Consider the following 144,179-nt stretch of genomic DNA (forward strand, 5'->3'; position numbering starts at 1 on the left):
CCTTCGATCCCAGTGACTGCCATCACATTGAGTACTTATTCTTTTAGTTAAAGATTAGCAAAGCTTTTTCTGGCTCCTGATGGAATAGGGAGAGTTTTTTGCCTACATATTTCAACTTCCTGAACAGAGAGCATTCTCTCATCTCCTTCAGGGAGTGTTCAAAGTCTGAGGCCAGTATAACTATAAATGGTAGTGTTTTTGTCCAAACCCTTCCAAGTCAGTGGAAGCCTCCCGGGTTGTTGCTCTTGCTTTGGTCCCTCCACTCCCTTCTGCTAGCACCAAGCCATGAGTCCCTTTATAGAACCGATTAAAAAAACGGATGGTCCAGTATAACTTGAAGGGCAATAGGAGGAGTGTACCAGGCTTTTCAATAGTGATCACCTGATCACAGATAACCACACCTTTTTATTTTATTGATAATGGTGAGCCTAAAGCCCTGCTGTTCCACAGAAATATAACACAAGCCACATATATAACTTTAAATTTTCTAGTGGCCACATTAAAAAAGCAAAAAGAAACAGACGACAATTTTAATATTTATTTAACTGAATTTACTCAGAATATTATCATTTCAACATGCAACCAATATAAAAAATGATTAATGAGACATTTTGCTTTCTTTTTTTTTTTTTTTTTTGTCATACTAAATCTTCAAGACCCAGTACATTTCAACTCGGGCTAGCAGCAGTCCAAGTAGTCAACAGCCACAGCAGCTAGTGGCTTCTGTACCAGACGGCATGGGCCTAGGGAACGATCCTTGGCCTTCAGGTACTGGAAAGGATCCAAAGTGAGTGAAATGCACATGGAGATTTTGTTTATCTATTTTCCTGCTCTTAGGAATTCATCATTAATTACCACATTCCATGATGTCATTTAGTAGAAATAATAACATAATAATAGGAAGAGATATGGGAACATATGTATATTCATAACTGATTCACTTTGTTATGAAGCAGAAACTAACACACCATTGTAAAGCAATTATACCCCAATAAAGATGTTAAAAAAAACATAATAATGGCAAATACTGTATAGTACTTGCTATGTGTTCTCGGCAAGCTCCCATGTTACCTTAATGAACCCTCACAATAACTTCACGAGGTACGTATATTATCATTCCCATTTTGTAATGAGGAAACTGAGGCACAGAGAGGTTAAGTAATTACTCAGTTATAAGATACTGACAGAGCTGGGATTCTAATCTACGTAGCTGGTCTCCAGAGCCCATGCCCTTAGCCACTATACTCTCAATTAAATTTGAACGGGTCAAAATAAGATAATTACTTTCAGTTTTAATTATAACTGTCAAGTGATCCAAGGTTGCTCCCATCATACATGGTCAGATAATAGCACTGATGGCAGATGGAGAATTGATGGGATGTACTAGCAAATTAAATTTAAAATAATTTGGGGTGGGAACACAAAATCCACAGGCAAGCCTGGGGTCAAAAAGACTGTACTGCGTCTAGGGGGCCTTTCTGGATGACCAAGATGGGGGTGCAGGGAGAGGTTAAGGTGGGGTCTTTGGAAAATCGTGTCTTTGTGATTTTTCTGAGGGAAGAGTCTATCACTTTCATCTGATTCTCAAATGAGTCTGTAAGCTAGACATCTCTGTATCTGTCTTAGCAGGGGTAGGGAGTAGAAAGGAATTACATAAACATATCCTTTCACTTTATTAATCTGTGCCCCCCTCCAAAGAAATCATACCCAATGAGCAAAATCAAATCCACACACATGAATTTCCTGCCCAAATGATAGGGAAGGAGGCTGGTGAGGGACATCATTTAGAATCAACAGGCTGTGGGCTGAGGCCACTGGGGGTGCTGCCTCCCAGTCTCCCAAGGCGACCCCCGAACCTGCTGAAAATCCTTCAGTGGCTTCCTCTAGGTGGTAGGATTAAGTCCAAGCTCCTTAGCCCAGTCTCCAAAGCTCCAGTGACCTCATGCCTGCCCCTCAGGCACTCTCCTGTGGGCACTTGCCCTTTACCCACACAAACCTATTTACAGGTCCCTAAATGCTCCCCTCCCCCCCCCCCACCCCCGCCACTCTCACTTCTCTGTACCTTTGCAGATTGTGTTTTGTCAAGCACGTCTTTTCCCTACAGTATCTGCCTGCCTTCAAGTCTCAGTTAAAAAATCAACACTTCTGGGGAGCCTGTGTGAACTCCTTCAGCTGGCTTAGGGGCAACTTCTCTGCAGTAACAGTAGTAAAGTAGTATTCACTCAACTCAACTGATAATTATGTACCACTACTACTGATAATAATAAAAGCTGGTTTTTATGGAGCATTTCAAGCGCTTTACGTGCTCCTTTAATCATCCCAGTAACCTTATGAAATGGGTTATTACCACATATAGCAGGTGAGCAAACTGAGGCATAGAGGTCAAGTCAGTAGCCTAGGGTCACACAGCTTATAAATGGCAGAGCCAGACTGTAAACCCAGACAGCCTGGTTCCAGAGCCTGCACTCTTTTTTTTTTTTTAAGTTGACGTAATTTGATTTACAGTGTTGTGTTAGTTGCAGGTGTATAGCAAAGTGATTCAGTTTTCTATACTGTATATATAAAGAATATGCATATATTCTTCTCAGATTCTTTTCCATTATAGGTTATTACAAGATATTGAATATAGTTCTCTATGCTATATAGTACGTCCTTGTTGTTTATTTTATATATAGTGGTATGTATCTGTTAATCTCAAACTCCAAATTTATACCTGCCCTCACTTTCTCTTTGGCAACCATAAATTCATTTTCTGTGCCAGAGCCTGGACTCTTTAACGCTATACCGGGCCTGACTCCCTCTGTGTCCCACTGCCTTCTACTCTCATTGCCCCTGTACTTCCCTCTGTTAATCCAAGTGGCTCCTGTGTTTCAGTTTTTCATTTACTGGTCTCTCTGTCCACTTGTTTGCAGAATCTCTGGAGGTTGAGAATGAGTCTAACTCATCTTTGTCTTTCCAGGACCTTGCAATGTGTTTGGTATACAGCAGATGCTCCATAAAGGCACACACATGAAAACACTGGCACAGCACTGGAAGGAAAGGGGTCAGGGGCACAAACTTGGGCCTAATAAAAACACACCAGGAGAAAGAGTCTCCAGATATGCACTTGAACAAAGCAAGCTTTTTGTTTTTTAATTTTTTTAAATGTTTTTTTAAGAACTTATTTTATTTATTTATTTTTGTCTGTGTTGGGTCTTCGTTGCTGCACGCGGGCTTTCTCTAGTTGCGGCAAGCAGGGGCTACTCTTTGTTGCGGTGCGTGGGCCTCTCATTGCAGTGGCTTCTCTCATTGTGGAGCACGGGCTCTAGGCGCGTGGGCTTCAGTAGTTGTGGCTCACGGGCTCTAGAGCACAGGCTCAGTAGTTGTGGCACACGAGCTTAGTCGCTCCGCGGCATGTGGGATCTTCCCGGACCAGGGATCGAACCCATATCCCCTGCATTGGCAGGCAGATTCTCAACCACTTGCACCACCGGGGAAGCCCAACAAAGCAAGCTTTAACTTCGTCTTTTAAATTCAGCCTGTGCTGAGGGAATGGTCATTTCCTAGGTCTGTTTAATACCAGAGGAAACAGAAGCAATGCAGGCCAGGGCATGGCTAACTTGATCATACCCCCAACAAGTTCATCAGTTTCATTTTACACTGCACATGGATTTACGTAATAACATGCCTTGGCTGGCCACTATAAAGAAATGCCAGAAAAGACACTTTCCTTTAAAAAATGCAATATTCAAGGAAAAAAGGACAGAAATTGCTATTTCCTAAAGTTTTCTTGGTTTCCAATAACTGGCTATGAGTATGTTCCAAACATCTTTTTTTTTTTTTTTTTTTTTTTAAAACAACAGCCTCATGTTGAAAATCTCCTTTTGCTGTTCAGATGTGGTTGTGCCACTTTCTACCCCAGAGTTCCATAAGATGCTTCCTTCCGTCACTACCTACACTTCCCTTGGATGGATATAAAAGTCCTTGTAGGAGGACACTCTACTCTTTCTCTAACAGTAGGAAAGAAAAAAGCTTCACGATCTAGGACATACATAGACTTCTAGAGAAAAAGAGACCTCCTTCTGGCTCATGTCAGAGATTGCATCAGGACTGCGCCCAGCCCACCTACTCAGACATAAATACAATTAGCCATAATACCCACCCTTCCTACTTGCATCCAGAATATAAAAGAGACCACCAGCTTCCCATGGATATGGATGTCAGCATCCTCTCAGATATTAACAGCCACATTATAAATCTGCATTTTTGATCTTGCTATCTCATCTCCTTCCACAATGAACAGTAATTTAATTATTCTCGAGAGGTTTACTGAGTGCAAATTAAGGGACAGGCACAGTTGTAGGTGCTGGAGATACAGCAGTGAATGAGGTAAATAAGGTTGCTGACATAGGGGCCCTTACCTTTAATAGGAAACAGAAAATAAACAAGTATACAAAGAAGAAAAATAAGAGAACTTCTAGATTAAGTTCTACAAATTCTTTCATACAAGCAGCGAGTGATGCAACCCACTGGAGAGCCTAACAATGTCTCTTTGGCAGCTGAATGGAGGAGTTTCAAAAAGGCAACAGTGAGTGAACGGATCAATGGTGGCCAATTCTGAGGCTACTCAATTGTGCAGGTGGGATATGATGGTACCTTTGCCTAGGATGGTAGCAGTAGAGATGGAGAGAAACAGATGCATTCAGGACAGGTTCTGGAGGTAAAACAACTAGGACCTGCTGATGAAGTGGATGTGGCCAATGAGGAAAAGGAAGGGGCTGAGATGACACATAGGTTTTGGTTCAAGCAACTGGGTCAATGATGGCTTCCTTGAGGGAGAAACGGGTTGAGAGAGGAAAGAAAATCAAGAACTCTGATTTGACCCTGTTAACTTGGAGACATCCAAGTGGAGATGGCAAAAAAATACTGAGAAGTCTAGAACTGTGTTGTCCAATACTATAGCCGTTAGCACATGTAGGGATTTAAATGTAAATATATACAGTTACAAACTCATTCCCCCAGTGCATGAGCCTCATCCAAGTGGTCAGGTGGACACAGAAGCAGCTACTGTCCTGAAGAGCACAGGTGTAGAATGTTTCAATCACCATAAAAAGCTCTATTGGGCAGGACTTGTCTAGAATGAACATGATAACCTGCTAGATTCCTTTCATTATTATAAAGCTTATTGCAATTATAAAATACAAAATGATAGTCCTCGGAGACCTAATTTAGCTTTGAATGGCAAGTGGATTATGATCTGTCTGAACATATTTGTTCCTAGTCTCATTTTAATTCTCTAGAAAATAACATAATACAGGCACTGGAGGAGAGTGAACACTAGATTTATAAGCCTGGCTTCCAGCTGTCTTCACTGTCAGTGATTTCCTGCAAAATCACTAAACTTCTATGTGCCTCAATTTCCCCACCTACAAAATTGGGAGTGATCTGGAATGGATTATATTGAGAAGTATGTTGGAGAATGTTTCCAGCTCTCCAGATGGCTCCACTGTTCTCTCTGGTCAGGTCTATTATGTTTTCACTTGCAAATACTGACATGATGTTATCTCAAATGGCAAAACAGATATAAAAGGGCCTTTGAAACATATAAAGGACCCTACAGTAGGCATAAAAGGCACATGTTCCATAAAGGCAAGACAAAGCAAAAGAAATATGCCCTGTGCCTTGATCCACCACAGAAAGTCGTGTGTTTTGACACGTTGGCAGGGCTACTGACTTGATAAAGTAATGCCATATGGGTTAAAGCATCAAGAATCAAGTGTTGATCCCCAAAGGTAAAAGACAGTAAACAGTCACCAAAATGGTGACATTTTCCTTTATTGTGCAAGGTTTCTGTCCCTGGGAAGGGCACGCCTGGAGCTGGTGAACTGGCCTATTTTAGCCAAATGGTGCCACACCATTTTCCCCACCTTAAGACTATGTCCTGGTCAAAAGAGCTGGTCTGGGCTGTTCACTGGGAGAAACTCTTCTACCTGGTCACTGTTCTTAATCTTCAGAGAGCTTCTAGTGACTTAAAATTTGTTTTTAATTGAGGAGCTTCGTGGTATATGTCCTCAACTAATTTGTGGATAAGATGGAGAGAAAGTATCCTCATAATGTCAATGCCAGTGAGAAATCTTTAAAAATACACATATATTCCTAGTTTGCCAAACTTTAAGAGAATATAAAGAAGTCAGATTGAACAATTGTGAAATATTACACTCCACATATTTTGTTTCTCCTTTTCTATTGAAAGGGCAATGGCAGTTTTTTGTTGGTTTGTTTCCCCCAATGGCAGTTTTAAAAGGATAGCATTCTTTGGAATGACCCATATTCCCACCATACTAGTGCTACTATTTATTTTTTTCTGTTACCCTCGATAGACATGTGTTATATGACTATGGCCATAGTTTATATGCTATTGGTAGCAAAGGCTTTGGAGTTGGACAGATCTAGGTTTGATGCTGGCTCCTCAGCTAGTGACCTGCAAGTCCTGGGACAATCTACCCCTAAGCCTCAATTTTCTGACATGTAAGGCAGGACTAATATGACTTTTGCACATTGTTGCTCTAAGGATTAAAAAAAGGGAGGACACTAGGATAGAGCCATCAGGAAAAAACCCTATATATGACGCTGTTATTTTCTTTTTCCATTTTACTTCCAATTTCAAATATTTTTTGTGTTTCTACACACATTCATAATGACTGTTTAAGGGACCTAAATCTCTCCCCTAATGCTGGATATTTAAATTACTGCCAGTTTTTATTACTATAAATAAGATTACATTGGAAACCTTCATGCTTCAGCGTTTTTCATCCCTTTAACTTATTTCCCTAAATTCCTAACAGTAGAATTAGTAGCTTTTGCTTTTAAAGGGGCTTTTTAATTAATGTATGATAATACCACCAACAAAATAATTGAGAATTTCTGAGACCTTGACATTTTATACATAACATGGTATTCCTAATACTGCTTTAATGTGTATTTCTAAGATTATTAGTGAGGATGGACATTTTTTTCTGTTTATTAATGGTTTATTACTTTGAGAAACAATAAGTCTATATTCTTTGCTTATTCGCGTAGCAGGGTCTTGATATTTTTCTTTTGAATTTGCATGAGTTCTTTATAGTGCATGATAATCAAGAGTTAGTATATGTATTTGCTACAAATATATTACTGATATTTGGCAATTTTAAGATAACCATCTTTTCATTTATACAGTGTTTTAATAATAAGCAACAGCCGTATTTTGTATAAACCTCATGAGCTATGACATGGCTTCATGGCAAAATGTTTGGCTTTTGACTGCTTTTCACCCTCCATTTACACCCACTTTGATTTTCCCAGCTACCCTGTGAGTGAGCTGGGGAGAATGACAATCCCCACCTTACAGAGGAGAAAAGTGAGACCCAGACAGGCCAGGTGACTTGCAGAGGGTCCCCGAATCCTGGAGTTGGCCAAGACTGGCCTCAGTCCTTTGCTCTCTGAACCCAAGGCCTCCTCGTGAAAGGAAGGTCACAAGGTAAAATGAAGAGATGCATTTTGTGCAAAATAGATTATTATACAAAGCACCAATTCCACATTGTTTCTGATTAAAAATCCTTTATATGGAGCATCAGGGCCCTGTGCCTGCTGACTGGAAGCACTCAAGAAATGTTAGTATGATTTTAGCAAATCCACCAAAACCATGGCTTACGTAACGGACCACCCTTACGCAGTTCTTATGTAGTTACAATAACTTAAATAATTTAGACCTAAAGCAAGTGTTGTTTTATTACTATTTTTTTTAACCTAGCTCAAGTACCACTTCTTCCCCCAAATATTCCCTTCCTCTTTGGCTCCATGAAACCACTCCTCTCCTTGAACTGCTACGACCTTTACCACCTTCTGCCTGTCATTACAGATGCTTCAGAATGCGTTTCAGCTCTTCTACTGGATGATAAGGTCCCAAGGGTCCATATATTATTTGTGTTTGTATCTCCCAGAGAGCCTAGCACCCTGCTCAGCACACAGGTGGCACTCAGTCAGTGTTTTATGGGGAGATGGGGGAAGAATTTTATATAGCTAAGAGACAATGGTAAAAGCAATTCCAGTTCGGTTAAAATATCATAGGTCGCATGAACTGTGTGCTTTTTGCTACACCACTCCTTATCTTGGCAAGCACACTATCATGGGACAGCTCCAATGCAGTCTTAAGCCAGCAGTCTGCATTAGCTAAACAATACTACACTACATTAACCAGAATGTCCAAAAGCATTTCCAGCCTTGGACACATCTGTACAATTCTGTAGATATATCTGTTATGGTTTTACTTGCAAATTCTGATATAACTCATTCCTCAAAACTTCACTGTGTACATGTACACACACTCATACACACACCACACACACACATCCTGGTTCAGCATCTGGAAAAAACTCAGATAAAAATATGGAACATCTGTTTCCTAATACCAGGAAAACTCACAGGAAACGATTAATGTCCACTAGGGAGAAAGAAAAATAATCTGGATCACATTATGAAACGAAACATCCAAAATTCACAATTTAATACAGTATAGCCTGCAAATCATCACATCTTCAGAACTGAGGGGAAGATTTCACATTTTATTAAAACTTGAGAGAATAGAGATATCTTTATGTCATGTATATACAAATAAACATGAAATTGAAGGCTCTCACCCTACATATATTCTTGGGTCCTATGTCTCCCCACTGATATTTATGCAGTGCTTGGTAGGTGGATGGCTTACTGCATGTGTGTTTTCATAATGTGCTCAGTGTCTTACAGGGCAAACGAAGACCTAACTAAATTAGATGGTGGTCCCTGGATGAAGAGGCTAGAGATCTTCTGAGAAAGATCTAGAGTGGCTTATGTCTCCCAAGCAGGACTGCAAGGATAGTCAGGGCCACTGCAAAGCCAAAGCCAATTGTACATAAAGATGGTCTGCTCCTTGGCGGCTCTTCCACTATCCTGATCCTTATAAGCCTCTCTATACCTTTTACGTTCCTGGCAATATGGAAGGTTCTGGGGGTATAAAAGAGAACAAAACACAGTCCTTCTCTGCAAGGAGCCTACAGTGAGTCATACGGACAACTGATCAGGCAATTACAGCTCCAGAGGCACGTAATCTATCGTGTTAAGTACAAGGAGCTCTGAGAGCACAGAGGAGTGGCACCAATACCAGTCTGGGATGATCATGGAAGGCTTCCAGGGGCAAGTGGCATCAAAGCTAAAGTGTGAAGAGTGACCAGGGTTAGCCAGAAGATGAAAGGAGGGAGGCATGAGCGAAGCAGATGGAACAGCTTGTACAAAACGCTGGAGAGGAAGAGAACCTGTGTGTGCTCGGCGCTGCAATTTTAAAAGTAAAGAGTTTCAGTGAACATTGGGGTGCATGTATCTTTTCGAATTGGATTAAAATATACACATTAGTATATATAAAATAGATAACCAACAAGGACCTACTGTATAGCACAGAGAACTATACTCAATGTCACGTAAAAACCTATAATGAAAGAGAATGTAAGAAAAGAATATATATACTTATATATATGTATAACTGAATCACTTTGCTGTATACCTGAAACACTGTAAATCAACTATATTTCAATAATTTTTTTTAAAAAATGAGAAAAAAACCTGAAAAATCTTTGAGCATTTCTCAACCCAACTATACATGCCAAGTGATGTGGTAAACTGAAATACTTAAGGACTTCATATGTTAAAAAAAAAAAATGAGTAAAGAGTTTCAAATCAGCGAGAAGCCTTATTACCTAAGAGGCAGTAGCAGGTAAAACCCAAAGGGGGTAACCACAGTGAGAAACATAAAGACAACAGAAAGAACCCTGGATCTCTAGCATCCTCATGTCAGAAACAGCTGGCAGTGACTCACCCCGAGGGAACAGCCAATGCCTTCTTAGGCAACAAGCCTCTGGAGGAGGGCAAGGAGAGAGACTGCCCGTCAGAGATGATGCTGGTCCCCAATTCCAAGGAAAAATACATAGCCAGCTACCCAACCCCTACTCCTACCCCAGAGAGGAGTAGTGAGTAGGCCTTATCACAACCCCATGCGGAAGAGAGAATCATCCCCATTCTACAGATAAGTTGCTGGTTTTAGAAGACAGTATTTATTGATATTCCTTTCTGTTAACTGACTCTTCTTCTGACTAGAGAAACCAACTCATCTTGGTATGGCTAGGACATTGCAGTTTTAACACTGAAAGTCTCATGTCCCAGGAATCCCCTCAGTGCCGTACAAACCAAGATGGATGGTCACCTACTCAGAGTTTGTATGCCCTAGGTTTTTATACTAGAACCAGTGCAAAGTTAAGTGTGATCTAACTCCCTGGAAGCTAACCTAGACCTTTTGAGCTTCAGGACCCTCCTGGATATCTTGGGGGCTTGTCTGGGGGTCCTATATCATTTGCAATAATTCGTGCTGAATTATATTTGCAAAGCACAAAGACTAGCTTAGGGCCTAGTGATCACTAGCTGTCATGCTGAAGGGAATCACGCACCGAACGCTTACTGAAAACAGTAATCAGCCAAAAGAGGGTCTGAATTTAATTTTTGTGCTTCTTGCTGTTAACTGAGAATTAACCAAATACCTTTCAAATTTAACACTGAAAAATCATCCTTAAATAAGTGAATCTACTTACCTATCCAGAGTAGTAAACATATTTTCATATATCTTTGTTAACTAGGGACCATATCCATTGCAATGGCTTACATTCCTACTGGTCAAGAGAGAGTTAAAGTTGAGAAGACAAAAATAGTAACACAGTTTCCAATAACTACAGGCCCAATAGGATATTACTTTATGGCAATATTTGACAGGCAGAGGGTAGCTGATAAATCTTTATAGAATGACCGACGGTAAAAAAAAATTGGGCCATGGAGAACCACAGAAGAGAAAATTACCAGGGCTTGTGGATGAGATGATGGCAGTCCTTGAGCTTTTGCTACAGTGCTGTTGACTCAGGCAGCTGTGGCACACGGTTCTTGTCTGATAAAAGGGAATGTAAGCTCTTCAAGGGCACTCTTCTCCTTGCAACAGGGTAATAAGTAAAACAGCCCCTGTGGCCTGCAGTCAGCAGAAGACGCAGAAGGACTTCAAACTGGTAAAAGCCAAGGGCCCACCGTTAAATCCTGATTCAAAGGCACCTCTGCTCCCACCTCCCACCCCTCAAAGCTCACTGCTCTTTGTGAGAACTCCTGAAGCAGGAATGGATGAAGATATGACCTTAGACTCTTTTTCTGGCAACAGACAATGATCTCCAACACATTTCTGATTAGTTTTCAAGGAAAAAAGTATTTTTAAGATCCCATCATGTTTGGAAAACAACTATTCAATAGGGTTGAATTTTATTAGCCTCAGAAAACTTAAAAAAAAAGAGTAAAATTTAGTAGCATTTATCACCAGGAATATATATTAGAACTATATTTTCCTCTAAAAAGTCCAGTTTTATGGGAGCATTCTGGGTAACTGAGATTCTGCTTTTATGTTGAAAATAATCATTTTGTCCACGAGGCTTAGCTCTCTAATCGTATCACTCCTTTCCATGACACACTTTCCGTCAGACACTGAGACAGAGAGATTCATCACAGAAATATTCAGTTATGTCCGCTGCCCAGAGTCAGGCAGCATAATGAGGGCAGGATGCAGCAAAGGGCACTGCCCTGAGCCTGAGTCAGAAAAACGAGAGAGAGGTTTTATTTTCACTCTACCAGACTGCTGCTGTGATGAACATACTTCTGCAGGCCTTGGACTCAGAGGCAGAAGGCAATGAATAGTAGTCCTCAAGTGGCTCCCTCCAAGTCCCACATGTTTACAGGCACTTAGAGCACATGCTATGAAATATATCACCCTGGTTTCAGGACTTGGACTCTACTGGATGGTTCAGTAGAGTCTTTCATTGCAGCTACCCAAACAAGGCTGGGCATGCAGAATCTTCTAAGGATTGTCCATCTTTTTCCTGTATCGTCAAGAAAGAGATGAACAGCTTATACAGACAAACAAACACACAAACAAATCCAACTATGTTCAATATAATCCACTTAATGCCACAATTCAACAAGAAGATAGCGGTACAACCTTCCTGTACTTAAACCTACCACTTGCACTTGCTTCCTGGGTAAAGCCACCTTCGCTGCCTCTATTCTAACATTAGTTTGCACCTCCTCCAGATATTCTCAGGGAGCTTCCCGTTTTACATACATTCTGAATGACACAACCTGCTGACCCTTCCTTAGGGAAATATACAAATATATATCCACTGCACCACGAAAAAACAAACAGAACAAACAAACAAAAAACCAACAACCACCACCCAGAGCCAAGAAAAAAAAAAAAAAATGTGTCGTTCCCCATACCACTGGGAGGATTTTAAAGGCAGCCCAGGGCATTCAGCAATGTTCTAACTGTGAAGCTAGTCATTTCCACGCCCAGCCTTCTCCTTGGACCCTCATGGGCCCGTCTGCATGGACAACTTGACTATAAGGTCTTCTGACAGCACAGGCTGTACTTTAAACTTCCATGTATTTGTTTTCCTTCCCACAAGAATGAGTTCTTAACATACCCCAGGCTTCCAATAAATTAAAAAAAACAATCTGTACATGTTTTTAGACAGATGTACATGTTTCTATCTAATTATCTATACCTAAGATGTTCACAGTGGCCTAGCAAAAGAGTAACAGAACAGCTAATTCAGAAATTCAGTTCCTATTTATCTTCTATTGGCAAAGCTGGCTTTTGTTCCTATGAATATGTCTCCCTTAATTCTAGGAACAGCTGTGGATACTGATGATGTAAGACAGTCTTTCTTAACCTTTTAAAACTCACACTCATTTCTGATAACCATAAAGCCTTCCCCTTCCCTTCCCCAACTAGATTTTGATGTGCCCTTCCTCGGCTGTTTTGGGAAACTATGACATGCATTCTCACCCCCTTTCCTCTTCCCTAAATCTACATCTCCATTCCCAGTTTTTATCTGACTTAACATCTCCCCAGTGATGCCTTATTAGGCATCTGAAACTTGTAACAATGGCCACAGCCAAATTAATAATCTCCTCACACGGCTCCTCCCCTGGGGTTCCTGGTGCTAAAAGTGGGACACCACCATTCATGCCCCTTGTTCAAGGCAAAATCCTCAGTCATCTTTGGCTCCATTTCTACCTACTCTACATCCAGTCAATGTGTCAGCACACTCTGTCAGCCCCACCTCCAAAACATCTCCCCAATTCTATCACATCTCCGCACTCCTCCCCTCCCCGCTTCCTTGTCCAAACTGGCAGCATCTGTCACCTGGAGGACATCAACAGCCTCCACGCTTATCTCTGGGCTTCCCTCTTGCTCCCCGTCAGCAGGGGGCACTCGTGCTCTCAGATGACCTCATTCTTCGCTCAAAACCCTCCAATGGCTTCCCAGCAGGCTTAGCGCACCCACCCTTTGCCTACCTGGCTCTACAGGAACCAGCCCGGGTCACTCTATCTGGCCACACCGACCTCCCCGTCTCCTCAGATACGCCATGACACTGATCCTTCCCGCTGCCGGGCTTCTTCTCACAGACACCGCAGGCCTGCACACTCTACGACCTCACTTCCTCTGGGTCTCTGACAAGTGTAATCTCCTCAGAGAGGCCCTGCTCTCTCTTCCCTTACGCCGCTTTGCTTTTCTTCATAGTACTTAACACTCTCTTTTCTATTCTACTGAATTATTAGCCCTGTCCTCCACTGGAATGTAAACCCCGCGAGAAAAGGACGTTGTTTGTTCTCTGCTGTACCCCCAGTGCCCGAGGCAACGCCTGACACCGACGAGGCATTCAATAAAATAATCTTTTTTTGTTACTGAATAAATGCATATTGTCAACTAACCAGAAGTATTTTGTTGAACTTGATTTTCGGATGTGTTATGAAAATAAATATTTCCCCTTTTCCCAAATGAATCATAAGACACCATTTTTCAACGACCCCCCTGCACACACACGCACTTTTGATTCTGATATGTCTGCCCTCTCAAACACCACATCAGGGGGTGGGCTAGGGCGTCCCATCCCCTTGAGGGTCAATGGTGTGGTCCCCCAGTTCAATGTACACAAACTCGTGGCTGCACCCTGAGTTTTTACTAAGCATCTGACATGTTTTACAGTCTCTTGCCTCTTACTAAAGCCTTAATGCTTTATTGCCTTCAAAAAATGCTCAGAGAATTCAACTCATAAAGCAACTGTCTGCCTTATTTATGGCAGTGGCAGTGTCTCTTTCAGTTAATTCTGAATATGGCTGGCTCAGATTTTAGTGCCAAGTGGTTGGCTAAACTACTTTTGTTGTATGCTTCCAGTCAGCTTGGGCCCAGTGGCCACAGGAAATACTGTGGAATATTAAGAAAACTCTTTGGAAGAGACAGAGGGAAGGAGGAGGCACAGAGCCTTCTTGCCAGGCATCTCCTATACATCTGGGTTTTCCGGTTGCTTCTTCAATATGGGTGCTTTTCAGAAGAACAGTGTTTCCTTCAGGAATGAGCCCCATTTATGATGAGGCACCAAGTGCTCACTGTTAGCTCTGAGGGGACGGCCATTCTCCCAGCCCTCTGGCACTTTCCCAGCGTGGCCTTGAATGCAACCTCACAGAGACCAGTATCTCTCTCTGAATTCCACCTTTCTCTCCTTTCCTTGGCCTCTTAGCAAACCTCAGCTTCAGAGTCTAGTCAACTGGCATTTATCTACTGTGTCTTTTCTCCTTTTCTTAAAGCATCATCTGTCTGGAGCTTTTGTATGTAAGACTTTGAAATTCTTGTATAAAAACAGGATATTATTAATCTCCAGTCATTTGAGAAATAGCACAGTTCAAGGATATGGTCAAATTCTAAGAGTAGAGATAAGATAAATAGAAAGCATTGATCAGTATCAGTTCTGCCCCTTTACCTCCTCAATAAATGAAATGCAATAAATCAAATGCAAGTCTTGGTGAACTTTTATTGACATGTGTGAGTACTTCTTTAAATCTTAAAAGTTTTGATGTCTGCGACATGAAATCCTATTTATTTAGGAATATTTGTTTAGGAATGTAAGTGGTTGGGTGGCTTCTCCAAAAGAGGAAAATGGCAGATATTATTAAGCATTTTGTCATCCGAGTCAAAAGCTCCCACAAAAACACTTTGATATATATATTTTTTAAACCACAAATCTGGATTCCTAGAATGTGTGTGTGTGTTCAGTTTAACTCTGCACTTAATCCCACTGTAGTCTTTACATCCTTCTCAGGCTAGGCAAGTGGTTTCCTTTCTTCCTCTGCTCTCTGAGCACTGAACCTGGTCAGAGCCAATGTAAACCACACACTAGAGTACAACCCTCAAATTCCTACACTCTCCTGCAAAGCTTCACTTGTACAACCCTCCTTTCAGAATATCTGCCCCCCTCCCCGCCCCAATACTGTTTTATATTTTCTTCTCTTCACTTAGCTTGGTTGGGAAGTATTTTGTTAACAGTCTTTTTGGCCAGTTTCAGCACAGGGCTTCTGGCAAAAGTCAGGGTTGCAGCATTTCAGAGGCCTAGCACTAACTCCAGAAAATATTTTCCTAGTTTAACTCTTTTACCCCTCTTTGTGTCTGCCACTCAGAAAGGAAGAAGAGAACAAAACAAAACAAAACAAAAACCCTGACACACACAACCAAGAGACAAAAACATTTCTACCCAGTTTAAAACCAGCAGAATCATCACACCCCAGTTGGCGGCTTGCAAATCCTGAATCTCCTGGCGCAGATAACACAGTTTTACAAGCAAATCATCTCCATTAAACTTGAACTTTTGCTTTTTTTTTAACCAGTTCACTTATGTGAAAATGAACGTAGCCCTCAACATTTCCCTGCTAAGAGAACCCCAGTTGTTTGGGTGGAGATGCTGTGAGCTCAGGAAAAGTGGGAGCCTCGGCCTAAGGGAGGCTGTGTGCTCTGTCCACGCAGTAAGGCCCGAGGGGACATGTTGTGAGTCTGCTGGGAAAGGATTTTGCCTCCTCACGAAAGACATGAGACACGTGCCAGGTGCCTCCTTGGTTCTCAACTTGGAAACTGGTAGTAAAGCACAGAACTGTGATCACCATCCGTGACCATGAGAAAGCAAGTCTGAATTTCAAAAAAAACACAGCAAAGAAGGCAGATCCAATGAATGAAAAGAGCACAGCTCTTTAGTGGCAAATGGCAGAAGTAACTACCTCGTCTACACTTTCTGAATATGTGGAAAATAAACCCCTACTTGTTAGGGCCACAATTAGTCATGTTTTCTTTTCTGTTGCTTATAGCCTTGATGTACATACAAAAGAGAGGTTTATGGCTTCTAAATTTGGTCCCCACTAACTTAGAAGTGAGAAAATTTGCTTGGCAAACCTCAAGCCAATAGGGCAAATGTGACTTGTTATGAATGTACCTATATTATTTAGCACAGAGGCTCTCAGTTTTTATCAATCCAGAGTAATGGCTCCATCCATCCATCCATCCATCCATCCATCCAACCATCCATCCATCCATCCTTTCTTTTTTTCTGCCAACAACCAACTGCTGAGCCTCTATCCAGTGCTGGGCGCTGCACTAGGCACTGGAAATATAAACAATGCCAAAAGACAGAAAATACTATACCCATTTTAGAGATAAGGACATTTGAGTTTCAGCAGCTTTAAATGTTTTCCCCAAAACCACAAGTCTACAAGTGGCAGAGTTCAGAGTCAAATCCGAGACTGTCTGAATTCACAGGCCTTGTGCTTTTCACTCTACCGTGCAGCTTCGAACCTAGCCATCACTTTGCTAGCCCAATTTAGAAATAAAACATTGTGTTGCTTTTTAATATTCTACAATCTTGATTGTCTCTCACCCCACCATCTGCAGTTAATCTCACATAGTTACACTGTATACTGTATCTAGACCCACCCAGACCAAATATCCACTTTTCGCCTTGAAGTCTGACACTGTGCTTACAGGATGGCAATGTCGCCATAATGACGCCTGCTTCCACAGCACTCATCTTGCATCTGTTGGCCACTGTATGCACCATCGGTTGGAGACCTTTCCTACCTTGCTCACCAGTGCCTGCTACTGCATTGCACATGACAGGTCCTCCCTACACATCTCCTAATTATAAGAAGAAAAATAAGCCATGCTGTCTCAGGAACTCCTGAGTGCCAGTTCTTAGGACTCTTAGTTTAATGAGCTGATATCACTTCCAAGACCTTGCCAGAGACTGCCATTCCAGAAGGTACATAATAAGTCGTTGAGTAAGCAATCTGCACGCTGTTTATAGCAAGTATGTTCCTCACTGTGGAATGCTGGCAACAACCCAAATGTCTAGTATCTGGATACAAAGGTAGACCCACGGCTACTTATCAGTAGAGGAGACCATTTTACTGCCATCCCAAGGAGAAAGAGGTGGAGCGTAAGGACACAAGAAAAGGGCGACATCAACCAAGGTTAGATGCGAAAGTAGACCAACAAAGAAGTCCATACTGACCCAACTATGCAAAAATACGCACGTTGGGAAAACTGGCACTAGGATGTGAGGACTTAAGCGTCCAAGGAAGATTCAGAATTTAATAAAACCACTCACGATTGGCTCTGCTATTTTATCTCCACAGCCCTTCTTAAGATCCATATTACAGAATTCTTACAAAATGCATGTTCACAATTTAACACGTGACCAATTTTGAAAAACATGCCTTCTGGGTTCCTATCATGAAAATGAATGCCCTAGTGATAAAAGACACCCATTTATTTGCCAGTTTAAACATATTCATTGTTCTCGGTGCCTGAAGGCCACATGATAATGTTCTGTGTGTATGTGTGCGAAAAGCATAATACATGACTCTTTCCAAACTGTACATTCAGATAACCCGGCCTTTGCTTTGCAGGGACAGCCCTTCTTTGCTGAGACTGGCACACTCAGGATGCTTTCTGCTTGAGGCCTGGATTGCTATACCTTTCCTCTGGCTAACTCTGTCTTGTTCAAGAATTTCTGAACTTGGGTACACTTCCCTCAATAACAGTAATAACAATGGGTACCATTTACTGAACATTTTAGTATGTACCAGGCACACTTGTAAGCACTTTCCTGTGAGCCCCATTTGAATTCAATCTTGGTTTCTACTATAACCCCAAGCACAGAGTATATGACATATAGCAGATACTCAATAAATACCTGTTTACCAGTTGAGTTACACTTTAGTTCATTTAACTCTTATGTCCACACTAAGAAGGAGGTATTATAATTATCAACTTTTTATAGATGGGATGCAGAGAAGTCAATTGCTTAGTAGCTAACATTTTGCTAAGGTTAATAAAATGAAATAGTTAGCTTCCTGCCTCAGCTCACCCCAACTCAAAAGCCAGCTCATTCTAACTTGGAATAGCACACTTTTTTTTTTTTTTTTTTGAGATATGCGGGCCTCTCACTGCTGTGGCCTCTCCCGTTGCAGAGCACAGGCTCCGGACGCGCAGGCTCAGCGGCCATGGCTCACGGGCTCAGCCGCTCCGCGGCATGTGGGATCTTCCCGGACCGGGGCACGAACCCGTGTGCCCTGCATCGGCAGGCGGACTCTCAACCACTGCGCCACCAGGGAAGCCTGGAATATCACACTTTTGTGAGTTAAAAACTAACTGGCAAGACACAAAAAGTCATGCTCACCAGAATCATCTCTAAGATTCTTTTTCTACTCATCTCCAGCTTGTCCTTCCATTAAAATACAGGCCCTTGAAAGGCCGGGACCCCCTACCCTTTCAACCTCACTAGAAGGATGAAATGCTCTCCTAACATGTCACCGCATGCAAGAGGAGCACGTAGATAGAGGAAGGTGGTCCTGCCGCTTGCTGAGCGCTTAAATTCATAAGCACAGTTGAGTCAGGCAGCGCAAAACCATTAATTAAATTGACTGTGAAAAACAACAACTCAAGTATGCATAACACAAAAATAAAACGTTAACATTTCACGCCTGAAATCTCAAGGAGCCCAACCGGGAGGAGGCGGCTTCGGGCGAAGGACCCCTTGCTGTCATCGTTCTGCCTTTTGGAAAATCCCCAATTGATTGTATTCAAATGATTCCCCATTAAACTTTTCATACTTTTCCTGAAGAAGTTCTTACCTAGAAAATGGGGTGGGAGGTGGAAAAGAGAAGGATCAGCCCCGTTCCAGTCAACTTGGGTGCTGTCTCTGGGATGTTCCTCACGTGGCCACAAGGCTTTTGAACAAGAAAACCAGTCCCTCAGAACCAAGACCTTTCCCGGGTGACTGGACAGGCCAGGCTCTTCAAGTTCTATTGAAAGCAGGGCTGAGGCGACCAGCACGTCCACGGACACTATAGGGTTACCGCAATGGCACCGAAACCAGGGTTCCCTGACTCAAATGCTCTCTCCTCAGACCCTTCCCCAGTCACCAGGCCAGTCTAATCTTCCCCCACTTCCATTTTTAGTCCTCTGTTCAAGAACCTACAGGAGGTCCCTCTCACCTTCTGCCTCAGTCTGTCCTCCTCTGGTGCTTTCCAGTGCTGTCTGCATGAGGCCACTTGAGCTAACCAGCTTGAACTAACCAACCAATCTCTTCCTTACTCTACTTTGGGGACCTCCCCTGCCATCTTCTTCCTCTCTTCACACATGCCTCTCGGTCATGCTGGTGCCCCAGCCCGGAATGCCCTCTGTCCACTAAAGTCCCGTCAGGCCCTGCTGACGCCATTTCCTCTAAGGCGTCTCCCCTACCCCACCACTCCGACTGACTTCCAATCACCTGCGTATACGTTAAGCTCTGCTGCGGAAAGGAACAGACTCCCTCCGGTGACCTCACATATTAGAGGTTTACTGTAAAGATATACAAAACAATAAGGACCATGGTGACAGGCCTCCCTGAGACCAAAAAAAAAAAAAAGCAGTTCAAGAATTGAGAGGACCCAGGGCAGCTTTGGGGACTGAATTCCCTGGTCTCCCATTGACGGCAGCAATTTTGGGATCCCCCAGACTGATGACTCAGCCTTTTTTTCCTCTGCTTGGATTGATCCTGCCATGCCCCTTAGGTCTCCCCTCTGCTTCTGCTTCCTCATAGTTTCTGCTGACTCAGAGCTTGTGATGTGGCTTCTGTAACTATCTTCCCAGCCACAGGTTAGAGCACCAACTGCCAACTCTCCCAGTCCTATGTGTCTTTCATTCACAAATTCTTATAAAGAACCCAATTGGGCACATGGTGCCTTTAAACTGGGCTGAGATTTTCACAGCAGACCAGAATGCTTGTTAGACGGGCTGCCGTACAATCAGGGCCTCTTCCTGACCCAATCATCTGAGGCTAATAAGGAAGAAGGGCTGGGGGAGAAGAAGTCATACTAGTTAGAAACATGGCCACCCATCTTTAACTAATAGTCTGGGCTGCTTCCCTCAGCCAAAACTGGAATTTTTAGAAGGAGCTGTAGGCATGGCAGACACATTTATTAGTCTCTTGGGTGAACTGCTTTTCTTCACATCTCTAATGTACTTATATTAACATGCATTCCAGGCATGGTATGGATGACAGAGCACCGTATACTAGTCTTTAATCATTTCATGCCTATGTGAAGTGATTTTGTACCTAGTTAGATCATGCCAGAAAACCCAGAACCACAGTGATATTCGTGGATAAATTTCATTGTAGGAGGGATTTAAGTTTTCACTGATGTATGCCAGCGACTAGAACTGTTCTAATTCAGCAGCTCTCGAAACTGTTTGGTTTCAGGATCCCTTTACAGTCTTCAAAACTGAGGATCACAAAGGGCTTTTGAGTGAGCCGCAACTACTAAGCCTGTGTGCCACAACTACTGAGCCTGTGCACCACAACTACTGAAGCCCGCGTGCCTAGAGCCTGTGCTCTGCAACAATAGAAGCCACCGCAATGAGAAGCCCGCGCACCGCAATGAAGAGTAGCCCCTGCTCACTACAACTAGAGAAATGCCGCACCCAGCAACGAAGACCCAAACCCAACGCAGCCAAAAATAAAAATAAAAAACCAAAGGGCTTTTGTTTATTTGTCTTACTCTATCGATACACACACACACACACACACACACACACACTACTGGAAATTAAAACGGAAATTTTGAAAATATTTATTAATGGACTAAAAATATAACAATGATAAATCCATTAGATCCTAACAAAAACAGTACTTTATGAAAAACAACTATGTTTTCCAAAATAAAAGAAGATATAGTGAGAAGTGTAGAGCTGTTTTACCTTTTTGTAAACGTCTTTAATGTCATGTCTGTGCAAATCTAATAGAAGACAGCTGGATTCTCATTTCTGCCTTTAAGCCCAATCTGTTGTGATATGTTGTATTGGTTGTAGTATATGAAGAAAGTCTGGCCTCACATGGATATAGATGGAGAGCCTTTTCAGGTAATGGTGGATGTTTTTGACTACACCAAGACTTACACAAGTGATGATTTCTTAAAGGTTAGCCGAAACCCTTTCAATGAACTTTTCATGTTCTGCTGTATTAAAATTGCTTAGTCCATCTTGCATTTGAATAGACCTTTATACAGGGCTTGTAACATCACACACTGGACTTTGAAAAACATCAGTTTACTGAGTTATGCAGGTTTTCCATATCTTGACACATTTCATCACACAATACCAAGAAAAAATACTCGTTAACATTACCACAGATCTCATTCGGGAAGTCGTTAAGTATACTTTCTTAAAAGTATGTTTGAGAAGTTGTCGAGCTCATGGGGGCAGACACAAGTTTTCCAAAAATCCTAAATTTTTCTTGAAAGCTAGAATTTTATCACTGGCAACAAACACTGCCAGTCATTTTTCTTGAAGTGACAAGCTGACTTTGTTCTTTTTTTGAGAAAACATCTGCCAAATATTCAAGTCTAGATAGCCATAGTTTGTCAGACATTCCTTCAAACAGGCAGCTAGTTCAGCTTGTAACTCAAATAATTGCACAAGTGTTTCTTCTTGAGACAATCATCACACTTTAGTTTTAGCAGAAGAGCTTTATTTTCCCTTCTGTGTCACACAGAATCTTAAAAAGATATGCATTCAAGTGTTGAGACTTAATAAACATAATAATTTGTATTGCTTCGAGGACATTCTTCAGTGAAAATGGCATTTTGTTTTGTTTCTTTATTGTGGGTGTGTAGTGGTGAGGAATATGGGTTCTAATACAGTTTGGTGCCACTGTCTTGATTAATAATTAGGCACAAGGAGTCTTAGCCTCCACTGCTTTTGCAGCATTATTTCAAAAGTCAATATAATTAAAAAAGTCAAATATCATCTTAATACTATAAAAAGAAATCTGACCTTGTGGACTCCCTGAAAGATTCTTGAGCCCCTCAGGGTCTATGGACCACCTTGGAAAACACCATTCTAAAAAGTGTTTGATAAATATTCTTGAATCCATCAATGAATCAATAAAACTTCATATTAAGCAGGGAGGTTCTAGAAAGGTTTACTGGATAAGATAGCTTTTCAGTTGGGCAATCAAGACCACATAGGAGGTTTAAAGGTTGGGAGGAGTACAAGCAAAGATTCAGAGCTAGAAATGTGCAGGGAACCTTCCTGGAACAGAAGCAGAAGAAAATACAACTTCAGATGACCAGCACCTCCCATGTAGCAAAGCATGTTCACGCCCGTCATGTCTGTCAACTCCCACAACAGCCCAGTGAGATTAAGTGTCATCATCGTCCTTGTTCAGATGAGGAAACTGAGGTCAGTCTGGAAGCTCTCTGAAGGCAGAAACCATGTATGTTTTCTTCACTAATAATATTCAAAACCCACACAGTGACCAGCACATCAAAGGCACACAATACATATTCACTGAATAAACAAACAAATGAGGCTCAGGGAAATGAGCTGTCTGCTGTGATCCTGTCTGCTCAGGATCACACATGTGGAAAGTGGTGGCTCCAGGACTGAACCCAGGTCTTCCGGCACCAAACTCCACGTTGTTCTCGCCATACCCTGATGCCTTTAAAGTGATAAAAACCAGGGCCATGCCGCTGTGGGGAGCTTGGATGTCAGCACTAGTGGTTTATGAACTGAGGGATTTTTAGTAAAGGATTTACATGATCACATTTGTGCTGTAGAGGATCAAACCCAGCGGGATCTGGGAAGGCTTGGAGTGGAGAGGGACAGGAGAGACACATTCGGATTCTTTCAGTGGTCTATGTGAAAAGCATGACCTAATTCTGACACTTAACTGTGTGAATTTGGAAAGTTACTCTTCCTGTTTGATCCTTACCTTCCTTATCTGCAGAATGGAATAATATTGGGTTGGCCAAAAAGTTCGTTCGGTTTTTTCCATGACATGTTCCAAATGAACTTTTTGGCCAACCCAATAATAATATATAACTTCATAGAGTGATCTTGAGTGTTAAATGAAAAAGAAGCACACAAAGCAACACCACAGTTCTTGGCTCCATATTAGCTACAAAAAAAAAAAAAAAAAGAAGGAAGGGTGAGAGGGAGGGAGGGTGGGTGCAGGAAAAGAAGGAAGAAGGGGAAAAAGGCGGGGGGGGGGGGGAGGAAAGGAAGGGGAAGAAAAAACAGGGAGGAGAAGGAAATATCTGTTGAATGCCCAAGTGAACGTGGGCAGTGCCAGAGGGAGAGAGAATCTATTAAGCCCTGCTTGTGGTTTCTTAAGACAATAATAAGAGAGAATAAGAAAGAAGATCATTCTAGGGTTTCAAGCCTGGGGGACCATAAGAATGAGCTGACAGGCACGTACCACAGGGCATCCAAGTGGAGGTGCCAAGGAGGCTGGCTCTGTGGACGCCGAAGGGTCAGACTTCCAACAAAGATGCAGACAGTCAGGGAAGGGCAGAGTAAAGGATCGATTAATGTCTATGGGACATGCGGCTCGGTAAATCAGGGCAAACGGGAAAAAAGGAGAAAACCAGATCAGAGACACAAAAAGGAAGCACCTGCTTTAAACCACACATCAGCTCCCAACCCTTGTCTGCAAGGCACATTTAGGCTCTCCCGTCTCCAGCCCGCCACTCCCGCTCCGTCAAACCTGACTTTTGACGCGTTCACAACACCAGACTTCTCATACACTGTCCTCACTGTCTGAAAGGCATTCACTGCTCTTCCCCAGAAGCATAGTTTCTCGAAGAGCGGTACTTGTGATTTTTAAGGTCATATGTTAATGTTACGGCAAAACAAAACAATTATGGAGAGCAGGGTTCACAGTGGTACCTTTGAAGCTCTGGTTCCCTCATCACCCTCTGGGTTAGTCCTGCCTCTTTCCGCCCTGCTGCTGTGTCCTCTGAGCCCCACCACACACTTGCCTCTCCTGGCTCGTTTCCTAGGTTTGCTGGACTTTGTTCCTTCTGCCTACCACTCTTTTGCTGTAGTAGAAAAAGGTGTGTCTCTTCCCCAAGATGTGACCCTGTCCTGGAAGTCTCAGATGCTCAGTCCCACTCAGTTGGCTGAGTGGGCCAGGAAAACAGAGAAGGTCCCATTAGAGGAGGCGCAGGCAGAGGACGGGATACCACAGGCCAGAGGTGTGGGGAGAGACCAAGGATGGCAGGTCCAGAGGAAGCTAGTGGGTTTCACAAGTAGAAGACTATCAGGGATCTAAAGCACGCACTCTCATCGGAAGGGGTAGTGCTCACTCCCCCTCCCCAATGTGGGTGCAAACTGGCTCCTGGGGGGGAGTAAAAAATTCTTAATATGACGATGGTTTGTGGCCCTCTAAAGCTCAACCCTACATAATAAAATGTGTGTTCCTTAATATTTAATTTAATTAAACCAATGAACTTAAACTTATTTTACTCTTTCTCCTATGGGGTGATAATGAAAAAAGGTTGGGAAGCACTGATCTAGAAGGTGATTCAGTGAAAGGGGTGAGAGGAGAGCACCCTGTAAGGGCTGAAGGCAGAAGGGAACGGTGGAGGAAACTGCAGTGATAATGCCCTTTTGCTCCTTCCCTTCGTGGGTAAGCCTCTTGATCTATAACCACAGAGTACTTAAACACGTCAGGCCCTGCAGGAAGTACTGTTCCTGTAGTGTTTCACTTTTATCTTCACAACAGCCTTCTGAAGTTATGTTCCTTTTTTAAAGATGCTTAGAGAATGCAGGTAGCTTATTCAAGGACCCATGAGTGGTCAGTGGTAAACGATGCAAGTTTAGTCCTTAGCCCAGGTTGGACACATCGTAACTATGAGCAGAGCTGGCAGGACTGGACACATCTGTGCGGAGAGGGGAAGAAGTGTCTGCTACATGGTGAGTGTACCAAAAAAAATGTTATTTGAATTAGACAGTGAAGAAGCGAAAACGCAATTGGGAGAGGAGACAACCGATGGGGAAGGAATCCAGGCGACTGGACGTGACAGCCTCCAGCAGCAGAGCGGGGCGGGAGGAAGGAAGCGCAGAAAGCGGGTTCAGGGCTGGGGGAGGTGATGGGGCAGGGCCTGGGGGACAGAAGGAGTGGACAAATCCTGTCCTCACTGGGGCCGGCAGCTGAGGGCAGACTGCACAAGTCCCTGGCGGAATCAATTCACGCCACTGCATTACTCTGCAGCAATCTTCTCGAATGAGAATCTGTTCATATTATGTCTCCCTCCTCTTTCCCCAAGGCCCAGATTTAGAAAAGGTAACCAGACACCTTGCTTTGGTGAAATAATTCCCAGTCTTTTCTAGATGACTTCTTGCCATCAGAAACAAGAAACAAAACAACTTCCCAGGCCCTTAGTAATAGTAGCTGTCATTCCAGGGTCCATTGTGTGAGAAAATGCTCGCTCCACGTTAACTGCGTCCAGCTGAGACACTTAATATGACTTCACGGTGCCTTTATCACAAAAATGCATGTGTACAACAGACATCCAATATGTGAGACATTCAGTCTGCAGGCCATGCAGACTGGATCTGCAAACCCCATCCCCATCTTGGACCACAGGTTGGGAACAAGTGGTCTACAAGAAAGGCACGTGACATCCTAGATGGGGAAGGGGTCTGGCATTACCCAGACCTCCGTTCAAATTCCAGCTCTCTGATGCCCAGCAATTTGATGATGGGTAAGTTACTGAAACTTCAGTTTGCAATGCCTTGGTTTTCACCTTTGTAAAATGGAGATAGTCATATAAGGTTCTTAGCTTCACATGGGACTGAATTTATCACATGTACCACAGTACCTGACACAGAAAAGTAGTTATTATGATTACGTCAGTTCTCTACAATCAATCAGTGGTTCAGTTTTCAAAGTGTGGTCCCTGGACCAGCAGCATCAGCATCGACTGGCAACTGGTTAGAAACGCAATTTTCAATGCAGACGCACTGACTCACAGTACTACGTGTTTTAACAAGTCCTCCAGGTGACTCTGGTGCTAAAATTTGAGAAACACTGCTCTACAGTACTGGTTTTCAACTTAAAAAAAAATAAGCCGAGGAATCCCTTCTACAAAAGGTTCTTCAGCAGGTTGATTTGTGAAATATGAATATTTTTTAAAATTTATTTTTATGTATTAATTTTGTATTAATTTTTGACTACATTGGGTCTTCGTTGCTGCGTGTGGGTTTTCTCTAGTTGTGGCGAGCGGGGGCTACTCTTCATTGCGGTGTGTGGGCTTCTCATTGTGGTGGCTTCTGTGGTGGCTCACTGTGGTGTTGTGAAGCACGGGCTCTAGGCATGCGGGCTTCAGTAGCTGTGGCACACGGGCCCCGTAGTTGTGGCTCACGGGCTCTAGAGCACAGGCTCAGTAGTTGTGGCACACGGGCTTAGCTGCTCCGTGGCATGTGGGATCTTCCCAGACCAGGGCTCAAACCCGTGTCCCCTGCATTGGCAGGTGGATTCTTAATCACTGTGCCACCAGGGAAACCCCAAATATGAATATTTGAGACAGCTCTGAAGGTTCTGGGTAGGGAGAGCTCCGACAAGTACCCTCAGATCCTGCCTCATTCCCCGCAGCCATCCCAAGGGACCTCAGGGGCAGGAAACAGGGGTCTCTGGCTTAGTTACAGACGCTACAATTTTGGGTGGCACCACTGAAAGAATTAAAAGACTCAACACGACACTAAACCATTCAACCATAATCACAAGGCGCACCCAGCTGCAGTAAAATAATGCTTCCTGGGGTTTCCACGGCATCTGCAGCTAAGCCACTTCGCCCTGGGTCACCCTCCCAGAGTCACCCTCCAACACCGACTGCATTGCTGGCCCTACCCGGCTGTCTCACGTGCTTGGGGGCAAACTTCCCACGATTGCCAACCTAGCCGTCTTTCTTTGGCCCCAGCTTCATGTTTCACTGCCTGCTACTCAGAGCAAGTTTTACTCTACTCACAGCAGGCTAGAAGACCTACTTATTCTGTGGTAGCAAAAGTGCATTTTATGCCTTGCTCAAAATTTGGTGGCACACTTCTGAAGAGACTCGAGGCCCACCAGTGAGCTGTGGGCGTGCCAGTGGCGAATCACCACCTGGGAACAAGGTTTGAGAACCACTGATGGAGAGGCTATCACTAAGGAGCCCTGAGAGGGTTTTATCTGTTTACTGACGATTATATTCCACACGGGGCTTACGTAGACTGCCGTGAGAAAAGGAGCACAAGGAAGAGAAGCCGAGAGGGGAGCCACAGTTCCCAAGAGAGGGGATCCACTTTGTTTTCTCAGATGAAACAGCTGACTATGCAGAGATAGATGAGGGAATGCCACGTTAAGCAAGATTATTAGGAAAAACTAGCACCCACTGATCAAATCAGTCATCTGTCATCAGGACAATGTCTCCCAGCTTGTATTTCATAGGGGTTGCGTGGTATTTGTCTCCACTCTGGCCATGAGGATCACCTCGACACAGTAAGTTCATCACCTGCGGCACCTTAGAGAAAAGAAAACCCACCCACGACTTGTGTCAAAGCCAAAAATATTTCCAGACACCAAAGACCATTTTTAAAAGAAAGCTTTCAAAGGGATTTCTTCTCACTGATTTCCTACTCTAAGACTCTCCCGATATTACTGAGATGAGGGAGCAGCTAACTTCAGGTGACAGATGAGGAAACTGAGGCAGAGGTAGGCTAAGCACCCTTCCAAAGGTCACACTGCTGATCAGTGGAGAGCCATGTCTGCACACAATGAGACTTTGGAGGGAGATACAATCCAACCCACTACTTCATAGAGGGGGTGGCTGGCGAAGGCTGACTCTCCGGGGTTGGCACAAGACCAAGTGTACCTGAGCCACCGGAAAGGTGAGCCTCTCGCCCTGTGAGAATAAGGTAGGAGGTGAGGACAGGCCTTTTTCTCCTTCTCAATGTCTCCAAAGCTGGACTGTCCGAAATGGTTGTCACTAGCCATATGCAGCTATAAACATTTGAATTTTAATTAATTAAAATTAAATAAAGCAAAAAAAAAATACAACTCGGTTTCACTAGTTACATTTCAAGTGCTCAGGGGCCACTTGCGGCCAGTGGTTACCATCCTGGACAGACTGAACATTTCCATCCTGCAGAAAGTCCTACTGCACAGAGCTGCTCTAAAGACACACTTATGACAGGTGTGTAGTTGGGTAGACCAGGCAGCTGGACCTGGAGCCAAGAGTCCCGGGGGGTGCCACCAATTAGTTCTACAAACTCAGGCCAATCTCTGGCCCTCAATTTCCTCATTTGTAAAAAGCAGGAGTTGGGCTCCACGATCACCATGGCCCATTTCCACTGTAACCTTCCTTAATTCTGTACCGAAAACTCCCGATGGTAGGCTCCTAACTCTCCCCACTCTTCTTTCCTAGGACCTCCTGGCTGACCCTTTATCAAATTAGAGCAAGAGAACAATGGACCTGGACTTAATTGTGTCTTGTAGAAGCACAGTCACTGAATGAGAATTAAATAACATCCTTCTAATTACTTCAAGGGTTAACAGGAGAAATGGCCACAAGAACAGTCTCTCCAAATGTTCCCCAGGAATAACTGCTGAAGATACTCAGGAATCTATCTCCAGTGTTCCTCACGTGAGGACCTACATGACAAATCTGTTGGCGTTTAGGGCCAGAAAAAAGCGTATTTCTCCAGAAAACATTTCATTTCACCACAGAATGAAAACTGCATTGTTCACTCTGACTTGGGGGGAGCTGGTGGCGAGGTACTGGTTTCTCAGAGGAACAGATGACTGGGGCCCTTCCGCCCAGCACCTGCATCAATGACGTCTCTTGCACAGAGGTCCTGACAGCTTCCGGCTGTCGCTCTGCCCCACTGACTGTACAGTTTCAACAGAGATCGCATCTAACACTTTTTGAAAGTACAGCTGGAATTACAACACGTTTAAAAAATAAATAGCTTTATGATCTTCCCACTATACTATATTGTAGAAATACAAATTTGGAGTACTGTGAGAATTAAAAACATGGACTTCAAATCATCGGGCGGAACAGAATTACCTATTCTGGCAGGATTCTCAAAAGGCTGGCCGGGAAGAACTTTAACATCCCCCTCCCTACCACTGTCTCCATCAGACCTTCCAATTAGATTAAACTCCAATTAATTAAAAGAACAATGGCAAACACTTATTGGGCGTCTAGTTTACTCAGTGTCAGGCACAGTTCTATGCACTTTATATATTATTCACTTACTTACGCCTCACAATAACCCCAAGAAGAAGGTGCAATAACCTCTCCACCTTCCAGGAGAGGAAACTGAGGCACTGAAAGGTGAAGTTAACTTGTTTAAGGTCACACAGTAGCAAGTGGCAGAACTGGGATTAGTCTCTGCCAGCCAGGCTCCCCCTCTCTGCCACTGCAGGAACCCTTTTTTCAATATGGACAGAAAACACTGTCTCACTTTATAAAGTATAAATTTTAAAATATCTTTAGAAAACATTAGAAAAACATGCAAAGTAAAAAAAAAAAAAAATCGTTCTTGTTTAGCAAACACAACTTCCAGATTTGTCCCCTCATACCCCTTGTAGCCTGCCAGCCCTGAGCCTTTCCTGTTTAGAAATTCTGGAGAACGCCAACACTTTAATTCTGTCAATTTTCCAACATTTACTCTAAACTTCCTCAACATTGTTTTCTGGTGAAATAACCAAAACGCACGCATTCAATGCAACCGTCAACCAAAACCCTATTAACAATCAGCAAAGCTGTTCCTACCTATTACAGCGCCATATTTAACAAGGGCAAGTCACAGATAATAAGAAGACAATTGAGCTGAGAACTGATAATTCCAGTCTTTGCAGCTGTCATGAGTCAGTTTAAAAACAAATTCACATGAGTGATTGCTGGGCTCTTTATAAACATGGTACCTGCCAGGAAGCAGTTCCACTTTCTCTTCTCTGGACTTTCTGTCCTCCCATAGATGCTGACTCTGTTAAGCCTCAGGTTTTACAATGCTTTTATGCACTTCTACGTTTTATATGCTTCTCAGGACAATCTTCTGTGGACGATAAAAGAAAAGTCTCTGAAAGATACTAGAAAATTAACACTTAAGGAGTTAAGTGCGTTTTTTGTTGTTGTTGCTTTTTTTTTTTTTTTTTAGTACCAGAGATCAGCATGGTATAGTCTAACACAAACAGGCTTGAATTTTGGCTTTGTTCCTCATGAGCTGTGCAGCCTTGGACAAATTACTGAACCTCTCTGAGTTGTAGTTTCCTCTTCCGTAAAGTGAACTAATTATACTTCCTTTATAAGGTTGTAACACTTGGTCAAAAGCAGGCACACAAGAACGTTACTTCCCTCTCCTTCTCATCGTCAAAGCTGTAAAAAGTGAAGTTAGTTTCAAAACCAAGTAGCACTCCTGAGATTCCATTTTTCATTTTAATTTGGCACGTGACCATAAAAGTTCCCGAGGGACTCTCACTTTCAGATGCTTCTGGAAAGCATTACCATACGGAAGGCTTCTAGCTCTCAAGGGGGAATGGGGAAATCTATGGGGAATGGACATTGAATCCAAAAAAACCTCTCTCTCAAAATGAAATTGTATTTGTATCCAGCAAAACAAACCCACAAATCATTTCTGTGAATGTGAATTTTACAGGTCACCTTCCCTCACAATTTTTCCTTTACTCAATCCCTGATAAAAAATAAAATATGCTACTGGACATAAAACAGAATGAACATTGATCATTAAAGCCATTTCTAGTCAAAAGTCAAGAGCCTGCAATATGCTCCTCAAAAACACTAAACTGTTCCTAGGCTCCACGTGACGAACCTGGCCATGAGTAACACATGTTGAACATGACTCGTGAGTAACATGAGTTGAACGGATTCCCTTTCTCCAGAAAACCATCCACAGGGTGGTGTGATTTGCCAGAGAGAGAGGCCTGGACCGAGAGCCCTCTCGCACCCAGAGTTGCCGTGCTCTTCCACTGTGGGTGACTGTGTCCAAATGGGAATGGTGACACTGTCCCTTCAAAGATGCTCCTTTTTGTTTTCACCTAACAGGACACACCGAAAATTTGTTCATAAGTGGGAAGAGCTGGATTAGACAGCTCAAGGGTACAGCTCAGCGTGTTTCAAGGAAGGGGCTCTGCGAGCTGATGCGGAGAGAGGATTTAACGCCAAGGCTGCTCCCAGATCCCATAATTAGATGAGGAAATGAGCCAGAGGCCGTAAGACTCACTGACGGCCAAGTCACGGCTTCTCCTCACGTCAATCATCCGCACTGCAGAGGACCAGCCTTACCTTGGGCATCAAGAAGGCCACCCTCGGGGCACCCCTCCCAACCCTTCACTGTGCACTTGGGGCCACCTGGGAGCTTTACAGGAATGGTCACCCTTGGGTCCCACGCCCGCGGGGCTGACTTCACAGGTCTGGGTGCAGCCAGGGCTCTCTGATTGTTAAAAATCACTCTCCAGCTGATCCCAATATGCACACAAGTCTGCAAACCATGACCCTGGGCTCTTCTGCTTTCCAGGCTACCTGAGCCACTAGATCCTATTCCCTTTGCGAATTCTTTTCTTTTTTTCCTAATGAAAGAATTAAAAAAAAAATGCACGAAGTCATAAATTTTAAACTTTTCTCAAGAAAGTTTGAGGTCAGAGTCCTCGTTGTGAATTCACCACCCTGCCCTGCCTCCATTAATAAAGACTACAACCCAATCGAAGTGATTAGAGCACAGAAGATATTCCTCAGCAGAGTGTAAAGGGTGACCCTTTCATAGAGGGTGTGAAGGGAGATGCGTCAAGATGTTTCTGGAGGGAAAAAGAAGTCTAAGAAAGCTTCACTGCCTTTGGATATCCTTCCAAGAGTTTTCCCAACTCTCCAACCTCTTGACTTCACTGGGCTCCTCCTCCTTGACTCATCCCTGTAGCCTTGTTACAAATCACTCACTCTTAGACAAGGCCCTCCCTCTCTCCTCCATTCTCCAGCAGCCTCCTGCCTGCCACAGGCTGCCTCTGTCCCCCACCTCCACCCCAGGTTTCCAGGTGGACGCTCACTGCCAACGCTGTGACCCATAAATACCATTGGGGCAGCAGTGAGTGAGATGGGTGGGGAGAGAGGGTGTGTCTAGAGGTCTCTCCAGGCCTGGTTCCTGCCTACTCAGCCATCCTGATACAGGTGGGACCAGGTGATAGGAGCTTCTGAGTCTGGCCAGCAGCCAGACATACCCCCAGCTCACAGGGTGGACTTGACAAGGCAGCACAAAACAGGAAAACAAGAGACGTAAGGTTCTAATCTCACCTCTGCCCTTCACTAGCTCCCTGACCTTAGGCAAGTAACAGAAACTTTAGAAAGAGTCTCAGTTTCCCCATCTGCAAAGTAGAAACTAATGTTTGCCCAGTGTTTTAGTCCATTCAGGCTGCTATAACAAAAATGCCATACGCTGGGTGTCTTAAACAACAAACGCTTATTTCTTACAGTTCTGGAGGCTGAAAGTCCAAGATCAAGTTTCCAGTAGATTCAGTGTCTGGTGAGAGCCCACTTCCAGGTTCACAGATGGCCATCCTCTCACTGTGTCCCCGTATGGCGGAAGGGGCAAGGCAGCTCCCTGGGGCTTCTTCTGTAAGTGCAGTAACCCTATTCATGAAAGCTCCACACTCATGACCTAATTACCACCCAAAGGCCCGTCCTCCTAATATCCTCATACTGTGGGGATTAGGATTTCAACCTACGAATTTTGGGAGGACATAAACATTCAGTCCATAACAACCAGACTCTTCACAAAGCTTTTTGACAAGAAGTGCTCAAATTTAAATACAATATAAATTCTCTAAATATTCATTGAGTCTTCTATGAGTTGAACGTTGTCTGCCACTGGCAATAGACAGAGGAAAAAACGTCACTGGCTTCAAGAGGTACAGTACATTCTGGAGGGGAGGCAGAGACATGCAGGTAAAACTACACAATTCAATGTAATAATCAGTGTGCTGGTTGAAAAGCCTGCCACGGGAAACCCAGACAAGGGAAAATTTAAATATGTCCCCGAGACAGGGGTAGGAAGGGTAGGGGAATAAAGGTAACTGCAAGAGTGATAACATCTAACATTTATGGAGCTGTATATGTCAGGCTCGGTTCTAAACACATTATGTACATAATAATTTCAGGCGAGCCTCAAAACAGTCTTGTGAGGTAGACTGGTATTGCTATCCCCATTTTACAGATGAGGAATCTGAAGTTCAGAGAGTGCTATGGTTTGAATGTGTCTCCTCAAAATTCAAGTTGAAATCCTAAACCCAATGTAATAGTATTTGGGGGTGGGGCCTTCGAAGGTGATTAGGTCATGAGGGTGAAGTCTTCATAAATGGGATTGGTGCCCTTATAAGAGAGACCCCATACAAGTGATATAATATTCTCTAGTTCCATCCATTTTGCTGCAAATGGCAATATTTTATTCTTTTTTATGGCTGAGTAATACTCCCGTGTGTGTACATTACACCTTCTTAAGCCAATCATCACAATACTGTAAATCTATACTTCAGTAAAAATTAAATAGACCCCACACAGTGAGAATACTGCTGTCTATGAACCCAGAAGTAGGCTCTCATCAGACACTGAACTTGCAGGTGTCTTGATCTTGGACTTTCCAGCCTCCAGAACTCTGAGAAATAAATTTCCATCATTTATAAGCCACTCAGTCTATGGTATTTTGTTATAGCAGCCTGACAGACGGAGAGTCAGTCATTCAAAGTCACATGGCTAGTGAGCGGTAGATCTGGGCTTTGGGCCTGGGCTTGACCTCAGGACCTGGATCTTCAGTTTTTGATGACACTTCCTCCATTGTACCTGTGAAACCATATCCCAGCTCCCAAGTCATTGCCCAGCCAAGGGAAAGTCAGACACACCTTCCTCTGTACTTCACACGTCTTTATTCACACAGCTCTCTAACCCTCCCATCCTATTATCATTGTTTTTGTGTCTGTTCACACGTGTCCCGCACCCCCATTAGTTTGGTGGTCCTTAAGGGCAAGAGCAGAATGCATCAAGTGCCTCGTAAACAGTTGGTATTTAATAAATGTTTTCTTAATGGGTGAAAGAAAGAACAAAAGTATTCTAGGTTTCAAAACACAGGCAAAAACTCACTGGGTAGCTGGAGGGAAACGTCCTCAAAGTAGAGGCAGTATCTTACTCACTCTTATATCCGCAGAACCTAGCACTTATAGGTGCTGCATAAATGTGTAATAAACTCTGGGCAGAGGAAACAGCATGAAGAAATCCAGAGAGATTTAAGGCTACACAGTGAATATGGGTAACCTGGCCAGGATGAATCAACGAGCTGGGATGTGTGGGAACAGGGAAGTGCTTTTCAAACTATCCTTGGTGAAAGATCAGCTTTTCGGTTTTATTTCTAATTCACCATGGACCAATACTTTTATAAGATGCAATAAAAAGAACTGATAGAAAAATGAAATATAAAATGCAAGCCAAATTTTTCATTAGATTCAAGAGATGTAAAACTTGCTATGAAAATGTCTAAATGTGTTCTCTCCATGTGGGTACTTACCTAGCATCTGACCATTAGCGAAGAGTCTGTCCGCACAGCAAGCTTTGTGCGGCACTGAGAGCGTGGGAGGATGAGGTGCAGGGCAGTAGGGAAGGTGAGCTACAGTCGTGGTCTCAAGGACTGTGGGGGTTAATAATGTTCATGGAGGGCTTTGTGTGTGCCAGGCACTGTCCTAAGTGCTCCATGCATATAACTCATTTAAATTCCACAACCTATCTGTGAGGTTGGTGCTATTATTACACCCATTTTATTAGAGATGGGGACACTGAGGCACAAGGCAACTAAATAACTCTTCCAAGATTCCAGAGCACATAAGAAGCACAGGCAGCCTTGAACCTGTACAGTGTGAACCCTTAACCACTAGCCTGTGATGCCTTTGGGGAGCTGCCAGACAGGAAGTGACATATTCAAACCCATGTTTTAGAAAAATCACCCTGGTGGCAGTGTGCAGGGGAAAGGTCAGTTAAGAAGCCACGGCGACAATCTGGTTGAGAGGCAGTGGGGGTAGAGGAGAGCAGACCAGGCACGCGGACTATTTTGGAAGTGGATGTGGCAGGCTATGGTGGAGGCCAGGGGTATCTGAGCTGTAGGGAGGGGAAGAGGAGGGAGGGGTTTCGGAGGACTCAGGGGTCCAGAGCTTGGCATCCTGGGTGGATGGAGATATCTGCAGACTTAAAGAAGGCAGGAAGAAAAGCAGGCTTTGTGGGCAAGATGATGAGGTCGGTTTTCAAGAATGTCTACCTGAATTTGAAGAGCCTAAGATAATCTGCAGTTGTGTCTTGGGAAAATTCTGCATACTGAAATCTTAGAGTAGTTTACTGCATTCAGGTAGCTACTATTTTTACTCCAGTTCTGCTAAACCACTCTCCTCCTCTTCTCCCTTCCCCTTTGCCCCAGTTACACTTAAAATAGTTTAAAAAGCAGAAATTCCCCAATGCTAACTCTCCTCCCTTTGAAAGCCACACACAGTACATAGAAGTGTTCTGGTCACCAATTCCAATTTGTGGCGGAGGCTTCCACACTACCAAGCAATTCTTGACACCAGCTGAGTGTCCTACAGTTCAACTCAATTCTGACATATCTACCTGGAGATAGCATCGGATTCCACAGGTTAAGGGCTCAGGGCGGCTCACAGAACTTAGAGAAACATTATACTTACTAGATCACTAGGTTTATTATAAAAGGATATGACTCAGGAAGAGGCAGATGGAAGAGATGCAGAGGGCAAGGTGCAGGGAAAGGGCATGGAGCTTCCATGCCCTCTTGGAGGGGACCACTTTTCCCATAGCTCCACTTGTGCATTAACCGGAAGCTTTCCTAACCCTGTCCTTTTGAGTTTTTATGGAGGCCTCATTACATAGCTACGACTGATTACATCACTGGCCATGGGTGACTGATTCAACCTTCAGCCCCTCTCCCTGCCCTGGAGGTCTGAGGGATGGGACCAAAAGTTCCACCCTTCTAATCACATGGTTGAGTCTCAGGAAAACAGCCCCCATCCTTAGGTGTGGTCCCAAAGTCACCTCAATAACAGATCAAAAGACACCTTTATCGCTCTCACCACTTGGGAAATTCCAAAGGTTTCAGGAGTTTTGTGACAGGAACTGTATACAAAGATCGTATATATATTTCTCATTGTAAACCACAATATTGTTCACAGCTGTATCCTCACAGAGTAGGTAACTGATAAATACCTGTTGCATGGAAAAAGATCATTTTTGTGTTTATTGAAAACTGAAAAAAAGGATGAAGAGAGAGGACCTTACTCCTTGATAAGCTAAACAGTTAATAGCAAAGAAACAACTGAGTACAAGAGAGACACATCTCAGGGCAATGCCTCTTCCCCTGTGTTCCTTTCCCTTCCAGGAGGCCACCGCCTCCAGCCCACACACCTGGTGGACACCAGGACAGGTAATATGGTGCCACAAAGAGCACTGACTGCAGAGCCAGAGCCAGCAGACCTGGATTCAAAGCAAGATGCCACCACCACTTACTACTGCTGAGCTCCTAAGCAGTATTCAACCTCCCTGAACCTGCTTCCCCACCTGTAAGTGGAGCCAGTACTGCCTACTTCAGAGGGCTACTGCAAGGCCTGAGAAGTGTGTAAAGGTCCTAGCACATGTCGGCACACAGATGTCACTCAAGGAGTAACTATCACCATCACTGTCATCAAATGAGCTGCCCACACACTACACTCTCTCAATTAGTGTTTGTCAAGTGCATCTAACTGGGAGAGTAACTTCAACTGAAGTTAAAGGTGATGGGCATTATATGAGCACTGTGTTAATGCCTGAGCACTTACTATTGACACCCTGAATGCTTTACATACATTAGTAGCTCTTTAATCTTTAAACCAAAGATAGTATTTAATCAATTCTAAGGAACATATTCTGTTCACATTTTAACATCCCTGATACTAGGATGACTGCAGTAGTCAGAATGGCACCCCAAAGATGTCCCTACCCTAATCCCTGAAACCTATGAATATGTTATGTTACACAGCAAAAAGGACTTTGCAGATGTAGTTAAGGGAGAGTAGGCTGGAATATCCAGGTGGGCCCAAGCGAAGCAAATGAGCCCTAAAAGCAGAGAACTCTCTCTGGCTGGAAGCAGAAGGATGGAGGAGAGGGGGCGTCAAAGAGATTCCAGGCATGAGAAGGACTCATCATCTGAGATGTAGGGTCCAAGTGCAAGGACCCAGGAGAGGTCTCTAAGAGCTGAGGGTGGCCTACCGCTGACAGCCATCAACGAGGCAAGAACCTCAATCCTACAACTGCAAGGAACTGGATTCTACCAACAACCTGAACGACCCTGCAAATGGATTCTTCCCAGAACCTCCCAATAAGATTTCGGACTTGTAAAACCCAGAGCAGAGAAACCAGCTAAAACCGTGATGACTTTTGATGTCAGAACTGTGAGATAATACATGTGTGTTGCTTTAAGTGGTAAATTTGTGGTAATCTGTTATGGCAGCCACAGAAAATGAATACATTCTTAGGATTAATGGGAGCTACAGTTGGATTGGTAGCAATTTCTTTTTTCTTTCTTAGTGGCTCATAGAATAACGGCACATCTCCTAACTGATGGCACCTTAGATTTGTTGAAATATCGTGTCATTACCTTTATTCTGCAAATGGGAAAGCAGAGGCTCTTCGAGGTCAGGTGACTTGCCCAGGTGAATCAGGCTGCAAGCCTGAGCTCTTAAGCCATCATGCACACCGTCAGAGGGTGCACAAGGGCTGGTGCATCCTGCCCAAAGGCCAAGGAATGGCTAACGTGACCCCCAGCCCGGGCCCCTGGCTAACATGGGATCTCTAACATGATTGACCACAAAGACCCAGCCAGGTTGAGAAGGCGGCTACCCTCAGCAGCATTCATTTATCCACTGATGCAGCGCTCCAAGGTGCTAGATACCCTTCTAGGTCCTGGGCTAGAACAACAGACCAAGAGCCTGTTCTTACAGAGCTGAGACTATAGTGCAGGAGCTCAACACTACAGCGACAGGAGCACTGGAAGGAAAACAAAGAATCCAGAGAGCTGAAAACCCAACTTCACAAGGTAATAATCCATACATTTTGGAGCTCAAAAGAGAGCACTGGGGGTGGAAGATCATAGCGTCCTTTCTAGAGATTTCATGGGCCTCTGCTAAATGTGGGAAATCTGAGAAGGAGAATTTGTTGTGGTGCTGGGATTTTCTTGGTTTTGCCTGTTTTGTTTTGGTTTTTTTCTCTTTTTTTTGATGGAGATGGAGGCTAACTTTATACAGGACTGCCTCATTTGAATTTCTAAAAGCAAAAAATAAAAAAATAAGCCACACACAGTCATCTTTTCCCTCAACCAAAATTTCTCTTTCAGTGGATTTCAGTTTTAAAAAGATGAAAATTAATTTTATATTAAAAAAGCATCCCAAGAGCTGACTGAGAGAGCACCTCAAAAAGAAGGGGGTGGGCTTCCCTGGTGGCACAGTGGTTGAGAGTCTGCCTGCCAATGCAGGGGACACGGGTTCGTGCCCCGGTCTGGGAAGATCCCACATGCCGCGGAGCAGCTGGGCCCGTGAGCCATGGCCACTGGGCCTGTGCGTCCGGAGCCTATGCTCCGCAACGGGAGAGGCCACGACAGTGAGAGGCCCGTGTACCGCAAAAAAAAAAAAAAAAAAAGAAAAAAAAGAAAGATGACTCTGTGGAACTCCAATCCTGCACCCTTCGTTGAACCCTGAACTCTGGTCAGTCTCTTTACCTTGTACTTTTACTTCCCTCTTTTCTTTCACCCTGGAAATAAGAGTAGACAGCTCTCTGATGGTTAAATCAAAGGGCGAACAGGAGCCCTATTCAGCAGGTCAGCAGGTACGCACACAAAAAAATGTGGCATGTATGACCTTTCAGGAGATGCATATGAAAGGAAAAATATAGATTTCTTAGAAGATTTTGCAGGAAATGCCATTGGAATTTATATATTCTCAATCTCTCTTGTTTTTGTTTGAGAGGGAGAAATTCTAGACTAGAAGGTCATCTTCATAATGGTTTTGGAGAAGCCGCAGTTTAATGATACCATTAGCCGAAAACTATTTATAAATCAGACATTAGCAACTGGCATAAAACCCTACTTTCCACTTCTCTCGAATTTGCACTGACAATTTGGCAGCCCACTCTACCCTTGGGCCCGAAAGAGCTATCACATTCTTAAGTCTGTATTTTAGAGATTCTGACAGTGGTGTAGGCAAGAGGCTTAGCTTCAGGAGGAAAGGTCAATAAACGCCCACGGGGGGATCGGCAGGCCTGGACTGCCCACAGGAGAAGATGTACAAATAGCCCCAATCCTCTCACTCACTCACAGTTCGAAAAATTTAACCAACCCTCATTACCATTTCTCATCAATGAGATTAGCAAAAATAAAAAGAGCTGACACCCTCCATGCGTTGGGGCTATGGGGAGACAGGCCACCTGATACGCTGCTGAGTAGAGGGCAAAACGAGCCAACCCTTCCCAAGGGGCTGACAGGGCCCTGCGAGTCAGCAGTCGCGCTCCTGGGAATCAATCCTCTAGGTCCACCCGCACAAAAGCAAGATGAAACCTTTATCTGTTGCAGTGCGGTGGGTAATAGCGAAAGACTGGGAACAATTCAAAGGTCCAGGCTTAGGGGACTGGTCGAATAAACCATGCTACATCTACACAATGGAAAACGAGCGTGCTGATAGAGATCTCCAGGACAGACTGCTAATTTTAAAAAGCAAGACACAGAACAGTATATATACCACTTTTTGTGAAAGGGGAAGCATTAAATACACACACACATACACACACACACGCACACACACACACGCACACCCTCATTTGCTTGTATTTACAAGTTGCAACCTGTAGAGAATGTGGAAAAGGCTTGGATGGGAGCAAGATTTCTCAGTGTTTACCTTTTTATATGGGGGTAAACCATATAAATACTTTACCAATTTTTTAAAAAAGGAGAGGTTGTATAAACCATTTTTCACAGGAGTGTGAAGAATAGGACAATCCCAGCTTGGAAGAAACAAAGCTGAGGAGGCTTCTGGGAAACCTGGGTTGAGGCAGGTGAATTCTCACGTTGGCATCAGTAAATCAGAGGAACCTGGATCCAGAGCTCAGGAGGCGCGCATGGAGAGGTGGTCTCTGCCCTGTGTGATAACACCTGCTGGGTGTGGGTGTCCCTGAGCCCCTTGACATTTATTACAGCAGAAGTCAGAGAACTGGAGGTGAATGGGAGGCAAAGGCAGAAACATGAGGATTCCCTCCCAGGCAGCATGCCAGGTGCATTTATTTGCTTTCTGGATTTGGACAGTAATGGCTGAAGCGTGCTGCTCATCAAATATTTATGTCAAAAAAGAGGGCAAAGCATGTGCTGGAATATTCTGCTTAATTCAACAGATATTCCTGAAAAGTTGAGAATCCTGGAATTTTGTAAAATCAAATCATACCATAAATGCAACAGGTAAGTTTGCTCTCTCAAGAAATTCTGTGAGGGACTTCCCTGGTGGCGCAGTGGTTAAGAATCTGCCTGCCAAGGCAGGGGACGTGGGCTCGATCCCAGGTCCAGGAAGATCCCACATGCCATGGAGCAACTAAGCCCATGTGCCACAACTACTGAGCCTGTGCTCTAGAGCCCGCGAGCCGCAACTACTGAGCCCACGTGCTGCGACTACTGAAGCCCATGTGCCTAGAGCCCGTGCTCCACAACGAGAAGCCCGTGCACCGCAATGAAGAGTAGTCCCTGCTCGCCACAACTAGAGAAAGCCCGCACGCAGCAGCGAAAACCCAACGCAGCCAAAATAAAGATTGAAAGAAGTTCTGTGGGAAATCCTTATTAGGAATTGTTATCTCCTGCTAGTCCTGTTTTGGGAATCTGAGTTTGCCTGAAGAAAGCTGCATTTAACCAGCCTAAATGGGAAAGGCGTTCACGTTTCTGCACCTTTGGGCATTTTTCACAAGGTGTGGCCTCTACATAAAACAGCAGAAGGCCAAGGTCCTAAGTGCAAGCCCAAGGTCCTAAGTGCAAGCCAGCACCTCTATGCACAGAACCACTGTCTTAGCAGTTTGACCCACTAAACATGGCTGATCCTACCTGCTGTGCGGATTGCCCCTCAGGAGGGGAGCCAAGAGGAGGTTAATTCTGAGAGTCTGCTTTCTAAAGGATCAACTTGAAACAGGCATGCAAGCAGCAGCTGGCACTGCAAGGGACACAGACAAACCCCCTTCCTCAGTTGTCAGTGGCTTTAGCAACAAGGCTCCCCACTTCTTACCCTGAACTAGAAAAGTCTTTCTACACAAGAAGCAGCCACTCATAGGTAAATTCCAAAGGCTCCTGCAGCCAGTGTCCTTTGCATCCTGTCCCCAAGAGGAGGGCCCACAGCTGGTCAATAAACACCATGGATCCCTTTGTCCATTCCCAGGAGGCACCACTGCAGGAGCCCCGCAGGTACCAGGCAATGCTGAGCACGTTTGTTGGTGCTGGACTCAGAGTAAACAACGCCAACGACCCCTCAAGTGCTGGGCTTTACCTGCCCCTTAGGAAATGATGAACTAAAGAGGAAGAAGCCTGTCACAGGGAACACGCACCACTGAATGTGCCTTTCCTAGTAGATACCATCAATTTTACTTTTGATTAAAAAGAACACTGGCTTGTCCACTTCACTGGCACACACTACAGAGAATGTGGTTTTATTCCTTCATTCCACTGGCGTTTATTAAGTACCTACTACGTGCCAGACTCAGCCAGCTCATGTCATTTTGAGGGTTACTGGGGCTGAAGGTGCTGGCAGAGGCAGGGCTGCTGCTGCCAGATTGTGCCTTTGTGTGACTTAGGAAAAGGCCACCCCTCCAAGTGCACCCAGCCTTGCCGGCTTGACGGAGTCAGAATGAAGTGCCCCCTCCTCCTGGCAGAGGCAGTTCTAGCCCAGGACACATAGTTTTTGGAGAGATCTGAGCCCCACTTAACTTCCTTGGCCAGCTAGTCTTGTGCAGTGAACGATCTGTACAAGAGTTCAAAGCAGCCCTGTCAAGAAGTCACAATCCAACTCTTCTGCTTCTTGGCCAGACATTCAACCTTCCCCTGGCAACTTGTCTGAGCAGCCAATCATGACCTTACACACCCATATGAAGCTTCACGGTCTAATGTGCAGGTCACGGTCTAACATTGCAAAAGGTTTGGGTAGTTCAGGTACAGGACAGGCACCAAGTCTGCTGGCTTCAACACTTTTCCAATTTGCCTGAGGTTCTGGTTGAATAAACCTGGTGTGATGGTTTCATATCAATAAAGTCCTCACTACACCTCGATAAAGTCCAAGCAGCTTTTGGATCCTGATTCCTCTTTCCGTCCTTAGATTTGTTTAGCTCACACCGAGAGCTAAACTGCCATCACTCGTCTCTGAAAAGCAGGCAAATTTTGAGGTCACTGCAAGCTTGGGAATCTTAGTCAAAGGGCTCCAGTGCAGGGGGGCTAAAGGTTTCATGTCCAGTGCTCAGGGACATCTTGGCTGGTAGCATCTGTAGCTAAGTAAAAGCCTGATTATTCTACATGGGTGAAGTTAAGATTCCACCCCCACGGGCTCATGTGGGTTTGCACACGGCCACTGGGGATGAAGGCAATGCTCTCTACGTGGCACGCAAGCGCGGCGATGACCACTGATTCAGAGCCCACCCAGGGAGCATTTGTGATGACAGCAACCCAAGTTAAATGAGAACTTATGCTCCTCTTCTCAGTCAACCAAGGGGATCCTATGTCAGTTACGTGACACTGACTGCAAGAGGAATGGTAGTCTATTCTGTAAGAAAGCAAATGGAATATAAGGCCTCCCAACCCTCTGGCCCCAAAGTCACGTGCTTACAATCAAGGAATGTGAAAAATTACAAAAGACTCTTAGCAACTGATTCACTAAAGCAGACCTAAAAGAAAATCTTCTTTGAGCTACTAATTCTCCAGCAGAGGTGAAAATATCAGAAGTCTTTTAGCAGTCTACAACACTCTGGTTTTTATTATACAGGAGATGATACAGTAATCCTCCAAAATACAGAGCCATTAAGAGAAGACAAAAACGCCCCTTGTCAGGGGATGGCAACCAGACACTCCCACCTAAGCACTTTTACGACACCCAATAAAGCCTGACACAATAAACCAGACATTTAAGTGACTCTAGAAATGATTTTCAAGAGACTGGGCACTAAATGGAATAATCCACCTAGAAGTAACCTTCAGTCAAATCACCTCCCCCCTCTGCCCTGGGTCCAAAGCACTGGGCTAACCGCTCTTCCCTTTCTTCCTGAGAGAGAAGTGGGGAGACAGGACCTGTCAGTGGGAGCTGGCTCTAGAGCAGGACTCAGCTGGTGCCCCCATCTCCGCTCAAGGCCCTCTTGGGGAATCCAGGCATGGGAGAGACTGACTCTACAGATCCCTTCAGGCCTGCTGGGTCTCTGAGGCAATTCTGGAAGCTTCGATTCGACTTCTATGGCTGCAGAGGGCAAGGAGCCCAATGAGCCCAATGGCAAGGCACTGGTAATACTCCTCAGGCCGGTCATCTCACCCCCAAAAGGAGCCCTCTCCTCCTGTTTCTCTTGGTTTGAGTTACAGCCTCTAAACGAAACTTCCTCCATAAGGAAGCACTTTTAGCTGGAAGCACCTCCACTGCAGCTCCCTGGCAGAGCTCTTAGTGCACAGTATATGGAGTCAGAACAACTCTGGGTCACATCCTCGTCTTGCCGCTTAGGGAGCCTCAGCTTTCTCACCTGGGCTGCTGTGAGGACTGGTCAAGATCATAAATGTAAAGGGGTTAGACTGGGGCCTAGGATGTAGAACAGCTCCATAAATGGAGTCGCACGATTGTGCTGAAGGTATATTTTTTTACCTATTGAACTCTCCCATTAAACTAATGGCAGATATGTCTTCTTTGTGACTGTCTTAGAGGCCTCTGACACGCGGCAGGTGCTGTATACACACAGCTCCTCGATGCAGGGCTGGGACATGAGGGATCTGGGAAGTGACAGTTTCCATAAAGTCAAGGTTGGTGAACTGCGTCTGCAGGCAAACCCAAATTTCAAACATCTCTTAATTAGATGAACCTGCAAACTTCCAAAAGGGCCTCTCTTTTACTGCTAAATAGTTCTCACATGTAACTCAAAGACTTTCGATTGCTATGCAAGCTGGTGTTTTTTCTAAAACAAAACTAAAATCCTGCTATTTGTAGCTAATAAACCAGGTTTTACTGAGTAATTGTTACACCAATGGATTATCTTTTATTTTCTATACATGCTCATTGGCAAAAATATGGGGAGAAGCGCCACAATCCCACGATCCATTTGTCTGTACTTTCTTTTCTATGCGTAATTTTTTTTTTTGCGGTACGCAGGCCTCTCACTGTTGTGGCCTCTCCCGTTGCAGAGCACAGGCTCCGGACGCACAGGTTCAGCGGCCATGGCTCACGGGCCCAGCCGCTCCGCGGTATGTGGGATCTTCCTGGACAGGGGCACGAACCCGTGTCCCCTGCATTGGCAGGCGGACTCTCAACCACTGCGCCACCAGGGAAGCCCATAAATTTCTTTTTTTATTAGTTGTAAGTGTAATAAGGCACTGTAACTGGGCACACCACCCTTCCCCTACTTAACCTATCCTAGGGTGGACTTCATGGATTATCGATTTTTTTTTTCAAGTTTCTAATAAGAAAGGAAAATGGGACTGAAATCTAGGAGAATTAATTTGTTGAACAAATGAACACTGCACTCCATTTCATGTTTAAAAGACACAATGAGAATTGCCTGATTGTATTCTCTTACTTCTTAAGCACTGCTTGACAAGACTATATAAATTACTGAGCCTTTTTAGATTTGGGGGAAACATTAAAATTTCATATAGTTGTTTTCCTGTTACAAAAATAATGTATGCTCATAACATTTAGAAAATTTCAGTAAGTAATAATTTAATGTTAATATTTGTTGAGCATAGACTATGTGTCAGGCACTGTTCTAAATGCTTTAGAGAGATTAACTCGTTTATCCCTCCCAACACCTCACTGAAGCACCGAGGTATTAAGTAACTTGCCCACACGCTACACACCTAGAAGCACGAGCCTGGAAGCCATCACTATGCTATGATGTTCTAAGAGAGAAAAGAATCAATAATTTATTCAATCGAGTCCTCCGCTGCTTCAGAGTATAATGTCATAGGCAAGAAATGATTCATAATAATACTGTACCCTTTACAGTTATTTAAAAATATTATAAGCATGATCTGAGTCCCTGTGGAACAATTAGTAAACGAGAAGTCATCTGTGGCACAAGCCAGGATTCCAATTGCCCCAATCCTATGCACCTGACATGCATTAAGAACACAACAGACACTTGAAAGGGTTTGTTTTCAAGATGGAAGCATTTTTTAAATTTTGCAAATGAGTCAATGACATGATGAGTAGATTCCCTGAATTAATGGAACACCCAGTCTCACAAAAGTTTACCATCAGTCACAACGCTTTTACAAAACGTTTATGAAATGCCGCTAGTCCTTTCCTAAACACTTTTTTAAAAAATATTTATTTATTTATTTTTGGGTCTCCGTTGCTGCACGCGGGCTTTCTCTAGTTGCGGCGAGCGGGGGCTACTCTTCGTTGCCGTGCACAGGCTTCTCATTGAGGTGGCTTCCCTTGTTGAGGAGCACGGGCTCCAGGCAGCGGGCTTCAGTAGTTGTGGCGTGGGCTCTAGAGCGCAGGCTCAGTAGTTGTGGCACACGGACTTAGTTGCTCCACGGCATGTGGGATCTTTCTGGACCAGGGCTCGAACCCGTGTCTCCTGCATTGGCAGGCGGATTCTTAACCACTGCACCACTAGGTAAGTCCCCCTAAACACTTCTTGAGGCTTATCTGTTAGCACTGGACATCAGTACGTGAAAAATAACTGTATACTCCAGGTCACATTTTTTTCATACTTTAATTAAAAATCATACTAGGTAAAAGACAAATATTTCTGTTTCTGTTTAATGTCCTACCCAGGGCTAATAAGCATGACTATTTTAAATATAAATTCTCTTCAAAGTTAAAATATGAGTAATGAAATGATTGTCTGGCTCTAAAAATACGATGTAACTTCACACTAAAAACACATTAAAACTGTTACTCCAGTAATCATAATTATTCATACCACTGTGGTAGAAACATGACACACATATGTAAACAACTATTTTAGATACTTTAGACAGATAGATGGATAGACATCTTGCTCTATATATCTATAAAACCAGGTAACTTCTTTGGAATTTAATTGCTCTAGCATTCCAGAAGCTTTATCTATCTACCTACCTATCTACCTACCTACCAATCTATGTACCTACCTATCTATCCATCTATCTATAAAATCAGGTACCTTCTTTACCTGATTTATTTGCTCTATCTAGTGTTTCCAGAAGGTTCAAACTGCCATCTTTTAATGTATCCAGTAGCTGGCTGCTGGTCAGTAGATAAAATATCTAATAATTCTGAACATTATCTGTGTATTAGGTGCAAAATGTTTTCCAAAGACTGTTTCATATACTTTCATAAAAACCCTCAAGACGGAGACCACTATCATCCTCATTTTACAAATCAGACTGAAAACGGTTAAATAACTAATATTCCCATCCACATCTGTCACACCAAAACCATACATCAAACCACTGTTAGGCTGCTTCTCTTCCAAATCAGACTCCAGAAAAATTTGACTTCCATAACTTGCCTCCCTAAATTAAGCTTAAGCTGACATATAAAACTTAAAAAAAAACACCCAATAAAAATCCAACATAATAAATGACATAATTCCAAATCTGAAATTTTCTTCTCTCAGAAAGAGGTAAACAAAACTAATCTGATATTAGCTAGCCATTTCTTCAAGTGTTTGGACTACGCAGCTTTTTGCTATCACATGACGACCACCCACGTCCTTCAACAAGTGACAACGTAAGCCCAACACCACAAATCTCATTGTTAGAGAGCGAGGCTTTCAAATGAGACTGGAGCTTGTGACATTGAAAATTTTTATAGTATTAATCTTTCCGGTTTCTTGTGAAACACAGATCCACATTTTTATGTATTTCTACACAAATCTAAATGCTGTCCAGATTCAACACCTTCCTGAATTACCTGGGTTAAAAACAGTAAAAATACAACTGCATTTTTTTTTTATAAGGCCTAAAGACGCAGCCCTTAGATTCTTCAGCATATTTTGGACTTAAACCAGGGTTTTATGGTGTTAGTTTACCGTTAGAGAAGGCAAGGAAACTGAACGGTTGATCCCAAGGTCCTTTTATCACTGAAGTCTCTGTAAAACGTTTGATTACTTTAAAAAATTATGTGTGAATCATATGTTTGTTTATTGAAAACAGGTCTTGCTGACACATATACTTTTTTTTTTTTAAAGAATCAAAACAGCTCCTTACTTGAATGTGACTGTTTTGGCAACAGTTAAACGCAACCCCGTCATTCTAGCGCTGCTGGCCTTCCTGGTTCTCCTAGGTGAGGGCCGCCATCCTGCGATAATTTACACGCAGGGCTGCGAAGCACCAGCAATGGTGCAGTGTGGTGACTAGCACTTTCAAAACAAAGCCAAACTCGGCTTTTAAAGTAGAGAACACACAGACACAGTCCCTACCTCTGACAAGGTCCAAAAGATTCCTTATAGACAGTCTATTCAGACGAAGCTACAACAGCCTCAGGAAATATAAAGTGTCCACAAAGACAGTAGGGGGGCGGGGGAGGAAACAACTGATGGGAAGGAAGCTAATCATGTGAAGTTTGCCCAACTCCACAAGGTCTAATACATTCCGGTTTGTTTCCACTCAAAGCAGCCATTAAACGTGCCCTGACACGTGGGCGCGGGGGACCTCCCTTCTCGCCGGTTTTTGGCCATTTCTTTCTCTGTGCACTTGTTTGTATACAACCTCGCCCGGACAGGGGTGACCACAAGATGACAGGCCTCGGCAGTTCCTTCACTCAGATTTCTAGTTGCCCAAAGTTTCACTCCACGGCGGGGTTTTAACGAGAATCACGGGGTCCTTTTCGAAAGTTATGAATGGTTTAAGTCAAGTTTACAAGGCACAAACGGAAGGCGAGAGACAAGTGAGTGTCGGACGACTTCAGTGACAGCGTTTTAAAATTAGCTTTAATTGATATGCCCTAGTTAAAATTTTTTTTAAAAGTCACTCTGATCCACGCAGTAAGTGTCGGGGCAGTACTTTTTAAAAAATCACACAAGACTCACGTCTGAGTCTTGACCTCCTCAAACCATCCGCAAATACAGTCTCCGGGCCACTCACTGCTTGGGGGTCCCTCGCGGGATGTGTGATCTGAGTCCTCGCTGTGACCCGCTATTTCCCCGCCAGACCCCCAGCGCCGAGCGGGTTCCAGGTCTGCGCACACGCCGCCTAGTCCCCAGAAAGAACGGAAGAAAGTAGGGAAGAGGGGCGTGGCGCCCCGGTCTCCCCCAGTTGTCCGCCCTCCTCCCGAACCTGGCCCGAACCAGGCAAGCACGAGCGGGGAACGCCGGAGCCTCCCAGCCCCAACCCGGTGCGGGGCGCACTGCCGCGGGCAGACCAGGAAGCAAGCGAGCGAGCTGGGAGACCTCTCCTCCCACTCCCGCCCTCGTCCCGGGGGCCGCGCCCCCAGCCCTGGCCCCGCAGGGCCCCTGGCTTCCTGCGCCCTCCGACCGCCGCCCGTCGAGGGCGAGAGCGCCGTCTGACTCCGGGTCTCGGCGTCCCTTGCCCTCCCTCCCCCATCCCGGTCTCCGGCGCCCAGTGCCCCGACCAGTCCCCGCCCTCCGGGACACTCTTTCCTCCTTCCTTCCTTCCTCCGTTCCCTCCCTCCATCTCGCTTCCCAGCACCGGGAACTCGGAGGCGGCTCCTGAACTGGCCAGCCGACGCCCCGCGCTGCGCCCCTGTCCCCTCGGGGACCGGACCCGCCACCTGCGCCCGCCGCTCGGTGCTCACTCGCCTGCCGGTGCGCTGCCCCTGCCGTCACCGCCGCTGCCAGGGACTCTGTCTCTAAGGGCTCCTGGAGACGACTCCGACCTCTTCTCCTGCTGCTCCTCCCGGCGGGCGCCGGCTCCGCCTCGCTCGGGTAGGCGGGGCGGACAGCCCGACGGGCGGGGCGGCGGCCGCCTCGGACTCCTTCCTCCAGGCCCGGCCCTCCTCCCTCCTGCCAAGACGCCCTGGCTGTTCCCTGGTTCGGCCGCCGAACCCGTGTCAGGTCTGGGCCGGCAGAGGGGAAGAGTTGGGAGCGTTGAAGTCCTGCAAACGGCTGGCTGCCTTGGCCACCCCCAGTTTCCCTTCCCCGACTTCCCCGTAGCCTTGGAAGTTCAAGGATTCTCGGGCCGCCCCACTTCACAGCCCTCCACCGGGTCGCTCTGATTCCTGAGAAGTTTCCTTCGCGTGCGAACGCTCGAACGCTCGGCAACTCTTAAGCCAGCCGTCCCTTAGGCCGCCAATACGCACGCCGCCAACCCCCTACACAAAAGTTAGGCTCTGCTCCAGGAATTTCTTAAGAAAACAGTCACAGTAAAATTTAAAGGGCCCTGGGGCCACAGAGAGATTTTGCTTTCCAGAAAATGGAGCTATAACTGCGGATTGTTGAATTTTTAGTACATCCACTCATCACGTGCATCCCCTCCATCTCTCGCCGTGAGATTTGTGTTTCCGAACGCCCAGTACCTGGTAGAGTTCTGCTTAATGAATGGATTCAGGGTGGGGTAGTTTGAAAAGCCACTTGTTTCCACAGACTTCTGACTATTCGTATATAGAGCCATTCAATGAACACTCATTGAGCACCTGCTGTGTGCCAAGCATTGCAATAATGGTGATTGGAGAGACACAAAGATGAATCAGACGGGGGACTCACCCTCAAAAAGTCCAGAAAGAGTCCAGAAAGAGTAAAAAAGTTGAATGTGCAGAAATCTTACCATTCAGTGGACTTCTTGCAGGTTCCTAGGTATCTGCTTTCTTGTTTGACAGGGTGGAGCTAAAAGAGTAGAGAAGGCCAAAGCAGCTCACTTAAAACCAGTGTGGGCAGAGTCCAGACTTGAAATGGAGTCTTAAAGCGTTGGTGAAGGATGTCTGTGAGTTGACTTTCACCAACTGAGGAGAAGTGAGGCCTAGGGAAGCCAGGAGCCAAGGACTGCAGTGAGGACATTATCTTCTCTCTTTCTTCCCTCCTGACCCCTGCTCAAGTATCATTCTCGGTGAAATCTTTTGACCAGGCTGTAGAAGGGGTACTGCGGGTATAAGAAGTCTGTGGTTGGATGCTTTGCCCCAGGACTGTGATTCTTGCAACCTGTGGATGGCGGTAGCTGTTGGTGTGCAATCCACAGGCTGCCAGGGGAGCTTTTTATTCCCCACTTGGTACAGTGGCAGGAAATGCTTGACTGATTCACAGACACTGACGGTTCCAGGAATACACTCTAAACAGAGCAGCCTGATGCCAGCTGGGACTGAGACCATCACACACTGGAGTTTGTATCTTTTGGCCACAGACTACAGAATCGACTCCTAAAGCCCTACCACTGATTTGCACTTCTGGAGCCCTTTATCGTCTAGTAAATGCTTTCATGTATGTAATTCTCATCTGGAAACTGAGGCACCAAGAATTGAAGGGGTTTATTGAAGCTTTTCTAATTCAGTGCTATTCAAAGTGTGGTCCACGGAACAATGACCATCTGGGAACTGTTACCCATCTGTAATGGGATAAGCACAGAAATTGAAGGTGAGCATGTAAAAACTTTTATAGCCATTTGAGTCATTTTCTGCCTGTTGAACTTCATAACGAAAGATGGCCTTGTATTCTGTATGTTTCTTTCATTTTTCTCGTTATCCATTTTGTATTTATCATGTTGGATAAAAGCATCAGCCTGCAACAGATTGAAAAGAAAATCCCACAGATAGTTTGAGATGCACTGATCTAGTCAGGAGCAAGGCAAGAATAAGAGCTAACACTTCCATGGCAGACGTGGCTTTAAGTGCTTAACGTATATTAACTCTATTAATCCAACCCTAGCAGGTAGGCTCAGAGAGGTTAAGCCGTGCAATCCAAAAGTGGCAAAGCCAGAATTCAACCCAAGGGGTCTGACTCCAGACTGTGTGCTTTTACCCACGACCCTGCATCCAGTCGTTCTTTCTGCTCTGCTGTGTCCAAACTTCAGTCATTCACATTTCATCTACATATCACTGGGCCTCCTATATGATTTTTTTAATTTATATTTTTGATTGACTTACTTTTGTTATTTCTTACACATAGGATGCTTGCTGTTAGTAATCTCACCTGTGAAATCATGACTTTGATGAGCTAGCATCAGTCTCTTACTCTAGATCACATCAAAGTAGATGCTTAACACCAGCAGTTGCTGTCAGTGTTCTGCCACATCCCCTCTGATCCTTCTCCAGTTTCGTGCACACTGGCTCCAGGTGTGCATTCATTCCCATCACCTGATCCTGGCACCTGGGACTGAGACCACCATACACTGGAGTTTGTATCTTTTGGCCACAGAATCAACTGGCACCTGCATCTCATTGTCAGAACACCACCCTCAGCTGCAGGATTTACTTTGCTGGCTCACAGGGCAGCTGGAAGTACCTGGGAATTGATGTTCCCCCATCCCCGCCTCAACCTTTAACCAGTGACTATGGCCATATAAATATGCCAGTTCCTTTGCTCTCAGTTGGAACAACTTCAGGGTGAATTTCCACTGTCTACAGGGCTCCCTAGGAGATTGAGCTAAATTCTCTCCCCACTTCTGTGGGAACTGATGCCACATTCTTGCTTGTCCTTCTTACCCTTCCGGGACCTACTTCCCACTCCCCCACCTAGGAACACATCCTAATCAGGACCAACTATATAATTTGCAGAGCCTGATACAAGATTTTAAAATGCTCACAAATCATTAAGAATTTCAAGATGGCAACAACTATTAAACCAAGTATGGGGGACATGTGTGACTATACAGGTGTGTGACTTTACAGGCTGCACAACAACGATGTAGGCCTGGATGCTAGTAAGTCATTTTCACTTTTCTTTTTTTAAAAAAATAAATTTGTTTGTTTATTTTGGGCTGCGTTGGGTCTTCATTGCTGCACGCGGGCTTTCTCTAGTTGAGATGGACGAGCGGGGGCTGCTCTTTGTTGCAGTGCATGGGCTTCTCACTGCAGTGGCTTCTCCTGTTTCAGGGCACGGGCTCTAGGCGCACAGGCCTCAGTAGTTGTGGCTCGCGGGCTCTAGAGTGCAGGCCCAGTAGCTGCGGTGCACGGGCTTAGTTGCTCCGCGGTATGTGGGATATTCCCAGACCAGGGCTCGAACCTGTGTCTCCTAGCATTGGCAGGCAGATTCTTAACCACTGTGCCACCAGGGAAGCCCTCACTTAAGTTCGTATCTCAGGGTCTGCTTCTGGAGAATCCCAAGCTAAGATAACAACTATTAAAGTAAAAGCCAGCGCATTCAAGTACTACCAAAATTATCTTGTATAATACACTGGTGGTCAGCATCCCACACCTTGGGAGCCCACCTTGTAGAAGGATGGGTCATGTCAAGTTGTACATAAAAAGCTTGAGCCACAGGAAGAGGTATAGCGGTTGAGAATGCTTTAGGTTAACAAATGATGGGGCAGAAAACCTGGGTTTTCTTCTCAATTCTGACACGGAATGATACGCACAAAGTGTGAATTTGGGTGGTATCTTAGATTGAGTTACCTGGAAACATACCTTGCATGAAGAAGACTTATGGGCGAGTGGTTAAAAAGATACACCTGTAAGGAAGCAAGGCCGGCAGGATAGGGCAGAGGACAAGGATGCCTCTCAACATGGTTACAGCTGGACCTGCAGTCCAGGGGGGACTGGAGGTAGGTGGCTCTTCAGAAATGGACCATATTGAGTCCAGGGTATTGGACCTTTGTATCTCCATATCCTGTATTCCTGGGAAGAGGTGTTGCATTAGGCAAAGCAGTTCATTAAGGGTAATGCCCACTGATGGACACAGCTGTGAGTGGTCAGGAACCAATATTCCCAGCAACTCGGGAACAGGTGTGTCACCCCTGAACAGGGGGTCTGGGAGAAGCTCCAGAGTATACACTATAGGCGGGTTATCTCCAAGGTCTCACTTGGGCTTATAGTCAGTCATAACTGGCATTCTCAGCCCAGCCCAGGAGGACCTGACCCCTTGGTCTTCCATTAGCACCTGGGCAATGCTTGGTTGCATTTTGCCTTCTTTATACTATGAACCTATTTAATTTCCAATTTTTTCTTTCTCCAGACTTCTTCAAAACTCTTTTTTCTTTCCCTTTCTGTTTTCTGCTCCAACTATCTTCCACCCTCCCGTGGCACTCGAGATCAATCAATCAATCAATCAGTTGCTTATGAAAGAGTGACGGTGTAGTGCAGTAAAAATTTTTGCATGAGGCAAGGCCTTTGAGATTAAGTCCTGGCTTTGCCACTAACAATCTGTGTGAATTTGGTGCAATCATTTCACCTTACTGGGCTGTGGCTTGTCCTTTAAATAAAGAGATTTACAATGGTCTCTAAAGTCCCAATTCTATGAAATTTAAACATTTTTTAAAAGATGGCTTTCTCTGCTATATAGTCCCTTATAAAGCAAGCAAGAGAAATGGTTTTAGAACTCAGGACAGCTGACTGTTTTTAAATTAATTACAATTCGTTGGTGAAGCTCTTCTTCTATGAACTTCTACTCAATAGTCAATAACAACACCCTAACTAAAGGCTCAGTCAGAAGGAGATGGGGAAAGAGGAATGAAAGAAATGAGGCAAATCAATCAGTCTGTGGGCGATCAGGTCTCCACGGACTTCACAACAATTTTCTGGGATATCAGCGTTGCTTCCTAAGGATTTTATTTCTTCTAATGCTCATGGCCACACTCTTTGCCTGAACCTGCCCTAAAAGTTATGAAGAGAGCTTCTTCTTTTTGAATAGGTTACCTGGGTAAGTTTTTCACAAACTGGTTTTTCTGCTCAGTCAGAGGCTGTCATCTTCTCATGTAGAAGTTAGGTCAGGGAAAAGCACCCACAGTCTTGGAAACCCCCAAGTAACTTGTTGAAACACGTATCAGCAGAGGCAGGAGCTATGACCCAAACTGTGACTACAAATCAGTAGTCAGTTCAATGCAGTTCCATCCTCAAATGGATGGAAGCCTCCAGAGGCCTGGGTGGGAGTGGCCCAAAATTGAGTCACTAACTCAAGTTAGTTGATTACTAACTCAAAATTAGCTTTCTGGCTTATTACGGAGCTAGGCTCTCTAGCTCTGGAGAATGGAAGTCCCCAGACACTGTTGTATAGAAGTCAAATGTGTGGGCTCAAGAATGAACAAATTTCCCATCATTGAAGGGGTTCAACCAGTGGTCAACTAGGAAGTAGAGATGTAGATGTTATCAAGGGAAGCAACCCAAATGTTCACCAGGGGAGATATATTACCTCCATCTAAAGCACTCTGTGAAAAGAGGTAGATCTAAATATATTCACATGAAAAGATGCCCCAAATATATTTTTGAGCATAGAAAGCAAGTTACAGAAGACCATGAATAGAATTTCCCACTCATGTATAAAAAAAGCATACACACACAAGCACAAATGTCTGTATGAGTATATCTGCAGTGATGTTTGGCAAAATGTTAAAAGTGATTTTATCAAGGTGGTAGGGTTTTGGGTAACCTACACTTTTTTTATATTGCATGAATTTTTTTTTTTTTACAACGAAAGTATAGCCTTTCTTTGAATAATGTGGGGTTTTTCCCCATGCTAGAAATATATCTCTTTTCATATTATAAAAAGAAGAAAAAAGGCACTGTGTTGACCAGCAGTTGGCAAACTATGGCCAAGGGGGGCAGACCATCGGCCATCTGTTTTTGTGAATAAAGTTTCATTGGAACACCACCACACCCATTCATTTATCTATTGTCTTTGGCTGTTTCTACTTACAGAGCTGAATGGTTATGACAGAAACCTTATGGGTCACAAGGCCTAAAATATGTATCTGCCTCTTTAGAGTTGTGGTAACCCCTGGTGCAGACAATTCGACTAGAAAACTTTTTCAGTATGGCAAATTGCAGCCTAGATCTTACTAGTTCTTCAGATTTTAACATATCTGACAAAACCCAAACATGGTCTGTATATTTTAAAGTACCTCCCAGTTCTGAGTAGTGATTAGGATAACGCAGCAAAGAGACGACACATACTTTCCTTCTTCCTCCCCCTCCTTCCTTTCCTTCTGCTCCCCTTTTTCTCTGTCTGTTCCTCTTGCTGTTCCTTCCCATTCTTCCAATGAGATAGGGTAAGCAACGTGTTCTCCATTTTGCCCTCAGACACTGTCCCGCCTGAGCGAGGACTAGGTAGAGGACTGAGGTTCCTCTCTCCTTCTGGCTGGGTCTCTCCAAGATAAAATGATTGAGGAAGTTCTGGACAGAATAAACTATCCTGGGAGAGGAGGGTAAGCTCCCAAAGAATCAACCCAGACTTGGAGGAAAAAAAGCCAGGGGAGTTGTGGAGGATAGGAGACTACCAGGCTCCAAGGGGAAAGGCTGGGAACTGGATGGAGCAGAACCCCTCTCTCTTTCCCCGCATTCCTCCGTCACACTCTGCTCCAGTTTTCCTTCCTGCGTAATACAACTGGTCTCCAGGTACACAGAGGAGGTTTGGGATGTTTCTCCTTCACCATCAGTGGTACCCAGCATCAATACTCTCACTTACTGAAATCACACAAGCAAGGGTAGCTAGTGCCAGTCTGGCCGTGCCAGGCCCTTGCTCATTGCCAGAATTTGGCCAGAAGAGCTGGATGGTGGCCCTGATGTGGGATGTACTCAGATGCTAAGTAATTAAATGGTTCAACAGAAACATTCTCTTTGTCAACCACTCGCCCCAGACCTTCCCTGAAGAAAATATAAGGCCCCTGCAGTGTCAGAAAGAGAAGCAGCCTGGTAGATGATTAGATTATTGGTCCATCTATAGCCTATGCTACAGGGCTTTGATTCAGACAGAGTCTAATAGCTGTGGACCTGTGAGCTAAGTTGTGATGGGAATGGAAAGTATTTTCTCTGGCACTCTGATAACAGACCTGTTAATTTCATTTAGCTTTATATTCTGGTGAGAATGGAAAAAACCAAGCCTGCAACCTCTGTGACTCCAATTTACACTGCATGGTTGTCAAAATATCTAAAATGTTCTTTTCAGAGTGTGGGGGAATCTCAGAAAAATGTGATAAAAATGCTGTTTTTTTCTAGTATTTCAGTATTACTCTAGAAATACTGAGATAATGGAATAATACCAACAATAATGCCAGGGTTTAAATACAAAACCTGGCATCGTTGTTGGTATTATTCCATTATCTCAGTATTTCTAAAAATAAATATATGGACTGTTTCTATCCTGAGACTACCCTGCGAATTACATACACTTTCAAATTTTGAATGTAATAAAGGTGCACTCATTTAAAGAGTGTTCTGACCACATTCTTCTCCTGTTTAAACACTCCCCAGGTGTCTTATTGTTATTTTCTTTCCTATTTCCTGGGTTACTAGGAAGGCTGAGCATCTTTTCTTGTATTTATTAGTCATGTATGGTCCTAGTACCAATTTGGGCATGGATCTACTTCCAGAGGTCTCTGATGAATTGTGCTCGATATTTTTGTATTGCTATAAATAGCCTTGATCTTTGTTCTGGAATATAGTTAAGTTACTGGAACCAAATTTATCCTTTTAGGTCTTGCTTTTAAGATAATTCGGCAGGATTAGGGCAGTTATCACTCTAGGGCTAATTTTTCCCCCTACTGAAGGCAAATTGTTTGTCTACCCAATGATCCATAAATCTTGAGGTTTTCCAGTCTGGCTGGTGGGAAGTGGCAGCATTTCTGGTCCTGGTCCTGTGTCAGCATCAGGCACCGTTACGTCTAACCCTTACAGCTGGTTCTTCCCTGGCCTTGAGTAGTTGCTTTACCTGCACAAGTTCATCCTTACTCATCATACACATCATCGTACTCAGGGGGGACACTCAGCTAGTCTCTGGGTTCTCTTTCTGTTCAGCTCTCTTCTGTCTGGTGCTCTTTCCAGTGAATCCTAGTTGCCTTGATCTCCCTGAGCTTGCATCCCCATCTCCTTGACCCAAGGAGCCCACCAGCTCTTCCGGAATTCCCCCATCTCTGCTTTGCCTGGAAACTCCTTCAAAGCAGTCAGTTAGGGGACTTGTAAGACTCCATTTGTTTTCCAGCTCTCAGGGATCACTGTCCTTTTGTCACCTGATGTACAGTGTTTTGCAAACTGTTGTTTCATATATTTTGTCTGTTTTTAGGTTACTTCAGGTAGGAGGATAAAACCAGTTTTTTTTACTCCATCTAGACTATAAGCAGCAGTCTCCCCTATCACTCGAAACCATGCCTTATTCTTCTTTTCCACTTATCATTATATAACATTATTTTGCACATTTATTTGTTTAGTGTCTGTCTCCCTCATCAGACCATAAGCTATATGAGGGAACTTACTATGTCTGTTTGGTTTACTGTTGTGTCCTCAGCTATAATAACTTCGCCTGATGTATTCTAATGCTCATTAAATACTGAATGAATGAATGAATGAAAGCTAGACCAGAGCCAGATCATGGGAGGCTTTGAATGCCCATCAAGGAAACTGAACAAGTTTTGCTGAGAGCAGAGGCTCTTATTCCAAGATTAGAATGACATAAGTAAAATTCTATTCATTTGCAATTTGAGGACATTGTGGGGTGCAATGCTGGTGACTTCACTCAAGCTCCTCTCTGTGTAAATCTGCCCAAGCTCTTGCTAGATTAGGTCACATTTTTTGGAATCTGCTTGGAACTTAGGAACCTGGCAGTCATAATGAATCTTGCCTTTGACCCTGCCTCTTAATCTGATTGGCTCTAAGCCCTTTACAAATATTAATTATGTCTCACAATGGAGTTGCCACCCTGACCTTTTTTCTTAGGCTGCTATCACTGAGACCAGTGTTCAGCCCTTCTGTCCCATAATAGCATGCTTATTCCTCCTTCCTAAAAGAGAATGGTTAGGGTACTATCTTTACCAACATCCTTAAATTAATTAGTGTCCTAACAATAAGCTTGACAAGCAACTTCCTTAAATTTCACATGATAATTGTAAAAGCCTCTCCACTGGTCTTTCTGACTTGTCTTTAAGACAGTCTGCTGGAGGCAGGATAAAAATATTAGAAATTAGGGCTTCCCTGGTGGCGCAGTTGCTGGGAGTCCGCCTGCTTATGCGGGGGACATGGGTTCGTGCCCCGGTCCGGGGTATCCCACATGCTGCGGAGCGGCTGGGCCCGTGGGCCATGGCCGCTGGGCCTGCGCATCCGGAGCCTGTGCTCCACAACGGGAGAGGCCACAACGGTGAGAGGCCCGTGTACCACAAAAATAAATAAATAAATAAGTAATGAGAAATTATAGCTACACTTATTTTGTGTTTTTTCCTTTTGTTAGTACAATAGTTCAGGGATAAATATATAAGTAACGCATATATTGGGCTGCATACTCAAAATATTTACTGAAGTACACAATAAAAATGTTTAGAGATCACAGATCTAGTCTCTCTCCCAATCCACCCTAAGTGAGGCCAGATTACTCTTCCTAGAAGGCACCTCTAATTGTGCTCCTTTCCTCTGCCAATACAAACAAATAAAAACAACAAACCCCAAAACCCCCAAACGTTCTATGGCTTCAATATAAGAAAATTTTTATAGTAAGTGACAGTTGAAAGGAAGGGAGCTTTTCTATGCAGAGACGCATTCAGTCCACAACTGTTAATAAGCCCTCACATCTGTACAACACGTAATTTTAAATGCACTGAACTTTGCCTACAGGCCTTCTGATTTCAGCAGAACATGGGTCTGCTCTCAGCCAAGATTTGTGTATATTTAGTTCTACTCTATGAAGCCTGTTAGGCCCAGTTAGAGACTGGACCCAGAACAATAACTGCAAGGCCATGAATATTTCCCGAGACCCCATCAGTGAGTGTTAACAGACTGAATTACTGAAGAGATGATGGAAATAATGAACTTTAGACATGCTAAGTATACAGAAATAGCAACTGAGTAGACACCAAGCCCAGCACACTGTGTGTGTGTGTGTGTGTGTGTGCACGCGTGTGCAAGTGCATAGGAGGGGGACAAGGATTACCAACACACCAGACATGTGAATGAAGAAGGCTATTGTAGAAGAGGAACTTCTGGCCCTGGCTAGATACCACCTGACACCAAGTGGATTAGAAATGAACTGTCCAGTTGAGCTTTCCTGAATTCCTAACGTACAAGCTCATGAACGAGTAGAATGGTTCAGTTGTTAAGTTTTGGCACAGGAGAGCTGAGAGTTGTAGACATCATTTGAGTACCTGGATCCAACCCTGCCTGAAGCAGAACTACCCCTGAATTTTGCAGTGAGCCAGTACATTCCTTTTAGTTTGTTTATGCTAGTACATGTTGAGTTTCTGTCATTTCCAGTCAGGAGAATTGTGAATGATACAGCGACACTCTGTCTTTTCACTCAGGTGCAGAAGCTTCAGCTAATCATAATTCTCAGTTCTTGACTTACTCTCATCATTAATCGTTCAAGGGCCTTCTCTTACTTGACTGATTGACTGAATTTTCATTCATACCCTTTTTACCCTACTCCTACTCCCATTCCCTTCCTATTCACAGGCAAACATTCTAATTCTGTTGTGTATCTTTTTATTTGTCCTTATAAAATATATATTGTTATTTTTTGTACATGTATTTTACTGTGGTATATTAATGGTATTGTATACTCTTTTATATATGAATAATACTTACAAGTTTTTCCAATTAGATGTTATGATGGGCCATAGTTTTCTCCAAAAATACATCTCCTTTTATAAATTTCCCCTCTAAGGATTATACAGTCTAATTATGTCCATTGTTACTGACAGTTATTTTTGTCTTCTTGGAATTAAAAAAAAAAACTGTTTTATTCTCTGTCTTCTTTCCCAACCCTGTCCCCTTCCATGCACACTTATTTTTTAATAATAAATGTTTTGGTTATAAGGATGCAATATCTGGTCATCTCTTTGAGAGTATTAATGATTTTTTTGAGTTTTTTCTATTATTTTCATTGTCTCTGTTCTCTTTAAAAAAATTTCTATTTCCTTTTTAAAATCTGTGCCTTTTGTGTTGGCAGCCTTCCTCAAATGTCTACTGATCCTTAGCTGATTCTGATTGGAACGTCTGTGTGTGTGTGTGTGTGTGTGTGTGTGTGTGTGTGTGTGTGTGCAGGGCTTGTTGCATAGGGGGAGTAGGTAATGTAGTGTAGATTTGGCTCTTTTGTCTGCTTACAGACCTCTATTGGTTTCTGTAGGCCCCTTTTCATGGGCTAGTCGGATACACCAGAAAGGATCAGACACTGCACTTGTGGGTGGGGAAGGTTTAAGCCTGGCTGCCATCATTCTAGGAGCCTGGAAGTTTCATCATGTTTTTTTCTTGTTTTGTTTTATTTTTTAAATCTAGATTTTCAGTTGACCTTGTTTTTTGAGTACCCAGTCCTCAACTGTGACTCATGTCATACTTTCTGGATGCCTGATCGTTTATTCATTCAACAAATATTTATCCAGTACCCCCTTAGCACTTTGTGCCAGGCATAATCCTAGGTGTTTGGGATCTACCAGTAATCAAATCAGATGAAAGTCCTGCCCTCATGGAGCTTACATTCTAATAGAAACAACATCTCCAGTCTTCTGTCAGAGTGGGGGTAGGGAAAGGGTGGCTGCAAAAGGAAGTGGGGGGATTTGGAGGTCTAAGTGCTCCTTATAAAGACTTTCAACCAGTCCTCCTATTTTCAGTCCCATTTTCACATCCCTATCTTCGAAAGTGCTCAGTGGCTCCAATTCTGAGCTTTTCTAGGTTTTGGTGGAATGGACCAGCTTTATGTTCACATCCTCCACCCTTCACAGACATTCATTCAGATTTCCACTCTCTTGGTTCTGCTAAGCCGGTTGCCTTGTCACTTGTTCATCTACTTTCTATTTCTTGTCTGCTTTAGTCTTCTCTCCCGTTTTCCTTTTTCTTGTGACTTATACCTTCTTGTTTTTCATTAAATATTATTTTAGTGGGGCTTTTGGGAAGGAATAGAGATAATTCTGTGTTTGACTATAACTTTGTTTAGTCACATACCAGCAACTCTTCTCAGCTCTTCTCTACAGGCATAAAATTGCTTGCTTGACAGGTAAAAACGGTGCTACCCTGGACGGTGGCAGTATCACGTTTAGATTTTCTGATAGTCACATCTCTGTGAAGCTGTATGGCTTGAATTTAGAATGAGATCACACACTGTTTCTAGGCCTCTATTATCGTGGCTCATTTTCTTTCTCTTTTTCTCTTGGCCCTTAGAACATGTCTCATTTAACTTCCTTATTCCTCGAATCATATTTTTCTTTTCTTTTATTTCTATCTTTTTTTTTAAGATTTTTTTTGATGCAGACCATTTTTTTTTAAAGTCTTTATTGAATTTGTTACACTATTCCTTCTGTTTTATGTCTTGTTTTTTTGTTTTGTTTTGGCTGCGAGGCATGTGGGATCTTAGCTCCCGGATCAGGGATCAAACCTGCATTCCCTGCATTGGAAGGCGAAGTCTTAACCACTGGACCACCAGGGAAGTCCCTTATCTTTGACTATCACCTTTTCCTTGCTTTGATACCCATGGTGAGAAAGTACTTCAGGCTACATTCCTAGTTATCCCATATATGTATTGTTATACAGTAAAATAGTATTTTTTTTAAAGTTGGAAGGAAGTAATAGGAAGACTAGTAGCTAACATTTATGAAGTTCTTCCTGTGTGCAAGACACTGTCCTAAGAGTTTTACATGCATTATCTTATGAAATTCTACTATTCTCCTATGAGATAGATATTATTATCATCTCCACTTTATGGATGAGATATTGGATTCTATCACCTTATTTTATAAATGCAAGACTAAGAGATTCTGCAACATCGTAAATCAACAATACTCCAATAAAAATTAATTAAAAAGAAAACTAAGAGAGATTAAAAACTTGCCTAAAGTCTTAACAGCAAATGAGTGAAGTTTTTAAATATTCATGAAATGAATCTGGTTTCTTTATTATCAAAGTCACAGGTACTCCTTGTTAGGAATATTTAAAAATTAATTAATTAATTAACTTTTGGCTGTGTTGGGTCTTGGTTGCTGCACGTGGGCTTTCTCTAGTTGTGGTGAGCAGGGGGGCTGCTCTTCATTGTGGTGCGTGGGCTTCTCATTGTGGTGGCTTCTCTTGTTGCGGAGCACGGGCTCTAGGTGAGCAGGCTCAGTAGTTGTGGCTTGCGGGCTCTAGAGCACAGGCTCAGTAGTTGTGGCGCACGGGCTTAGTTGCTCCGTGGCATGTGGGATCTTCCTGGACCAGGGCTTGAACCCGTGTCCCCTGCATTGGCAGGCAGATTCTTAACCACTGCGCCACCAGGGAAGTCCTTTATTAGGAATCTGAAGTGGGGTTTTGGTGCCCCAAACCTCTAAGGCTCCCTGCTGAGGGAACTACATATCAATAGCCAATTAGAAAACAAAGTACCAGATTTATCTAAGAAAAGAGCAGGGATGTCTGGTTAGCTGTGATGGAGGGTTGGGCCTAGAAACCAACAAGGGGTTTCCTGGTCCCGCAAGTGGAGACTGGCTGAGTCTAGAAGGGCGAGGCCAGTGCAGCAGGTTCTAATTCACTCACCTAACCTGCTGTGCAGGAGAGAAAGGCTGGCTGCCTCACCCTCACATTGCAGACCAAAAACCTGGGCAGAAAGCACAAGTATTGCTCGGCCTACCTCCAATGGGGACAGCTGTGTCCAGGGTGTGACTGCCACCGTGCAAGGGCACACAACGTAGATGAGAATGCTGGTAACAGGTCAGGCAGCCATGAAGAAGTGGCCCAATGTGAATTAGGCTCCAACCTTTTGCATTAGCACCTGCTGGTTTCCTCCTTTGGGACAACTGTGAAATGGCCTGGAAGTGTGGGTGGAGATGTTCTTTCTTCTGGAAGCCAGGAAAAAACATTCTCTTTGCTGTGGGTTGAGGTGGAAATGTGGGGAGAAGAAAAAAATAGTTTCTCTTCTCAATGTTTCTGTTTAGTGGAGATAAAAATGCCGCTATTTTAAACATCACTTGTAGCTAGGTTTTCTATTTTATTCTTATATCAGTGCTAGCTGCAACCCAATGGGTGTCTTGACCCACAAGTGGGTTGGGACCCTCAACTTGAAAACCTTGTTTTGGGAGGTTTGTTGACACAATTTTGGAAGAAAGAACGACTTTTATTTGTAGAACGCTTCAGTGAGCCCTTTGGTTACACGTAAAACAGGAATTAGAGACTAGAATGGACATGAGTGGCTGACAAAGATGTAGTTTGGTACAACTGTGAAAGATAATTCAATTAAGATATGAGACGATATGGTTAGAGAGATTATTAACACATAATGTCAAATGTCTTTTCATGTGCTGATTTGCCATTTGTCTTAGTCCAGGCTGCTATACTAGAATAACATGGACTGGGTGGCATAAACAACAAACATTTATTTCTCACAGTTCTAGGGGCTGAAAGTCTGAGATTAGGGTGCCAGCATGGTTGGGTTCTTGGTAAAGTCCCTCTTCCTGGTTTACAGAGGGCCATCTTCTCTTTGTATCCTCACATGACAGAGAGAAAAGGGACTATCTTCCTCTTCCTATAAGGGCACTAATCCTATCATGGGGGCTCCATCCTATGACCTAATTATCTTCTAAAGGCCCACCTCCTAATACCATCACATTGGGTGTTAGAATGTAACATATAAATTTTGGAAGGACGAAAATATTCAGTCCATAGCACTATCTGTATATCCTCTTCAGTGAAGTGGCAACAGCATTTTAAATAAACCATGTGCTAAAGGAAAGTGGGATATTTTTATTAACAACGGTAGTAATATTGGTCACAATAAGTTTCAATCTTTCTTTTTTTTTAAAAAAAAACTCCTGTGCATAAAACTCTATGCTAGGCACCAGAGATACAAAGGGTAACCAAACAGATCTGGCTCTTTCCTTCATGGAACTTATACTCATGAGGTGGTTGAGGAATTGGAAAAGTTTTTTTAAAAAACAAATACACAAATGTGTGATTACACAAATGATGTGCCCTAAAAGAAAAAAAAAAGATGTCATAAAAAAGAATACTGGAGACTTAATTTACATTGAGAGTCAAGTATTTCCAATTTGTAGTTGAAAAATGAATGGGTGATATTCAAGTACTTTGGGGCCAAGAGCAACTAAGCCCATGAGAACAGCATGTGGGAAAGTTCTGAGGCAAGGAAAGAGCTGAGGATGTTGTATAACTCCAAAAGCAGGCAAGTGCAGCAGGGATACAGAGCAACAGCAGAAGAGTAATGTGAGATGAGTTTAGCTACGTAGGCAGGACCCAGATAAGAAGCACGAAAGTCAGTTAGGAGACTACTATATAGTTCAAGCAAGAGATGGTGGTTTGAATCAGCATTGTAACCAAGGGAATGGAGAGAGAAGTAGATAGTTTGAAGTATATTTTGGAGATAGGATTGATGAGACATGGTGAGGGACTGTATGTTGGGGGGCAGAGAGAACAGGTGAGGAGGAAGGAGGTATCAAAAATAACTTCCAGGTTGATGGAGGTGACTTTACCAAGATGGTGAAAACAAGAGGAGGACTTGATTTGCATGGGGGTGGTAGGCAGTGGATGGTGGTCATCTTCCTTTTAGATGCATGTGAATTCTGAAGACTGGTGTGTGTCTACAAAAAGAATAAGCCTATTTAATAGCATAGCACATACAAGAAACCTACAACTGAGTCTGAAAGAGTTGAGGCTAAAAGAGAACAACTCAAGTTCAAAATACATCCTCACCCTTCCCCTTGCTTTTGACTTTTTTTTCATGGAGATTTTTAAAAAGTGTGGGCAGGTGTCCACCAGATGGCAATATTTCTTTATAAAAGCCCAGATTTAGAAACCATACCTTCGCCACCACTACATCAAGGTAGATTCTTGGCGGGGCACAGAGCCAGAGTCTAGTCCAAATCATTGAAAGTGAAGCCCTGCCTGCTGACTTCTAGTAATGTACACAGACAGTGGCAGATCCTTCTGAGGCCTCTTAAAAGGAGACAAAGACATGTGGGGTGTGTGTGTGTGTGTGTGTGTGTGTGTGTGTGTGTGTATGTGTGTGTGTGAGCAGGCCGGCGCCTGGGCTAACTGGGACCAGTGGCTTCGTATTATAAACAGCCCCTTAATCCTAAGTGCTAGCACATGAGTAACATTGGAAGCCTCACATCACCTCTCCCAGCCTCTTTCTTCATCTGTAGAATGATGAACATATTAGTACCAACCTCACTAGGTTAGGGCGAGTATGAGATTAGATAATGCATGCCTACAAGGTGCCTAGCACAGTCCTGGTACAAATCATTATCATATTATCCCCACAGTGACCCTTACCCCCTCTCCCCCTCCCTCAAGGCTCTACCCTTTGCCAGCCTCGGTCATGGGCAGGCTTCCAGGCATGAACTCACAAGGGAAGCACGTGAGTCCCAGCAAGATGGTAGACTCCCTTCCAGGTCCTCTTAAGCTTTGCCTCATGGCAGGTGCTCCTCTTTGATAATCCTTCCTCCCCACTGCATTTACAGGAAGATAGAGTCCTTCTGTAATTGACTTGTCTGATTGGACAGGCAAGCCACGAAGATGGAGAGGGAGGAAGCGCCTGAATGGAACACAAATGCCAGAAAATCAGCCCCTTCCTAACACGCTGCATTGAATTCAATTACTCTCTGTTTAGTTGCTTTTCCTAATCTACTGAAACATGTACAATTGCTATCAGAGGACTTATAATTATATATTCCCAGCCTGCCAGGTGGGATAGGTCCAAGCACTCGGCTGACACAATATGAATGCAGTTCCGATTTGTCTTGGGAGGAAGCCAGCACGATGCTAGTGCCTGTGGTTCAGCTACAGGGAATATTACTTTGGCAGGGGTCAGCCAGCCACCCCCCCCCCGCCACTGTATTTATCTTCCTCCTTCTCTTCTAGCTCAGCCTGCCAGATGCTTCACTTTCCCTTATAAAAGCCTAAAATATTTGTGTGCTTTAAAAACACGTTTTCAGAAATGCTACCAATTATTATTATTATTATCCAGTAACATTGCTTTATAGGTGTTTGTCAGCTTCTTTTGATTTCATATGGGGTTTTGGGGGGGACAGGTAATGAGGGTGTAGTGAGAAGAGGATAGGAAATATACCTTTATGGAGGGAAGGAAAAGATTTTTTTGGTCTCTAACTTGTATTGTAGGTAGCAAAACCAATTTTTATGTTTTCAGTCCATGTAAAAGGCTGCTAAATGAGCAGAGTGTCAAAGCGTGGCCACGTGGAACTCAGGTTCTCATACTTCCTTATATTTATACAGCATAGCTCAGTTTACAAGGCACAGTATTTCACTGGCCTCTTAGGTTAATCTTATATTGTAGGCATGGGTTATTTCTAACATGTATTCAACTGATATTCAGATAGATTAGGCAACTTGATTCATTAAATGAATATTTACTGAGAGCGTACTATATGCCAGGCGATGTTGTAATCAGTGAGCAAAAGGCCCCACCCTCACACAGTTTACATTCTAATGGGGAACATACATGTAGATAAAATATATAATATGCCAGATAGTGATGAGAGGCATGGAGGAAATCCAGTGGGGAATCAGGCAGGGGGTTGTGTGTGGGTGTGTGTTTGGGGGTGGTGGTGTTGCAATTTTAAATTTGGTGGTGAGATGGTGTTTTGTTAAATACCTGAAATGGTGAGGGAGGAAGCCATGTGAAAACCTAGAGGAAAGAACATTCTGGAAGTAGACAAGCAATTGCAAAACTTGGAGGAAGAAATCCTGCTAGAGCAGAGTGTATAAATGAGACAGAGCCAGGGGATAAGGTTTGGAGAGGTTAGAAGGAACATTGTGTGAGGACTTACGGACCGTCACAAGATTTTGAGGAGGGGTACATGATCTGATCTAGATTTTTAAAGGATTACTCAACACATCGTGCTGAAATTAGAATGTAGGGGGGCAAGAGCAGAAATGAGCCAGCCAATTAGGGGACTATTACAATAGTTCAGAGACGAGGTTGGCTCGGACCAGGGTGGTGGTGGAGGTATCAGAAGTGGTCGGATCTGGAGCCAGTAGGGTTTGCCAATGGCTTAGCTGTGGGGTATAAGAGAAAGACAGGAGTCCAAGGTGACACCACGGTTTGTGGGAGGATGGAGTTTCCACTGCCTGAAGTGGAGAAGACTATGGGCAGGCTTGGCAGAGGGAAGATGAGGAATTAGATTTAGACCCGATAGGTTTGAACCTGTGATTAGACATCTCAATGGAGATATTGAGACATCAGTTAGATATATAAGTCTGGGGTCCAATGTAGAGGTTCTGGCTGGAGAAATAAATATATCAGTCTTCAGTGTACAGATATTATTTAAAATCTTGAAATTAGATGGACTCACCAAGGGAGTGTAGACAGAGTAGGGGTCTGAGGACTGAGGGCTTGCCAGCATTTGAGGGCTGGGGTGATGAAAGATCTAGCAAAGGAGAAGGAACAGCTAGTGAGGAAGCAGGAAAACCACAAGGACATGATCTTCTCGAAGCCAAGTGAAGAAAATGCTTCACAGAGAGGGAGTCATCAATTGTGTCAAAAGCTGTTGACAGGGCTTCCCTGGTGGTGCAGTGGTTGACAGTCCGCCTGCCGATGCAGGGGACACGGGTTCCTGCCCCGGTCCGGGAAGATCCCACATGCCGCGGAGCGGCTGGGCCCGTGAGCCATGGCCGCTGAGCCTGCGCATCCGGAGCCTACGCTCCGCAACGGGAGAGGCCACAACAGTGAGAGGCCCACGTACCAAAAAAAAAAAAAAAAAAAAGCTGTTGACAGTTCATGTGAAATGAGGCAGTAGGTCTCCCGAGTTATCCTCTCTCATAGCAGTCTCTTTTCTCCATTGGGAAAAAAAAATGGTAATGCCTGCCTGTTTCACTGGATAGTAACTCCTGTGAAAGCTGGCACATATTAAGAACTCATTGTGAAATGTATCTTTCTTTGGGTTTTTGTTTTGCCACAAAGCATCCATTCCTCCTTTCTTGCCTTCCTAATAGCGTCCCATATCTCTCTGGGTAATTCTCTCTGTCCTGTTGTGTGTAGCCTTGATAGGATGGCAAATTCAGGCGCTTTGGAGGTCAAATGGGCAGAAGCTGGCCAGGACCCCTACTTTGGAGGTGAAAATGGGCAGAAGCTGGCCAGGACCCCTACACCAGGGGGCAGGCTCCATCCATCAGAGGCTCCTAAGTTTACCCAATGCAAGAGCAAGTGTTAAGTACCAGTATCTCTGTCCTAACCAGGCCCCTCCTGGTGGGAGACTGTTGCCATGGTTCCTGTTTCGTGGGCCTCGTGCTCCTCTGGGTCCTGCTTCTCCAGCCTCTCTTTAGTGCCCTGAGCTCCCAGTACCCTACCTTAAGTAAATCTCCAATTGTTTATGTTAACCAGAGCCAGTTCCTGTTCCTTTTAATAAAAAGTTGTAAGCACAAATAAATATTTGTTGAATAAATGAAAAAGCCTGGTTTTCATTTCACAAATGGAAAGTGTGAAGTTCAAAGAAGTTTAGCCTCTTGTTTAAGACCTCACAGCTTCCATCTGTCACTGATTCTTTGATGCACCCTTTTCACATTCTCAGATCTCTGCAATCGGGATGCATTTTACAGTTGATGGTGTCTTGTAGTTAATGGGCAGTATTTTTGTTTCTATTGGTATATAAAATAATGCTGTGTCTTACATCAGTTTTGAGTCAATGAAATACAGTACTAAGTTCTGGAGTTAGGATTCAAACATATCTCAAAAGTCTATACACCTTTGCTTCCTGAGAAGTTTACTATCTAGTTGGAAAAAAAAAAAGTGGAAAAAGAAAAATCTCCCTAAAGCTGGAGAGAGGATCTAACCAAGATTTCCGGGCTATATGAACTCTGAGGGGTTGGGCAGGGGAGCCTCTGGGTGGGCATCTAAATTGATCCTGAAAGGATAAGGAAGATCTTGGGAGTTTGGGATTAGCAGATGCAAATTATTATATATAGCATGGCTAAACAACAAGGTCCTACTGAATAGCACAGGGAACTATATTCAATATCCTGTAATAAACTATAATGGAAAAGAATATGAAAAAGCATATATATATGTATATATACATATATATATGAATCACTATATATATTCATATATATATATATACGAATCACTTTGCTGTACACCAGAAACTAACACAACATTGTAAATCAGCTATACTTCAATAAAAAATAAATTTAAAAAAAAGAAAGATCTTGGTCGATGGAAAGGTGGGAAGAGAGGAGAGATGAGAGTCTATATTCTAGATGCTGGCAACAAAGCAGACGTTTAAACGCATGTCTGAGGCGCGAGGCTGATGTTAGTGAGGATGCTTGCTCAGTGTCTCCTCCTCACTGCCTTCTCTTTCTCTAGAGTAAATGATTCTTCCAATTCTCCCTGCATTTCCTATCACAATTCTTTTCTGCTGCAACCTTTTTCTGGCAGGCTCCTCCTTCCCACCTTCTGTCCTTTCCTCCCAGTCAGTTCCACTTGTATCTGGTAGACAGAATCCCCCTGGGAACCATGAACAGGGGAGAAGGTATCCTATGTGGAGGGGCAACAGTGCATGAGGGTATATAGATAGATAGATAGATAGATAGATAGATAGATATACACACACATACATATGTAGGTATGCACATATGACAAAATGTCAGGTGGTATACAGCAATGAAGAAAAAACATTAGAAGGGTTAGAGAACCAAGGATGTTGGGGTGGGGATTGCTAATTCAAATAGAATGGCTAGGGAGTCCTCTTTGATAAGGTGACACATCAACAGGGACCTGAAAGGAGGAAGGTGGAAAGTGTACCAGGGTGAGGGCACAGCACATGCAAACATGTGGAGGGGGGATCACTGTTTACAGAATAGCACGTCTACAGCAGAGTAGGTATGGGGCAATGCAGCAGCCGATGCATGTAGGGAGGTGATGCCTGGCCAGATTCTGCAGGCTTTATCAGTGTTGTAAGCGTTTGGGGTTTTATTCCGCATGGATGGAAAGCCTTTGGGAAGATCTGAGCAGAGGAGAGAGAATGGGAGATAGATGGGGCATGATCACGGAGAAGCTGGAATGCTGCTCTAAAAAGTTTGTATGTGATTCTGTAATGTCCCTGTGATGTTCATTTCTGAGTCTTTAAACAGAGTATGAAATCTACTCTAATGAATAAATGATTTTTTTTGTGGAACTCAGAGAGGCCCCCCCCACCTAGAACAGGTGTAATGATGTGATAGTTTGTTTTGACAGAAACAGGCTACAGAAGGTTATACTCCCTCCACTCTGCCTTTGGTTGTCAAGGAGATACCTCTGGAAACCTCTTCTCTTGTATCTAAATGTCACGATGTAGCACTTAGATTTTTCATGTTCTCCTTTTATTATGTTATTGTAAAGTTCACCATGTAATTTTGTGCAGGAGTTAACAATTTCATCACTGATGCATCTATTCATTGCAAATTCCCTATTCTTCTTCTCCATCCTTCTGAGGCTGGTTTCCCAGAGGGGATTGTGCCTGAAAGATAATCATGTCTCCAGGAGGTCCTGAGATCAGACAGGCTAAAAGAGGCAGGTTCATTCTGAGACGTTGATAGCAAAGTGGCGAATTGATGGATTCAGTGCATTATTTCAACTGCTTATTAATCAGGGTAGATGCTGCTGTGTTCATCTTATAGGGAAGGAAATTGAGACTCGATGGTAAAGAGACTTAACCAGGTAGTTGGTAGCCTGGCAACTAACATCTCCTATTTCAGTGTGATTTCTACAACCCTGCACTTTTTCAAAGATAGGAGCCGGAGGTGATAGATTAATTAGTTCATCCGTTATTCATTCACACATTGTGACTGAACGCCTTCTGTGAGCCACGCACTGTTTGAGGCCCTGGGAGCACGGAGGTGAATGAGTCAGACCACAGCCTACGCACGTCCCTCCTGTGCCTACGCAGACATTACTCCTGGCTGTCGGCTGGAGGTAGATGCAGAATCCGTTATTGATCAGAGTTGGCCCTTTAGATGAAAATCTGTTTGCTCTCCCTGGCGCAGGCGGACATGATTCAGAGTCTGACAGAGCTGACTCCTAATCAGTTCTCCCTCTGAGAGGAAATTGAGGTTTTTCAATAAGTTCCAGACTAAAAGACATGCAGAGACAGATCTGGAGATTAAGACGGCCACGGATATTGTTGGCCAGGGATCAGACTCTCCCAAAGTGTTGTTTCATAAACTGTTTAACAATTCTGCTGAGTGGAATGTGTTTCTCCCAGCTTATTCAAATTGCACATCTTAAAGCATTACATCTCTGTGCTGTGATGCTCAATCAAGAGTAATGACGCATCCTGCTATCGCTTCCTTTCAGCATAGAGAGGAAACAGGTTGATGTCTTTGGACCTAGCGCATCATTTACCCACGGTAGCAATTCTTTCCTCTTGCTTCAGGAGGTCTTGAGGGCTTCCATCTGCTAGCAATTGGCTTTTAACAAATATTTTTAACCAAGGAGAGTTTAGAGTTTCTATATCAAAATATCTTCCTGAAAGCTCTGTCAGTAACCAACATATTTAAAGAAGAGTTACACTATCTATATTACTATCTGCACATCTTAATTATTTAAGCCTTGTAGAGCACACCCAAATTGGACAAAAGAGGAGATTAATGAAATGTATTATGATGTTTAGACAGATCAAATAAAAATGTGTCAGATACAAATAGCTCACACTGCATTATCTGATTTTGTCCTCAGCCTTTGCTTTTTCATCTGAAATGTCTGGATATATGTATTATCAAGCGAGGCTTGTCTGTCTGCTGTGCTGTTTCTTGAGTGGCCCCTTTAGTGGTTTAATATAGAGCTAAGAAGCAGCCATTGTTCTGGGTTTTGGGCATGTCTGAATTTTGTCAATCCAGTAAGCCTGCTACTTGGGGAAATTGATTTGGGGTGAAGATGACAATTGATTTGCATATGAGCCCAAGGTGTTTTGGAAGACAAGAGGCCAAGGTTCCAAATTCTGCTCCCTAAGGTCTGGTTGGGTAGAGCTGCTGAAGAAGGGTGGGTAGAGGGCTCCCATCAACCCAGGACAGGGAAGGGCTATGAGATTCCTAAAATAAAATCAACACTATGGAGAGGAGACGTCTAGGCTGATGACCTGGGACCAAGACCTTAAAGTCTGTGACATAGGGCTAGGTCTTACACAGTGCATCACATGGCTTTTCTGGACTAACTATCCTAGCACAGTGAAAAGAATATAGGAGAGAATTCCTGAGAGCAAGGGTGTCATTGGAAAGACCCATAACTTCAGAGTTAAAATAAGGGGGCAGGCATGGGAAGGAATGGGCAGAACCAGCCCCCATGGTGACACTGGGTAGAAGACATGGCAGCTCTGGACACATCCGTCCACTTGTTTCAACTTGGTATGGAGGGGCAGGTCTGAATGTTGTTGCTTTGTGTAAGCTGCTGGGAGATCACTGGACTAGTTAGAGTTGAGACTATCCCTATATATCACTTCTTGCTAGTGGGCATGAGGGTGTATTCAAGTAAAAAAGAAAGGTGATGTGACCATATCTGTACTCTGAATTTGTGGGGTAGGACATACTAGTTGCTGTGTATGTGTGTGTGTGTGTGTGTGTGTGTGTGTGTGTGTGTGTGCATTTTGGGGAATTCAACTGGGATTTTACAACTCTTTGGACACCCCATATCTGCATCACAAACTGATCACCCTCCCCTAGAAATGGAGCCGCCTAGTGACTGAGATAAGGGCCACCACTCTTATCATGGAAAAGGCACTGCTGACAGGGAGGATTCCAGGGTGCTGTGCTGAGCACAGCCTAGAAAGAGCCCTAGAGAAAGCTCTGAAACCCCTGGGCAAATAGAGAGTGGTGGGCAGGATATTTAGGGAAGAAGAAAAGACAAGAACAGCAAACTAGAATGGTAGAAGATGTAGCCTTTAACTTCAATCTCCAAGACAATATGTGGAAGGTGATTATTAAGGATTCCCGCTCAAACTCAATTTCTAAATATCATGAAATCTCTTCTTGGTGGAAGAGCAAGCAAAATCTGATGTTGTAGGTCCTGGGTGTGAAAGGATCCCCGCCACTCCAAGTCTGGAAATCTCCAGAGATACGGGCTAACGCCGAGGCCATATAGGAATGAGGACACGCAGGTCACAATGGAACCCTGAGGTACTGAAACACCCCTGGAGGGTGTTTTGAGGAATGAACTTATAGCCCTGGGAGGAAAACATTTGAACTTTGTTCAATGGGACATACTTCTGAAATAATGGTAAAAATAATAGGTTTTTAAAAATATATATATAATTTAGAACTTTTCCTATGCCAGTCCTTGCTCTAAGGGTTAGGGTTAGGGTCATTCAATTAATTAATTAAATGTAATTCATTTAATCCTCATAATTATCCTCTGAGGCAGGTCCTGGTGTTATGTTTTCTCTTCTCCCATCGCTCCAGGCTCACTTATGCTGCGCGTGGTGCTCAGGCCAGGCCAGACCTGCTCCTCACTGAAAGTCTTTGCTCTTCTGTTCCTCCCTATGTGTGCCCAGATGCCCTGTTCCCTGACCTTCCTCAGGTCTTTTCTCCAATGTCTCCTTCTCAGTGAGTCTTCTCTTGCTACATTTTAAACTTGACATTCTCTCTCCTCTTCCCTACTAGAATTCTCTCCACAGCACTTACTACCATGCAAGATATATAAACGACAAACACACACTTAATATGCCTTACTTATGAACACACACTTACATGCCTTACTTATAAAGACACATTTATGGTCTTACTTATAAACACACACTTACGTGCCTTACTTATAAAGACACATTTATGTGCCTTACTTATAAACACACACTTAAATGCCTTACTTATAAAGACACACTTATATTCCTTACTTATTTTCTGTCTTCTCTATAAGGATCCTAAAGGCATTTTTGGCTACTCTTTTTTCACTGTTAAATCTAGAGGCCATATTAAAACACAGTTAACGATTTCTCCCACACAGGTACCCAAAGATGCTGGCAGAAGCACTGGGGCAGGCTTCTGGAGGGTCCATCCTCTACCATGCTCATCCTTTTAGTCACTAGATTGTGGGAAGTCCAGAGGGTCTTGGGTTAGAGGTTGAGGCAGACACAAAGTTGGGGCTGAGGGTGGGTGAATTTCTTAATAACAAGTGACACTGTATATGTATATTTTGGCTGAATCCCCAGTGCCTAGAATTATGCTGGCATATAGTAAGTGCTCAATAAATACTGGTTAGATGAATGAACTCCCATTTTATCGATGAGGAGGCTAAGTCACAGAGAATTAGGGAACATGTGCTAAGACACAGCTATTAGATCAATGGAATAGGACAGAAAGCCCAGAGGTAAACCCACGCACCTACGGTCACCTTATTTTTGATAAAGGAGGCAAGAATATACAATGGAGAAAAGACAGTCTCTTCAATAAGTGGTGCTGGGAAAACTGAACAGCTACATGTAAAAGAATGAAATTAGAACACTCCCTAACACCAAATACAAAAATAAGCTCAAAATGGATTAAAGACCTAAATGTAAGATCAGACACTGTAAAACTCTTAGAGGAAAACATAGGCAGAACACTCTGTGACATAAATCACAGCAAGATCCTTTTTGACTGACCTCCTAGAGAAATGGAAATAAAAACAAAAATAAGCAAATGGGACCTAATGAAACTTAAAAACTTTTGCACAGCAAAGGAAACCATAAACAAGATGAAAAGACAACCCTCAGAATGGGAGAAAATATTTGCAAGTGAAGAAACTGATAAAGGATTAATCTCCAAAATTTACAAGTAGCTAATGCAGCTCAATATCAAAAAAACAAACAACCCAATCCAAAAATGGGCAGAAGACCTAAACAGACATTTGTCTAGAGAAGATATACAGATTGCCAACAAACACATGAAAGGAGGCTCAACATCACTAATTATTAGAGAAATGCAAATCAAAACTACAATGAGGTATCACCTCACACAGGTCAGAATGGCCATTATCAAAAAATCTACAAATAATAAATGCTGGAGATGGTGTGGAGAAAAGGGAACTCTCTTGCACTGTTGGTGGGAATGTAAATTGATACAGCCACTATGGAGAACAGTATGGAGTTTCCTTAAAAAACTAAAAATAGAACTTCCATACAGCCCAGCAAACCCACTACTGGGCATATACCCTGAGAAAACCATAATTCAAAAAGAGTCATGTACCAAAATGTTCATTGCAGCTCTATTTACAATAGCCAGGACATGGAAGCAACCTAAGTGTCCATTGACAGACGAATGGATAAAGAAGATGTGGCACATATATACAATGGAATATTACTCAGCCATAAAAAGAAATGAAACTGAGTTATTTGTAGTGAGGTGGATGGACCTAGAGTTTGTCATATAGAGTGAAGTAAGTCACAAAGAGAAAAACAAATACCGTATCCTAACACATATATATGGAATCTAGAAAAAAAAATAATGGTCATGAAGAACCTAGGGGCAGGATGGGAATAAAGACACAGACCTACTAGAGAATGGACTTGAGGACACGGTGAGGGGGAAGGGTAAGCTGGGATGAAGTGAGAGAGTGGCATAGACTTATATATACTACCAAATGTAAAACAGCTAGCTAGTGGGAAGCAGCCACATAGCACAGGGAGATCAGCTCAGTGCTTTGTGACCACCTAAAGGGGGTGGGAGGGAGACCCAAGAGGGAGGAGATATGGGGATATATGTATACGTATAGCTGATTCACTTTGTACTAACACACCATTGTAAAGCAATTATACTCCAATAAAGATGTTAAAAAAAAAAAAAAGACACAGCTATTAGGTGACAGAGCTGGGCATGGGTCCAGTCCCTGCCCCAGTCTGGCCCCAGAGTCTATGCTCTAAACTGTTAGGCTCTACCTTTGCAGGATGGTTTCTGTGAAAATAGGGAAAGACAGGAGGCTACCATTTCTGTACCTGACACATAATGCTTATCATATTCTTAAGGACCCTTAAGGGTCCTTAAATTCCTCTTAGAACAAGTTGGGGATATGCATAAGTGCAATAAAATACATTTCTAAAAAGTTAAAAATAAAATTGTTTAAGTCAAGTTTTTGATTTTTCTCTTCCTCCCATGACTGAGTAGCTACTAGGAGAATCCAGCTACAAAACAGGGAGTAGGCACCATTTTAAAACATTACGTCTAATAGATAATATCTATGGGATATCTCATGTAGCTGTCAGAATAACAGCCCTCCGAAGATGTCCATACTCCGACCACCAGAACCTGTGAATATTACCTTACATGGCAAAAGAGACTTTGCGTATGTACTTAATTAAGTTAAGGACCTTGCGATGGGGAGTTATCCTGGTTGCTCTGGGTGGGCCCAATCTAACTGCAAGTGTCCTTAGAAGTGGAGAACCTTCTCCAATTGTGGTCAGAGAGAGACATTCGATGATGGAAGTAGGGTTAGGGAGACACAACACTGCTGGCTTTGAAGATGGAGGAAGGGGCCACAAGTCACGGAATGTGGGCAGCCTCTAGAAGCTGCAGAATGCAAGGAAATGTATTCTCCCCTAGAGCGTACAGAAAGGAAAGTAGCGCTGTCTGGACCTTGGTTTTAGCCCAGAGAGATCTGTGCGGGACTTCTGACTTACAGGATGGTGTGTTTTTGTTTTTCAGTTTTACATATATAGTTTTTATTTTTCAGATTCTTTCCCATTACAGTTTATTACAAGACATTGAATATTGTTCCCTGTGCTATACAGTAGGTCCTTGTTGTTTATCTATTTTATTTTATTTTTTTTAGTCCTAATCTTATTTTTTAATTATTTTTTTATACACCAGGTTCTTATTAGTCATCAATTTTATACATATCAGTGTATACATGTCAATCCCAATCACACAATTCATCACACCAACCCCCCCCAGCCCCCCACCGCTTTCCCCGCTTGGTGTCCATACATTTGTTCTCTACATCTGTGTCTCAATTTCTGCCCTGCAAACCGGTTCATCTGTACCATTTTTCTAAGTTCCACATATATGCGTTAATATACGATATTTGTTTTTCTCTTTCTGACTTACTTCACTCTGTATGACAATCTCTAGATCCATCCACGTCTCAACAAATGACCCAATTTCGTTCCTTTATATGGCTGAGTAATATTCCATTGTATATATGTACCATATCTTCTTTATCCATTTGTCTGTCGATGGGCATTTAGGTTGCTTCCATGACCTGGCTATTGTAAACAGAACCATTGCTACAGTCCAGGCAAGAGACTGTGGTGGCTTAGACTAGGGTGGTGAAAGTGGAAGTAAAGAGAGGTGTGTGAACAAACCCAGAACACATTTTGAACTTATGACTGATAAGACTTGCTGATGGATTGGATTTATAGAATTAGGCAAAGAAAGTGACTTCGTTTTTTGGCTTGATCCACCGGGTGTTGGTGATACTGTTTATTTTGATGAGGGCACTCAAAATTATTCACTGTGCTTTCTTTGTTTATGAGTCATCTGGGGTAATTTGCTCTGGTATGAATAGTGCAAGACTGCTATGCTTTATAAAACTATTCCTAATCTAAAATAGAAAATTAAACAATGAACAAAACAGTATTTAGGCTTAAAGGAGCTCCAGAGATGGGTGCGAGCAGCGGCTAACGGCGCAGACCCCAGAGATGGGCATGAGACACTAAGGCTGCTGCTGCCACCACCAAGAAGCCTGTGTGCGAGCGCAGGTCACTATCCACACCCCCCTTCCGGGGAGCCTGTGCAGCCCGCCACTGCCAGGGTCCTGGGATCCAAAGACAACTTCCCCGGGAGAACGCACAGCGCGCCTCAGGCTGGCGCAACGTCCCGCCGGCCTCTGCTGCCACAGGCTCGCCCCGCACTGTGTGCCACTCCCTCCCCCCGGCCTGAGTGAGCCAGAGCCCCCGAATCAGTGGCTCCTTTAACCCCGTCCTGTCTGAACGAAGAACAGACGCCCTCTGGCGACCTACACGCTGAGGTGGGGCCAAATCCAAAGCAGAGCCCCGGGAGCTGTGCGAACAAAGAAGAGAAACGGAAATCTCTCCCAGCAGCCTCAGGAGCAGCGGGTTAAATCTCCACAATCAACTTCATGTACCTTGCATCTCTGGAATACCTGAATAGACAACGAATCATCCCAAATTGAGGAGGTGGACTTTGAGAGCAAGATTTATTAGTTTTTCCCCTTTTCCTCTTTTTGTGAGTGTGTGTGTATGCTTCTGTGTGAAATTTTGTCTGTATAGCTTTGCTTTCACCATTTGTCCTAGGGTTCTATCCGTCTGTTTTTTAAAAAAATTTTTTTTCTTAATAATTATTTTTTATTTTAATAACTTTATTTTATTTTATCTTACTTTATTTTCTTTTCTTTTATCCTCTTTCTTTCTTTCTTTCTTTCTTTCTTTCTACTTTTTCTCCCTTTTATTCTGAGCCGTGTGGATGAAAGGCTCTTGGTGCTACAGCAAGGAGTCAGTGCTGTGTCTCTGAGGTGGGAGAGCCAAATTCAGGACACTCGTCCACAAGAGACCTCCCAGCTTCATGTAATATCAAACGGCGAAAATCTCCCAGAGATCTCCATCTCAACACCAACACCCAGCTTCACTCAATGACCAGCAAGCTATAGTGCTGGACACCCTATGCCAAACAACTAGCAAGACAGGAACACAACCCCACCCATTAGCAGAGAGGCTCCCTAAAATCATAATAAGTCCATAGACACCCCAAAACAAACCACCAGATGTGGACCTGCCCACCAGAAAGACAAGATCCAGCCACACCCAACAGAACACAGGCACTAGTCCCCTCCACCAGGAAGCCTACACAACCCACTGAACCAACTTTAGCCACTGGGGACAGACACCAAAAACAACGGGAACTATGAACCTGCAGCCTGCAAAAAGGAGACCCCAAACACAGTAAGATAAGCAAAATGAGAAGACAGAGAAACACACAGCAGATGAAGGAGCAAGATAAAAACCCACCAGACCTAACAAATGAAGAGGAAATAGGCAGTCTACCTGAAAAACAATTCAGAATAATGATAGTAAAGATGATACAAAATCTTGGAGATAGAATAGACAAAATGCAAGACACATTTAACAAGGACCTAGAAGAACTAAAGATGAAACAAGCAACAATGAATAACACAATAAATGAATTAAAAATACTCTAGATAGGATCAACAGCAGAATAACTGATGAAGAAGAACGGAAAAGTTACCTGGAAGATAAAATAGTGGAAATAACTACTGCAGAGCAGAATAAGGAAAAAAGAATGAAAAGAACTGAGGACAGTCTCAGAGACCTCTGGGACAACATTAAATGCACCAACATTCGAATTATAGGGGTTTCAGAAGAGCAAAAGAAAGGGACTGAGAAAATATTTGAAGAGAATACAGCCAAAAACTTCTCTAATATGGGAAAGGAAATAGCTAATCAAGTCCAGGAAGCACAGAGAGTCCCATACAGGATAAATCCAAGGAGAAACACACCAAGACACATATTAATCAAACTATCAAAAATTAAAGACAAAGAACAAATATTAAAAGCAGCAAGGGAAAAACAACAAATAACACAGAAGGGAATCCCCATAAGGTTAACAGCTGATCTTTCAGCAGAAGCTCTGAAAGCCAGAAGGGAGTGGCAGGACATATTTAAAGTGATGAAGGAGAAAAACCTACAACCAAGATTACTCTACCCAGCAGGGATCTCATTCAGATTTGATGGAGAAATTAAAAGCTTTACAGACAAGCAAAAGCTAAGAGAATTCAGCACCACCAAACCAGCTTTACAACAAATGCTAAAGGAACTTCTCTAGGCAGGAAACACAAGAGAAGGAAAAGACCTACAATAACAAACCCAAAACAATTAAGAAAATGGGAATAGGCACATACATATCAATAAATACCTTAAATGTAAATGGATTAAATGCTCCTACCAAAAGACACAGATTGGCTAAATGGATACAAAAACAAGACCCATATATATGCTGTCTACAAGAGACCCACTTCAAACCTAGAGACACATACAGACTGAAAGTAAGGGGACGGAAAAAGATATTCCATGCAAGCCAAAAGAAAGCTGGAGTAGCAATTCTCATATCAGACAAAATAGACTTTAAAATAAAGACTATTAGAAGAGACAAAGAAGGACACTATATAATGATCAATTGATCGATCCAAGAAGAAGATAAAACAATTGTAAATATTTATGCACCCAACATAGGAGCACCTCAATACATAAGGCAAATATTAACAGCCATAAAAGGGGAAATCGACAGTAACACATTCATAGTAGGGGACTTTAACACCCCACTTTCACCCATGGACAGATCATCCAAAATGAAAATAAATAAGGAAACACAAGCTTTAAATGATACATTAAACAAGATGGACTTAATTGATATTTATAGGACACTCCACCCAAAAAAATCAGAATACACATTCTTCTCAAGTGCTCATGGAACATTCTCCAGGATAGATCATATCCTGGGTCACAAATCAAGTCTTAGTAAATTTAAGAAAATTGAAATTGTATCAAGTATCTTTTCCGACACCAATGCCATGAGACTAGATATCAATTACAGGAAAAGATCTGTAATAAATACAAACACATGGAGGCTAAACAATACACTACTTAATAATGAAGTGATCACTGAAGAAATCAAAGAGGAAATCAAAAAATACCTAGAAGCAAATGACAATGGAGACACGATGACCCAAAACCTATGGGATGCAGCAAAAGCAGTTCTAAGAAGGAAGTTTATAGCTATACAAGCCTACCTTAAGAAACAGGAAATATCTCGAATAAAAAACCTAATCTTGCACCTAAAGCAATTAGAGAAAGAACAAAAATCCCCCAAGTTAGCAGAAGGAAAGAAATCATAAAGATCAGATCAGAAATAAATGAAAAAGAAATGAAGGAAACGTAAGCAAAGATTAACAAAACTAAAAGCCAGTTCTTTGAGAAGATAAACAAAATTGATAAACCATTAGCTAGACTCATCAAGAAAAAAAGGGAGAAGACTCAAATCAATAGAATTAGAAATGAAAAAGGAGAAGTAACAACTGACACTGCAGAAATACAAAGGAGCATGAGGGATTACTACAAGCAACTATATGCCAATAAAATGGACAACCTGGGAGAAATGGACAAATTCTTAGAAATGCACAACATGCCAAGACTGAATCAGGAAGAAATAGAAAATATGAACAGACCAATCACAAGCACTGAAATTTCAACTATGATTAAAATCTTCCAACAAACAAAAACCCAGGACCAGATGGCTTCACAGGCGAATTCTATCAAACATTTAGAGAAGAGCTAACACCTATCCTTCTCAAACTCTTCCAAAATATAGCAGAGGGAGGAACACTCCCAAACTCATTCTACGAGGCCACCATCATCCTGATACCAAAATCAGACAAGGATGTCACAAAGAAAGAAAACTACAGCCCAATATCACTGATGAACATAGATGCAAAAATGCTCAACAAATATTATCAAACAGAATCCAACAGCACATTAAAAGGATCATACACCATGATCAGTTGGGTTTATTCCAGGAATGTATGGATTCTTCAATATACGCAAATAAATCAATGTGATGCACCATATTAACAAATTGAAGGAGAAAAACCATATGGTCATCTCAATAGAGGCAGAGAAAGCTTTTGACAAAATTCAACACCCATTTATGATAAAAACCCTGCAGAAAGTAGGGATAGAGGGAACTTTGCTAAACATAATAAAGGCCATATATGACAAACCCATAGCCAACATCATCCTCAATGGTGATAAACTGAAAGCATTTCCAGTAAGATCAGGAACAAGACAAGGTTGCCCACTCTCACCACTCTTATTCAACATAGTTTTGGAAGTTTTAGCCACAGCATCAGAGAAGAAAAGGAAATAAAAGGAATCCAAATTGGAAAAGAAGTAGTAAAGCTGTCACTGTTTGCAGATGACATGATACTATACATAGAGAATCCTAAAGATGCTACCAGAAAACTACTAGAGCTAATCAATGAATTTGGTAAAGTAGCAGGATACAAAATTAATGCACAGAAATCTCTGGCATTCCTATACACTAATGATGAAAAATCTGAAAGTGAAATTAAGAAATCACTCCCATTTACCATTGCAACAAAAAGAATAAAATATCTAGGAATAAACCTACCTAAGGAGCCAAAAGACCTATATGCAGAAAATTATAAGACACTGATGAAAGAAATTAAAGATGATACAAATAGATGGAGAGATATACCATGTTCTTGGATTGGAAGAATCAACAGTGTGAAAATGACTCTGCTACCCAAAGCAATCTACAGATTCAATGCAATCCCCATCAAACTACCACTGGCAGTTTTCACAGAACTAGAACAAAATATTTCACAATTTGTATGGACACACAAAAGACCCTGAATAGGCAAAGCAGTCTTGAGAACGAAAAACGGAGCTGGAGGAATCAGGCCCCCTGACTTCAGACTATACTGCAAAGCTACAGTAATCAAGACAGTATGATACTGGCACAAAAACAGAAAGATAGATCAATGGAATAGGATAGAAAGCCCAGAGATAAACCCATGCACATATGGTCACGTTATCTTTGATAAAGGAGGCAGGAATGTACAGTGGAGAAAGGACAGCCTCTTCAATAAGTAGTGCTGGGAAAACTGGACAGGTACATGTAAAAGTATGAGATTAGAACACTCCCTAACACCATATACAAAAATAAGCTCAAAGTGGATTTAAGACCTAAATGTAAGGCCAGAAACTAAAACTCTTAGAGGAAAACATACGCAGAACACTCTATGACATAAATCACAGCAAGAACCCTTTTGACCCACCTCCTAGAGAAATGGAAATAAAAATAAACAAATGGGACCTAATGAAAATTCAAAGCTTTTGCACAGCAAAGGAAACCATAAAAATGACCAAAAGACAACCCTAAGAATGGGAGAATATATTTGCAAATGAAGCAACTGACAAAGGATTAATCTCCAAAATTTACAAGCAGCTCATGCAGCTTAATAACAAAAAACCAAACAACCCAATCCAAAAATAGTCAGAAGACCTAAATAGACATTTCTCCAAAGAAGATATACAGATTGCCAACAAACACATGAAAGAATGCTCAACATCATTAATCATTAGAGAAATGCAAATCAGAACTACAATGAGATATCATCTCACACCGGTCAGAATAGCCATCATCAAAAAATCTAGAAACAATAAATGCTGGAGATGGTGTGGAGAAAAGGGAACACTCTTGCACTGCTGGTGGGAATGTGAATTGGTACAGCCACTATGGAGAACAGTATGGAGGTTCCTTAAAAATCTACAGATAGGACTACCATATGACCCAGAAATCCCAGTACTGGGCATATACCCTGAGAAAGCCATAATTCAAAAAGACTCATGTACCAAAATGTTCATTGCAGCTCTATTTACAATAGCCAGGAGATGGAAACAACCTAAATGTCCATCACTGGATGAATGGATAAAGAAAATGTGTCACATATATACAATGGAATATTACTCAGCCATAAAAAGAAACGAAATTGAGTTATTTGTAGTGAGGTAGATGGACCTCGAGTCTGTCATACAGAGTGAAGTAAGTCAGAAAGAGAAAGGCAAATACCGTATGCTAACACATATATATGGAATCTAAGGGAAAAAAATGTCATGAAGAACCTAGGAGTAAGACAGGAATAAAGACACAGAGCTACTAGAGAATGGACTTGAGGATATGGAGAGGGGGAAGGGTAAGCTGTGACAAAGTGAGAGAGTGGCATGGACATATATACACTACCAAATGTAAAATAGCTAGTGGGAAGCAGCCGCATAGCACAGGGAGATCAGCTCAGTGCTTTGTGACCACCTAGAGGGGTGGGATAGGGAGGGTGGGAGGGAGGGAGATGCAAGAGGGAAGAGATATGGGAACATATGTATATGTATAACTGATTCACTTTGTTATACAGCAGAAACTAACACACCATTGTAAAGCAATTATACCCCAATAAAGATGTTTAAAAAAAAAACAAACCAGTATTTAGTCAAAATACTCTAAGTGGGACAAATTTAAAGTTTTTAAGCTATAAATAAACTATAAAACAAAATTAAAAATAAGGCTATTTCTAGTTTGCATAATTTTTTAGTTCTTTTTTTGGACAGGATTCCCACCCAAGAAATTTCCCCTTTCTCCCAAAACCTGTCATGGGCTAGGAAACCAAATACAATTGTTCATTAAAATCACATGTAAAGGGACTTCCCTTGTGGCGCAGTGGTTAAGAATCCACCTGCCAATGCAGGGGACACAGGTTCGAGCCCTGGTCTGGGAAGATCCCACATGCCGCAGAGCAACTAAGCCCGTGTGCCACAACTACTGAGTCTGCACTCTAGAGCCCATGAGCCACAACCACTGAGCCCACGTGCCACAACTACGGAAGCCTGCGTGCCTAGAGCCCATGCTCCGCAACAAGAGAAGGCACTGCTCACCACAACTAGAGAAAGCCTGAGTACAGCAACAGAGACCCAACGCAGCCAAAAATAAATAAATCAATAAAATTGATTCTTAAAAAAAAATTGCATGTAAAATAAGAGTAAATAGGGTCTGTTTTACATCACTTTGCTCTACACCAGATACTAACACAATATTGAAAATCAACTATACTTCAGTTTAAGAAGTTTCAAAAAGAGTAAACACGGTCTGAATGAGGGGATGAAAAGTTTCCTATGGGTAAAAGATAAGCATTTTTTCCACGGGCTTTATGACAATGATTAAGATTGCTCAGAAGCCTTGTCCACTTACTTATGGAGCCAAAGAGACTACTGAATAAGACTACTCTGGATAGATATGGAGTTACTGACTTCAGTTTTGATATGTTTATGAGTTGCCTGTCTGCCTTTCCCAGATGTCTTCTCTACCACCAGCTGAAAACTTGATCTCTGTGAGTAGGTTTGGTCCAACCATTGTGTCACACTTGCTTCTAGTTCAAAGCTGCTTATCTGTCCCAGTTTTAGTTACTGCATTTCTACCCTGTTATTATGACCTGATCTCCCACATGTACCTTGTTTCTGTATCTGTGGAGTGCATGCCTTGATAACATGGTCTATGTAGAACTGTGACTGTAATTTTTCCTTTTCAGTTCTCATTCATGTTAGAGCAAGCATTCTATTCCTGAACCAAGGAAACAAACTCTACTACATCTCTTACTACTAGCTAGTATGTTCTGGACATTTATTATGTGCCAAGCATTGTGATAAACACATTACACACATGATCACACAATTCTGACAGCTATCCAATGAGTTACATTACTTTTTTTTAATGATGAAGCTGAAGCACAGAGAGAATATATAACTTTTTCTACTTCATACGGCTAGTTAGTGGATGATGGAGCGAGGATTAGGACCCAGAGTAACTTAAAAGTCCCTGATCCCCATCACTATCCTGTAACTGCCCAGTATAGACCAACACACAAACTCAAGCCCCCTAGCTTTCTTGATCTGGGAATAACTTCCCTTCCTATGTCCCTTCTGCCCCTTAGTTGATGTCTCTCTGTGGTGGAACCCAAACCCATGCTCCTTCACTGTCATGTGTTCCTGAAGTTCCTTTTCCATGCCAGATTATTTCATTAGGTGTGTTAGATGGCCAGAAGCCAATTCTATGGGGGAAATTGTATTTTTATTTAGCTCCAGACTTTATAGATACTGAGACAGCAGTTAATAGAGAGACAGCTCACTGGTTAACCGGCCCTATAAAGTAGGTGCTATTGTTACTATTTTTGAAAAGATTAAGGTACAGATCTTATAATTTCATGTAGGTGTTTTATGCTGGGTCCTAGATTTCAACGCATGTCTGACTGATTTCAGTGTGTCCTCTTACTTAATTTCTGGGAACCGTCTCCTAAGTGAATCTAGTTTGGTGCTCACAGGCTTCCTATTTTACATGCAGCATTGTGTTTCTATTTTATTTCCTTGTAAATAAATGTCCCTATATGAGTTTTTATGGTAATGGAAATTTTTTAAATGCAGTTTTCATCCTCTTGTCCACTCCCTTGAAACAGTAAAATTGATAAGTTGTTTTTGTTCATCTCATTTTGGAACACAGTTAATCTTTTTCTTATTTTGGATTTGTGCTTTTGAATGCTTATTTTGTCTGATTCTTGCCTTGGAATATTTTTTAATCTGAATATATTACTGTTTTAGGAAAGGGGAGCTTTTTCTTAATAAAACTGAGTAATGCAATTTCTATGATAACAATTGCTTAATTATTCCAAAATAAACACAATATATCGTGTAATGCATCACTGAACAAATTTACCACATGAATGTTTGAAACCAAGAGGAAAATTTATAAAGGCCAATTTTATGGAAAACCTGAAAGGGTTTTGGAAATTTAAAGAAAAAAAGAAATCCTTTGGCCACATTCTGAGTTGACCTGTAGCTGAAAGAGCCAGCTTCTGAGACGTTAGTGGCTAAGGGGAAGCTTTAGATTCTGAACTCAACTCTACATGCATTTTTCAGACCCCTCCTGTGTAATTAGCCATGTTTTGTGCTGGGTGTGCAGAAAGTAGTAAGACACACCCCTTCAACTCAGAGTCTAGTAGAGGGTGGGTGGCCATGACAACACAACAGCAATGATAATAACAATATAGTATGATAAGTGTGCCAACAAAAGCATCTACAGTTTGGATCCTGCTCCCTGGTGCTACCTCAGGCTTTTACAGATATATTTTCTAGTATCATTTGACTTTGATTACTTTTTTGTAAAATGAAAATCAAAGACTTACTTTTAAGCTGTTAAACTTAGATTAACTGGAAAGGACCATTTTTGTTAATTGATTTTTTTGGATTGGCAAGAAATCGAATTTTCAGCTTGTTACCTATTTCATTCACTTTAATTTTTTTACATCTCCAAAACATTTTTGTTGAGTCACTTCTACAGTAGTTCCCAAATTTAGTTATGTATAAGAACCTCTTCAGAGACCTGTTAAAAATAGACTCCTGGGACCCCAACCTCGTCAGTGAGGTTCGGATTCATCAGGTCAAGACTAGGGCCCAGGAATCTGCCTTCTAAACAAACTGCCCAGGTAATTGTGACGCTGGTGGTTTGGGGGAGAACACAGCTCTGTATGTCACAGTGTCACGGTAGTCTTCCAGTCCTGGGGCCAGTTTGCTCTTACTCTGATCCCCTCTGCTCTGCATCCTGGAGAGCAGGCTGGTTTCCCAAGCTCCTGTCAAGTGGTTTCCAGCTGGTTCTGGCCAAGTGAGGCACTGGTGGGGACTGCAGGACAGGAGGAAGGAAGAAGCCTCTGCTTGCCTCCTGTGGGAGTCTTTGGGAGAGGCTAAATGCTATGGCTCTAGTGTCTGCCAAACAAGAACAAGCCCACAATGAGCATTCCAGCTTCTACATGTATTCCTGGCTTCCAGGACCCAGTACTCCAGCCCCAGACTCTGGACACCAAGGTCAGCTATTGATTCTGTTAACTTCTGAGTTGCCTCACTATAGCTGATGTTATCAATGCTCTGTCCACATCTCTAAGAATCCACTTACCATTTTGGTCAGCCAGCCTGACTTCCAAAGGTAAGCTCCTGCCTGTATCTTTGTTGGAGAGCTACCCCCAAGCAGCTGACACTCCCTTGGTGTGTATAGCAGGCTGTAAGTGCCTAAGAATTATTAACATTTCCTAAGGAGATAGCCCTTAACCAATGACTGACTAGTGTAAATACCCCAGCTCCTTTACCCCTTGGTGAGGATAATTCTGAGATGTGTATTTTGTGCTATTTTCTAGAGTGTCCATGTGGAATTAAGCTCCAGCTGCCCACTTTGGTATCTGGCTAAATAGATGCCCTTGTGGGCAAGTTGCCTTGCCTTCCTTTCCTGTAGCACTTCTCCCCATCTACCTATATTCCTTGCATTTTCTGATAAATTGCCTGCATTTGAATCTTGTCTCAGAGGCTGCTTCTTGGAAACCCAAACTAAGATGTTCACTGTTCCTGGTTGGCTTCTCAGCTTCTTCTATCACTCATGTATCCAATTCCTGGCATTACAGTCCTTTTGTTTGAAACTCCTAGAGGGATTTTTCTTATCCTGGTTAGATGAAACTAGGTACTAGTTACCACAACTATTCAGATGAACAAGCATGATCTTTATCCCCAAGTGGCTCATCTGCTAAAAGGGAAGACAAACAAGCTTATAGAACAGCAACGTGTGAAGAGAGGTTGGAGACAAGATGGCAGAACAGAAGGACTTAAGCTCACATTCTCTCACAAAAACACCAAAATCACAACTAACTGCTGAACAACAATCAACAAAAAAAGACTGGAACCTACCTAAAAAGATATTCTACATTCAAAGACAAAGAAGAAGCCACAGTGAGTCACTAGGAGGAGTGCATTCATGATATATTCAAATCCCATACCCACCAAGTGGGTGATCCACACACTGGAAAATAATTATATTGCAGACGTTCTCCCACAGGAGTGAGAGTTCTAGCCCTGCATCACCCTCCCTAGTCTTGGGGTCTGGAATCAGGAGCAGGAGCCCCCAGAGCATTTGGCTTTGAAGGCCAGTGGGGCTTGATTGCAGGTACTCTATAGGACTGGGGGAAACAGAAACTCCACTCTTGGAGAGCACATACAAGGTCTCGTGCACACCAGGACCCAGGGAAAAAGCAGTGACTTTGTAGGAGCCTGGACCAGACCCACCTGCTGGTCTTAGAGGGTCTCCTGCGGAGGTGGGGAGAGGCTGTGACTCACTGTTGAGACAAGGACACTGGTGGTGGAGGTACCAGGGAGTACTCATTGGCATGAGCTCTCCTGGAGGCTGCCATTTTGACACGAAGACCTGGCCCCACCAAACAGCCTGTAGGCTCCAGTGCTAGGATGCCTCAGGCCACTACCAATCAGGAACACAGCCCCAGCAATCAGCAGGCAGGCTGCCTAAAGTCTTCCTAAACCCACAGCTACCTCTAAACACACCACTTGACACAACCCTGCCCACCAGAGGGAAAAGACCCAGCTCCACCCAACAGGGGGCAGGCACCAGTCCCTCCCACAAGGAAGCCTGCACAAGCCTCTAGACCAGCCTCACCCACCAGGGGGGCAGACAGGAGAAGCAAGAGGAACTACAGTCCTACAGCCTGTGAAATGGAGACCGCAACAGAAAGTTAGACAAACTGAGATAGCAGAGGAATATGTTCCAGATGAAGGAACAAGATAAAACCCCGAAGAACAACTAAGTGAAGTGGAGATAGGGTATCTACCCAAAAAAGAATTCAGAGTTGTGACAGTAAAGATGAACCAAGATCTCAGAAAAAGAATAGAGGTACAAACCAAGAAGACCCAAGAAATGTTTAACAAAGAGTTAGAGGATATAAAGAACAAAAACACAGAGTTGAACAATAAGTAAACTGAAATGAAAAATACACTCGAAGGAGTCAATAGCAGAATAAATGAGGCAGAAAAATGCATAAGTGAGCTGGAAGGCAGAATGGTGGAAATCACTTCTGTGAAACATGGTAAAGAAAAAAGAATGAAAAGAAATGAGGACAGCCTTAGAGACCTCTGAGACAATATTAAACTCACCAACATTCACATTATAGGGGTCCCAGAAAGAGAAGAGAGAGAGAGAAAGGGCCTGAGAAAATATTTGAAGAGATAATAGCTGAAAACTTCCCTAACATGGGAAAGGAAATAGTCACCCAAGTTCAGGAAGCACAGAGAATCCCATACAGGATAAAACCAAGGAGGAACACACCAAGACACATATTAATCAAATTGACAAAAATTAAAGACAAAGAGAAAATATTAAAAGCAACAAGGGAAAAGCAACAAATAACATACAAGGGAATCCCCATAAGGTTATCAGCTGATTTTTCATCAGAAACTCTGCAGGTCAGAAGGGAGTGGCACAATATATTTAAAGTGTTGGAAGGGAAAAACCTATAACCAATAATACTCTACTCAGCAAGGCTCTCGTTCAGATTTGACAGAGAAATCAAAAGCTTTACATACAAGCAAAAGCTAAGAGAATTCAGCACCACCAAACCAGCTTTACAACAAATTCTAAAGGAACTTCTCTAGGTGGACAAGAAAAGGTCCCAACTAGAAAGAAGAAAATTACAAATGGGAAAGCTCACCAGTAAAGGCAAACATACAGTAAAGGTAGGAAATAATCTACATACAAATATGATATCAAAACAAGCCATCATGAGAAGAGGAGAGTACAAATGCAGAATATTGGAAATGCATTTGAAATTAAGAGACCAGCAACTTAAAACAATCTTTTTTATATATAGACTGCTATATCAAAACCACATGGTAACTGAAACAAAAATCTACCCTAGATATACATACAAAAAAGAAAAAGAAATCCAAACACAACACTAAAAATAGTCATCAAATTATAAGAGAAGAGAACAAAAGAGGAAGGGAAGAATAAAGTCCTACAAACACAAATCCAAAGCAATTAACAAAATGGCAGTAAGAACATACATATTGGTAACTACCTTAAATGTAAACAGATTAAATTCTCCAACCAAAAGACACAGACTGGCTGAATGGATACAAAAACAAGACCCATATATATGCTGTCTACAAGAAGCCCACTTCGGATCTAGGGACACATACAGACTGAAAGTGAGGGAATGGAAAAAGGTATTCCATGCAAATGCAAATAAATCAAAAGAAGCTAGAGTAGCAATAGTCATATCATACAAAATAGACTTTAAAATAAAGACTGTTACAAGAGGCAAAGAAGGATACTACATAATGATCAAGGGATCAATCCAAGAAGAAGATATAACAATTGTAATTACATATGCACCCAACATAGGAGCACCTCAATAAATAAGGCAAATACTAACAGCCATAAAAGGAGAAATCAACAGTAACACAATAATAGTGGGGGCACCCACAATGGAATGTTAATCAGCCATAAAAAAGAATGAAATAATGCCATTTGCAGCAACATGAAAGGACCTAGAGATTATCATACTAAGTGAAGTAAGTCAGAGAAAGACAAATATCATATGATATCACTTATATGTGGAATCTAAAAAAATGATAAAAATGAATTTACTTACAAAACAGAAACAGACTCACAGACTTAGAAAACAAATTTATGGGTACCAAAAGAGAAAGGTGGGGGGGGACAAATTAGGAGTTTGGGATTAACATATACACACTACTATATAAAACAGATAATCAAAAAGGACCTACTGCATAGCACAGGGAGCTCTACTCAATATTCTGTAATAACCTATATGGGGAAAGAATCTGAAAAAGAATGGATATATGTCTATGTATAACTGAATCACTTTGCTCTATACCTGAAACTAACACAACATTGTAAGTCAGCTATACTCCAAAAAAAAGAAAAGAAAAAACAGCAACATGTGATGAATGCAGCAACTCACAAATGTGCACAGTTCAGAGGAGAGAGATTATTTGGAGGACTGGGCTAGTAGCTGGGTGAGATCAGGGAAAACTTCACAGGGGAGTTAACAGTTAAGCTGGATTTTGAAGATGAAGTTTTTAAGTGGCTAAGGGGAGGAGCAAATGGCATTTCAGACATAGGAACAGTACTTGCAAAGTTACAGAGGAGTAAAACAACCTCCATATTTAGGGACTCATAAGCCATTTTTCTGGAACCTAATATGAGGGTTGGGGAGATGCAGGATATGTGATCAGAAGGGGCACAGGGGCACAGAAAAGCTGTGTGTATCATGCTCCAGAGTTTATGCTTGTAGGCCTGAGACAAGTATTAGAGAGTTTAAGGTGTAGGAGGGACTGTAGGGTTTTCCCTTTAGCGATATGACTCCGGGCCTCTGTAGAGGATGAACAGTTTGCTCAGGCCTTATTGAGCACAATATAATTAACCTAACTAAATTTCCCTTTGATGAGCATGGTTCTTGCAATGCCTCATGCAATTCAGACTTTCAGGGATGAAATACACAGATAATATAAACATATTCCTTCAATGCCTCCATTTATTGAGTGCCTTCTCTGTGCCAGGCCTATTCTAGGCATAGGAGATTGAATGGTAAATAAGACAGGCAACTTCTTGCCCTCAGGCGCCACAATACATATGGGCACAGAGGTGATGTGGTCTAATTACCCTAAACGTGTTTGGGGGACACTTAATACTCTCTCTCTCTCTCTTTTTTTTTCTTTTTTTTTGAGATTTGATAAAGTCATTATTTTTAATTGAAATACAATTGACATAAAATATTATGTTAGTTTCAGGTATACAAAACAGTGATTCAACATTTAAATACATTACAAAATGACCACCATGATACGTCTAGTAACCATCTGTCCCCATACAAAGTTACTACAATATTGTTGACTATAATACCTATGATGTACAATATATCCCCTTGACTTATTTACAGGCATACCTCAAAGATATTGCAGGTTTGGTTATATACCACCACAATAAAGCAAATATTGCAATAGAGCAAGTCACACAAAGTTTTTAGTTTCCCAGGACATATAAAAGTTATGTTTACACTATGCTGTAGTTAAGGGTGCAACATACCTTAATTAAAAAATACTTTATCACTAAAAAATGCTAACCATCAACTGACAATGCAGGGTTGCCACATACCTTCAAGTTGTAAAAATGCAGTATCTGCAAAGCACAATAAAATGAAGCACAATTAAACAAGGCATGACTGGAGTTTGTACCTCTTAACCCCCTTTACCTATTTCAAGCATTTTTTCCAGGACCCTCCCCTCTGGCAACCACCAGTTTGTTGTCTGTATCTATAGGTCTGCTTATATTTTGCTTTGTTTATTCATTTATTTTGTTTTTTAGACTCCACATGTGAGTGAAATAGCATGGTATTTGTCTGACACACTTCACTTAGCATAATACCCTCTAGATCCATCCCTGTTATTGCAAATGGCAATGGCAAGACTTCATTTTTTTTATGGCTGGGTCACATTCCATTTTATATAGAGGTATGTAGTATATACACCACATCTTTATCCGTTTATCTATTGACAGACACTTAGGCTGCTTCCATATCTTGACTATTGTAAATAATGCTACAATGAACACAGTGCTTATATCTCTCCAAATTAATGTTTTAGTTTTCTTTAGATAAATACCCAGAAGTGGAATTGCTGGATCATTTGGTAGTACTATTTTTAATTTTTTGAGGAACCTCCATACAGTTTTTCATAGTGGCTGTAACAATTTACATTCCTACTAAACAGTGTACAAGGGCTCCTTTTCTTCTACGACCTTGCCAACACTTGCTATTTGTTGTCTAGATAAGAGCCATTCTGATAGGTGTGAGGTGATATCTTACTATGGTTTTGATTTGCATTACCCTAATAATTAGTGATATGGAACATTTTTTCGTGTATCTGTCATCTGAATGTCTTCTTTGGAAAAATGTCTATTCAGGTTCTCGGCCAATTTTTAAATCAAACTACTTTTGACATTGAATTGGGTGAGTTCTTCATATATTTTTAATATTAACCCCTTATCAGATATATTATTTGCAAATATCTTCTCCCGTTAAGTAGGCTGCCGTTTCATTTTGTTGATGGTTTCCTTCACTGTGTGAGAGCTTTTGGTTTGATGTAGTTCCATTTAAAAATTTTTGCTTTTGTTCCCCTTGCCTGAGGAGACAGATCCAAAAAGCATGTTGCTGAGACTGAAGTTCAAGAGTTTACTGCCTATGTTTTCTTCTGTGAGTATTGTGGTTTCAGATCTTACATTTAAGTCTTTAATCCATTTTGAGTTTATTTTTGAATATGGGGTGAGAAATCTCACTTGATCATGGTGTATGATCCTTTCAATGATTGTTGAATTTGGTTTGCTAATATTTTGTTGAAGATTTTTGCCCCTATGTTCATCAATGATTTTGGCCTGTAATTCTTTTCATGTGGTTTCTTTGTTTGGTATTGATATCAGGTGAGGCTGGCCTCATAGAATGAGTTTGGAAGCATTCCTTCCTTTTAAATTTTTTGGAACAGGTTGAGAAAAATAGGTGTTAATTCTTCTTTAAATACTTGGTAGAATTCACCTGTGAAGCCATCTATCCTGAACTTTTGTTTGAAGGGAGTTTTGTGATTACTGATTTAATTTCATTACAGGTAATTGATCTTTTCATATTTTCTATTTCTTCCCGATTCAGTCTTAGAAAATTGTATGTTTCTAGAAATGTATCCATTTCTTCAAGGTTGTCTAATTTTTGGTACAAAATCGTTCACGGTAATCTTTTATGATCCTTTGATTTCTGTGGTGCTGGTTATAACTTGTTTCATTTCTTTTGTTTTGTTTTGTTTTGTTTTGCGGTACGTGGGCCTCTCACTGTTGTGGCCTCTCCCGTCGCAGAGCACAGGCTCCGGACGCGCAGGCTCAGCGGCCATGGCTCACAGGCCCAGCCGCTCCGCGGCACGTGGGATCCCCCCAGACCGGGGCACGAACCCGCGTCCCCTGCATCGGCAGGCGGACTCTCAACCACTGCACCACCAGGGAAGCCCTTCATTTCTGATTTTATTTATTTTGGCCCTCTCTCTCTCTCTCTCTCTCTCTCTCTTTTTTTTTTTTTTTGATGAGACTGGTTAAAAGTTTGTCAGTTTTGTTTATCTTTTCAAAGCAGCAGCTCTTGTTTTCATCTTTTCTATTGTTTTTTGCCCTGTATTTTATTTATTTATCCTCTGATCTTTATTTGCCTCCTTCTACTACTGCTTTTTCCCCTAGTTCCATTAGGTGTAAGGTTAGATTGTTGGAGATTTTCTTATCTCCTGAGCTATCCCTGTTTTGCTATAAACTTCCTTTTTAGAACATCTTTTGTTGCATCTCATAGATTTTGGAACATTGTATTTCCATTTTCATTTGTCTCAAAATATTTTTTTAATTTCTTCTATGACTCATTGGTTGTTTAGTATCATATTGTTTCGACTTCACATGTTTGTGTTTTTCCCAGTTTTTTTCTTGTAGTTGATTTTTACTTTCATACCCTTGTGGTCAGAAAAGATGCTTGCGAGGAGCTTCAAGATGGGGGAAGAGTAAGACGCGGAGATCACCTTCCTCCCCACAAATACATCAGAGATACATCTACATGTGGAACAACTCCTACAGAACACCTACTGAACACTGGCAGAAGACCTCAGACCTCCCAAAAGGCAAGAAACTCCCCATGTACCTGGGTAGGGCAAAAGAAAAAAGAAGAAACAGAGACAAAAGAATAGGGACGGGACCTGCACCAGTGGGAGGGAGCTATGAAGGAGGAAAAGTTTCCACAAACTAGGAAGCCCCTTCGCGGGCGGAGACTGCGGGTGGCGGGTGCGAGGGGGGAGCTTCAGAGCCACGGAGGAGAGCGCAGCAACAGGGGTGCAGAGGGCAACGCGGAGGGATTCCCGCACGGAGGATTGGTGCCAACCGGCACTCACCAGTCCGAGAGGCTTGTCTGCTCACCCGCCGGGACGGGAGGGGGCTGGGAACTGAGGCTTGGGCTTCGGAGGTCAGATCCCAGGGAGAGGACTGGGGTTGGCTGCGTGAACACAGCCTGAAGGAAGCTAGTGCTCCACGGCTAGCCGGGAGGGAGTCCGGGAAAAAGTCTGGAGCTGCCAAAGAGACAAGAGACTTTTTCTTGCCTCTTTGTTTCATGGTGCGTGAGGAGAGGGGATTAAGAGCGCTGCTTAAAGGAGCTCCAGAGACGGGCGCAAGCCGCGGCTAAAAACGCAAACCGCAGAGGCGGGCCTGAGACGCTAAGGCTGCTGTTGCCGCCACCAAAAAGCCTGTGTGCAAGCACAGGTCACTATCCACACCTCCCCTCCCGGGAGCCTGTGCAGCCCGCCACTGCCAGGGTCCCGTGATCCAGGGACAACTTCCCCGGGAGAATGCACGGCACGCCTCAGGCTGGTGCAATGTCACACCGGCCTCTGCCACCGCAGGCTCGCCCCTTATCTGTACCCCTCCCTCCCCCCCATCCTGTCTGAATGAAAAACAGATGCCCTCAGGCGACCTACACACAGAGGCGGGTCCAAATCCAAAGCTGAACCCCAGGAGCTGTGTGAACAAGAAGAGAAAGGGAAATTTCTCCCAGCAGCCTCAGGAGCAGCGGATTAAATCTCCACAATCAACTTGATGTACCCTTGAATCTGTGGAACACCTTAATAGACAACAAATAATCCCAAATTGAGGAGGTGGACTTTGGGAGCAGCGATATATATATTTTTTCTCCTTTTTCTCTTTTTGTGAGTGTGTATGTGCATGCTTCTGTGTGTGATTTTGTCTGTATAGCTTTGCTTTTACCATTTGTCCTAGGGTTCTTTCTGTTTTTGTTTTATTACTTAAAATTTTTTTTGCTTAATAATTATTTTTTATTTTAATAACTATTTTATTTTCTCTCCTTCTTTCTTTATTTTCTCCCTTTTATGATGAGCCATGTGGAGGACAGACTCTTGGTGCTCCAGCCAGGCATCAGCGCTGTGCCACTGAGGTGGGAGAGCCAAGTTCAGGACACTGGTCCACAAGAGACCTCGCAGCACCACGTAATATCAAATGGTGAAAATCTCCCAGAGATCTCCATCTCAACGCCAAGACTCAGCTCCACTCAACGACTAGCAAGCTACTGTGGAGGACACCCTATGCCAAATGACTAGCAAGACAGGAACACAACCCCATCCATTAGCACAGAGGCTGCCTAAAATCATAATAAGGCCACAGACACCCCAAAACACACCACCAGATGTAGACCTGCCCAACAGAAAGACAAGTCCAGCCTCATCCACCAGAATGCCTACACAACCTACTGAACCATCCTTAGCCACCGGGGACAGACACCAAAAACAACAGAAACTACAAACGTGCAGCCTGCGAAAAGGAGACCCCAAACACAGTAAGTTACGCAAAATGAGAAGACAGAGAAACACACAGCAGATGAAGCAGCAAGGCAAAACCCCACCAGACCTAACAAATGAAGAGGAAATAGGCAGTCTACCTGAAAAAGAATTCAGAATAATGATAGTAAAGATATCCAAAATCTTGGAAATAGAATGCAGAAAATACAAGAAACGTTTAACAAGGACCTAGAAGAACTAAGGAGCAAACAAACAGTGATGAACAACACAATAAATGAAATTAAAATTTCTCTAGAAGGGATCAATAGCAGAATAACTGAGGCAGAAGAACGGATAAGTGACCTGGAAGATAAAACAGTGGAAATAACTACTGCAGAGCAGACTAAAGAAAAAAGAATGAAAAGAATTGAGAACAGTCTCAGAGAGCTCTGGGACAACATTAAACGCACCAACATTCGAATTATAGGGGTCCCAGAAGAAGAAGAGCAAAAGAAAGGGACTGAGAAAATATTTGAAGAGATTACAGTTGAAAACTTCCCTAATATGGGAAAGGAAATAGTTAATCAAGTCCAAGAAGCAAAGAAAGTCCCATATAGGATAAATCCAAGGAGAAACATACCAAGACACATATTAATCCAACTATCAAAAATGAAATACAAAGAACAAATATTAAAAGCAGCAAGGGAAAAACAACAAGTAACACAGAAGGGAATCCCCATAAGGTTAACAGCTGATCTTTCAGCAGAAAGTCTGCAAGCTAGAAGGGAGTGGCAGGACATATTTAAAGTGATGAAAGAGAAGAACCTACAACCAAGATTACTCTACCCAGCAAGGATCTCATTCGGCTTTGATGGAGAAATTAAAAGCTTTAAAGATAAGCAAAAGCTAAGAGAATTCAGCACCACCAAACCAGCTTTACAACAAATGCTAAAGGAATTTCTCTAGGCAGGAAACACAAGAGAAGGAAAAGACCTACAATAATAAACCCCAAACAATGAAGAAAATGGTAATACTCACGTACATATTGATAATTACCTTAAATGTAACTGGATTAAATGCTCCAATCAAAAGTCATAGACTGGCTGAATGGATACAAAAACAAGACCCATATGTATGCTGTCTACAAGAGACCCACTTCAGACCTAGGGACACAAACAGACTGAAAGTGAAAGGACAGAGAAAGATATTCCATGCAAATGGAAATCAAAAGAAAGCTGGAGTAGCAATTCTCATATCAGACAAAATAGACTTTAAAATAAAGCCTATTACAAAAGACAAAGAAGGACACTACAGAATGATCAAGGGATCAATCCAAGAAGAAGATATAACAATTGTAAATATTTATGCACCCAACATAGGAGCACCTCAATACATAAGGCAAATACTAACAGCCATAAAAGGGAGAATAGACAGTAACACAATCATAGTAGGGGACTTTCACACCCCACTTTCACCAATGGACAGATCATCCAAAATGAAAATAAATACAGAAACACAAGCTTTAAATGATACATTAAACAAGATGGACTTAATTGATATTTATAGGACATTCCATCCAAAAACAACAGAATACACATTCTTCTCAAGTGCTCATGGAACATTCTCCAGGATAGATCATATCTTGGGTCACAAATCCAGCCTTAGTAAATTTAAGAAAATTGAAATCATATCAAGTATCTTTTCCGACCACAATGCTATGAGACTAGATAACAATTACAGAAAAAAATCTGTAAGAAATACAAACACCTGGAGGCTAAACAACACACGACTTAATAACGAAGAGATCACTGAAGAAATCAAAGAGGAAATCAAAAAATAACTAGAAACAAATGAAAATGAAAACACAATGACCCAAAACCTATGGGATGCAGCAAAAGCAGTTCTAAGAGGGAAGTTTATAGCTATACAAGCCTACCTTAAGAAACAGGAAACATCTCAAATAAATAACTTAGCCTTACACCTAAAGCAATTAGAGAAAGAAGAACAAAAAATCCCCAAAGTTAGCAGAAGGAAAGAAATCATAAAGATCAGATCAGAAATAAATGAAAAAGAAATGAAGGAAACAATAGCAAAGATCAATAAAACTAAGAGCTTTTTCTTTGAGAAGATAAACAAATAGATAAACCATTAGCCAGACTCATCAAGAAAAAAAGGGAGAAGACTCAGATCAATAGAATTAGAAATGAAAAGGAGAAGTAACAACTGACACTGCAGAAATACAAAGGAGCATGAGAGATTACTACAAGCAACTATATGCCAATAAAATGGACAACCTGGAAGAAAAGGACAAATTCTTAGAAATGCACAACCTGCTGAGACTGAACCAGGAAGAAATAGAAAATATGAACAGACCAATCACAAGCACTGAAATTGAAACTGTGATTAAAAATCTTCCAACAAACAAAACCCCAGGACCAGATGGCTTCACAGCGAATTCTATCAAACATTTAGAGAAGAGCTAACACCTATCCTTCTCAAACTCTTCCAAAATATAGCAGAGGGAGGAACACTCCCAAACTCATTGTACGAGGCCACTATCACCCTGATACCAAAACCAGACAAGGATGTCACAAAGAAAGAAAACTACAGGCCAATATCACTGATGAACATAGATGCAAAAATCCTCAACAAAATACTAGCAAACAGAATCCAACAGCACGTTAAAAGGCTCATACATTATGATCAAGTGGGGTTTATCCCAAGAATTCAAGGATTCTTCAATATATGCAAATAAATCAATGTGATAAACCATATTAACAAATTGAAGGAGAAAAACCATATGATCATCTCTATAGAGGCAGAGAAAGCTTTTGACAAAATTCAACACCCATTTATGATAAAAACCCTGCAGTAAGTAGGCATCGAGGGAACTTTCCTCAACGTAATAAAGGCCACATATCACAAACCCAGCACCAATATCGTCCTCAGTGGTGAAAAACTGAACCCATTTCCACTAAGATCAGGAACAAGACAACTTTGCCCACTCTCACCACTCTTATTCAACATAGATTTGGAAGTTTTAGCCACAGCAATCAGAGAAGAAAAATAAATCAAAGGAATACAAATTGGAAAAGAAGAAGTAAAGCTGTCACTATTTGCAGATGACATGATACTATACATATAGAATCCTAAAGATGCTACCAGAAAACTACTAGAGCTAATCAATGAATTTGGTAAAGTAGCAGGATACAAAATTAATGCACAGAAATCTCTGGCTTTCCTATACACTAATGATGAAAAATCTGAAAGTGAAATTAAGAAATCACTCCCATCTAGCATTGCAACAAAATGAATAAAATAGGAATAAACCTACTTAAGGAGACAAAAGACCTGTATGCAGAAAATTATAAGACACTGATGAAAGAAATTAAAGATGATACAAATAGATGGAGAGATATACCATGTTCTTGGATTGGAAGAATCAACATTGTGAAAATGACTCTACTTCCCAAAGCAATCTACAGATTCAATGCAATCTCTATCAAACTACCACTGGCATTTTTCACAGAACTAGAACAAAAAGTTTCACAATTTGTATGGAAACACAAAAGACCCTGAATAGCCAAAGCAATCTTAAGAAAGAAAAATGGAACTGGAGGAATCAGGCTCCCTGACTGCAGACTATACTGCAAAGCTACAGTAATAAAGTTAGTATGGTACTGGCACAAAAACAGAAATATAGATCAATGGAACAGGATAGAAAGCCCAGAGTTAAACCCATGCACATATGGTCACCTTATCTTTGATAAAGGAGGCAAGAATATAGAGTGGAGAACAGACAGCCTCATCCATAAGTGGTGCTAGGAAAACTCGACAGCTAGATGTAAAAGAATGAAATTAGAACACTCCCTAACACCATGCACAGAAATAAACTCAAAATGGATTAAAGACCTAAATGTAAGGCCAGACACCATCAAACTCTTAGAGGAAAACATAGGCATAATACTCTATGACATAAATCACAGCAAGATCCTTTTTGACCTTCCACCTAGAGAAATAGAAATAAAAACAAAAATAAACAAATGGGACTTAATGAAACTTCAAAGCTTTTGCACAGCAAATTAAACCATAAACAAAAGGAAAAGACAACCCTCAGAATGGGAGAAAATATTTGCAAATGAAGCAACTGACAAAGGATTAATCTCCAAAACATACAAGCAACTCATGCAGCTCAATATCAAAAAAAACAAACAACCGAATTCAAAAATGGGCAGAAGACCTAAATAGACATTTCTCCAAAGAAGATATACATATTGCCAACAAACAGATGAAAGAATGCTCAACATCATTAATCATTAGAGAAATGCAAATCAAAAGTACAATGAGATATCATCTCACACAGGTCAGAATGGCCATTGTCAGAAAATCTACAAACAATAAATGTTGGAGAGGGTGTGGAGAAAACGGCACCCTCTTGCACTGTTGGTGGGAATGTAAATTGATACAGCCACTATGGAGAACAGTATGGAGGTTCCTTAAGAAACTAAAAATAGAACTACCATATGACCCAGCAATCCCACTACTGGGCATGTACCCTGAGAAAACCATAATTCAAAAAGAGTCATGTGGGCTTCCCTGGTGGCGCAGTGGTTGAGAATCCACCTGCCGATGCAGGGGACACGGGTTCATGCCCCGGTCTGGGAAGATCCCACATGCGGTGGAGCGGCTGGGCCCGTGAGCCATGGCCGCTGAGCCTGCGCGTCCGGAGCCTGTGCTCCGCAAGGGGAGAGGCCACAACAGTGAGAGGCCCGCATACCGCAAAAAAAAAAAAAAAAAAAAAAGAGTCATGTACCACAATGTTCATTGCAGCTCTATTTACAATAGCCAGGACATGGAAGCAACCTAAGTGCCCATCAACAGATGAATGGATAAAGAAGATGTCGTACATATATACAGTGGAATATTACTCAGCCATAAAAAGAAACAAAACTGATTTATTTGTAGTGAGGTGGATGGACCTAGAGGCTGTCATACAGAGTGAAGTAATTCAGAAAGAGAAAATCAAATACCATATGCTAACACATATATATGGAATCTAAAGAAAAGAAAATGGTCAGAATAACCTAGGGGCAAGACGGGAATAAAGATGCAGACCTACTAGATAATGGGCTTGAGGATACGGCAAGGGGGAAGGGTAAGCTGTGACAAAGTGAGAGAGTGGCATGGACATATATACACTACCAAATGTAAAATAGGTAGCTAGTGGGAAGCAGCTGCATAGTACAGGGAGATCAGCTTGGTGCTTTGTGACCACCTAGAGGGGTGGGATAGGGAATTTGTGAGTGAGGGAGATGCAAGAGGGAAGAGATATGGGAACATATGTATATGTATAACTGATTCACTTTGTTATAAAGGAGAAACTGACACATGATTGTAAAGCAATTATACTCTAATAAAGATGTTAAAAATTTAAAAAAAAATTTTAAAAGGAAAAGATGCTTGGTATGATTTTAATCTTCTTGAATTTACTGAGACTTGTTTTGTGGCCTAGCATGTCATGTATTCTGGAGAATGTTCCATGTGCATTTGAAATATATATATATATATATACTGCTATTTTTGAATGAAATGTTCTGTATATATCTAAGTTCATTTGGTCTGATGTGTCATCTGAGGCCAGCATTTCCTTATTGATTTTCTGTCTGGATGATCTGTCCATTGATTTAAATGGTGTGTTAAAGCCCCCTACTGTTATTGTATTACTCTCAATTTCTCCCGTTATGTTTATAATATTTGTTTTATGTATTTAGGTCCTCCTATGTTGTGTACATATATATTTACAGGTGTTATACCTTCATGTTGGATTGATTCATTTATCATTATGTAATGCTCATCTTTGTCTCCTGTTAAACTCTTTGTTCTAAGGTCTACTTTGTCCCATATAAGTATTGCTATCCCAGACTTTTTGTTTGTTTACATTTGCATGGAAAAGCTTTTAAAACCCCCTCATTTTCAGTCTGTGTGTCTTTAGAACTGAACTGAGTCTTTCATAGGCAGCATGTATATGGGTCTTGTTTTTTTTTTTTTTATCCATTTGGCTATCCTATGTCTTTTGATTGAAGCATTTAGTCCATTTACATTTAAAGTAATTACTGATAGATATGTACTTATTACCATTTTGTTAATTGTTTTCTGCTTGTTTTTGTAGTTCTTCTTCTGTTCCTTTCTTCTTCTCTTGCTCTCTTCCCTTGTGATTTGATGCCTATCTTTAGTGTTATGTTTAGATTCCTTTCTCTTTATTTTTGTGTATCTTTTATAGGTTTTTGGTTTGTGGAGTCCATGGGGTTCATATATTACAATCTATATCTATATCTATGTTTTTTAAGTTGATTATTCTTAAGTTAGAACTCATTCTAACAGCCCTACATTTTTACTCTCTCCACCTACATTTTACTTTTTTCACATTATATTTTATATCTTTTTATTTTGTGTATCCCTTCACTACTTATTGTAAACATAGATGATTTTATTACTTGTCTCTCTTAACATTCCTACTAGTTTTATATGTAGTGATCTACTACCTTTACTGTATGTTTGCCTTTACCTTTACCTAGACTTTTCCTTTCATAATTTTCTTATTTCTAGTTGTGGCCTTTTCTTTTCTGGTTAGAGAAGTACCTTTAACATTTCTGGTAAGGCTGGTTTGGTAGTGATGAACTCTTTAGCATTTGCTTGTCTGTAACACTCTTTCTCTCTCCTTCAAACAGAATGATAACTTTACCAGGTAGAGTATTCTTGGTTGTAGGTTTTTTCCTTTCATCCCTTTGATTATATCATGCCACTCCTTTTTAGCTGAAAAGTCAGCTGATCATCTTATGGGAGTTCCCTTTTATGTAACTAGCTGCTTTTCTCTTGCTGCTTTTAAGACTCTCTCTTTATTTTTAGTTTTTGACAATTTAATTATGTGTCTTTGTGTGGACCTTTTGGGTTCATCTTGTTTGGGACTTTGTGCTTCCTGGACATAGACATCTATTTCCTTCCCCAGGGGTGAGAAAAGTTTTCAGCTATTGTTTATTTCTTTTTAATAAGTTCTCTACCCCTTTCTTTCTCTCTTCTCCTTCTGGGACCCATCCCTATGTGAATGTTATTACGCTTTATGTTGTCCCAGAGTTCTCTTAAACTATCCTCTTTTTTCTTAATTCTTTTTTCTGTTAAGCTTGGGTGATTTCCAGTACTCTGTGTTCTAGAGTGCTTATTTGTTCTCCTGTATCATCTAATCTATTGTTGATTCCCTCTGAAATAGTATTTTTCATTTCAATTATTATATTCTTCAGCTTTGGTTGTTTCTTTTTAATATTTTCTCTTTGTTGCAATTCTCTCTGTATTTGTCCATTCTTCTTCTGAGTTTGGTGTGCATTTTTATGATCATCATGTTAAACTCTTTATTGGGTAGATTGCTTACCTCTGTTTCATTTAGTTTTTTTCTGAGGTTTTGTCTTGTTCCTTCATTTTGGAACATATTTTCCTGTGTCCTCATTTTGCTTAATTCTCTATGCTTATTTCTATCCATTGGGTAAGTTGGTTACGTTTCCCTGTCTTGGAGAAGTGGCCTTATGTAGGGGACAACCTATGGAGGCCATTCTATGCTCCTCTCTGGGTATAAGAGCTAGATGTTCCAGAGCTATCCCCTATGTGAGTTGCCTGTGCCTTTCTGTTGTAGTGCAGTCAACTATTGTGGGCATGCTGGTAAGTGGGGCCAGCTCCTGGCCCAGTAGCTTAGAGGCTTTGCTTCAGCTTGGTGGTTTGCAATGCCTGGTGACGTGCAACTGCCATGGGCCTGGTTGTGTGTGGGGTAGGTCCCCGGCTCTAATAGCTTAGAAGGAGGATTCCAAAATGGCTCTTGTCAGTGCCAGTGTCAGCATGGTAAGATGAGATCCCCAAAATGGCTGCTGCCTGCATTTCTGTTCTCAGGGTGAGTCCCATCTGCCTCTTGCCTCCTGGTGGCTCTCTAAGATCAGCAAGTGGGTCTATCCAGGAACGTTTCAAAGCACTGCCTCTGTGCTGGGACTCAGAGCTTGTGAAATTTTGCAAGTGCCCTTTAAGAGTGGACTCTCTGTTTCCTATAGCCCTCTGGCTCTCCTGAATGTAAGCCTTGCTGGTTTTCTAAGCTAGACAGTCTGGTTGCTCATCTTCCTAATGCAGGACCCCTGGCCTGGGGAGCCTGACGTGGGGTTCAAGGCCTTTGCTCCTTGGGGAGGACCTCTGTGATTATATAACAATATCCCTCCTCTTGTTCATAGGTCACCAACATGGAGATATGGGTCCCGACTAGCCTACATCTCCACCCCCCTACTCATCTCATTATGGCTCCTTCTTTATATCTTTTGTTGTGGACATTTTTTTTCTTCTAGTCTTCAGGTCATTTTCATAGATAGTTGCTCTGTAAGTAGTTGTAATTTTGGTGTGCCTGTGGGAAGAGGTAAGTTCGGGGTCTTCCTATTCTGCTGTCTTAATCACTTATTAGTCTCCTGAAATATTCTGTTGAAAAAGAAAAAGTTCTTTGGTAAAATAATTGAGAAATGTTCCATATTTTATCTCCTATTAAAAGTTAATAAAAACAAAATTTGCTAATTAAAGGCTCTGAGAAGTCCTACAGTAAAGAATCTGATCCCGAATTAATTGTTCTGAGTTAGCCATCTGTTATTTTTACATGTTTAGTATGTGTTCTCATTTCTGGGAACAGCACCCTAATTTTGTTCTGGGGAACTATTCCTCTTGCTTGAATACAGTGCTGGAGTGCTGTTAATCAGATTGTTCTGCCCTGGCCAACGTATGGACATATGGCCCAAGAAAAGCCAATCAGATGCTTTCTCTCTGGAATTTGTATCTTGAGTAGAGCAATGTAGTAATTAAATATAGTTGAAGTTCATTTATCCCAGTGGTGGTGTCCTGCTTCTGGGATTTTTCAAATTGCTTTTTTTCTTGTGCTTTTAATATTTGGTTATTCAGCTTTCCCTTGTATGATTGTTCATGTTGTGCACTGTATAAGGGCACTATTTCTAAGAGAAGGAAAGCATTCAACTTATGGATTTATTTTAACTCCTGTGAGAATGGGGGTGGATTATGGAGAGTCTGGGACTTCTGGCTGCATCTTGAAGCAGAGGAAAGCTCTTAATACAACAAACTTGCACTGGCATCCAGGAATGTACATTCACTTTGGAGACCTGTTTGTCCATTTGTTGATGCCTGCACATGCACTGTCATAGGTCTTATTCCTATGTAACTCTGGGTATTCCCGGAGGTTGCTTCTCCCATTCCCCCACTGCCTTCAGATGCACTGACATCTCTGAGAGACTACCCATCTAAACACAGTCCCCTTGGCTGGGGAGTAGTCCTGAGGGCATAGAGTGTGCCTACTGCCAGGGTGTGTATGCTCCCGTATCAGAATGTGGCTGAGCAGCTAGAACTATGAGCACATACATGTGTGCATGCCATTACCGCTTCTGCTTGCCAGGGCCCTTGCAAACTTCCTTTAGAAGGGCCTGGAAAACCAATGGTATGTGTCTGTATTAGTCTGTTTGAGCTGAGAGAACAAACTACCACAGACTGGCTAGCTTATAAACAACATAAATATATTTATCACAGTTCTGGAGGATTGAAGTCCAAGGTCAGGGTGCTAGCATGGCTGGGTCCTGGTGAAAGTCCTCTTCCAAGTTGCAGACTGCCAACTTTTCTGTGTGCCCTCACATGGTAGAATAAATGAGGGATTTCTGTGAGGCATTTTTAATAAGGGCACAAATCCCATTTATGAGAACTCCATCCTTATGACCTAATCATCTCCCAGAGGACTCACTTCCTAATAGCATTAGGATTTCAATGTGTGAATTTTGTGGGGCACAAGCATTCAGACTATAGCAGTGTCCAAGCAAGAGGCTTTAATTTTACTTTATTTTGAGTGGACATATATATTTGGGCCAATTTGAAAAATAAAGTTTGATAGAATCCTGCCCCTCCTTTTTACCTATTCACTCCTTTCCCTTCCCCTACTCTTCTCCTTCTTTTACTGATGAGACAGTTACATGCCTGGTTTCTACTTTCCCTGGGTGGTATGGTATTTATTTGTACAATAATAAACTAACAGCAATTTTTTTTATTTGAAGGAGCATCCTTTTTCATTTGTACTAATTGCAGCCTTGTCTCTGAGCTGCCCCATATCCTTCTAAAATATGTCAGCCAGATACAGGCAAGGTTGCTCATATCTGAACCTTAGGTAACACATCCCATGCCATATTTTAATACTCCTCTAGTTCCTCAAAACCTTTGGTTTCCTGGTCCCTAGCACAAGGCTAGGAAGGAAGAGACCTAATTTTATTGATGAGAAACTGAAGGCTCATTAAAATGAATAAGAGGCAGGATTTCCAGAAATGCAGAGTAAAGAAGATGACAAATTCTATCCCTCTAAAACAACTGGAAACAATGATGCCCAACAACCATTGCAGGGCTCTGAAAGTTGACAAAGGCAAGTAACAAACTGATAAACATTTATTCATGAGACGCTGCTGAACTTTGGGTAAGAACAACAGGAGTCTGTAGCTTGCTTGCCTGGGACTGATCCATACCCCTGCCCTGGATCTGTTGGAACAAAAGTGTTGCTACGGCGGGGCTGCCTGTGAAAACCTGCAGCTTAGCTGCCAGAGGGGACTGACTTGATTTGGGGTGGAGGGCACTGTCCGTTAAATTAGAAAACTCATTGGAAAACAAATAGGAAACGCCTATAGCCTTGCCTGCCTGAGGCTGTGGCCAGAAATCCAACAGAGAGACCTCGGAAATTAGACAGGCTCTCTACATATCACTGGCTGACTGAGGGGATATGCACACACAAGAAGTCTTGGGGGTGCCTAGTAAAAAGTGAAAGCTGGGACAGCCTTGAAACCAACCTGCATACACATAATGACAATAATAGCACCAAGAACGAAGAAGGCACTGGAAAAAAGCTGCTATATTTTACCAGGATTAAGCCAGCATTAACATGACAGGAATTGTAATAAGATGTATATTGTAATCCCTAGAGCAATCATTAAGAAAATAACTCAAAAACTAGAGTTAAGAAGTGAATTGATTTGAACAGCATCACCTAACCAGCTAGTGGGAGTGACGAGACACTTCACCTATCTGCCTTAGTTTCTTCATATGTCAGTTCAGGATCTTAATACAAGCCACACATCCTCACTGTTAGGCTCTGACCTCCCATCTTACATCTGACTTATTTCTTTGGAGCACCCAGTATACTGCAGGCTACTTGTGTAATGAGCAGGACGGACTCCTCCCCATATCCTCTGCTTTAGCTCCTCTCTGAAGTACCTAGTTAATAGTACCTGATGTACATTTCCTGAGTCTTTTTACAGATACTAAAACCCCCACCAAATGGGAGCTGAAAACTCCTTGATGACCATGAGCACGTAGCCCCCAGGCCTCCTGGAGCCCAAGGATTGATAATGTTAACTCCTGTGACACCGCCCTGTTACCTCACCATCAACCAATCAGAGAACTACGCGTGAGCTAACCACATACCCTGTGACTCCTCTCCCTCACCCGGCCTTTAAAATTGCTTTCATGAAACTCATCAGGAGTTCATGTTTTTTGAGCATTAGCTGTCCCAGACTCCTTGTCTGGTGCCTTACAATAAACACCGCACTTTCCATCACCATAAGCCGGTGTCAGTAGATGACCTTACTGCATGCCAGCCAGCAGACCTAAGTTTGGTTCAGTAACTCTTGGCCTCTAGCCAAAATTAGAAAATCTGCTGTGGCTGGGCTGTTCATTCTCAATTGTCCCCCTCCCCAAGCAGACCATGGACTTGGCTGCCCTCCCTGAGGCTGAAGGGCTCAGCAGTGATGTCAGAGAAGTCAGGGTGCTTTGGGGCAACTTGAGTACCATAGGATTTTCCATCCTTTTTTAGTGCAGTACGACCTAGGGGAGGCCTTGCATTGTATTTCAGTGCATTGACTGTTGCCTCCTGCATTTCCTGTGGTTCCTGTCATTCCAGGAGATGAATTTTACTACTGTTCCCTCCACCCCATACACATACACACTGTCTCCCCTCGCCACATCCTCCGTTCTCCACCTCCAAAGCTCACATTTTATGTTCCACCATATCAAACTCTCTTCCGCAGCACCTTATTCTTCTCCACTAGCAGGACGGTACTTGGGATTTATCATACTTGCTTGGACGAAGTCTCTGATGCCAGAGGCCCTGGCTTTTCATTCATTATTATCTTGAATCTAGACCAGTGTTTCTAAGATTTTACCATGTATAGGAATCATCTGGGGTACTTGTTAAGATGCAGATTTTGGCTTAGTGGGTCTAGGGAGGAGCCCGAGATTCTGCATTTCTAATGTCTACTGAAGAAAAACACACAATCTAAAAGTTGTGAGTTAAGTTTTATTCTGGGACCTTGTTGAGGACTTTAGCCTGGGAGCATAGCCACTCAGATATCTTTGAGGAACTGTTCTGGAGAGGTAAGGGAGGAACCAAGATTTACAGAAGTTTTTTTGCTGGGGGAAAAAAACCAAACATGTGGTCAAACATCAAAAGATTAAAGCTAGTCACAAAACCCAGACATCTCAAGTTAATGATTTTAGTGCTCTTCTATGTACAGAAAGATGCAAGAATCCAGGCTCATTGAAATTATTCCTTAGACATGCATCTTAACTGTCTAGGGCCAGTATCCACAGCACATAACATTTCCTGTGTTTCTCTACCCTGAATTCCCCTCTGGGTGCACCATGGTGGAGGAGGGCAGCTGCAGTGGCTGACGGCTTGATTCTTGTTTTCTGGAATGGTAGGCAACATTCCCTGTCCGCACTAACATGGTGCCAGGACATGTGGATGCTGCTGTTTAGTGGACCATACTTTGAGTAGCTGAGTTCCAGACTAGAGCATAGCTGTATTCAAACACCCTCCTTAGAGCACATAGTGACATGGTATTATTTAAGCGTACTGAAAAATAAGAAAGGAAAAATAAAATTTAAAATTATTATAAGAAAAACTTTGAATCAGGGTTATTGACTTCAGAATGTAAATTTAAGAAAAACTTTCAATACTAGTATGTTTTGTTGTGTTTTGTCTGGGTTCTGCTATCATCCCTGGCTCCTCCTGTCTCTCTTTCAACAGAGTTTAATATTAGACAGATTTCTCTTGAAGCCCTTCCAAAGGAGTGTATTGATTGAGATAACAAAAATAACTTATCGTATTCATCCACCCAGCCATCTGCGCAACCATCTGTTTAATCCTCCACCCCACCATCTCTTCATTCATCCAATGGTTCCTAGAATCTACTATGGCACGCAGATGCTGTGAAGGATGTAGGTGTTAATGAGACAGTTTTTGCCCCCAAGAAATTTCATCTCTGGTGGAGATGACACAATTCTTGAGATAAATTCTCAAGGATAGTATTGAAGTAAAGCCTTAAATATTGTCAGAGTGATGATAGTTAAGGGCTTGGCTGTAAACTTGAGTCATTCATGATCAGACCATTCAACAATATAAACAATATTTTCAACAATATAGACAAAATAGAATTTTATTTTCTGGCAAATATAACTTTTCTGATTTTCTCCTGCCTCTTTTCACAAAGGATCAATTTGAATTAAAAAAGAAATTCCGAAGTCTACCTTCTTTGTTTTCTGAAAGATGTATCCTTTTCTGCAGCACAGGCAAAAATGAGGGGAATCGACAGGGGTGTCTTTAAGGAGGTAGTTATTACCTGTATAGAGGGTAGTGTTTGTTGATTTATTTGACTCAGGAAGCTTTTAAGAGACTGCAAAAACTCTGAGGTGCTTCCAGTTTGGAGTACAGAGTAGAAGTGCAAAACTTTAAAAGGGACTTTTTAAAGTTCATATTACCCTCCTGGATAGGTTAAGTCAAACATCCTATTATAGGTACATCCAAGATTTCTCCTTTTAGTCTCTCCCTCCCAGAAAAATCAGTGTATTTTAGCAGTGTCTCTACTAGTATTTTCTCTAAGGCAAATCAATCTTAAAAATTCATACACATTTGATGATGATGAGCAATACCTCCTGTTTTATTTTTTCTTATTTTATTTATTTATTTATTTATTTTGTGGTACGCGGGCCTCTCACTCTTGTGGCCTCTCCCGTTGCAGAGCACAGGCTCTGGACGGGCAGGCTCAGCGGCCATGGCTCACGGGCCCAGCCGCTCTGCGGCACGTGGGATCTTCCCAGACCGGGGCACAAACCCGTGTCCCCTGCATTGGCAGGCGGACTCTCAACCACTGCGCCACAAGGGAAGCCCCCCTCCTGTTTTATTAATACCACTACCCACATGTCAGCTTCCCCACCACTCTTACCTTCCTTTCCTTCACACACACACACACACAAACTCTCATTTGTTACAAGCTCATGAAAACTGAAGGACTTAGCTCTGCAAGTGACTTTGCAGGGACAGAGCAGATGTAAACCTACTTTAGAGCATTCATATGGGTCAGAAGAGGAGACCATACACTCATTGAGGGAGATTCACTAGTCCTTGGCCCTCTGCTCTGTCTGGCCACTCTCTTTTCATGCATCCCCCGCTTTTCCCACTGCTGACCCAGTTCTCTCAGTGCCTTGCCTAATTCCCCCATGGGGAGAGCTTCTTGTTTGCGTGGTCAGGGTCCAGGACATCTGACTGGGCCATGGTGACTAGTGGGTGAGGTTACTATACCTTAAAATGCATGAACCTCTTCTCTTACTCTCCTACTTCTCACAGCTCTAGATGAGTAAGTGAATTCTAGATAATTCTGTTGGTTCACTCTCTCTTCAACTTCTTTCCTGCCCATGTTCAGCCAAAATGATAAGATATCAAGATGGAAACGAAGGGCAGGAGGTCCCAGGCCCCACTGTAACCTTTATCAAGGCCTTGCACTTGGGTTTTAAGCTTGGGAACAACAATTAATAAAGTGGTACTTTGGTTTTTACTTATTATTCCTTTTTTGGATGACTCCCTCAGGAACTCCAGTGGAAGGGGGGAGATGTGTGGAGCAGGATTTGGGCATTCCTGAGTTCCTGGCCATAAAATCATTAATATCTCACTTTAACTCCCTGCTGCTCCTGGGGCTAGAAAGTAGTATAGTGTATTGGTTAGGGGTCAGTGCAGGAAAGAGAAGCCACTTTAGCTATTTATTCAAGAAGGAATTTAATGAAGGAAATTAGGTGCTAGTAAACGTCACTGAGAGGATAGGGGGAGCAAAATCCTTCTTACAGAACAGCAGGACCAATCCCTAGATACTTACCACCTCTGAGGCCACCCCCAGAAATTTTGAGTGGAAAAACTCCCCACCCTGGAGCCAGGACCCTGCATTGCATGATCTGAGAGGCACTTCCAAGGATCAGGAAGCCAAAGTCAAGAGGCTACCCAGCCCCCTGCCTCTCATACAGACACTGGGATCCTGCTATAGCAAAATCTCCCGTCTCTGAGATAGTGTTTGCCAGAAGAAAAGCAGTCTGCAAGAGGCAAGGAGAAGGCCTTTGCCCCATTTCTGCCTTCTATATTTTGCACAAGTGCCTCTAATTGGTGAGACATAATTTGTGTCCACACCCTAGCTGCAAAGGAGTCTGGAAATGCAGGCTTCCAACTTCTGCAGTATAGACAGGCATGGCAGCAGGAGGGAGGAAAGCAGGCTGAACAGGGAGTCAGTCCATCAGTTCATCACAGGGAGCAAATGAAGTGTAGTGCGGTGTTATGGACTGAATGTTGGTGGCCCCCAAAATTCATGTTTTGAAATCCTAACCCCCGAAGTGATGGCATTAGGAGGTAGGGCCTTTGGGAGGTGATTTGGTCATGAGGGTGGCGCTCTCATGAATAGGACTAGTGCACTTATAAGAAGATACGAGACAGCTTCCTTCCTCTCTCTGCTTTCAGCCATGTGAAGATATGAGAAGACAGCAGTCTGCCATCCAGAAGAGACTTCTCACCTGAACCCAACCACGCAGGTGCTCTGATCTTGGACTTCCAGTCTCCAGAACTGTAAGAAATAAATTTCTTTTGTTTATAAGCCACCCAGTCTATGGTATTGTGTTACAGCAACCCAAACAGATTAAGATATGGGGGTGTGTTACTTTATACTTAAAAACATGCTTTAAGTAAGTATTACATGCTCAAGGTTTTCCTGGAAAAAAAATGAAAAGTATAAAGAACATAATAAACATCAGATATTGGTTGCAAGTAGGAGAAACCCTTTAGAGGGTTTCTAACTGGAAGTAACAGAAAAACACTTGTGAAAAGAACACTGCAGTAGCTCCTGGAATAATGAGAAGAGTTTTAAAGGACAAGGTCAGCTGTCTTGGTTCTTAATGGCTTCCCGATTTCTGTTTCAGGCTCCTGTGAGATTTTGCCATTCATCTTCTCTTCTTGAGACTGGGTGGATGCTGGGCCATTTTTCAAGATCAAGAATATAGAAAAAGTGACTCCTTAGATCCTGCCATCCTTGATTCCTCAATTTTGTGTCATCAATTATATAATGCTCCGATGTTTAATACTTTTGATCCTCCAGAGGGTTGTATACTTTGCAACTTCAAAAGTTAAGCTTAGCATATGGAGGAAAGCAGGACTTTTGCTTTCCACACAGAGGCTGGTACAAAAAGAGAGAGGACAGGCCACATGGGAACCACGGGCTTCAACATCTTAACCTCTCCCTAATAAAGGTCTGTATAAAAATGGATGTCAGATTTTTGTCACTCTTCAATTACATACATCAATTCTCCTTCCATGGGAAGAAAAGGTTCCTTTCACGTGGGGTTTTCCAATACTGTTTCTTCCCTGAATAGAAAGATGTTTATCCAGAAACATGAGGATAGGAGAGTAAAGTTTTCTCTAATAGAACTGAAATAATGGATGTGAGAAACTTGGGAGAACAAGAATAAAAGAGGACCAAAATAAAGAGTCTAGAGAATCCTCCAAAATCAATGATTTAAAAAAAATTTTAGAGCAGCCTAAGAAACAGTGAGAATGGTCAGAGGAACAGGTGAAAAAACAGATGCTCAAGAAATCAAGGGAAGGAAGAATTTGAGAAGTAGATGGTTGGTCACTGGTGGAAAATATGAGTAAGTTGAGGACTGAAATGGGTTTTAAAAAATTGAAGTAGAGTTGATTTACAATGTTGTGTAATTTCTGCTGTACAGCAAAGTGACTCAGTTATATACATATGTACATTCTTTTTTTACATTCTTTTCCATTACGGTATATCCCAGGATATTGAATACCGTTCCCTGTGCTATACAGTAGGACCTTGTTGTTTATCCATTCTACATGTAATAGTTTGCATCTACTAATCCCAAAGTCCCAGTCCATCCCTCCCCCACCCTCCCGAAATGGATTTTTTAAAGTAATTTATTGAGGTGAAATTCACATAACATAAAATTAACTATATTACAGTGAATAATTCAGTGGCATTTAGTACATTCACAGTGTTGTGCAACCATCACCTCTATCTCGTCCTGAAACATTTCCATTACTTTAAAGTAAAACCCCGTATGCATTAAGTGGCTTCGCCCCATCCCCCTTCCCCGTGCCCTGGTGACCACCAATCTGTGTTCTATTTCTGTAGATTTAACTATTCTGAATATTTCATATAAATGGAATCATACAACATGTGCCCTTTTATATCAGGCTTCTTTCACTTAGCATAATGTTTTCAAGGTTCATCAGCAAGGTAGCATTTATCAGTACTTCATTCTTTTTATATGGCTGAATAATATTCCATATGATTTTTTATCCATTCATCCATTGATGGAGGTTTGGGCTGTTTCTATCTATTGGCCATTGTGAATAGTGTTGCTATGGATATGCACGAACATGTACTTTTTTAGAGTATACCTGTAGGAGTGGAATAGTGGGGTTACATGACAATTCTACGTTTAACTTTTTGAGGAACTACCAAATTGTTTTCTGAAAACTTACTTCAGATTTAGCAATTTGATATTAATTGTTGATCCTAGCTAGAAGAGGTTCAGGAGAATAATGACTAGAAAACAGATGGTAAGGGATTAAGAAGTAAATGAGTTTAAGAAATTTTTAATTTGGGCTTCCCTGGTGGCGCAGTGGTTGAGAGTCCACCTGCCGATGCAGGGGACACGGGTTCATGCCCCGGTCCAGGAGGATCCCACGTTCCGTGGAGCAGCTGGGCCCGTGAACCATGGCCGCTGAGCCTGCGCGTCCGGAGCCTGTGCTCCGCAACGGGAGAAAAATTTAAAATTTTTAACAGCTTTATTGATGTATACTTGACATATGCTAAACTGCATGTATTAAAAGCACAGGTTTTATTTAGCCTTCGGGAAGAGTATAGGCACTTCTTCCTCTGAGATAGAAATAAACTAAGGGTGGGCTCTATAAATAGATAAGTTAGAAGTGGAGGGGAGAGGTATTAAGGGTTTTGACATCTGATGGTCTCATTTCTCAGTAAGAGTTATCTGATTGAAAGGAGAATGGTAGTGTGAGAGTTGAGGTATTAAGGAGATGTGATAGAGACAATTAGATGCTTACCCCCAATCCATTCTCCTCCTCCTCTTTAGTAATAGAGTCTTGATTTTGTTTAGGTAAGTGACATAGACAGCTAAAAGACTTCATTTCCCAGTTTCCCTTACAACTAAATGTGATTGTGTGACTATAGTGTTTACATATATATGTATGTGTGTGTGTGTGTGTATGTATATGTGTGTATACATAAATTATATGGAACTTCTAGGAAGACTTCTTAAAGGGAGATAACTCAGCTTCGAGGGGAACCCTTTTGTTCTTCTGGCCTTTCACTTTCTGGCTGTTTAGGACATGATGACTGGTGCTCCGGCGGCCATTTTTGTCATGAGGTGATCTTCAGGATAGAGCCATCTGCTGAGGATGGCAGAGCAGAAAGATAGCTAGCTAGGTTCTGATGACTTTGTGGTGGTGTCTCCATAGCACATGTGGATTGCCAATCTCTGATTTTCTTTTACCTAGTTAAGAAATAAACTTAGATCAAGTTTAGACCACTGTTATTTTGTGTTTCAGTTATATGTACCTAAATACAATCCTAACTGAAACAGGAGCTTATTAAAGCTTTAGTACATTCTCTATGGTGAGTGGGAAAGGGATTCATGAGCTGAGGCCTCAGTGGAGGGAGTCATCAATCTTTTCTCTACTATAGACAGCCTGGAAGCCGAAGTGGAGGCACAGACTCGATGAATTCTCCAAGACTTGGGAGCCATTCTAGCAGAGGCAGCTAAACAATAGTCCAGTGAAGAAGTGATGGTGCAGTTATTGGGTTTGCAGCCTTTGACCTTGGGATCCAGGTTGAACAGGAAAGTGAAGGCAGATGAGGACTGATGACTTGAGGGTACTGGATTCTTGAAGAGGACTTTGGGATGGTTTTATAGCTCTACAGGTAGAGGCTCAAGAAGCTGTGATCAGACAGTGGGCTTTCTAAATCTTGTATTTCTGAGGTGGGAATCAAGAGAATGGTAATGCTAAGGCCTGGGTGTGGCCATGGGAGTGAGGAGATTACTGTAATAGGATGGAAATGAAATTACTGGCACAAAGAAGGGCCAGAAAATGTAGGCTTTGTTTGAAGGGGGGGCGGGAGTGACTCTGATCACTGAAGTGACCCAGTAGGATATCAATTTGAAGTCTGCTAAGATAACTGAAACCAAGAGGAACAGCAGTTTTAGCTCCAATCTTAAAACAGGCAGGTCACATTGAAAATTTCTGGAAAGAACTCCAACTGGGCTGATGGGTACTTTAAACAGGGCAGCTAGAGAGACAAGAAGAATGCAGGAACCACCGGCACAACCAAAATACATTGCAAACATCTCCAGTTAAGTGAAAGGAGCCGAGGGATGTCTGGTCAAAGATCGCTGAGGTGGACGGTGGCTTTTGGAAAGTCATCAACCAATTAGACATATTTTCTGTTCAGACATCTCCTGAACATGAACAACACTTCAATCAGTGTCATTCAGGGAGGATCATTTCTGTTAAAATAAGTGATTCTTCTCTAGCTCTCAGGGATATGATGTTGAAGAACAGACCAGGGACAGGAATGTTGTGTATGATGTTAGAGAAATCATTGTGATTTTGTATTGATTTGTACCAGAGAAATAAAGTGTAATTTAATGAAACACATAATGTTCTCAGCCAGGGTAGCACATCAGCCTGGAAATGAGGGGGAAATGGTTGGTAGATTCAATTCTACAGATGACGGCAGTGCTTTTAGAGCAGAGGCTATTAACCTTTCCAACATGGAGTTACCCTCTCCTCAGAACAGCAGGAGGCAGCAGGGCATGGTGGTAAGGCTGAGTTCTATGAATAGACTCCCTAATTCTGAATCCCTGCTTTTTGAGGTATTCACCAGGTGTCCTCGGGCAAGTTATTTAACCTCTGCATGTTTCAATTCCCCTATTTTAAAAATTCGCCTTCTTGTCATTTTAACCATCCACACTGTAACCCTCCCCAGAGGTCAGCAATATCACTGTTTTTGGTGTATACCTCTGAAGATATGCTATGTACTTAACAGTCCACAGGTGTATTCATTTTCTCTCTTTTTTACAAAAATGGAAAAGCACTTTTCTGTACCCTTTTCCAAAAAAAACTAACAACACTTTCTCAGAGCGCTTTCCAAGCGTTACACAAAGAGCCTCCTCAACTGTATTAAAACAGCTTTCACATTCGTTATCGTATTTGGAAATGACTGGTTTACTCTTTCCTTGTTGTGCGACAAGAAGCAGGGTTAATAAACTTGCCTGCTGACACACAGTGCGAAAGTTTCGAGCTTGAGCCAGGACACAAAACTTCCAACACCACATCCATTGTTCATTTCTTAGACCAGCTTACCTGTGAAATTGATCTGAGACTCAATGCTTTCTCTATAACAAGTCCATCTGGATGTTTGCATTTAGTGGCACTGTTACCCTAGCCCAGTGTTTAAATATAGTTGTTCTATAAATGTTTGCTGAGTGGAATAGGATTGGTTAATTCCTAACCGTGGATGATGATTCACATTTTTATCATTAGTTCCTCATGTTTCCTAGGAGATATATCCTTAGCATATGTGCTAACGGAAATACTGGGCATGGGTGCAAATACAAAATGTCCTGGTCCCAGCCAAGTGCAAATTGTTTAGCAAGTTGGAAACATTTGCACTATCCTACAGCTATCACACCAGTGAATCAGCTAGCACCCCTCCTGGCCCACAAGGCCTCCAATCTATGAATTCTACTCAGAAACAGTGTCTTTAATCTCCAGTTCTGTCTTCCTGTGCTTCCTGTATTTATTGAGCAGAAAGATGAACTGGGTAAATTGTGCACTGCTTAGAAAAATGTACTTGTTTCCTTGGAAAATGATTACAGAAATTCACCTAGCTGTGTGTTTGTGCAAATGTGTGTATTAAGAAGGGGTGACACTCTCCTGTTTAGTGTGAACATATGCTCCCACGTGAAGAAGGAAGCAAAAGCCCACGATTCTGAGAGTCCTACATCGCCCAGTTGTCTACATGTGATGGCTGAGGGAGGCATCCATTAGGTAGCACTTAGTTAGGCTCTCTGCTTAGGTAGCTTTTATTTATTTTTATTGATAATTGAGGTATACAGTGCACATAGGAAAACCAGGCAGACAAAGCTTGAGTACCCTATTTGAGCCATGGGTTGCCTAATTTCCAATCAGTTGGGGATTTTCTATAGTGTATTTTTTTAAATAAAATTATGTATTTATTTTTGGCTGCATTGGGTCCTCGTTTCTGCACATGGGCTTTCTCTAATTGTGGTCAGCGGGGGCTACTCTTCATTGTGGTGCGTGGGCTTCTCATTGTGCTGGCTTCTCTTGTTGCGGAGCACAGGCTCTAGGTCGCGGGCTTCAGTAGTTGTGGCACGTGGGCTCAGTAGTTGTGGCTCACGGGATTAGTTGCTCTGCGGCATGTGGGATCTTCCCAGACCAGGGCTCAAACCCATGTCCCCTGCATTGGCAGGCGGATTCTTAACCACTGCACTGCCAGGGAAGTCCTCTAGTAGTCTTTTTATTATTAATTTCTAACTTAATTCCAGGGGACATACTTTTTTTTTTTTTTTTTTTTGCGGTACGCAGGCCTCTTACTGTTGTGGCCTCTCCCATTGCAGAGCACAGACGACTCCGGACACACAGGCTCAGCGGCCACGGCTCATGGGCCCAGCCGCTCCGCGGCATGTGGGATCTTCCCAGACCGGGGCACGAACCCGTGTCCCCTGCTTCGGCAGGCGGACTCTCAACCACTGCGCCACCAGGGAAGCCCCCAGGGGACATACTTTGAATAATTTCAATACTTCAAAATTAGTTGAGGCTTGGTTTATGATCTAGCTTATGAACAATGTTGATAATCCTCACAGCCACACTATGAGACAGATATTGTCATCCCTCCATTTTACAGATAAGGAAACTGGCACTGGAGAGGCTAAAAAAACGTACTCAAGGTTGACTTGAAATTTGAATGCAGGCATCCTGGCTCTTAAGTCCATCCTCTTAACCACCATGTTATAATGCCTCCACCCACAAGAGGGAAAAAAGGCAGACTCTATAAAAGGTCCTATATCTGATCTCTTATGATATTTGTTCCTGATGACAGCCTGTACTTAGCACAGGTGAAACACGATGAACTTGTTTTCAGGGTCTTACGATGGGAGCTGGTTATGCAAACTTATCAATGGGAGGGATGGGTCCATGGGTCCAAGGATCCTCATGAGAAGGAATTCAGTATAAGAGGAGAGGCTACTGAAAGAGGCATGCTTGGGTGGTGGACAAAGGATCATTACTGGGGGCAGAATATGATAGGAGGTATCCTACTCACACTTCTGTTGGTTCTACCCTTTGCACCAGGTCTTTTTGCCCAAGACCTGGAAAGGGGAGTGGAAACAAGAATAGAATTACTCTGTAGGTGAGAAGTATGTCCCCATTTGGCCACATCACAAAGGGCGAGAACCATGGAAGACTGGTCAGGGAGCCACACCTCCCAGCTCACCTCCCATGAGCCACAACATAGGCCCCAGGGTTCCTCAAGGTCACTGGTAGCCATGTGAAGGAGACATCACTCTAGATTCCATTTGCACACCCCACAAGAACAAGGGTGTCCTAGCAGCAGTGGAGGAGAATCACAGTGACCCAGAGACCTGGGGTCTGAGCAGGGAGGGGTGTCTGCTGGAGTTTTCTCAGCTCAGAAATCCAGGCAGAGCCAGAGAGCTACAGCTTGGTTACATGCCCCGACCTTCCCTCTAGGCTGCTAAGGCCTGAGAAATATGGTGTGTATGTTGCATTTCTATGGCAAGCAGAGCACCCAACTGTCCCCAAAGGTAGAAGGATAAAAGCAGCATTGTGTTTGTAAAACACATGGAAGATTTTTTATGCTTTTCAACACAAATTTATAATATATTGTAACTGATTTGTAATATAAGATAACAGTGCTGTAAACTCACCTAATTATCAAAATTCACTCCTACTTGCTACTGGAAGGACAACTTAGAGGGTGATGGATACTAATATACTGAACTGTTTTTATGTTTTTAGTCTTTGACCTAGCTTGCCGAGGATGAGAGTGTTCTTGTCGTGGTACCAGATAAAGAAATTCTTTGAATGCTTTTAAATACAGTTTACATGGAAAGCTTCCAAGTCACCATTTGATTCCTTCTATTTTTTTTTTTAGGTTCCTTACTCTAAAGAGAGTTCATAAAGCACTCTCCATAAAATATCTCAACTGATCTTCAGAACAACCTTAGGTAAGGCAGCTTCTATTATCCTCATTTTTCTTTTGGAGAAATTGAGACCCGAAGAGGCATAATGGCATGTCCAGGGTCACAAGTAGGAGAAGTAGAAGAACTGGATCTGAGCTCCATTCTTTGGAATTTAAGTCCAAAGTTTTTCCACTTCATCTCGTGTTCTCTACCTGACCATCCATCCATCCACCCACCCACCCACCCACCAATTAATCCTTAATTAATTCAATGAAAATATCTGAGTGCCTCTCATGAGCGGGGCATTGTACTAGGTGCTATGGCAAATAGAAATATGAGGCAGCCACAGATCCTGTTCTCAAGGAATTTCTAATACACTAGAGATACCAGCTATGGAGCTGAGTAATTCCAAACTGAGGCAGAAAGTGGTAAGTACAAGAGAATCAAAATGTTCTACAGGAGTTCTAATGCAGGAGGGATAACTTAGAGCTGGTAGACAGAGGAATAAGAGATGGAACATGACATGACATATTCGGAAGGAGGCCATAGTATGGGAATGCTATGTGTAGAGAAAAACCTTTTGAAATTGATTGGCTATGAGAACAGTCCAAGGAGAACCTGAAATCACTTAGGGGAGCAAAGAGAGAGAAAAGAGAGAGAGAACATATCTAAGAGGGAACAGAAGTGGAAGAGTTCCAACCAGTGAAATGATCTTTTATTTGTTTGTTTGTTTATTTATTTATTTTTGGCTGTGTTGGGTCTCTGTTGCTGCGCGCGGGCTTTCTCTAGTTGCGGTGAGCGGGGCTACTCTTCGTTGTGGTGCGTGGGCTTCTCATTGCGGTGGCTTCTCTTGTTGCGGAGCACAGGCTCTAGGCGTGCGGGCTTCAGTAGTTGTGGCAAGCAGGCTCAGTAGCTGTGGCTCACAGGCTTAGTTGCTCTGTGGCATGTGGGATCTTCCTGGACCAGGACTCGAACCCGTGTCCCCTGCACTGGCAGGCGGATTCCTAACCACTGTGCTACCAGTGAAGCCCTGAAATGATCATTTTAAAAGAATGTATATAGTATGGAAGCAACCTAAGTATCTGTCAACAGATGAATGGATAAAGAAATGTGAGATATACATATATACACACACATACACAATGGAATACTACTCAGCCACAAAAAAGAAGGAAATGTTGCCATTTGCAGCAACATGGGTGGACTTGGAGGGTGTTTTACCAAATGAAATAGGGCAGACAGAGAAAAACAAATACTGCATGATATCACTTATATGTGGAATCTAAAAAATACAATAAACTAGTGAATATAACAAAAAAGAAACAGACTTATAGATATGGAGAACAAACTAGTGGTTACCAGTGGGGAGAGGGAAGGGAGGAGGGGCAATATAAGGGTAGGGGATTGAGTGGTACAAACTATTAGATATAAAATGAGCTACAAGGCTATATTGTACAACATGGGGACTATATTTTATAATAACTGTAAATGGAGTATCATACTTAAAAAGTGTGAACCACAATATTGTACACCTGTAACATATAATATTGTACAGCAACTATACTTCAATTAAAAAACAAATAAAAATTTTAAAGGGATTGAAAAAAAGAATGTGTATAGATTTGAAAGTTCTGAGCCAAAGGAAAAGAGCCTAAAAAGTGGCCACTAACATCTAGGTGGTATAGAGAAATAGTACTTCTAAACTCAGGGAGCATTTTCTGCTCAGTCTGAATATTTGGAGTATCTCATGGGCAAGGGCAACATAAAAATCTGATATACGTGCTTCCAGAGCAGGTTTGGGTAGAATCTAAATCAACAAATATAGCAGAGTTAGGACAGCTAAGAAAATTGGAAATCTAAGATTTTGGAAATGAGTCTGTTAGGAGTGTTAGGGTAGCAGTTTGGTAGGCAAGGTGAATCAGGTTTAGAAGCTGGGATCACAAAGGATTCTCAGTGTCTGGATGTGATCTGCATATTTAATATGAAGTGTATGTTATATAGCATTTTCTCTTAAATATATATTTTAGTATGATTTTGTGACAGCTATTTGCCCTGTATATCTAATATTTCCTATAGTGGTAAGAAAAGAAATTAGGGAAATATACCAATGAGAAATTATTATTAGGCCATGAAACTAACTGCCTCGAGGAATTAATCTAAAAATTGTCTGGATAAAGGTATTATGTACATGTTATCTCATCAAAGGGCCTGAGTCATACTGACTAGTTCAGGCATTAGGTGCAAGTGACCCCAAAGGGACCAAATGATAATACTTCCAACCATTCAATTCACCCAAGGGAGAAAATGTGGCTAAATTTGTGTTTTCCTAGACTATAAAGAACCCATGAAGGGAGGGGCCCTTTTTGATCATCTCTGCATTCCCTATGCCTAGCACTACACCTAGAAGGTAGAGCTGTTTCCCTGAACACATGCATACAACTTCATCTGTCAGCACCTCATATATTCCTTGTAGTTTTTCAAAGGCTACATAGATGGTGGGTTGTTTAAGAGATATAGACATTAAGTGCCATAGGAATTCAGACTAGGAGAAATCCCTTCTGTGGGGAGGCCCCCAAAAGGCTTCTTAGACAAGGTAGGACCTAGTGAGATTTACATTGGCAAGGAGAAACAAGGGGGATATTCCCTAACACTTCAGTGCCCAGAGGACAGCTGGGACTTTGGCAGGAACCCAGAGAGATGGAGCTAGAGAAACAGAGCTTTGGAAGTGATAGCCTTGCGTCAGAATTGTATTGATAGTCTGCAAGGAATCTGAGACCACTTGCCTCCCAACAGAAATGAAAATTTGAGCATGGAGAGATTCCCTAATGGAGAGGAAGAGAAGAAAGGCAGGGAGTAGGCACAGATCTCTGGGTAAAACCTCCCTCAGGGGATAAGTCCATTAAGTCAAATTCAGCAAAAGGTGAATGGGATAAGGCCCTCATACAGGTCAGAGCAGCTCCTGGTAAAGGAGGTAAAAAGGAAGCAGGGTTTCAAGCGAGCAGGGCGGAAAAGTTTATAGGCTTGATTTGAAATGTCTGGTCTTCCTACTTGCAAAGCTAAAGTTTAAAAAAACAAAGTATGTTAGAGGAAGCAACTAGAGATAAAAATAAACAAACAGATCTCCAGTAAGGCGCTGCACATTTCCTAGAGCCTGCGGCTCTTCACTTTCCTCCCGGTTTCCTGAGCAACGATTCACCGCGGGAGACCTCAGTGTAATTTCCTTGTCGGGGCGGCGCCAATTTACCAAGCTCTAACAGCCCTTCCCCCATCCTCTGCCATTGCCTCATTAGTTCTGTGAGAAAAATTAATTTATTGAACAGCATTTTCTTTGTGGCTGCCGGTTAAATTCTTCCAGGGCTAAACTGTCCACGCGTTTCGGAGAAGAAGCTGAGAAAGACGGTCTCCGAGGTCTCACTAAGCATTTGTCTGAAACAAAATGTGATGCTCCTTCACTCTTTGCCTTCCCCACTTCTGGCCCCCATCCCACATTCAGCAGGGCTTGGGGATCTTCCCTGAAGAAGAGCAAAACAGGTTTTCTGGAAGAAGTGACCTGCTAGTCGGCAAAGCACCATTACTAAGCCTGAAGACGGAGGTTTGCAGATTTCCCACGATGCTGCGCCTCAGAGCCTTGAGAAAGCACATGTGCTGTGTCATGTTGACCCAGGAAGAGGACTGCGGTGATCACTGCATGAATGGAGAAGGAAGGGACTTTTAAAGGACTTCCCAGAAGCCAGGGTAGGTAACATAGGCCCTCCACAGCAACGCCAGAGCTGAAGCAAGAAGACATGCCTGGGTAACAGGCAGTTATTAAATCTCTGTGGCTAGAGATGACAAAAATACTACCAGTGACATGTGTTTGAATACTTACTGTGGGACAGGCACTGAATGCTTTACGTATATTCACTCATCTAAAACTTGCAACTGTATGAGTTGGGCACTGTCATTAAGACAATTTTATGCAAAAAGAGGGGGGAAAAAATAAGGAAATAATGCAGATAAAGCAGTCCACTTTTTTTTTGGTCACGGCCATGTGGGATCTTAGTTCCCCGACCAGGGATCGAACTCGTGCCCCCTGCAGTGGAAGCCCGGAGTCCTAACCACTGGACCTCCAGGGAACTCCCAAAGCAGTCCACTTTGACCACCACATACCAGTGACCTTGGAGTTCCAAATGTTTCTCTATGCATTTACATATAGGCATTTGATGGCTATTTAGAATTGGCCCAGTTTTTTTCCGTTGTAAACAGCACGGCATTGCAAGTCCTTCTTCAAGGTAGAGACCAGGAAGTGGAATTGCTGGTGGGAGGGAACGTAAATTAAAAAAAAATGTATTAGCTACTCCAAATTGTCCTCCAAAAAGGCTTTTTCAATTCATTTCCTCACCAATCGTGTGCAAGAATACACCTTTTGCTATTCCTCAGAAAGACCTGCTGTTATCAATCTTTTCACATTTTGTGCCAATCTTGTTTGAAAAATGATGCCTTATTATTTAATTTGTCTTCACTTGATTACTAGTGAGGCTGTGCATCTTTTCTCATTGGCTATTTGTCCTTCTTCTACAAATTACCTCCTCATGTCTTCTTTTGCTTTTATTTGGTGCTATGTGTCTTTGTTTTGTTGATTTATTAGACTTTTTTACATAGTCCACATTTCTGTTTTATATATATGATAGATATTTCCTCCCAGTCTATACTTTCTTATATTTGTGGTCTGTGGGGTCTTTTGCCACTTAAAAGTCAGATGTATTTGCCTTTCTTACTTTTGCATGTTGTGCCTTTGTGTATTCTGCTGTAATTTTTACTTTTATGCTTTTACTTTCATGGTCTTTAAAACATTTGAAACATATTAAACATAGGTGGAAGGTTCTCTCTTCTTTACTCTAGACGCCGAACATCTGAAGAGAATTCTAATTATTTAGCTACACCCAAACCCAGGAGAGGTAAGCAGCAGTGTCCATCATCTCATCTGGGGATGTGCTGGCAGGTGCTGGAACTTTGCAAGAGAGTGTTTCCTAAGGCATAAATCGACATCCCCAAACAGCTTAGGGAATCAAATTCTTCAAAATTGTTTTTGTCAAGGTGGACTCTGAATGGAGTGTTTTCCAGAATACATCAGTACTCTGGGATATTAATAGGATCTTTATAACTATCACAGGAGGAGAGGTTTTTGTGGCCACACCTGATTGCGAGAGGCTTGGTTAAACAATGTTAAATGGGTTTCTTTGGGGACGGCTCACTTAGTAAACATTTATATTGATCAGAGGCTGCAAGTTGTCTTCAGATGGAAGTTTACAGTGTTTTGAAAAATCTAAGGGATCATTTAGTTCAGAGCCAACATTCTCAATCTTGGCTACATTTTCGAATAGCCAAGGGAGCTTTAAACAAACATGGGTGGGTCTGAATCTTGCAGGCCCAGAGACTGGATTTTACTGGTGCAGGGTGCAGTTTGGGCACAGGAATTTTTAAAAGCTCCCTTGGGGATTCTAATATGCAGCCCAGGCGGCGAACCACTGCTTCGTCCAGTGGCTTCATGTAATAGTCAGGGAAACAAATATTTGAAGGGTGGTGAAGTTTCACAAGCTAGTTTGGGGAATAGCTGGGACTGGACACAGATGTTTGGAACCCTAGGCCTGGCCTTTCCCTCTACACTATGCTACCAACACAGCACTAGGTGTGTAGGGTCCAACCTGGAGCATACGTTACAGACATCAGCTTCGGTGTATATCATATGCTTCCTTATAGTGCCGTTGCATCTGAACAGCCTCAGTTTCCTTATCTATAAAAGGGGCGTAATAATACCCCTTCTTCCTCACCTCAGACTTAGTCTGAGAATTGAATGAGCTAACTCATACTACCTCATTCCAAAGTGTTTTGAAACATGTACGTTGTACAAATGAGAGTGATGCCAGTAGGAAGATAGTGGTGCCTGACACAGTACCCAGTTCATGAAAGGGGTTCGGGAGCTGTTGGTTAACAGTGATTGATGGTAGAAATAAAAAGCAGCTGCTTACAGAACAGTTCCTTCACACACACACCTGGAATCCCTCAGGTCTCAGGCAAGTTGTCAGCATTACCTCCCTCAGGGAACCCTTGATTAAAGTTACCATATTTCCAGCCCCAGGCGGTCAGCACATAAATTTCATATAATTAACATTCACATGCATATGCATGAACATTTGTATAATTTTGCATGCTGTGTTCAATAATCTCTGACTTAATAAAGTAGTGTACCCTGTGGTGGTCATGCTGGGGGTGTCTTTTTCCCTGGGCTCTCCCCTAATGTAGAGGATAATTGTCAGGGTCCAGGGAGACAGGACAAATGGAGAGAGCTAAAGAGAAGCTGCAGGCAAAGGAGAAGGCATCCGGGTGCCTGAAAGAGAGGCCTCACTCTTGCTACAACAAAGCAGTTGCTCTGTGGTTTGCCTAGAGCATCATGAAACTGTCATGCTTTCCTGAAGAGGCTTTGGAAACATTTAAGGTTCGGCAGGAATCTGGAAAACCAGCCTGCGGGAGGCCATGTGCTGGGAGACCTGCTACCTGCTTAGCCACAGAAGGAACTAGAGATGGAGGAGTCCGATGGTGGCATAAACATCACCACAGGCTTTCCCTTCAGCTGTAGCCCCTGACTCACAACCGCGGTGTGTGCCATTCATAATTAATTCAAAATATTACACAGTAGATGCTGGAACACAACGGTGAACATACAGACCCCACCCCTGTGTTTGTGGAGAATACACTGCATAGAGGATATGGACAAAAAGCAAGTTAATGAAAAAAGAATCTAATTTTGCAGCATTATGAAGGAAGGGCTGGAAAGAGATGGATGGATGGGGTTGGGGGTAGCCATCTGTTTTACTGAGGATGGTCAGGAGCCTGATGGGTGAGAAAGGAGCATTTCAAACAGAGGGAACAGCATGTATAAAGGACACAGGGGTGACAAATTTGGCATGTCCAAGGAAGTCGAGGAAGACCAGCGTGGCTGGAGGATAGAGTGAGGAGGAACATGGCAGACGAACAGAGGCAGATGGGGATACAGGCAGGGGCCAGATCACGCTAGCCATGGATAGGTGTGATACATCTGTTCTCCCAGTGAGGCATTCTGCTGCTGGTATTAGAATCACAAACAGATGCTACCTCAGTTGTTTGGGGCTTGGCTAAAATCTATAATTAGTTATATAGGTTCCTACTTTTCCTTTCCTTGGGGGTGAATGCCTTTCAAATGGTCACAATCTGTATAGACAAGTTTATATCAAAAAGGAAAAAATAATAGTAGCAATAGGAATCATATAACGTATAACAGTTTTTGGTTTGCAGATGCCTTTTACATTTGTTTCCTTATTAAATCTTCAGACCAAACCCATAAAATGTTGAGTATATCCCCATACAAGAGAGGAAGAAATAGTGTCAGAGAAGTAACTTCCCCCAATCACACAGCTGCATCTTGTAATACATTATTTATAAGTATTAGTATTATAAATAGCAGGGCTGAGGCTGAATCCACATGTTGTGCCCCCCAGGCCAGTGCTCTTTCTGCCATGTATATCGTGGTTCCTTCCCTCCTATCTTTTCTGAAAGTGATTGTGTTATTGAGCTAGATTTCTTCCAAGATGCTTGTTGACCCTGTAAGTTTGCAATAATAACAATATTTATTGATGGCCAGGCTTTTTGCATGTTTTTCCTTATTTAATCCTCACAACAGTTATATAAAGTATGTATTGTTTTCTGCTTTTGATGTGCCATTGAGGTAGGAGAGTGTTATCTCACTTGTCTAATATGATACAGAAAATGATAGAATCCAGGACAGTTTTCATTCCAACATCCATGCCAAATAGCTCCACTAGCTACTTCCCTGTGATTCTAGGAGTTGTGAAACTTGAGCTTTGGCCTGGCATGTTCTTAAGTTTGTCCAAGTAATTTAATCTCTCTGCATCTTGGACTCCTAGTCCGTAAATAGGATGGTGAGCAGATTCCGTCTCAACTGGCCAACTGTGGCTGCCAAAAACTCTGTGTTGACAAGGATTTTTCTATTGTATCTGAGCTCAGCAGGAAGAGTGCAGTGATTATTTTGTGATGGCTTCCAGGGACAAGAGACAGGGTTAGTGTCTTTAATGACCATGACCTAGACTATTCGTAAAAGAGTCCTACTCTAAGCTCTGATGATCAAGAGCTCTTCTTAACTTACTTCACCTGGCACTGATTTTAATGTTACCCAGGAATTCTATATGATCTGAACCAGGCTACCCTTTACTTTTCTACATGATTTATTTTGTACATCTTGTATTCTTAACAAGACTAAAGGATGTGAAACACAGTCATTTACTTCTTTTGCATACTACACAGTGGGTCTAGGACAGGGCTAAGCACATGGTAGTTGTTTTCTAAATGCAGATTTTTATCTTGCATAATTAATTATACCTCAATTATGAAGAGGCAAAGCAATGCAGCTGTATGTTTACATTTGTCTTCAATACCTTATTAACTCCTGGAACCCCTTAGCAGAGTAGAAAGATACATTTTAAAGGTAAGGAAATATATCACTGACATGTATGTATAAGGAACTAAAATATAAATTGTTTAACAATAGATAAAAGGGGCAAATGAGAGAGAATTAGGTCTGAGGCTTCAGACCAATGGGATATTTGCTTCCCCTAGACTGGAGTTTGCTTCTGAATGGACTATGCTGGTTTGAAGGATCAAAATAATTTATAAGCTGTTGGTGATCATCGTTAATGGGGATAAATAGTAGCTGGGGCAATTTCTAATTTACCACTTTTATTTATGAGGGCTTGTGCACACGTGAGGACACATATACACCCCAGGCAGCCCTCTATACCAAACACTCTCCATGCTGTCTTTCTTCTGTGCATTTGTGCACATAAATCCTGTCATGTGCAATGCCCTTCATGTTGTCACCGCATGTCTTACTCAGCCTCATGTCCCAGCTTAAATACCTAACTCTTTGAAGCACTCTTGATTTTTCCAGCTAGGTGCAAACTTTTCCTCTTGTGAATTCCCTATCACTGTAGTTGGACTTCACTGTGGTACTTTCTTTTTGAATTAGTGGTAATTGCAAAACAATCACTCTTTCCTACTAGACTGTGAAAACAGTACCTTAAGGCCAGATAACATGTGTTATTTATCTTTGTGTATCTCCCAGTGTAACCTGTCTTACGCTCTGATGTAAACAAGCCTTGTTAATAGTCTGCAAAGAGGGACTATTTATCAGGCCTGCCAGTCTGAACACCCAATATTGATGTGAGGCTCCAGAAGAGTTGAATATAGGGGTTCGGGGCTCCTGAGAGGTTCTAAGATAAAGATTGATGAATCGCAGTCACAGAGACGGGAGTTGATGTCAATAGAGCAAATGTGGTCACTTGCTCGCAGAGAGACTGTGAGGGTTAGTAAGAAGTGAAGCAGGCTGAGGACCAAACCTTGGGCAAACAACATTTAAAGCGAGGAAAGAAAGAGGAGCCTCTGAGAGGGAATAACTGAGATGCAGAAGGAGAATCAGGATAGAGTAGAGTCATAGGAGCTGCAGGATGTGGTGAACGGTGTCAAAATTCAGAGAGCTCGAATAAGATGATGTTTAAAAAGTGTCCATTGGATTTACAAATGGAGAAGATATGATGACCTTTGCAAAAAAAGATCCTGTGAAGGTGTGACTGTCGACCAACTGTTCCCATTGCTTGGGACTGAGGGGGCTCCCAGGACGTGGGACGTGCAGTGATAAAGCCAGGAGAGTTCTAGTCAAACCAGGATGAGTTAGTCACTGTAGGTGAGGCCAAAAAAAAAAAAAAAGCAAACTCTGGGACTGACGGGTGACTGTGAGTGCAGTAGTAGCCACAGAAGTGGAGTTGGTTCTTTTAACTGCATGTGAAAGGGTGGAAAGAGATCTAGGCTGGATATGTGAAATAAGACAGAGATAGACAAATACTGTATGATCTGACTTATACATGAAATATAAAAATTAAAATTAGAAAAACCCATGTAAGACCTTACACCTGTTAGAATGTCTGTCATCAAAAGCAAGAGATAACATGCTGGAGAGGCTATGGAGAAAAGGGAACCCTCATGCATTGTGCGTGGGAACGTAAATTGGTGCAGCCACTACGGAAAACAGTATGGAGGTTCTGCAAAATATTACAAATAGAACTACCATATGATCCAGCAATCTCACTTTGGGGTATATACCTGAAGCAGATGAAATCACTGTCTTGAAGAGATATTTGCACTCCCATGTTCACTGAAACATTATTCACAATAGCCAAGATATGGAAACAATCTAAGTGTCCATCTAGGAGTGAATGGATAAAGAAGATGTGATACATACACACACACACACACACACACACACACACACACACACACACACACACACTGGAATATTATTCAGCCCTAAGAAAGAAGGAAATCCTGTCATTTGAGACAACATGGATGGACCTTGAGGGCATTATGTTACGTGAAATAAGTCAAATAGAGAAAGACAAATAGTGTATGATCTCACTTATATGTGGTATCTAAAAACATTGGCCTCATAGAAACAGAGAATGATGATTTCCAGGGCCTCAAGAGTGGAGTAAAAGGAGAGATGTTGTCAAAGGGTATAAACTTTCATCTATAAGATGAATAAGTTCTGGAGATCTAATGTACAGCATGGTAACTACAGTTAACAGTACTATATTGTATACTTAAAAATTGCCCAAAAAGTAGAGCTTTAATCGTCTAACCATAACAAAAATAATTGTAATTTTGAGAGGTGAAGGATGTGTTAACTAACCTTATGAGGTAAACATTTCTCAATACGTACATGTATAAAATCATAACATTGTACACCTTAAACTTACAAAATGTTATATGTCAATTATATTGCAATAGAACTGGGGAAAAAAGGAAAACACAAAGGCAAAAAAATTGAAAATTAAGAAAATTTAAAAATCCAAACTCCTAGAAGAGATCAGATTTGTGCACATTTGTGGTTACCAGAGGTGGGGGATGGGAAAGGGGGAATTGCAGGAAGGCGGTCAAAAGGTACAAAATAAGTACCAGGCATGTAATGTACAGCATGGTGACTGCTGTACGGTATATATGAAAGTTGTTAAAAGTGTAGATCCTAGGAGTTCTCATCATGAAAAAAAAATTTTTTTTTCCTTTTCTTTTTTTTTGTACCTATATGAGATGATAGATGTTAATTAAACTTATTGTGGTAACAATTTCACAATATATGTAAGTCAAATCATTACACTATACACGTTAAACTTATAAAGTGCTGTGTGTCAACTATATTTCAATAAAACTGGAAAAACATCTAGGCTGGAGAATAGAGACTTAGAGGTTTTCAGAGCCCAGGAGGGAGCAGAAGCCCAAGCGAGGCTGAGATCAAGGGAAGAACAATGCCTAAAGAGGGAAACGTGAGGGCTGAAGGCCAAGGAGAAGATCCTTGATAAAGCAACATTTAAGTGATAGGAGAAAGGAAAAACGTTCCGTCTGGTTAATCCTTTCACTCCTCAAATCATGGAGCCACAACAGCACGTGGCACAAATACATATTTGTCCGATGAATATACCTATGCAGTTGCACACGTGGTTCTATGGGACCACATGTAAGTATGGGTGCACCAGGCATGTGTCATACACATGTGAGAACGGTCAGAGCATGGGTAGAGAAATGCGCATTGGAGGTGGCTTGGGTAGGTGCTGGCAATCAGGGGAGGCACAGTGTTGTCTGAGAATGGTCTCCCCTTAAGTGCTCTATGATTCTGCCCTCTGGGGACCTTTAAAAAAATCAGAGTGTCAGAGTCTTCTTGGGAACAAGAACAGTGACTCCACAGGGTCAGTGACTCATCTCGGCTTCCTCAGGCATGGAGGGGATCCTGGGAAGAGAGCGTGGCCCAGTGGGCGTTGTCCTGAGTGACAGTGGCCACACAGGAGGCTGGCTTGTGCCCTGGCTTTCCCCAGCCACTGGCCCTTCCTTTCCTCTCACTCTGGGACATTTATATTCATATTAATTAGCATTATTTGTATTAATTAGCTTTATATTAATTAGTGTGCTTTGGTTGCAAGTTATAGAAAATCCCAACAGGCTTAAACTATAGGGAAATTTAGGGTGGCACTAGGGTTGGTTAATGGAGAAATGTAACAATCTAAGTTTCTATTCGTCCATCCTCGCCTGGCTGTCTTTGTGTTTTCCAAGATAGCTTGCTACCACAGCATGGCTTAATCGAGGAAGAGGTACTATTTCTGTTCATGTGTCTCTCCCTCTCTACCTTTTTATTTTCAATGGACTTTTTTAGAGCAATTTTAGGTTCACAGCAAAGTTGAATGGAAAGTAGAAAGTTCCCGTATACCTCCTTCCCCTATAAGGGCACAGCCTCCGTCTCCATCAACATCCCACTCCACAGGGGTACATTTGTTACAACTGATGAACCTACACTGACACATCGTAACCATCCAGAGTCTGTAGTTTAAGTTAGGGTTCACTCTTGGTGTTGTACATTCTATAGGTTTGGAAGAATGAATAATGGCAGGCATCCACCACTATAGTATCATACAGAGTAGTTTGACTGGCCTAAAAATTCTCTGTACTCCACTTATTCATCCTTGACTCCCCTCTGACCTCTGGCAATAACCTTTTACTGTCTCCATAATTTTGCCTTTTCTAGAATGTCATGATTGGAATGTCGTACAGTATGTAAACTTTTCAGATATGTGCCTCTTTTTTTTTAATACCTCTTTACTGGAGTATAATTGCTTCACAATGTGGTGTTACTTTCTGTTGTACAACAAAGTGAATCAGCCATATGCATACACATGTCCCCACATCTCCTCCCTCTTGCGTCTCCCTCCCACCCTCCCTATTCCACACCTCTAGGTGGTCACAAAGCACGGAGCTGATCTCCCTGTGCTATGCGGCTGCTTCCCACTAGGTAGCTATTTTACATTTGGTAGTGTATGTATGTCGATGCTACTCTCACTTCACCCCAGCTTCCCCCTTCCCAACATGACCAGATACCTTCTGCAGACTCCGGCGCATATCTCACTGGGCAGAACCAAGTCACATGGCTGCCTGTAACAAACCCACTGGGGGATGGTCAGACGAATCACGTAATCACAGTTTTGGCGATGATGAGATGGTGGATTGGCCTCCTCTACTGCCTCAGAAGTAATATCTGTGAAGACTGCCTTTACTATGTTCTTCCTTTATTTAAAAAAAAAAATTGAAATAATAAACTCTGAATACTAGTATTAATAAAAAGTGTAAATAGAAGGCACACCTATTCCGGAAGTGCTTTAGGTACTGCTGTACCAAGGCGTGTTTATAATTATTTTTTAACCTGTCTTTATTTAAGTCTCTGCTGAAGTGTTACCTTCTCTGAAAATCGTACTCTGACTACTTAAAAATCATACCCTCCATGACTCTTTGAACCCTTATTCTCCTTCATTTTCGTTTAAAGCACTTCTTTCCATATGATACAACGTTATCTATTTTTATTTGTTTGTTATCTATCTACCCTCTAGTCTGAGGGAAGGGACTGTGTTTTGTTGCTGCTGATTCTCCAGAACCTCAAGCAGTGTCTGACACATAGTAGATGCTCAATAAATATATGTTGAGAGGGAAATGGGGATCAGGAATGACAAACTAATTAGGATTTTCCTTCTGAGTCATGCAAGGAAGGGATTAAACACCAGAATAAAATGTAACCCCTGTTTGCCAGGAGAATGGGAAAATAACTGTTGAGTGGAAAATTATCTTTGTGAGTCAGAATGAGATAGTTGCCTATGTTTGGAGCTTCCTGGCTCTAAAAAGCCTGTGACCCTCCATCTTAAAGGGGATTAAAATAACTCGGCATCAAGGGAACCATCTCCTTCATGCTCCAATCCATGCAAACTCTCCTTCAAAGTATCTGGCCCATGAGGTTGCCATTTAATTTTTTTTTTTTTTTTGTCTTATCTAATTTGAGGTCTTTTCCAATCTTTCATAAAGTTGACAAGAAGGAGCCGAGGCCATGACTCAGACATACCTTGTCAATGAGTATGTTCTGGCAAAAGCAACAAATAGATTTTCCTGCCTGGGTTTCCTATGCTAAAGCACCCATTCAAATGAGAGAGTATATTGAGTGCTTACTACTATTATCAGCAGCAATAATAATAATTATTATTCCTTACACTGATTTACCACCATATTCTTTTCAAAGAGATTCCATCTCTATTCTCTCACTTGTTGATTGTAACAATTGGCAAAGTAATCAGGACAGATTGTTTTTGTTTTGTTTTTTTTTATTTTCATTTAAATATGAAGAATCAAATACTTCTTCCCTCCCTCCAAAGTGACTTGTCTACACGGTTAATAAGTGACAGAGCTTGGATATGAACTCAGGTTTTCTGACACCATGTCCATTCTTTCCACAATACCCATATTGACAATTTCTTCTTCTCTGACCCATGCTAAACAATGAAATTATTTATTTTGCATTTGTATTGAATTCGGCAAACATTTGCAAACAAGTCTATACCTCAACCATAAGGAAGGAGGATCTCTCCAGTGCTTGAAGTATTTATCCCTATATAAGTCACCAAATTTGATTTTTTCTTAAGCATTTACTATATGCCAAGACTAGGGCTTGGCTCTGTGGATACAAAAAGAGTAGAAAAAAGTTGACATAGGAATGACTTTTGACTTCTTTTCCCACCTCTGGGCTGCCATAGTGCTTCATTTTGTGGTTTTGTTTGTTTGTTTGTTTTTGCGGTACGTGGGCCTCTCACTGTTGTGGCCTTTCCCGTTGCGGAGCACAGGCTCCAGACGCACAGGCTCAGCGGCCATGGTTCACGGGCTCAGCCGCTCCGCGACATGTGGGATCCTCCCAGACCGGGGCACGAACCCGTGTCCCCTGCATCGGCAGGCGGAGTCTCAACCACTGCACCATTTAACCTTATTTTATCTGCTTAAACCTGTTGGGTGTTGATGGAGCTATAGATATGGGATAAATTCCAGGTCTGCTGTCCCTTAGGAATGCCCCTGTTTATAGTCATTCTATTGCCTTGGAGCTACTCACTGCCTTCTGGCATTTCTGAAACCCCTCCTGGGATGTCCTTAACTTGTAGTGTTTTGGATCCTGCCTGTTGGCACAATACACACTGATTGAAAAAAAATGGTCCCATAACTTTCCTCTACATACTACTGTAATTCAGAGGGTTCACATGGGAAGAAATTGTGAGGGGTAATCAAATTGGAAGGGAAAGGATACATGGCAAACTTCATTTGCCTAGAACGTTACATAAGATTGAAAAAATACCAATTGTCCCTGCAAAGTGTAAAGGGCTAATGGAGACTTGGGGGGAAGATAAAGCCTGCCTCAAACTACCTGTAACTCTCTAAATAAAGCCCTATGCTTTCTGTAACCTAAATGAAACTGAGATGCTAGAAATGCATTGCTATAATATAGCAAAAATGAAATACTTAGGGGAGATAGGAATCCTGGAGTGGATCTGTTATGCATGCCTCATTCATTTCCCCCACAATGGCCATCAAGAGGTCTCAGAAGGTATTTCTTTCCACAGGACATTAAGATGAAATTTCTGTGTCTGGAAGTACAGCAAACTAGATGTTCTGGCTGACCCTCCTACCAAAACTAATTGAAACATCTGAATAAAATATTTTTTTAAAAAGTGAATAGAGAATACTTGGAGTCCAAGACCAAAGTGAATAAAAAGGAGCAAACTATTGATACATGCAAAATAGATTAATCTCAGCACCATTATGCTGAGTGAAAGAAGCCAGGCAAAAAACAGTACCTACGGCATGATTTCATTTCTATAAATGTCTCGGAACTTCAAATGAATGTACAGTGATAGAAAGTAAGCCTATGGTGATAGTTGACAGTGCAGTGATAGAAAGTGGTTGCCTGGGGATGAGGGTAGATGGAGGGATGTGCTACAAAGGGGCAGGAGGAAACCTTTGGGGGGGGGGATGGAGATGTCCATTATCTTGATTATAGGGATGGCTTCATGAGTGTAAACCGCTGAAATTGATCAAATACGTGCAGTTTATGGTACTTCAATTTTGCAGCAATAAGGTTGTAAAAACAAAACAAAAACAACCAACTGACAAAAAACAAAGTGATACCAGGAACTCAAACTTAAACTTCAGCTGTGAGGTGGGTCTTTACTGAGGACATACATTCAACTCTAGTGATCTGGATCTTTCCCTTTCAGTTTCACAGGGTGATGGGAAATGGAGAAAATGCTCAAACTGGTGAGTAGAGTAGGAGAGCACCTGTACAAAGCTGAACTGCAAAGTCCTACACCTTTGATGTAGGGGTGACCAGAAAATAAACCAGCCTCTCACTCTCTGACCACTCAGGGGATAATGCTTTTTTATGTCTCTGTATAGTTATTTTATCTTGATAGCAAACACCAGTTTTCTGGATCAGGGATCAGACCAATATTTCTGTATAGCCAATACAGTGCTGGCTTCCCAGACTCCATTTTCCCTCTTGGGGTGATGTGATAAGAGCAGGTGTTCACTCTGCATGTACAAGGGGTCTATCCTACAGGAGAGGAGCCCTGAAATTATGACTCTCCAAGTTTATATAGGAATTGCTGCACAGTGGCCACCCTCCCCCCTGCAGAGAGGGGGGGAAATATTTGCTCTCTGATGTAAACAGATCCTCTCTGGGAAGAAAGGGGAAAGTCCCTAGTTCTTCAAAACCCTTTGAAATTTGGACAAATAGCTCCAAGGGAGATAAACTTGCAGATTTCTCCAGGGTTATACACCATCTTTAACTAATGCTTGCCATTCATTTATTCTTTGCCAAAAACATTTGCTCATATACAAACACGAAAATAGTCACCTGCTTCCTGACCAAGGACAGATAAGGAAACTGCCTAGTGTGAGCTTAGATGCATATTAGAAGGGGGGAAATATCTGCTTGAACATTCAAGCACAATATGGCCTCATTTAGACTGAATTCCCATCACCTGGATGGTAATACTAAATTAAATTAGATACTTAATTGATGATTTAACACTGATGAGGTATAGCTGAAGACAGAACTGGAAAATAAATCTAAAGAAATCAACCAGTATGCAGCAAGGAAAGACAAAAAGATGAAAAATACCCCCCCAAAAAATGTTAATAGATATGGAAAGGAGAGTGAAACAATTTATCATGAATCTAACTGGAGTCCCAAAGGGAGAAAAGAGAGGTAATGGAGAGGCAATTTTTGAAGAATAATGGCTCCAGAATTGATGAAAAACTCTAATCCTCCAATTTCAAAAGGCCAATGAATTCCAAGCAGGTTAAGTTAAAAGACATACACTCCTAGGTACATCATAGTGTGTATTAAATCAACAAGTGAGAAAGACATATTATCCTCAAAAAAACACCTAAAGTACTAGACCAAGGAGTCAAATGATTTTGAAAAATTGAGATATATTTCACATGCCATAAAATTCACCCTTTTAAAGTGTACAATTCAGTGATTTTAAGTATCTTCACAAAGTTGTATAACCATTAGCAGTTCCTAGTTCCAGAACATTTTCATCACGCCCAAAAGAAATCTCATACCCATTAACAGTTACTCTTCCTTCTACTCCCTTCCTTCAGCTCCTGGCATCCAACAATCTAATTTCTGTCTCTATGGATTTACTTTTTTTTTTGACATTTTATATAAATGGAATCATACAATATGTGGCCTTTCATGTCTGGCTTCTTTCACTTAGCATCATGTTTTCAAGGTTCTTCTGTGTTGTAGCATGTATCAGTACTGGTTTATTTTTTTTTGGTCTCTGAATAATATTGCACTGAATGGATACACCATATTTTGTTTATCCATTCATCAGTTGATGAACATTTGGGTTGTTTCCACTTTTTGGCTGTTATAAATAATACTGATATGAACACTCATGTACAAGTTTTTGTGTGAACATGTGTTTTCACTTCTCTTGGTACATACATAGGAGTAGCATTGCTGGGCCATATGGTAACTATGTTTAGCTTTTTAATGCACTGCCAAACTTCTTTCCAAAAGTGGCTGCACCATTTTACATTCCCCCAGCACTGTATGAGGTTTCCAATTTTTCTACATCCTCACCAACACTTGTTATTGTCCATGTTTTTGATTATAGCTGTTGTAATGAGTGTGAAAGGGTATTCCATTGTTATTTTGATTAGCATCTCCCTAATGAGTAATGACACTGAGTATGCTTTTATATGTTTACTGTCCATTTATATATCTCCTTTGGAGAAATGTCTATCAAATTCTTTGCTCATTTTAAAAACTGGGTTGTCTTTGTATCATTGAGTTATGAGAGTTCCTTATATATTCTTGAAACTAGATTCTTATGAGATACATGGTTTGCAAATATTTTCTCCCATTCTTTGGGCTGTCTTTTCACTTCCTTGATAGTATCCAGATATTTTTTTTTTTTTTGGAAACATGGAATACCAAGTTCAAAAACAATTTTTTAAACTGTTTTTGTGTTGTCCTGGTTTGCTTGTGCCCTCTTTTCTTCAGCCTTCAGTTGGTAAATTTGGCAAATTTTAGCCAAAGCTTACCTTGGATGCATAGAGATATACCACAGTGTTGGTAATCCTGAGCTGGTCCTTTCTTCCTCAACTCATTGCCTTATATAGACATGTAAGGAATACAGAATGACTGCCCCTAGCTGACAGCAATTTAAGAGTGGTTAGTAGGAGAAAACAAGTAGCAGTTTGGGTATATTTGTGTAGCACATGTGCACATTGCATGTTGCACGTGTGTGCATGTGTGCACATGTATGTGCACATATGTTTAGATGCAGAGCTATTGGGACATGTTGGGATAATGACTGGTGGTCTTCCCTGGGATGGTGATCAGTATTGGGTGTATGTGGATGATTGCCTTGGGGTTCAATTTACTATTTTTTTTAAATTCACTTCACTGGGTAAATGGGAGAGAGAGTAGAGTTGATCCTTTCATTTCTCTCCAAACAGATTAAGAAATTCTCCTATTTCCTCATACAGCCTCTCCCTTTGATCCCTTCCCCCACACCCCCATCCTATGGACCACTGAGTCTTGGCCAGCTGGGTATCTCCCACCCAACCACGTCTTCCTGCCGTTTCCATCACCGCTCCCCTGTCACTGCTCCCCTGGTTTAGGCCTTCATCATCAGCTGCCTCCTGACTCATTTTCTTGCTGCAGGCACTTAATATTCCATTTCCACCTCTGCATTCATTGCTGCCCCAGTGTCCTTCCCCAAAAGCCTGCATCTTGTCATTTATGCCCTGAGAACCCAACAAAAGGGTTTAAGTCTTTTTCATATTTATGAATATTTGTCCTCAGCAAAGTTTGTTAAAAGGAAACGTTAGTGAACATGTCACTTATTTGCACAAAAATCTTCATTGGCCCCCCCTTTGCTGATGTCTGAAAATCTTGGCATGGCATCCAAAGTGCCTTCTGAATTTTGCATAATCAACACTTCCTGCTCCCTTCCCTACCACTGTCTTTTCCTCTCATATCCTGTAGTCGCCTATAATACAGCCACCCTGCATTACTCTGTCCCTTATCACCCATGGCAACTCCATGTCTCTGGGCCTTTATTCATTTAATCTCTCTTCTAAGAATGTTTTTGATTTATTTTTTAAGCTAATTGGAATTCTTCTTATCCTTCCAGGAACACTCCAGCATCTTTCATCTCTGCAGACTTTCCTGAACACCTATCGGGGCCCCTCTCTCTTTGTTCCTGCTGCGTTTTGTTTATTTCTCTCTGACAACTGTTACTCTCCTCCTGGCTCCTTCCTAGAAGGCTGGGATTTTGCCTAATTTGAATGTTTCCTTCGGGGCTTGGTTAAACTGATATTCAATAAATATTTGTTGAATTGAGCTAAACTTTTCTGTGCAAGCTCAATAGTTGGTTATATCACCAAGGGAGAAAAATTAGGAGAGGAAGTGGGTATAATAATTCCATAGAATTATGTTCTCTTGATTCCCCAGAATTTTAAAATATTTCAGATCCCACCAAGCTGAAATCCCTTCCACATGTGACACTTGTTCTGTCCGTTTCTTTCTTCCCTTCCCTCCCAGTCTCTGGCTTGCTGCCACCTCATCTACATGACCAAGTAGGTGTGGGATCAGCCTCCTTCCCCCTCTGGTTTGTTTGATAGGCCCACAAAGGAGAAGGGAGGAAGGTGAGCCTCTCTGGGACTGTCTCCATGGTGACCTGGAATGTCATGGACAGTCATCCAGCTGCAGGCGGGTGAAGGAATGGGAGAGTGAAGCAGGTTTTCCGGCCCCCTTTTCCCTCTTGTTCTGTAGTGAAATTCACATGTGACACTGTGAGAGGAGATAACTCAGAGCAGGGGGTTCCTCCTCTGGAGTTCAGGATACTACTCTAGCATTTCATCTGTCCCTGCAGTCTCTGACAGTTGCTCACTGCTCTCCAGAACTGATTGCCTTTGGGGTAAAATCTAAGGTTCAGCCAAAGGTTGTGAAGGAAGATCATAAAACTCTCATGCACCAAACCGTCCATCCTGCTGATGTAGCTCACTTGCAAGGACACCACAAGGATGTTATACTAGATAACCTAGATAGGGCCTGCACTTAGCACAGGCTTCTGGGGATGGTTTTCCCTTCCTTGCACATAGTAATGATCATCTCCATCCTTATGCTGGGGTGTGGTATCTGCCCTCCGTAGCCCCTATTCTCTTGCTGCCTGGCCACTGGGCCCTTCCTTATTATAACTTCTTATAACCGCTGTATGAAGACTCAACCTTTCTGGACAGCATTGAAAACAGATCTCTCCGTCCATTCCGCCTGCCCCTGTACCTCCTTGCCATCACACCAGCTTAGAGAACGTAGCATCTACCTGCACTGTCCAACATGGTACCCACAAGCCCGAGGTCATTATTTAAACTTAAATTAATTAAAATTAAAAATTCATACTAGCCACATTCCAAGTGCTCAGGTACCACACGTGGCTCGTGGCTACATGTTGGTCAGTGCAGGTTTAGAACATTTCCATCATCACGGAAAATTCTATTTGAATATACTGTCACTATGAGCAGCTTGTCTTTCTGGGACTTGTTTATGAATTTTTATCTTAGTAAAATGATTTTTCATTTTAGTTTTTTTCAATAACTTTTTAAAATAGAAGTATAGTTAATTACACTGCTGTGTTAGCTTCAGGTATAGAGCAAAGTGATTCAGTTTATATATATATATTCTTTTTCAGCTTCTTTTCCATTATAGGTTATTACAAGACATTGAATATAGTTCCCTGTGCTATGCAGTAGGTCCTCTGTTAGTCATCTGTTTTATACATAGTAGTGTGTATATGTTAGTCCCAAACTCCTAATTTATCTCGCCTGATTGTAGCTTTTCCTGCTCATCTACTAGTTTCTTCAGAGTATCATTTTCTAAATTGGGACTTGGTTTCTCCAGGACGGGTATATAAATGGAGACGATGGCCACTACTGTGGAGGGTCAGCTACTGTGCCCGGCACTTTCTATATGTACTGTTGATCCTCGTAACAACCTCATAGGTTAAGTATTTTTGTTTCTATTCACAGATACAGAAATTGAAGCTCAGAGAGGTAAAATGCGCTTAAGACTACACATCCAGTCAGGAGCTGGGATTCAAACCCAGGTCTGTCTGGATTCGAAGTGATTTCTGATATATATCTCAGTGCCTCTTCAGCATGAAAGACTCTTTGAAATAAGGACTTGCTCCAGCCAGGACTTGGGAGATTTAGTACACAATCACTGTTCTCAGAGGTCTTTCAGTCTAGCTGAGAAGACAAACAACCTCATTGCTACTGTCATCACACTGCAAACATTTGTCCAACACTTTATAATTTACAAAGGGCATTCTCAGGATTTCAATATCCCAAGAGGTGTTGTAGAGCTGGGCTTATTAAGGGAAACATAGGCACACTCAACCGGATGATGGAAACGCTGAAGAAGGAGCAATTAACTGTGATTGGCAGACACAGAGAGGGTGTCCCAGGAGCTGCGTGTTGATGGATGAGGTGGATTTCTACAGGTGGAAGGCAGCGCTGGCAGGGACAGCCACAGGATGAATGGTAGGCGCCCAAGCTGCAGCCTCATACCCCTCCGATCGGTCCTCCTCCCGGCAGCCAGAGTGAGCTTTCTAAAACACGAGGCTGTCATTTCGTAGCTTAAAGGTTTCAGTGGCTCCCACGGCCCCGGGATATAGTCCCAAGGCCCTGGGACGCTTTGGGAGGCTGCGCAGTCTGGACGCAGCCTTGTGCCCACTATTCTCACCTCACACCTACCAAGCCCTCTCTCACCTTGGGGCTTTTATTTCCACTGTTCTCCTTAACGTGAGCATCCTTCCCTTTACTGCCCTCCTGCTTTTCTGGCTGATGCTTCCTTATTCCTTCAGGATCCAGTTAGCTGCCTCCTTGGTGTTCTGTGGGTGTCCCGTGCTTGCCTCTGTCTTAACTGCTTCCCCCTCCACTGGAATTGCCTCATTTGTGTGACTCCCTGCATCACCCCAGAGGATAAACAACTCAAGGGCAAGGGCTGTGTCTTGTTCATTATGTACACAGCACTTAGCATATAGTAAGTGATCAATAAATATTTGATGGGTGAATAAATGAAGCAGTTCCCACTTAGTAAGGACACTTAGCTGCCTTTAGGATAACACTGTTCCCTGGTGAGTGTATAAGAAAGACCCTAAAGTAACCAGTATGCTCATGGTGTGTGACTCATGGGATTTAACTACAAATCAATTTTATTTATTTCTCCCAATGTCTCCATACATTTATTCATTAGGCCTTGTTCTTTCCCTGCCTCTGGATAAAAATGTGGGCAGACTCATGATTTTTCTAGTTATCCGTAGGTTAAACAATCCATCTCAATTTAGTAGTTAGGAAATCAGCAGCCAAGACCTAGCTTCCCCAGTGACTTGCTAATCTGGTCCCGTCCATTTAATTCTATTACCTTCTATGATAAACCCCCATTATCTTTTACCTGGAGTGCTGCAGTAACCTCTAACTGCTCTGACTTTGTAAAGGACAGGTGAAATTCTTTCCACAAAAGTTTTCGATGGCTTCTAGTTGTTTACTGAATCAAATCCAAATTCTTAAACTGGTATTTAGATCTCCATGACCAAGCTCCAGCCCATTCTTCCAGTTTATTTCCCATCAACTTCATACAATCTGTGCTGTCACCACTGTCTCAGTGTTTCCTGAACATACGTTTACTCATGCTATTCCATCGACCTGGATGCCT

Source organism: Phocoena phocoena, chromosome 1 (assembly GCF_963924675.1).
Source record: "Phocoena phocoena chromosome 1, mPhoPho1.1, whole genome shotgun sequence".
Lineage (NCBI taxonomy): Eukaryota > Metazoa > Chordata > Mammalia > Artiodactyla > Phocoenidae > Phocoena > Phocoena phocoena.